The 140,807-nt window shown below is 41.1% G+C and overlaps 12 protein-coding genes across 30 annotated transcripts in view; 6 read left to right on the top strand and 6 right to left on the bottom strand.

Moving 5' to 3' along the window:
- Nucleotides 1-39,324: 39,324 nt before the first annotated feature.
- LOC143525862 (adhesion G-protein coupled receptor G2-like) lies at nt 39,325-56,255 on the bottom strand. 5 transcript variants are annotated; one of them, XM_077020302.1, is made up of 26 exons: nt 56,031-56,255; nt 54,692-54,736; nt 54,518-54,585; nt 54,361-54,393; nt 52,405-52,436; nt 51,939-52,054; nt 51,650-51,764; nt 51,271-51,329; nt 50,849-50,882; nt 50,322-50,478; nt 49,919-50,053; nt 49,222-49,344; nt 49,058-49,103; nt 48,509-48,830; nt 48,038-48,194; nt 45,678-45,821; nt 45,272-45,397; nt 44,850-44,895; nt 44,601-44,704; nt 42,632-42,750; nt 41,826-42,097; nt 41,645-41,729; nt 40,765-41,054; nt 40,124-40,225; nt 39,882-39,962; nt 39,325-39,723 (listed from the first exon to the last, which is right to left on the bottom strand). In XM_077020302.1, the coding sequence occupies exons 1-26, from the start codon at nt 56,038-56,040 to the stop codon at nt 39,659-39,661; spliced, it is 2,886 nt and encodes a 961-aa protein (XP_076876417.1). In that variant the 5' UTR covers nt 56,041-56,255; the 3' UTR covers nt 39,325-39,658. The 5 variants fall into 5 exon arrangements, 4 of the variants coding, with proteins under 4 accessions (XP_076876417.1, XP_076876418.1, XP_076876416.1 ...); XM_077020303.1 differs by lacking the exons at nt 54,692-54,736; nt 56,031-56,255 and having other exon boundaries at nt 51,939-52,038; nt 54,518-54,566; XM_077020301.1 differs by lacking the exons at nt 54,692-54,736; nt 56,031-56,255 and having other exon boundaries at nt 51,939-52,436; nt 54,518-54,587.
- A 3,127-nt stretch (nt 56,256-59,382) lies between these two features.
- LOC143525861 (uncharacterized) lies at nt 59,383-78,956 on the bottom strand. Of its 3 annotated transcripts, none has more exons than XM_077020298.1 (40): nt 78,766-78,956; nt 77,080-77,171; nt 75,555-75,608; nt 75,326-75,361; nt 75,016-75,108; nt 74,837-74,920; nt 74,534-74,626; nt 74,238-74,330; nt 72,718-72,810; nt 72,417-72,509; nt 72,031-72,093; nt 71,746-71,793; nt 71,520-71,587; nt 68,445-68,566; nt 68,158-68,194; nt 67,930-67,961; nt 67,710-67,837; nt 67,284-67,401; nt 67,070-67,140; nt 66,688-66,735; nt 66,527-66,597; nt 66,366-66,394; nt 66,219-66,261; nt 66,087-66,118; nt 65,779-65,906; nt 65,509-65,629; nt 65,204-65,364; nt 64,730-64,955; nt 64,385-64,541; nt 63,933-64,091; nt 63,497-63,634; nt 63,303-63,348; nt 62,724-62,827; nt 62,351-62,475; nt 61,845-62,116; nt 61,623-61,722; nt 61,161-61,444; nt 60,663-60,764; nt 60,316-60,474; nt 59,383-59,707 (listed from the first exon to the last, which is right to left on the bottom strand). In XM_077020298.1, the coding sequence occupies exons 1-40, from the start codon at nt 78,954-78,956 to the stop codon at nt 59,604-59,606; spliced, it is 4,218 nt and encodes a 1,405-aa protein (XP_076876413.1). In that variant the 3' UTR covers nt 59,383-59,603. The 3 variants fall into 3 exon arrangements, with proteins under 3 accessions (XP_076876413.1, XP_076876414.1, XP_076876415.1); XM_077020299.1 differs by having other exon boundaries at nt 67,070-67,137; XM_077020300.1 differs by lacking the exon at nt 74,238-74,330.
- Nucleotides 78,957-81,531: 2,575 nt separating this feature from the next.
- Nucleotides 81,532-84,399, top strand: rhbdd2 (rhomboid domain containing 2). The gene is made up of 4 exons (XM_077020290.1): nt 81,532-81,862; nt 82,172-82,576; nt 82,832-82,982; nt 83,157-84,399. Exons 1-4 carry the CDS (start codon nt 81,682-81,684, stop codon nt 83,659-83,661), a joined length of 1,242 nt encoding a protein of 413 aa, XP_076876405.1. The 5' UTR covers nt 81,532-81,681; the 3' UTR covers nt 83,662-84,399.
- Nucleotides 84,400-85,626: 1,227 nt separating this feature from the next.
- Nucleotides 85,627-94,294, bottom strand: pora (P450 (cytochrome) oxidoreductase a). Of its 8 annotated transcripts, none has more exons than XM_077020283.1 (17): nt 93,689-94,294; nt 93,529-93,601; nt 92,870-92,993; nt 91,596-91,646; nt 91,272-91,400; nt 90,714-90,863; nt 89,155-89,279; nt 88,978-89,067; nt 88,704-88,802; nt 88,308-88,424; nt 88,051-88,169; nt 87,728-87,909; nt 87,486-87,635; nt 86,708-86,975; nt 86,433-86,578; nt 86,113-86,198; nt 85,627-85,970 (listed from the first exon to the last, which is right to left on the bottom strand). In XM_077020283.1, the coding sequence occupies exons 3-17, from the start codon at nt 92,909-92,911 to the stop codon at nt 85,826-85,828; spliced, it is 1,899 nt and encodes a 632-aa protein (XP_076876398.1). In that variant the 5' UTR covers nt 92,912-92,993; nt 93,529-93,601; nt 93,689-94,294; the 3' UTR covers nt 85,627-85,825. The 8 variants fall into 8 exon arrangements, with proteins under 8 accessions (XP_076876398.1, XP_076876397.1, XP_076876400.1 ...); XM_077020282.1 differs by lacking the exon at nt 92,870-92,993 and having other exon boundaries at nt 93,689-93,718; nt 93,848-93,873; XM_077020285.1 differs by lacking the exons at nt 88,308-88,424; nt 92,870-92,993 and having other exon boundaries at nt 93,689-93,718; nt 93,848-93,873.
- A 325-nt stretch (nt 94,295-94,619) lies between these two features.
- Nucleotides 94,620-98,509, bottom strand: tmem120aa (transmembrane protein 120Aa). 2 transcript variants are annotated; one of them, XM_077020291.1, is made up of 12 exons: nt 98,262-98,509; nt 97,664-97,782; nt 97,384-97,500; nt 97,080-97,139; nt 96,892-96,987; nt 96,554-96,643; nt 96,311-96,376; nt 95,856-95,917; nt 95,665-95,757; nt 95,434-95,498; nt 95,087-95,155; nt 94,620-94,870 (listed from the first exon to the last, which is right to left on the bottom strand). In XM_077020291.1, exons 1-12 carry the CDS (start codon nt 98,337-98,339, stop codon nt 94,760-94,762), a joined length of 1,026 nt encoding a protein of 341 aa, XP_076876406.1. In that variant the 5' UTR covers nt 98,340-98,509; the 3' UTR covers nt 94,620-94,759. The 2 variants fall into 2 exon arrangements, with proteins under 2 accessions (XP_076876406.1, XP_076876407.1); XM_077020292.1 differs by lacking the exon at nt 98,262-98,509 and adding an exon at nt 98,125-98,199.
- On the top strand, nt 95,642-103,947 carry prr11 (proline rich 11). Of its 2 annotated transcripts, none has more exons than XM_077020295.1 (10): nt 95,642-95,764; nt 101,293-101,399; nt 101,651-101,807; nt 102,018-102,140; nt 102,247-102,483; nt 102,683-102,769; nt 102,859-102,971; nt 103,084-103,143; nt 103,238-103,334; nt 103,419-103,947. In XM_077020295.1, the coding sequence occupies exons 1-10, from the start codon at nt 95,762-95,764 to the stop codon at nt 103,440-103,442; spliced, it is 1,008 nt and encodes a 335-aa protein (XP_076876410.1). In that variant the 5' UTR covers nt 95,642-95,761; the 3' UTR covers nt 103,443-103,947. The 2 variants fall into 2 exon arrangements, with proteins under 2 accessions (XP_076876410.1, XP_076876408.1); XM_077020293.1 differs by lacking the exon at nt 95,642-95,764 and adding an exon at nt 101,063-101,207.
- Nucleotides 98,858-100,986, bottom strand: styxl1 (serine/threonine/tyrosine interacting-like 1). Of its 2 annotated transcripts, XM_077020297.1 has the most exons (9): nt 100,864-100,986; nt 100,628-100,744; nt 100,370-100,431; nt 100,178-100,277; nt 99,873-100,006; nt 99,571-99,716; nt 99,350-99,447; nt 99,143-99,255; nt 98,858-99,014 (listed from the first exon to the last, which is right to left on the bottom strand). In XM_077020297.1, exons 2-9 carry the CDS (start codon nt 100,728-100,730, stop codon nt 98,883-98,885), a joined length of 888 nt encoding a protein of 295 aa, XP_076876412.1. In that variant the 5' UTR covers nt 100,731-100,744; nt 100,864-100,986; the 3' UTR covers nt 98,858-98,882. The 2 variants fall into 2 exon arrangements, with proteins under 2 accessions (XP_076876412.1, XP_076876411.1); XM_077020296.1 differs by having other exon boundaries at nt 100,628-100,979.
- Nucleotides 103,948-104,197: 250 nt separating the features above from the next.
- Nucleotides 104,198-107,758, top strand: smg8 (SMG8 nonsense mediated mRNA decay factor). Its single transcript, XM_077020281.1, has 4 exons — nt 104,198-105,755; nt 105,976-106,121; nt 106,248-107,114; nt 107,342-107,758. Exons 1-4 carry the CDS (start codon nt 104,228-104,230, stop codon nt 107,552-107,554), a joined length of 2,754 nt encoding a protein of 917 aa, XP_076876396.1. The 5' UTR covers nt 104,198-104,227; the 3' UTR covers nt 107,555-107,758.
- A 589-nt stretch (nt 107,759-108,347) lies between these two features.
- On the top strand, nt 108,348-117,692 carry ypel2a (yippee-like 2a). Its single transcript, XM_077020279.1, has 5 exons — nt 108,348-108,520; nt 112,706-112,962; nt 114,636-114,679; nt 114,883-114,991; nt 116,179-117,692. The coding sequence occupies exons 2-5, from the start codon at nt 112,855-112,857 to the stop codon at nt 116,266-116,268; spliced, it is 351 nt and encodes a 116-aa protein (XP_076876394.1). The 5' UTR covers nt 108,348-108,520; nt 112,706-112,854; the 3' UTR covers nt 116,269-117,692.
- A 3,060-nt stretch (nt 117,693-120,752) lies between these two features.
- pom121 (POM121 transmembrane nucleoporin) lies at nt 120,753-131,833 on the top strand. Its single transcript, XM_077020277.1, has 13 exons — nt 120,753-122,030; nt 122,995-123,201; nt 123,392-123,556; nt 124,021-124,101; nt 124,334-124,508; nt 124,917-125,008; nt 125,122-125,198; nt 125,627-125,748; nt 126,046-126,145; nt 126,389-126,781; nt 127,280-128,638; nt 128,803-128,895; nt 129,024-131,833. Exons 1-13 carry the CDS (start codon nt 121,486-121,488, stop codon nt 129,122-129,124), a joined length of 3,510 nt encoding a protein of 1,169 aa, XP_076876392.1. The 5' UTR covers nt 120,753-121,485; the 3' UTR covers nt 129,125-131,833.
- Nucleotides 131,834-132,070: 237 nt separating this feature from the next.
- nsun5 (NOP2/Sun RNA methyltransferase 5) lies at nt 132,071-134,967 on the bottom strand. The gene is made up of 10 exons (XM_077020278.1): nt 134,690-134,967; nt 134,450-134,569; nt 134,169-134,340; nt 133,959-134,067; nt 133,644-133,782; nt 133,439-133,554; nt 133,127-133,305; nt 132,646-132,859; nt 132,392-132,544; nt 132,071-132,296 (listed from the first exon to the last, which is right to left on the bottom strand). Exons 1-10 carry the CDS (start codon nt 134,780-134,782, stop codon nt 132,137-132,139), a joined length of 1,455 nt encoding a protein of 484 aa, XP_076876393.1. The 5' UTR covers nt 134,783-134,967; the 3' UTR covers nt 132,071-132,136.
- Nucleotides 134,968-135,991: 1,024 nt separating this feature from the next.
- The window catches only part of ripk4 (receptor-interacting serine-threonine kinase 4), a 12,054-nt gene continuing 7,238 nt past the window's right edge, over nt 135,992-140,807 (top strand). Inside the window, exons 1-2 of one of the 3 annotated variants that reach the window (XM_077020276.1) lie at nt 135,992-136,378; nt 136,450-136,534. Coding sequence is in view for 1 of the 3 variants with exons in the window: in XM_077020274.1 (XP_076876389.1) it covers nt 136,618-136,799 (182 nt within the window). In the remaining 2 variants the exon portion in view is untranslated. Of the gene's footprint in view, nt 136,800-140,807 lie in introns of all 3 variants that reach the window. The other 2 variants (XM_077020274.1, XM_077020275.1) reach the window with 2 other exon arrangements.

Genomic DNA, 140,807 nt, shown 5'->3' with positions numbered 1-140,807 from the left:
TAGTTGGGGAAGTTGCTTGTGTCAGAGAAGATTTGTATTTAAAGCAAATGATGACAATGACATTTTCTTCACAATCTAAGTAAAATTCTTAAAATTGATCAAAACTGTGTATGGGCCTATATCTAATTTGATACCTGAAACACTCATTGTGCTTGATGCTGTGTTTTGAAAAAATCAGCACACAAATATGGGTTTCTATGGGCAGTAAACTTTTCCCCCACTTTATCTGCTCTGCCTCGTTGCTTTATATGCATACATACAGTATTATCTCACTTTATTTGCTTTGTATAAATGAGCTTTGTATGTTTTAGGTAGCTGGTAAGTTGATACCTGCGGTGCTTGTTGTTGTTGATGCTGCTGTTGCTGTTGTGCTTGTTTCTGAGGGTGCCGCAGTGGTCGGGAGACTCATTTCTGTGTAGAAAATGTGGAGTTCTTATGAACAGAGGAAAGAAATCTAGAATGATAGTTATATAAGCATGATTTCAGATTGGTTGACATAGTTGTTTCCATGTTTGCTGTAAAGTCTTTATTTGGAGCCATTTGTGTGCTATGAGCTCTATTTCATTTCTTATTGTCATGAGATTTGTATTAAATTCAGTCTCCATACATGTTCAAGTATGTTCAAATTGATACTTGTTAAAGTTGTGATTATCGTCCCTGATGTCACAGTAGTTGGAGAAGTTGTTTCTATGTAGTTTTGTACCGATGGCAAAAATGTTGAGAATAAGGCATACCAAAGGAAACACAGCAAGAACCTTTGAAGGTTTTATATAAACAGAATGTGATTGATATGAGATTTTTACCATTTCTTCTCCTCTTTATCTGAAGTGTCTGTGAGGGTTTAATTTGGCTATAAGTTCATACCTGATGAATTTCTTGTGGTCGAGCTTGTGTTTGTTGTTTGTTGCCATGATTTCACACTGGTTGTCTCTGTGATGGTTGGTGTTTCTGGCAGTGCCAAAGAAAGAAACCTTTAAAACTGGAACCAGTATAAATGTGCCATTTTAAGCCAATTATATGTAGTCTGTCTCCATCTGTTGAAGTACGTTGGAAGTTGATGCCTCTTAAATGTCTTGCTGCTATGCCTGTGTTAATTACTGTTGTTCCTAGTGATGGACTCCTTGTGATTGATGCTGGTGTACTAGCGTTTGTTTGGTTAATTTTCCATGATGTCCCAATGGGTGTTTCTAGTAATGCCAGAGATGTCGATTGTAGGCTGATGGTATCCGTCAAATTTGTACCTGTTCTGGTTGTATTATTTACTGCTGGGTTTGGTTCAAGCGATGTCAATGTAGTTGGGGAAGTTGCTTGTGTCAGAGAAGATTTGTATTTAAAGCAAATGATGACAATGACATTTTCTTCACAATCTAAGTAAAATTCTTAAAATTGATCAAAACTGTGTATGGGCCTATATCTAATTTGATACCTGAAACACTCATTGTGCTTGATGCTGTGTTTTGAAAAAATCAGCACACAAATATGGGTTTCTATGGGCAGTAAACTTTTCCCCCACTTTATCTGCTCTGCCTCGTTGCTTTATATGCATACATACAGTATTATCTCACTTTATTTGCTTTGTATAAATGAGCTTTGTATGTTTTAGGTAGCTGGTAAGTTGATACCTGCGGTGCTTGTTGTTGTTGATGCTGCTGTTGCTGTTGTGCTTGTTTCTGAGGGTGCTGCAGTGGTCGGGAGACTCATTTCTGTGTAGAAAATGTGGAGTTCTTATGAACAGAGGAAAGAAATCTAGAATGATAGTTATATAAGCATGATTTCAGATTGGTTGACATAGTTGTTTCCATGTTTGCTGTAAAGTCTTTATTTGGAGCCATTTGTGTGCTATGAGCTCTATTTCATTTCTTATTGTCATGAGATTTGTATTAAATTCAGTCTCCATACATGTTCAAGTATGTTCAAATTGATACTTGTTAAACTTGTGATTATCGTCCCTGATGTCACAGTAGTTGGAGAAGTTGTTTCTATGTAGTTTTGTACCGATGGCAAAAATGTTGAGAATAAGGCATACCAAAGGAAACACAGCAAGAACCTTTGAAGGTTTTATATAAACAGAATGTGATTGATATGAGATTTTTACCATTTCTTCTCCTCTTTATCTGAAGTGTCTGTGAGGGTTTAATTTGGCTATAAGTTCATACCTGATGAATTTCTTGTGGTCGAGCTTGTGTTTGTTGTTTGTTGCCATGATTTCACACTGGTTGTCTCTGTGATGGTTGGTGTTTCTGGCAGTGCCAAAGAAAGAAACCTTTAAAACTGGAACCAGTATAAATGTGCCATTTTAAGCCAATTATATGTAGTCTGTCTCCATCTGTTGAAGTACGTTGGAAGTTGATGCCTCTTAAATGTCTTGCTGCTATGCCTGTGTAAATTACTGTTGTTCCTAGTGATGGACTCCTTGTGATTGATGCTGGTGTACTAGCGTTTGTTTGGTTAATTTTCCATGATGTCCCAATGGGTGTTTCTAGTAATGCCAGAGATGTCGATTGTAGGCTGATGGTATCCGCCAAATTTGTACCTGTTCTGGTTGTATTATTTACTGCTGGGTTTGGTTCAAGCGATGTCAATGTAGTTGGGGAAGTTGCTTGTGTCAGAGAAGATTTGTATTTAAAGCAAATGATGACAATGACATTTTCTTCACAATCTAAGTAAAATTCTTAAAATTGATCAAAACTGTGTATGGGCCTATATCTAATTTGATACCTGAAACACTCATTGTGCTTGATGCTGTGTTTTGAAAAAATCAGCACACAAATATGGGTTTCTATGGGCAGTAAACTTTTCCCCCACTTTATCTGCTCTGCCTCGTTGCTTTATATGCATACATACAGTATTATCTCACTTTATTTGCTTTGTATAAATGAGCTTTGTATGTTTTAGGTAGCTGGTAAGTTGATACCTGCGGTGCTTGTTGTTGTTGATGCTGCTGTTGCTGTTGTGCTTGTTTCTGAGGGTGCCGCAGTGGTCGAGAGACTCATTTCTGTGTAGAAAATGTGGAGTTCTGATGAACAGAGAAAAGAAATCTAGAATGATAGTTATATAAGCATGATTTCAGATTGGTTGACATAGTTGTTTCCATGTTTGCTGTAAAGTCTTTATTTGGAGCCATTTGTGTGCTATGAGCTCTATTTCATTTCTTATTGTCATGAGATTTGTATTAAATTCAGTCTCCATACATGTTCAAGTATGTTCAAATTGATACTTGTTAAACTTGTGATTATCGTCCCTGATGTCACAGTAGTTGGAGAAGTTGTTTCTATGTAGTTTTGTACCGATGGCAAAAATGTTGAGAATAAGGCATACCAAAGGAAACACAGCAAGAACCTTTGAAGGTTTTATATAAACAGAATGTGATTGATATGAGATTTTTACCATTTCTTCTCCTCTTTATCTGAAGTGTCTGTGAGGGTTTAATTTGGCTATAAGTTCATACCTGATGAATTTCTTGTGGTCGAGCTTGTGTTTGTTGTTTGTTGCCATGATTTCACACTGGTTGTCTCTGTGATGGTTGGTGTTTCTGGCAGTGCCAAAGAAAGAAACCTTTAAAACTGGAACCAGTATAAATGTGCCATTTTAAGCCAATTATATGTAGTCTGTCTCCATCTGTTGAAGTACGTTGGAAGTTGATGCCTCTTAAATGTCTTGCTGCTATGCCTGTGTAAATTACTGTTGTTCCTAGTGATGGACTCCTTGTGATTGATGCTGGTGTACTAGCGTTTGTTTGGTTAATTTTCCATGATGTCCCAATGGGTGTTTCTAGTAATGCCAGAGATGTCGATTGTAGGCTGATGGTATCCGCCAAATTTGTACCTGTTCTGGTTGTATTATTTACTGCTGGGTTTGGTTCAAGCGATGTCAATGTAGTTGGGGAAGTTGCTTGTGTCAGAGAAGATTTGTATTTAAAGCAAATGATGACAATGACATTTTCTTCACAATCTAAGTAAAATTCTTAAAATTGATCAAAACTGTGTATGGGCCTATATCTAATTTGATACCTGAAACACTCATTGTGCTTGATGCTGTGTTTTGAAAAAATCAGCCCACAAATATGGGTTTCTATGGGCAGTAAACTTTTCCCCCACTTTATCTGCTCTGCCTCGTTGCTTTATATGCATACATACAGTATTATCTCACTTTATTTGCTTTGTATAAATGAGCTTTGTATGTTTTAGGTAGCTGGTAAGTTGATACCTGCGGTGCTTGTTGTTGTTGATGCTGCTGTTGCTGTTGTGCTTGTTTCTGAGGGTGCTGCAGTGGTCGGGAGACTCATTTCTGTGTAGAAAATGTGGAGTTCTTATGAACAGAGGAAAGAAATCTAGAATGATAGTTATATAAGCATGATTTCAGATTGGTTGACATAGTTGTTTCCATGTTTGCTGTAAAGTCTTTATTTGGAGCCATTTGTGTGCTATGAGCTCTATTTCATTTCTTATTGTCATGAGATTTGTATTAAATTCAGTCTCCATACATGTTCAAGTATGTTCAAATTGATACTTGTTAAACTTGTGATTATCGTCCCTGATGTCACAGTAGTTGGAGAAGTTGTTTCTATGTAGTTTTGTACCGATGGCAAAAATGTTGAGAATAAGGCATACCAAAGGAAACACAGCAAGAACCTTTGAAGGTTTTATATAAACAGAATGTGATTGATATGAGATTTTTACCATTTCTTCTCCTCTTTATCTGAAGTGTCTGTGAGGGTTTAATTTGGCTATAAGTTCATACCTGATGAATTTCTTGTGGTCGAGCTTGTGTTTGTTGTTTGTTGCCATGATTTCACACTGGTTGTCTCTGTGATGGTTGGTGTTTCTGGCAGTGCCAAAGAAAGAAACCTTTAAAACTGGAACCAGTATAAATGTGCCATTTTAAGCCAATTATATGTAGTCTGTCTCCATCTGTTGAAGTACGTTGGAAGTTGATGCCTCTTAAATGTCTTGCTGCTATGCCTGTGTAAATTACTGTTGTTCCTAGTGATGGACTCCTTGTGATTGATGCTGGTGTACTAGCGTTTGTTTGGTTAATTTTCCATGATGTCCCAATGGGTGTTTCTAGTAATGCCAGAGATGTCGATTGTAGGCTGATGGTATCCGCCAAATTTGTACCTGTTCTGGTTGTATTATTTACTGCTGGGTTTGGTTCAAGCGATGTCAATGTAGTTGGGGAAGTTGCTTGTGTCAGAGAAGATTTGTATTTAAAGCAAATGATGACAATGACATTTTCTTCACAATCTAAGTAAAATTCTTAAAATTGATCAAAACTGTGTATGGGCCTATATCTAATTTGATACCTGAAACACTCATTGTGCTTGATGCTGTGTTTTGAAAAAATCAGCACACAAATATGGGTTTCTATGGGCAGTAAACTTTTCCCCCACTTTATCTGCTCTGCCTCGTTGCTTTATATGCATACATACAGTATTATCTCACTTTATTTGCTTTGTATAAATGAGCTTTGTATGTTTTAGGTAGCTGGTAAGTTGATACCTGCGGTGCTTGTTGTTGTTGATGCTGCTGTTGCTGTTGTGCTTGTTTCTGAGGGTGCCGCAGTGGTCGAGAGACTCATTTCTGTGTAGAAAATGTGGAGTTCTGATGAACAGAGAAAAGAAATCTAGAATGATAGTTATATAAGCATGATTTCAGATTGGTTGACATAGTTGTTTCCATGTTTGCTGTAAAGTCTTTATTTGGAGCCATTTGTGTGCTATGAGCTCTATTTCATTTCTTATTGTCATGAGATTTGTATTAAATTCAGTCTCCATACATGTTCAAGTATGTTCAAATTGATACTTGTTAAACTTGTGATTATCGTCCCTGATGTCACAGTAGTTGGAGAAGTTGTTTCTATGTAGTTTTGTACCGATGGCAAAAATGTTGAGAATAAGGCATACCAAAGGAAACACAGCAAGAACCTTTGAAGGTTTTATATAAACAGAATGTGATTGATATGAGATTTTTACCATTTCTTCTCCTCTTTATCTGAAGTGTCTGTGAGGGTTTAATTTGGCTATAAGTTCATACCTGATGAATTTCTTGTGGTCGAGCTTGTGTTTGTTGTTTGTTGCCATGATTTCACACTGGTTGTCTCTGTGATGGTTGGTGTTTCTGGCAGTGCCAAAGAAAGAAACCTTTAAAACTGGAACCAGTATAAATGTGCCATTTTAAGCCAATTATATGTAGTCTGTCTCCATCTGTTGAAGTACGTTGGAAGTTGATGCCTCTTAAATGTCTTGCTGCTATGCCTGTGTAAATTACTGTTGTTCCTAGTGATGGACTCCTTGTGATTGATGCTGGTGTACTAGCGTTTGTTTGGTTAATTTTCCATGATGTCCCAATGGGTGTTTCTAGTAATGCCAGAGATGTCGATTGTAGGCTGATGGTATCCGCCAAATTTGTACCTGTTCTGGTTGTATTATTTACTGCTGGGTTTGGTTCAAGCGATGTCAATGTAGTTGGGGAAGTTGCTTGTGTCAGAGAAGATTTGTATTTAAAGCAAATGATGACAATGACATTTTCTTCACAATCTAAGTAAAATTCTTAAAATTGATCAAAACTGTGTATGGGCCTATATCTAATTTGATACCTGAAACACTCATTGTGCTTGATGCTGTGTTTTGAAAAAATCAGCCCACAAATATGGGTTTCTATGGGCAGTAAACTTTTCCCCCACTTTATCTGCTCTGCCTCGTTGCTTTATATGCATACATACAGTATTATCTCACTTTATTTGCTTTGTATAAATGAGCTTTGTATGTTTTAGGTAGCTGGTAAGTTGATACCTGCGGTGCTTGTTGTTGTTGATGCTGCTGTTGCTGTTGTGCTTGTTTCTGAGGGTGCCGCAGTGGTCGGGAGACTCATTTCTGTGTAGAAAATGTGGAGTTCTTATGAACAGAGGAAAGAAATCTAGAATGATAGTTATATAAGCATGATTTCAGATTGGTTGACATAGTTGTTTCCATGTTTGCTGTAAAGTCTTTATTTGGAGCCATTTGTGTGCTATGAGCTCTATTTCATTTCTTATTGTCATGAGATTTGTATTAAATTCAGTCTCCATACATGTTCAAGTATGTTCAAATTGATACTTGTTAAACTTGTGATTATCGTCCCTGATGTCACAGTAGTTGGAGAAGTTGTTTCTATGTAGTTTTGTACCGATGGCAAAAATGTTGAGAATAAGGCATACCAAAGGAAACACAGCAAGAACCTTTGAAGGTTTTATATAAACAGAATGTGATTGATATGAGATTTTTACCATTTCTTCTCCTCTTTATCTGAAGTGTCTGTGAGGGTTTAATTTGGCTATAAGTTCATACCTGATGAATTTCTTGTGGTCGAGCTTGTGTTTGTTGTTTGTTGCCATGATTTCACACTGGTTGTCTCTGTGATGGTTGGTGTTTCTGGCAGTGCCAAAGAAAGACACCTTTAAAACTGGAACCAGTATAAATGTGCCATTTTAAGCCAATTATATGTAGTCTGTCTCCATCTGTTGAAGTACGTTGGAAGTTGATGCCTCTTAAATGTCTTGCTGCTATGCCTGTGTTAATTACTGTTGTTCCTAGTGATGGACTCCTTGTGATTGATGCTGGTGTACTAGCGTTTGTTTGGTTAATTTTCCATGATGTCCCAATGGGTGTTTCTAGTAATGCCAGAGATGTCGATTGTAGGCTGATGGTATCCGTCAAATTTGTACCTGTTCTGGTTGTATTATTTACTGCTGGGTTTGGTTCAAGCGATGTCAATGTAGTTGGGGAAGTTGCTTGTGTCAGAGAAGATTTGTATTTAAAGCAAATGATGACAATGACATTTTCTTCACAATCTAAGTAAAATTCTTAAAATTGATCAAAACTGTGTATGGGCCTATATCTAATTTGATACCTGAAACACTCATTGTGCTTGATGCTGTGTTTTGAAAAAATCAGCACACAAATATGGGTTTCTATGGGCAGTAAACTTTTCCCCCACTTTATCTGCTCTGCCTCGTTGCTTTATATGCATACATACAGTATTATCTCACTTTATTTGCTTTGTATAAATGAGCTTTGTATGTTTTAGGTAGCTGGTAAGTTGATACCTGCGGTGCTTGTTGTTGTTGATGCTGCTGTTGCTGTTGTGCTAGTTTCTGAGGGTGCCGCAGTGGTCGGGAGACTCATTTCTGTGTAGAAAATGTGGAGTTCTTATGAACAGAGGAAAGAAATCTAGAATGATAGTTATATAAGCATGATTTCAGATTGGTTGACATAGTTGTTTCCATGTTTGCTGTAAAGTCTTTATTTGGAGCCATTTGTGTGCTATGAGCTCTATTTCATTTCTTATTGTCATGAGATTTGTATTAAATTCAGTCTCCATACATGTTCAAGTATGTTCAAATTGATACTTGTTAAAGTTGTGATTATCGTCCCTGATGTCACAGTAGTTGGAGAAGTTGTTTCTATGTAGTTTTGTACCGATGGCAAAAATGTTGAGAATAAGGCATACCAAAGGAAACACAGCAAGAACCTTTGAAGGTTTTATATAAACAGAATGTGATTGATATGAGATTTTTTACCATTTCTTCTCCTCTTTATCTGAAGTGTCTGTGAGGGTTTAATTTGGCTATAAGTTCATACCTGATGAATTTCTTGTGGTCGAGCTTGTGTTTGTTGTTTGTTGCCATGATTTCACACTGGTTGTCTCTGTGATGGTTGGTGTTTCTGGCAGTGCCACAGAAAGAAACCTTTAAAACTGGAACCAGTATAAATGTGCCATTTTAAGCCAATTATATGTAGTCTGTCTCCATCTGTTGAAGTACGTTGGAAGTTGATGCCTCTTAAATGTCTTGCTGCTATGCCTGTGTAAATTACTGTTGTTCCTAGTGATGGACTCCTTGTGATTGATGCTGGTGTACTAGCGTTTGTTTGGTTAATTTTCCATGATGTCCCAATGGGTGTTTCTAGTAATGCCAGAGATGTCGATTGTAGGCTGATGGTATCCGTCAAATTTGTACCTGTTCTGGTTGTATTATTTACTGCTGGGTTTGGTTCAAGCGATGTCAATGTAGTTGGGGAAGTTGCTTGTGTCAGAGAAGATTTGTATTTAAAGCAAATGATGACAATGACATTTTCTTCACAATCTAAGTAAAATTCTTAAAATTGATCAAAACTGTGTATGGGCCTATATCTAATTTGATACCTGAAACACTCATTGTGCTTGATGCTGTGTTTTGAAAAAATCAGCACACAAATATGGGTTTCTATGGGCAGTAAACTTTTCCCCCACTTTATCTGCTCTGCCTCGTTGCTTTATATGCATACATACAGTATTATCTCACTTTATTTGCTTTGTATAAATGAGCTTTGTATGTTTTAGGTAGCTGGTAAGTTGATACCTGCGGTGCTTGTTGTTGTTGATGCTGCTGTTGCTGTTGTGCTTGTTTCTGAGGGTGCCGCAGTGGTCGGGAGACTCATTTCTGTGTAGAAAATGTGGAGTTCTTATGAACAGAGGAAAGAAATCTAGAATGATAGTTATATAAGCATGATTTCAGATTGGTTGACATAGTTGTTTCCATGTTTGCTGTAAAGTCTTTATTTGGAGCCATTTGTGTGCTATGAGCTCTATTTCATTTCTTATTGTCATGAGATTTGTATTAAATTCAGTCTCCATACATGTTCAAGTATGTTCAAATTGATACTTGTTAAACTTGTGATTATCGTCCCTGATGTCACAGTAGTTGGAGAAGTTGTTTCTATGTAGTTTTGTACCGATGGCAAAAATGTTGAGAATAAGGCATACCAAAGGAAACACAGCAAGAACCTTTGAAGGTTTTATATAAACAGAATGTGATTGATATGAGATTTTTACCATTTCTTCTCCTCTTTATCTGAAGTGTCTGTGAGGGTTTAATTTGGCTATAAGTTCATACCTGATGAATTTCTTGTGGTCGAGCTTGTGTTTGTTGTTTGTTGCCATGATTTCACACTGGTTGTCTCTGTGATGGTTGGTGTTTCTGGCAGTGCCACAGAAAGAAACCTTTAAAACTGGAACCAGTATAAATGTGCCATTTTAAGCCAATTATATGTAGTCTGTCTCCATCTGTTGAAGTACGTTGGAAGTTGATGCCTCTTAAATGTCTTGCTGCTATGCCTGTGTAAATTACTGTTGTTCCTAGTGATGGACTCCTTGTGATTGATGCTGGTGTACTAGCGTTTGTTTGGTTAATTTTCCATGATGTCCCAATGGGTGTTTCTAGTAATGCCAGAGATGTCGATTGTAGGCTGATGGTATCCGTCAAATTTGTACCTGTTCTGGTTGTATTATTTACTGCTGGGTTTGGTTCAAGCGATGTCAATGTAGTTGGGGAAGTTGCTTGTGTCAGAGAAGATTTGTATTTAAAGCAAATGATGACAATGACATTTTCTTCACAATCTAAGTAAAATTCTTAAAATTGATCAAAACTGTGTATGGGCCTATATCTAATTTGATACCTGAAACACTCATTGTGCTTGATGCTGTGTTTTGAAAAAATCAGCACACAAATATGGGTTTCTATGGGCAGTAAACTTTTCCCCCACTTTATCTGCTCTGCCTCATTGCTTTATATGCATACATACAGTATTATCTCACTTTATTTGCTTTGTATAAATGAGCTTTGTATGTTTTAGGTAGCTGGTAAGTTGATACCTGCGGTGCTTGTTGTTGTTGATGCTGCTGTTGCTGTTGTGCTTGTTTCTGAGGGTGCCGCAGTGGTCGAGAGACTCATTTCTGTGTAGAAAATGTGGAGTTCTTATGAACAGAGGAAAGAAATCTAGAATGATAGTTATATAAGCATGATTTCAGATTGGTTGACATAGTTGTTTCCATGTTTGCTGTAAAGTCTTTATTTGGAGCCATTTGTGTGCTATGAGCTCTATTTCATTTCTTATTGTCATGAGATTTGTATTAAATTCAGTCTCCATACATGTTCAAGTATGTTCAAATTGATACTTGTTAAACTTGTGATTATCGTCCCTGATGTCACAGTAGTTGGAGAAGTTGTTTCTATGTAGTTTTGTACCGATGGCAAAAATGTTGAGAATAAGGCATACCAAAGGAAACACAGCAAGAACCTTTGAAGGTTTTATATAAACAGAATGTGATTGATATGAGATTTTTTACCATTTCTTCTCCTCTTTATCTGAAGTGTCTGTGAGGGTTTAATTTGGCTATAAGTTCATACCTGATGAATTTCTTGTGGTCGAGCTTGTGTTTGTTGTTTGTTGCCATGATTTCACACTGGTTGTCTCTGTGATGGTTGGTGTTTCTGGCAGTGCCAAAGAAAGAAACCTTTAAAACTGGAACCAGTATAAATGTGCCATTTTAAGCCAATTATATGTAGTCTGTCTCCATCTGTTGAAGTACGTTGGAAGTTGATGCCTCTTAAATGTCTTGCTGCGATGCCTGTGTTAATTACTGTTGTTCCTAGTGATGGACTCCTTGTGATTGATGCTGGTGTACTAGCGTTTGTTTGGTTAATTTTCCATGATGTCCCAATGGGTGTTTCTAGTAATGCCAGAGATGTCGATTGTAGGCTGATGGTATCCGTCAAATTTGTACCTGTTCTGGTTGTATTATTTACTGCTGGGTTTGGTTCAAGCGATGTCATTGTAGTTGGGGAAGTTGCTTGTGTCAGAGAAGATTTGTATTTAAAGCAAATGATGACAATGACATTTTCTTCACAATCTAAGTAAAATTCTTAAAATTGATCAAAACTGTGTATGGGCCTATATCTAATTTGATACCTGAAACACTCATTGTGCTTGATGCTGTGTTTTGAAAAAATCTGCACACAAATATGGGTTTCTATGGGCAGTAAACTTTTCCCCCACTTTATCTGCTCTGCCTCGTTGCTTTATATGCATACATACAGTATTATCTCACTTTATTTGCTTTGTATAAATGAGCTTTGTATGTTTTAGGTAGCTGGTAAGTTGATACCTGCGGTGCTTGTTGTTGTTGATGCTGCTGTTGCTGTTGTGCTTGTTTCTGAGGGTGCCGCAGTGGTCGAGAGACTCATTTCTGTGTAGAAAATGTGGAGTTCTTATGAACAGAGGAAAGAAATCTAGAATGATAGTTATATAAGCATGATTTCAGATTGGTTGACATAGTTGTTTCCATGTTTGCTGTAAAGTCTTTATTTGGAGCCATTTGTGTGCTATGAGCTCTATTTCATTTCTTATTGTCATGAGATTTGTATTAAATTCAGTCTCCATACATGTTCAAGTATGTTCAAATTGATACTTGTTAAACTTGTGATTATCGTCCCTGATGTCACAGTAGTTGGAGAAGTTGTTTCTATGTAGTTTTGTACCGATGGCAAAAATGTTGAGAATAAGGCATACCAAAGGAAACACAGCAAGAACCTTTGAAGGTTTTATATAAACAGAATGTGATTGATATGAGATTTTTTACCATTTCTTCTCCTCTTTATCTGAAGTGTCTGTGAGGGTTTAATTTGGCTATAAGTTCATACCTGATGAATTTCTTGTGGTCGAGCTTGTGTTTGTTGTTTGTTGCCATGATTTCACACTGGTTGTCTCTGTGATGGTTGGTGTTTCTGGCAGTGCCAAAGAAAGAAACCTTTAAAACTGGAACCAGTATAAATGTGCCATTTTAAGCCAATTATATGTAGTCTGTCTCCATCTGTTGAAGTACGTTGGAAGTTGATGCCTCTTAAATGTCTTGCTGCGATGCCTGTGTTAATTACTGTTGTTCCTAGTGATGGACTCCTTGTGATTGATGCTGGTGTACTAGCGTTTGTTTGGTTAATTTTCCATGATGTCCCAATGGGTGTTTCTAGTAATGCCAGAGATATCGATTGTAGGCTGATGGTATCCGTCAAATTTGTACCTGTTCTGGTTGTATTATTTACTGCTGGGTTTGGTTCAAGCGATGTCAATGTAGTTGGGGAAGTTGCTTGTGTCAGAGAAGATTTGTATTTAAAGCAAATGATGACAATGACATTTTCTTCACAATCTAAGTAAAATTCTTAAAATTGATCAAAACTGTGTATGGGCCTATATCTAATTTGATACCTGAAACACTCATTGTGCTTGATGCTGTGTTTTGAAAAAATCTGCACACAAATATGGGTTTCTATGGGCAGTAAACTTTTCCCCCACTTTATCTGCTCTGCCTCGTTGCTTTATATGCATACATACAGTATTATCTCACTTTATTTGCTTTGTATAAATGAGCTTTGTATGTTTTAGGTAGCTGGTAAGTTGATACCTGCGGTGCTTGTTGTTGTTGATGCTGCTGTTGCTGTTGTGCTTGTTTCTGAGGGTGCCGCAGTGGTCGAGAGACTCATTTCTGTGTAGAAAATGTGGAGTTCTTATGAACAGAGGAAAGAAATCTAGAATGATAGTTATATAAGCATGATTTCAGATTGGTTGACATAGTTGTTTCCATGTTTGCTGTAAAGTCTTTATTTGGAGCCATTTGTGTGCTATGAGCTCTATTTCATTTCTTATTGTCATGAGATTTGTATTAAATTCAGTCTCCATACATGTTCAAGTATGTTCAAATTGATACTTGTTAAAGTTGTGATTATCGTCCCTGATGTCACAGTAGTTGGAGAAGTTGTTTCTATGTAGTTTTGTACCGATGGCAAAAATGTTGAGAATAAGGCATACCAAAGGAAACACAGCAAGAACCTTTGAAGGTTTTATATAAACAGAATGTGATTGATATGAGATTTTTACCATTTCTTCTCCTCTTTATCTGAAGTGTCTGTGAGGGTTTAATTTGGCTATAAGTTCATACCTGATGAATTTCTTGTGGTCGAGCTTGTGTTTGTTGTTTGTTGCCATGATTTCACACTGGTTGTCTCTGTGATGGTTGGTGTTTCTGGCAGTGCCAAAGAAAGAAACCTTTAAAACTGGAACCAGTATAAATGTGCCATTTTAAGCCAATTATATGTAGTCTGTCTCCATCTGTTGAAGTACGTTGGAAGTTGATGCCTCTTAAATGTCTTGCTGCTATGCCTGTGTAAATTACTGTTGTTCCTAGTGATGGACTCCTTGTGATTGATGCTGGTGTACTAGCGTGTTTGTTTGGTTAATTTTCCATGATGTCCCAATGGGTGTTTCTAGTAATGCCAGAGATGTCGATTGTAGGCTGATGGTATCCGTCAAATTTGTACCTGTTCTGGTTGTATTATTTACTGCTGGGTTTGGTTCAAGCGATGTCAATGTAGTTGGGGAAGTTGCTTGTGTCAGAGAAGATTTGTATTTAAAGCAAATGATGACAATGACATTTTCTTCACAATCTAAGTAAAATTCTTAAAATTGATCAAAACTGTGTATGGGCCTATATCTAATTTGATACCTGAAACACTCATTGTGCTTGATGCTGTGTTTTGAAAAAATCAGCACACAAATATGGGTTTCTATGGGCAGTAAACTTTTCCCCCACTTTATCTGCTCTGCCTCGTTGCTTTATATGCATACATACAGTATTATCTCACTTTATTTGCTTTGTATAAATGAGCTTTGTATGTTTTAGGTAGCTGGTAAGTTGATACCTGCGGTGCTTGTTGATGTTGCTGTTGTGCTTGTTTCTGAGGGTGCCGCAGTGGTCGAGAGACTCATTTCTGTGAAGAAAATGTGGAGTTCTTATGAACAGAGGAAAGAAATCTAGAATGATAGTTATATAAGCATGATTTCAGATCTTGTGGTTATCGTCCCTGATGTCACAGTAGTTGGAGAAGTTGTTTCTATGTAGAGTAGTTTTGTACCGATGGCAAAAATGTTGAGAATAAGACATACCAAAGGAAACACAGCAAGAACCTTTGAAGGTTTTATATAAACAGAATGTGATTGATATGAGATTTTTGTCATATCTTCTCCTCTTTATCTGAAGAGTCTGTGAGGGTTTCATTTGGCTATAAGTTCATACCTGATGAATTTCTTGTGGTCGAGCTTGTGCTTGTTGTTTGTTGCCATGATTTCACACTGGTTGTCTCTGTGATGGTTGGTGTTTCTGGCAGTGCCAAAGAAAGAAACCTTTAAAACTGGAAATAATTCGCTTTTTATCTCATTAAAAGAGATGGTACCGTGTTTGGTAACAACAGAAGAGCAGCATAAGTGCTGCATAATAAGTTTGTTGACTTTTTATTGTACATATATTGGCACCTTCCACACCTTCAACATTGAGTGATCGTGGCTGTGAGGAAGGACACCACCCCTGGCCCTACCTCAAGACAGTGTTTGCGTTTGCTGTAGTGAAAGTAAATTGCTTTAAGATGAAGTGCCATCTCTACCTCCTTAAAGAGGGTGAAATATTGGCCTTCAAAAATTCACCTTCTAACTTGAAGAAATACATCAATGTAAGTTACAAATATAACAAACAGAAGACACACCAGCTTGAGCTGTCAGTAAGTGCTAGTTAGGTTAGCTATCTTAGCTAACTAACCTAATTATGTTCATGTTGAGCTCTTTCTATTTGTTGTTGGTTTCTTAGCTGTAGAGGTACTTTCTGACAGGGCATGTCATTTCTAGTTGTACATTGTAAAACAAATTATTAGGAGAGGGGACAGATCAGAGTAGAGGATCATATAGGGACTTTTTAAAATCTGTTTGATCTCTGACACATTTGATCAGTCTGTGTGTGTAAACAGGCAGAGTTGTTACCTGTCAATCTTGTTGTTATTGTTGCACGTTTGAGAGTCACCGTTGTGCTTGCTGTGTTTGATGTCACACTGTCATCTTCATGTAACATAGACCTGTAAATGAATCCAGCTCAAATACACTGAGACAACAGATTTTAATACATAAAATTTAAAGACATAATTACACTTGTACTAACCTGTTGCAATTCGTCTGTGCAAAGCTTCCATTATCATAAAGGACCAGCATCACAAAGGTGGAGTCACTAACATTGAAACCTAGCACAGCTACGTTTCTTCTTCTGTTCTGACAAATAATGCCTGAAATGTGGAATGATAATCTCTCAGTTGCATAATAGGCATTATGAAGGCTATGAAATGGCACTCTTACTATATTTCATTCTAATCAGTGGAAAATGCAGTATTGGTAATTCAAGAAAAATAGTATTCAAAAATGCTTAATGAAAGTTTGTGTTCTCACCTACTGTGGTTGTATTTGTGTCACTACCGTTCCATGTTTTTATTACTGACTCTACTTTCTGAATCAGTGCCACGTTAGCAGTGCAGCTTTGCAGACATAATTAAGAGAAACCATTAAACCAAAATTGAACACATCATCCTTACACAAACAGTTGCAACAGTACAGAGGGAGACTGAATACATTTACTATAGCAAAATTCGATCACTGTTAAGGCAAATTGTGACTGCTATCCCAACAATGCAGACGAGCTGAAGGCTGCTATCAAAGCAACCTGGGCTTCCATAACACCTCAGCAGTGCCACAGGCTGATCGCCTCCATGCCACGCCGCATTGACGCAGTAATTCATGCAAAAAGAGCCCCGACCAAGTACTGAGTGCATTTACTGTACATTTTTTTTCAGTAGGCCAACATTTTTGAGATAAAAACCATTTTTTCAGTTGGTCTTATATATTATTCTAATTTTCTGAGATGATGACTTTTGGGTTTTCATTGGCTGTAAGCCAGAATCATCAACATTAACAGAAATAAACACTTGAAATAAATCTATAATTTCACATATGTCATTTCACTTTTTGTATTGAATAACTGAAATGGAATACTGATGGTATTCTAATTAATTTAAATGCACCTATATATAGTGTAGTGTGTTTGTGTGTGGGTGTGTATTACACACACACACACACACACACACACTACTTACAAAAAGTTAAGGAGATTCTGCTTTCAGTTGAAATATTTGGACAATGTAAAAAGTTCACGCTACAGTGATATTATATCATGAAAGTAGGGCATTTAAGAGGCATGCAATGAAACATAAGCCAACAACAGTGGAGGGTATATGACATAGAGAAAGTGTATATGTGTGTGTTTCCATATTTAAAAGAAGTGTAATTCCATTTTATTCAGATTTTGGATTTTGGGAAAAAAAGATGTTGAAAAACTTACTTTGGTGCAGATACACAGTGCAGTGTATCATTCTGTATAAACAAGGTGTTTTTAGGTTATCATGCTCTACCTGAAATCATTCATATTACACTAAAACTTGTAGGCCATGCTACCATTTTAAACCCAAAGGTAACTTACCTGATTGTCTGGTGCACTATTTAACCATTGACACTGAAAATCAAAGGTATAATAATAAAAAGATGTCAGTGATGTTAAGCAGGAATAATGCATAACACACATGGTGACCCTTAAAGACAACATCTATCATTTATACTTGATTATAGGTCATAATAAATAATTAATAATAAATAATAATAATAATACATTTTATTTGTAGTTGCCTTACTAGGCACTCAAGGACACCTTACAAAAACAAACAAATAAATAAATAAAAACATAATTAATTAAGATAAATAATTTTATCTGAACAAATTAAGTTCGGATTTAAAACGCCCTAAGACATTGGTGTCCAAATGTGGCCAAATACAGTCAATATTTTTAGTTCAAGTTGCCAAATTTCTAATTGTGATTTTCTGGGTTCAAAATCTGCTCTACACAGGTAATTCTTTGTTACCCATTCTAATCTCTAGTCATACACAAGCACAGCATTTGAGTCTTACTTACAAAAATCCCATGGTGGCTTGCCGAGTTCACAGCAATCCTGGTTTGCATCCAACCTCTAGCAAGCCACCACATTGCACTAGGGCAGAATTACAGCCTCAGGGTTGCCAACTTTTTGAACAACACTTGGAGTGAGATTTGAACTCCCAGGTTACAAGTCTTGTTTTGATAGCCATCTCTCCTTCAAAACACACATCTCCAATATTACACGCTCAGCCTACTTCCATCTTAGGAACATTAACAGACTGCATCCATTTCTCAGTCAATCTTGTACAGTTATTCTGGTCCATGCATTAGTAACATAGAGACTAGACTACTGTAATTCTATTCTTTTTGGCCTACCTCAGAAATATCTACATAAACTCCAGTTAGTTCAAAATTCAGCAGCTAGGATTATCTCCAGGTCTCCTATAACTGAACATATCACCCGTGTCCTTAAAGAGCTTCACTGGCTCCCTGTTAACTACCGGATCCAGTATAAAATCCTTCTAACTACATTTAAAGCTCTACATGGACTTGCTATATCGCTGATCTCCTTAAAGCATACCGTCCTGCTCGTACCCTCCGATCCTCTTCAGCCGGCCAGCTCACTCTCCCCCCAGTCCGATTGTCTACTGTGGGAGCTAGAGCTTTTAGCTACTCTGCCCCGTTACTTTGGAATACCCTTCCTACTCAAATCCACAATATTGACTGACTATCTACCTTCAAATCTCTGCTTAACCCTCATTTGACAAACCCAATTCATTCTGAAAGCCCGCACATGCCTGAAGCTATAATTTTACATGCACTGAATGTTTCCAAATGAGGCCATTCCTCATTACCTGTTGGCAATCTCTGATGTGCAGTGGTATTCCAAATAGTGTTCTGTGTTCCTGCCATTTTCATACACTCTTGAAAGAGTTAGACATTCCTGAATATAAGCTGCCGTAGATCCCAGTAGCACACTGATAGTTAACTATTTTCTATGACAGGAAATAATTATAGTTTCTGGATTTATAGGGTTGTTGCCATGCCACCAACACCATGTGTGTTTGTTTAGATTTCATTTAATCATTGTTTAGGTTGCATTACGCCTGTGTGGAAATACACAGGCTAACATCCTAAATATGCAGTTCTTCTATTCTAGGGTTTTTAATGTTTATAGCTGTTTTTTAACAGTCAGTTCGCACTTAGGTTGCTCATTTTTGTCTGAAACCCTTGCATAACAGAGGCAGTATGATACTGTTATCTTCTAATATTTAAGAGTGGAATCGCCCTCAATCATGGCTACAGCTTTCAAGATCCTAGTGATACTAAATTAATAACATCTCAGACTGAAAACCAAGGTAAAGGCTTAATAAATAATCAGATGTAAATAATCAGATGTACCAGTTTCCCACTCAAGATGCCCAAATTTCCTGTCTGTCAGCATAACTGGCCAATAAAGCCATTTTTTCCCTTAAAGCTGGCAAGAAGGGGTGTGCATTTTTGTAGTATGTTGCAGTGCTGGCATGTTTGTATTCTTTCACCAAATTACAAATCCTGAATTTTTTTAAACGTTTGGAATTTAAATTTGGATCTATGGTCAAAACATAATACTTTGACTACAAACAGCGATCATATACAGAAAAGACCTTTACACATCAGAAAACAAATCATAAACGCCTAAATATATAAACACTCACCAGTGATGTGATTTGAGTGCTGTTAAGTTGAGGGTCCATGAAGTTAATGCTGAAGTTGGGAAATAATGCTAAAACAAATACAATAGAAAGGGAGCTATAACATCTGAAGTTACAATGCCATGTTTATATCTGGACTTTAGAGCAAAATTTTACTGTCACGTTGAGGACCCCGGCCCCTCCCTTTTGGGCGTGTGTTTACGTCGTCTGCGTCTGTGGATCTCCGTGTGTGCAGTTATGTCCTGTGATCATCCGTCTCACCTGTGGCTCGTCTCATCACGTGGGACTTATGTGGTTTGTCTACTTAACAGTGGTGTGCACACAGACATCAGGTGGTGCTAAAGCACCACCAATTCTGCCCTTTATCAACGAAAGTGCCCTTTTGAAACTTCGTTTTTTAATAATAATTATTATTATTATTTTACAGAGGTCGGTTTGAAATTATCTTTTGAAAACCTGAGCGATGCCCTGAAATGAGCCACCACCTCGCACACCCGACCTCTCTCTTCCTTTGTCACACCAGATGCGCTGCAGCAGCAGTTCAGTTCAGCGAGTGGAAGGAAGCGTCTTCAGCACAGCACGCACAGTCACAGATAGACTTCTTCTCCCGTGCCCCACCAGCCAGGTCACATACACATCAAATAAATCGTACCGTTTGCCCTCTAAGCCCAATGTGAAATTATTTTGTTGTGCTGTAAAATGTCTCATACAGCACCAAACCAATTAAGCATTTTTAGCCGACTAGTCACCTGATAAACTCGCTCTAGCCCAAATCAATGATAGATAACGTGAGGACGACCACATACAAATAATTAAGGTAGAGTTTGCAAATATATGTGTTAAGCTGAACGTTTTCTGTTGTATAGGTTTTGTTAGGCAATATAAATTAACACATTCATCTGTGAAAGAAGAAACGGGAAGTTCCCCATTACCTGTGAAAAATGTCCATCTGCATTCATGTAATGACAACACTCAGTAGCCTATAACTCCTTCTCCTACTTTTTGGTCTTTTTACTGTCTTGAGTGTAGGCCTATATTGATTTACTAATTGCAAAATATATGCAACAAGGCCTGCAGACAGTGGAGGGTAAACAGAAGTTAACTGAAGGACTTAAGAATGACTATATATAGTTAATATTGGATACGGATTTTATCAATTGTCGGTGTGACTTTTTTTCCATTGAAAACATTTAGAGAATGTTACAAATAAAAGTCAAATTTCATTCAAAATGCGCTTGTAATTTTTTAAATAATGAAGTGTTCCACGTGCGCTAAAAAGTGCCCCCCCAGCACTTGCCCCCCAAAATGTCTGTGCACGCCACTGCTACTTAATGTGCGTTCGCGCAGTGTCCTGTGCTCGTCGTTGTCTGAGTCATACATGTGTGTGCATGTTGCTGTGTTCTGTGTGCGCTGTCTGCGCTATTTGTAAAATAAAACATCACGTTCGTTCTACGTCAAGAAGGATTTCTGTCTCGTTCTTCGCTACGCCTCGGACGTGACATTTACCATTTTTGCAGACTGATGAACAGTTCAAGCTAATTCCATTTCCTGAAAAACACAGGTTGTCAATTAGACAATCCAATCATTTAAAATGTAGGATTGAGCTTCTTGGCCTGAGGTTACTCTGCTCTTAGTAGAGATGCTGAACTTTGACCTTCAGTCTCCACCAACATGGAGTTCTGAACAATACTTTAATAATTATTCTTTTTATTGGTATATTGTGTTCATTTTTATCTTTAGTATTCTAGAAGGTTTCCAACATATATAATATATAAAAACTGTCCGTTCTTACCCATGTGACCAAGCAGAAAAAGGACAGAGACCAGGACACAATCCAGGTGTTTTGTCTGAGTAACGCATCGTCCACGGACGCTACTCCCCATCCTCCTGCAAGAATGCGAGAGAGAACTTCTCAACATGGCCCACTATGTTCTAACTGTGGACTGCTCTGCATGTCCAATACACATCTCCTGTCATGAAGCAGTAGTACAACAATATGTGGGGTTTTCCTCTTATGCAAAACGACTTAGAAAATAAGATGCAAATATTTTCTAAACACTGTAACCAGGGATGGAAATGAAAGTAATTTATCAACTGAGATGACGTCTGTAACTGCCTGTCTGGGCTTTGTATAATTATTTAGCATACCAGTTATGTCTGCAAGGAGTTCCAGGGGGAGCCCATTATATGTGTGTACGATGTTAAAGCTGCAATTTGAAAATACACACATTTTCGCCGTTATTTAGTTCGCCGTTAAGTATTCAAAGTGTTGTTTCACGCATCTGTAAACGCTCTAAGAGAAGCCATACCCTCCCTGTGTTATTTAAAGCAGCCAATGAGGTTTGTGTTCTGTTCTTTATATATTGTTTGAGTAAGTTTAAGTAAGAAAAGAAATGTACATAGCCGCTATGGGTGCCAGCCGCCTGTGGGTGCCAGTGACTGGGGGCTTTTCTGGGCGCTGAACACAAAACCAGCAGCTCGTTTCACACACAGGCAACATTTGGGCTAATTTATGGCAGCTGATTGTGTGTGGAACATTTCTTCACAGGAACAGTTGTTAATTCCCAGTAGCACATTTATGGCACGTGGGAAGAATTTCTCTAGACAATGCCTGCAGTAATGCTTGCACAAGGCCAGATATAGTGTTTGACGCAAGTACTGTATATCCACTTGGTTAAAATGTACCCAATACAAGTTAAAAGCTCACTAATGCCCTTTTTCCATTTATAAAGGGGGAAATGGGTTTTCACTTTTTTCTTTCTATACCATTTCATGCAGTGTTTTCGTGATTTTTAAGACTGAGACTGAGTGTGAACAGAAGGTCTGTCATCGGAATATGTAAACGAGGACGTCAAAGGAATTAATCGAGCTAGCTGTGGTGCTAACGACAGCTAGCGTCGCCACAGCGGGTGAAATTATCATACAGTTAAGCCCGCCCACTAAGAGGGAGGATATGATTGGTCAATTTTACTGTCATTTGAAACTGGTATCACGCTGAATTATAACTGCCAGGCCCTCTGTAAACGAACACCGGGCATCACAATCCTGATAGGGGGAGACACAGGCTCACAGGTTTCCACTTAACCCCTCACCTTCCAACACAGATTGAATAGACATGGGTGAATAATTTATTTGCTTATATTTTTGTAATTGTTTAGATGTCGATTGTAAAACTGTAAGTAGATAAAATAAAATTGGATAATTATATATATAATGTTTTAAGAATATTTTAGGCCCTCTGAGAGGGCATAGAGGGCCCTGACGGTTCCCCACTGTTAAAAATATGTCATAATGTGACGGGCAGGTGTGAGCAACAAAAAGGAAGCGATCACGCCAAGTCTCAGGGAAAAAGGGTGGTTTAATATAAAGTGTGCAAACCTAAAACCCGTGCAATAGATCCGAATTAAGGATATAATGACCAGCGGTCAACTGGTACAAAGACAAGACATATATAGACAGACAAACGACCATCAGGTGGGAACGGATCACGGGCTACGCCCACCTGAGGGGCGTACACGACGTCACAAAACAACAACAACACAGCTGCTGTGGACAGAGGCGGCCGGTAGGGGGCCGCCTCACCGTGACAGACCCCCCCACCAAGCCGCACTCCCCTCCACTGGGTGTGTGGCACACAGCGGCTGCACAACAACACGAAGGGGCAGGAAGGCAAGGACAGGCAGGGACACACCTCCTGCAGTCCACGAGCTGAAACACAAAACACATAACATTAGTCAGCTCACCTCCCTGGGCGGGACCCTGGACCGACTGGGCCGTCAACAAGACAAAACCACGCCCCGGTCGGTCACAGGGCCCTCACGCCCTAACCGGCCTTAAGCCGCATAGCCCCACAGGTGCGAGGACGGCGGGCCTCGGCTCCTTGTCCGTCCGGGGTGTATGTGTGTGCAGGTTACCTCCCTGGGGCGTGGCTACGTCACCTCCAGGACCCCGTGGAAGGGTCTCCGTCCTGTGCAGGAGCTCTTCAGACCGGAGCCCCATGGTCCCCAAACATCCGGGGGCCCCAGCCCTCTCGGGAGGGGCTCTTTCCGACCGGGCTCCGGTCACCCCACAACATAAGGGGGCTCCTGCCAGCTGGAGACCCCCACAAGGTCCAGGGATGCCACGATTCAACGCCAGGGAGAAGCACCTGCACATAAAACACAAATGCACACACACACCCACACACACCAACACAGAACACAAACGCGCACTACCCTGATCCCCCCTCCAGGGGGGAGGAGTCTCCATCCTAACTCAGGAGAACCCCCCATTTACCTGGTCAGGGCCTCCCTCGGGAGCGACGCCCTCCGTGCCACTCCCCGTGGCACGGGACCACAGCCGGTCCTCCCCCAAACACACATTCAGGGGGAGGAGCATGCGTGGAATTACACGCAAACATTAGACAACACGTTAGGACACAACATGCACACAAAGACTCGACAAACAGAACTTAGTGCGCAGACACTGAACGAACGGGACCGATACTTGCGTGCACTACACATAAACGACGGTGACGCGCCGCTCAGAGTCGCAGTCGCTCCCCACATAAAACACATGACACACGGGGAGCGAGGCGACAGTGACGAGCGGCGACCGCGTCACACACACAAAACACTTAACATATAACAAACGCGCACGCACACAGATCCTCACGTCCGTTCACCTGGACACACTAACACCACACAAGACGAAGAGCTTACCAGGGAGACTGCCTTGGTCCTCGCCGTGCCACAAACACAACACGAGCACGGCGGAGCTCTTCCAACAAACAAACGACAAACACGAAGAGTTTTTTCCCAGGGCAGACAGCCCTGGTCCTCGCCGTGCCACAGACAACACAAAAGCACGGCGGAACTCTTCACAAAACACCACGCAGACAAACACTTACCACGAGACATGACCACGAACGAAGGAGAAAGTAAAGAGACTCTGCGGCTTCCGAAGGGTGGCTGGTCATTCTGTGACGGGCAGGTGTGAGCAACAAAAAGGAAGCGATCACGCCAAGTCTCAGGGAAAAAGGGTGGTTTAATATAAAGTGTGCAAACCTAAAACCCGTGCAATAGATCCGAATTAAGGATATAATGACCAGCGGTCAACTGGTACAAAGACAAGACATATATAGACAGACAAACGACCATCAGGTGGGAACGGATCACGGGCTACGCCCACCTGAGGGGCGTACACGACGTCACAAAACAACAACAACACAGCCGCTGTGGACAGAGGCGGCCGGTAGGGGGCCGCCTCACCGTGACACATAACACAAACTGAATGTGTTATGAAATTTCCAATTCACCTGCGATGCATCAACCTGAAGATAGTGATTTCACCACATGAACTTTGCAATGTTAGGATGAATTATAATCAATAATAAAAATATCCAAGAAACTGCAGTCCTGCTGTTCTCAAATTTATCATTGCAATGATTTTGAATCATGCCATAACCAAATATAAGTGAATACTGTTGAAATGAGATTTTGGAGATTTTTTTTTTACCCCCAGCACATCATCTTCTGTGCAGTAGCGTCAGCTGACGGGATCTTCTGATGGAGACACTGAGAGCCTCTCACCTGTGGTCCATATATATCATATACATTGTGTAGGCTTAATGCTTATGGTGGCTGACCGAATGCATGTGCATGAAAATGTGTAAAATGATGTCACTGTAGAGTGATATTTTATTTAAAGGTGAAGTTTGGTAGTGTGTTGGATGGATTGGTTTTATATATATATATCAGACGTGTGGACTCGAGTCACATGACTTGGACTCGAGTCCGACGAGTCACTAAACTGATGACTTGTGACTTGACTCGACAACATCACTGAAGACTTGCGACTTGACTTAGACTTACCTTTACTGACTTGGACTTGGAATCGGACTTGAGCTTTAAGACTTGAAAAGACTTGAAATCCTTATTTTAACATAATAAATAAGTAATATAGAATCACATAACTGGATAATTTTGTATTAAATGGTGCTGTAAAATGTGAACTGCTCAGCTCAGTTTATCCATATCCAGTTTATCATTGCAATGATTTTGAATCATCGGGGGAGGGGGGGTAGCAGCGTTGAATTTGTGCGGAGAGGACAAGCAACATGCTCCCAAAAATTATCCTGTTCAATTATAAAGATTATGCTGTCGTGAATAAATGAAGAACTGCAACATGCAAGACATGTGGAGTCAGGATAAGAGATGGAGATGCAGCCACTTCAAACTTTGTTCAACATTTTAGACTGCACAAACAAAAGCAAGTCTCTGCTATGTATATTTCACATAATGATATAAAGGTTAGCTAGCTAGCTGGCATGTGATAACTCAGGGGTCGGAAATTAACTTTTACAAGGGTCCACATGAGCAACTTGACTTGTGTCAGCGGTCCGCACCAACGATAATTCGAAAGCCGGGGGGGGTTAGGTGACGACGACAATTGCAACGACATCGCACTCAAGCGAACCGAACCTAACGTTAGTTAGGGCGTACTCACACTAGGCTCTGTGATCCGGGCACGGTTCCCTGCCGAAGCACGGTTCGTTTGGCTAGTGTGAGCGCTCCAACCATGCCCGGGCCCGGATCAGTTAACCGTGCTCGGGCCCGCTTGAAGAGGTGGGCCAGGGCACGATTCATGTGGACTCGGGCACGGTTCGCTTCTAGTGTGAGCGCTATCCGTGCCCGGGCCCGCTTGGTGCCTCCTGAGATTGGTTCATTTCGCTGGAACTCAAACATGACATCAGTGATGCGACGCTCACGTTAAACAGTCATAGCGGCAAAGCGATTAGCAGACAATCGTTGTGTTAAATTATCGATAAATCTGTGCTTGCACAGTGTTTCTGCACTCCCAAAACGACTCCAAAAATACAATAAAAAGAAAATCGTGAACTCCATAGTGTTGTGCGAGCGTGCTTTTTTTCCAAATAAAGTCACGTTGTGATGACGTAAGCGTGCTCGGGCCGGGTTGATAAAGCCAGTGTGAGTGCAGGCCAGAGGGGGAGTGGGGAGGGGGGATAACCGGGCCCCAGCACGGAACCAGCAAACCGTGCCTAGTGTGAGTACGCCCTTAGTCTGACTAACTTAATACACTACTAATCAACTGCATCAATTGTGTTAAATGTTGAAATTACATCCGGTGACTTGACTAGGACTTGAAGTTTAAGACTTGGGACTTGACTCGAGACTTGATTGTATTGACTTGGGACTTGACTCGAGACTTGATTGTGAAGACTTGAGACTTACTTGTTACTTGCAACTTAGTGACTTGTTCACATGTCTGATATATATATATATATATATATATATATATATATATATATATATATACACACATTACGTGTCCATATTGTATTAATTGTATGATATTTTTATATACATTACTGTTATAGTGCTACTAAATCTGATGACAAATGATCTGCTACTGTCTTAATGTATTAATATTAGATCAAAGGTTAAAATCTTTTTGTCGTGCTGTAACACTGTATGAGAAATAAATGAAATGTGGATAATAGGTCAGTACATGGATACGTCTGCTTGGATGTTCTAGATGCAAATATGTCGTGGTTTTGATGTTGACAGGGAAGTTACTGAGAAACAATGTCAAAGTGTACTGACCTTTTTTCATGTTCCATAGAGCTAATAAATAACCATATAAACATGCATGAGGTTATAACCATAGGGCAGTGTGACTAATGTGGCTAATTGATCAATGTCATGGATATGACTGCATGAGTTCAAGTTTCAACCTTTTTATGTAAGCAAAAACCACCATAAAGAAATACTTTTTAGTTCAACTCAAAAGGAGAGAAATGTAGGAAGGCGGAATGCAGATGCCATAAAACCAGACTTCAGATTCACAGTGACATCTACAAAGATACAGTATGCCCTATGCAAGGAGTGACAACATTTATATATTCTGATCCCTTTTGCACTATCTGCCTTTTTTAAATGTAATTTTCTCATAAAATCGAGACGAGCTTTTTCAAGATATGGACGTTCACTAGAAAAGCTCATTCTTAGAGTCACAAAAGGCTAAATTCTAGCAGATACCATCTCCATTAACCCCTTTTGACATTAGCAATACAAACTATAGTGTGGTTCAGATGGCACCTTTGATTTCCCGTGCAGAAAATTCATATTTACATGCTGAACATGCTAGCATGCATGGTAACCAAAGGAACTACTGATAACATCATGACTACTGATCTATTTGCACATAAAACAAACCACACACATCAGTGAAGGAATGAATAAATGAAAAAAAATATATATATATACACATAGCGTGCGACCAAATGAGGAAGTTTGAGGTCACCCTTTGGTCAAGGGGCCTAGACAGGGAGAAGGTGGGAATGGAAACATGTGCCAGACAGGTGACGTTCCAGACAGAAGACCCATGCTTGATAAAGAGGATGTTACCCTAAGAGTGCAGAATTTATTCTTACATTTCTATATCTGGGACTAACACGTATATTTAATCCTGACATTTATGACATATAAATCATATGACTCTGTAATGACTTTGTACTGACGATGTTTCACATGATCAACAATCCAGCCCTCATTGTATATGAGGTATGAGCAATAAACTAGAGTGATTTTGGTAAAGTAACCTTCCTATGTGTGTGTGTGTTGCTTTCACTAACTGTCACTCAAGCCCCTGATTGGCAGCTGGGCCCGCCTAATCACAAGCTCAGAATACAGTTCTCCATATGAAAATTAATGAAAATAAACTATAATTGCTGCAGGATGGCACCTAGCGCACAAGTCATTTAATGACCATACACCCCGCCCACCTCGAACAACTTTCGTTCGTGCTTGCCCACCCCAATTACGCTTTGGCCCGTCCAAAAACTGCCGGCTGTATCCGCCACTGCATACAGAGTACACAGTGAAACGAAACAACGTTCCTCCAGAACCATGGTGCAACATTAAACGCAGTGCAGACAGAACATAAGTGCAACGGACAGACAGTACAACACAATACAGAGAGTACAATATACATAGTGCAAAGAGATACTTCACTGGACAGAGAAGTGTAAGAGGTAGGTTGGATAGTGCAAATTGTGCCGTGTGCAATGTGCAGTATATGTGCAAAGGGAGTCCCTGTCGCAGTGAAGTAGTGTGTGTAGTGCAAATTGCCTTCACATTGTCAGGGATAAGTGGTTGGGTGTGTGTGGGTGAGTGTGTGTATGTATGGAGGAGAAGTCTGTCAGTTTAATGACTGGCATTGAGGAGTCTGATAAGCAGTAAGAGGCGTGATCCATTCAGAGAGGGAGGGGGGAGCCAGAAGCCTGGCACAGAGTTTTTGTGTCAAAGTTCGCGATGGAAGGTGAGAGCCATCTCTGACAGTCTCTGTGTGGGGGTAGGAGCAGGTAACCAAGACGACGACCTTCTGGGAGAATTTTGTTTGGGCGCCAATGCAGATAAGAAGAATGAAGATTTTAGCAAGGAGCTCGTCCTTGGGAATTTGAGCACACAAACTCCTCTTTAAGGCAGCGGTCTCCCAACAAATCCATCTTCGCACGTAGAGCATTGATTCCATCCGCGATCACCTCCAAGCTTTTACCAACAGTCACAGTCTGTGTTCCAACAGCTCCAGGGTGGTGGTGATGGCATCATCCGTGGAGTGGTTGGGACGATACGTGAATTGCAGGGGGTCTAGTGAAGGGGGCAGCTGGGTCTTGATGTTCCTCATGACTAACCTCTCGAAGCACTTCATGATGATGGGGGTGAGTGCGACGGGACGGTAGTCATTGTTGGGACAGTGGAGCTGCTCAGGGAGATGTTGAAGATGTCCGTTAGAACATCCGTCAGTTGTTCTGCACATTCCCTGAGCACCCTGCCGGGGATGTGGTCTGGACCTGCAGCTTTGCATGGGTTGACTCTGCGCAGAGTTCTCCTCACATCCACTGCAGACAGACACAACACCTGTTCGTCTTCCTTGCCAACGTGTCATTTTGTGCCTCGAACCGTGCATAGAAGTCATTCAGGGCATCAGGAAGGGAGGCATCACCGTCACAGGATGGTGGTGTTGTCCTGTAGTTGGTGATTGCCTGGATGCCCTGCCACATGCGCCGTGTGTCACCAGTGTATTTGAAGTGGCTGTGGATTCTCTGGGCATGTGCACGCTTTTCCTCTCTGATGGCTCATGACAGTTTGGCCCTTGCTTTCCTCAGGGCCGCCTTGTCACCCGCTCTGAAGGCTGAGTCGCGGGTCCTTAGTAGCGCACGTACCTCAGCAGTCTTCCACAGCTTCTGGTTTGGGCGTGTGGTGATGGTCCTGGACACAGTAACATCATCAATGCACTTGCTGATGTAGCCAGTGACTGATGCTGTGTACTCCTCCAGGTTAACTGCGCCGCCATCAGTTGCAGCCTCCCTGAACATGTCCCATGCAGTGCGCTCAAAACAGTCCTGAAGGGCAGAGATGGCTCCTGCCGACCAGATTCTCACCTGCTTCTGAACTGGTCTGGAGCATCTGACGAGCGGTCTGTAGGCTGGGGTGAGCCACACAGACATGTGGTCCGAGAACGCAAGGTGGGGGCGGGGCTCCGCCCGGTACGCGCTGGGGATGTTTGTATAAACAAGATCCAGCGTGTTCACACCTCTCGTTGCAAAGTCCACATGTTGATGGAATTTAGGGAGGACTGACGAGATTTGCATGGTTGAAATCTCCGGCGATAATAAATAGTGCATCTGGATGTTTGTTTTGCAGATCGCCGATAGCCCCGTACAGTTCTTATAGTGCCTCCTTAGCATTAGCACTAGCGCTAGGTGGTATGTACACGGCGGAGAGTTCTCGTGCCAAATAAAAAGGTCTACATCTGACTATCAGGAACTCCACCAGCGGAGAGCAGTGTTTAGCGACAGTCACAGCGTTGTTGCACCATTCCGTGTTGATGTAGAGACCCCGGTTATTGTGACGGAGAATTTCCAAGACAATTTTGGCACCCACCAAGGGACCTCCTGAGTGAATATCTGTCTCTTCAGAGAATGTACTTCACCAGCGAGGTTTGCGAATTATTAAGGCGAGTGGAAGGAAGCTGAACTGACGCTGAACGTTCACAGCACGCCTTTCGCTCTTGGCCACGCCTCTTTCCCGGCCCCCACACAGAGGGTAAAACCGGAGCAAAGAAAAGAGAGAAGCGCAAAAAAAATTATGAACGTAAAATGCAAGACGCAAAGAAAAGCAGTGACGCGCAAACAAAAGAAAGAAACGCAAAAGGGAGAAAGTATTGCAAAGAAAAAGCAGCAACATAAAATGTGAAACGCAAAGAAAAGAAAGACACGCAAAAGAGGGAAAGTATTGCAGAAACAAATTAGGAACGTAAAATGCAAAATGCTAATCTTATATTTGCGATATTATTTTTTTTTCGTCACCATTAAAGACCCTAATTTGACTCCATATATATCCACGGTTGTTGGATCAAAATAAGGAAGAGAGTAGGGCCGCCGACAGGATAGTCTAGTATCTTAAAATCTGAGTTGCAGCGAGGCTGGCTGAGCGCTTAGTAGCATTAGTAGCATATGGGAATAACTAGACGACGGTCGTTATTCGCCTAGGTAAAAATCGTACTGGTACATGGAGAAGTAGGCACCCAGCATAGAGTGCAGCACAAGATCAGGCCTAAATTTAATCCTAAATTACATAAGGTCTCTCGGTAAGAACTGTAAAATGGGGAACAGAAACACGAAACAAAGTAAGGGGAAGCCTGAGGATGTTGCAATATGAAATATATGAATATATATGAAAAAGATGATGAAATATACACCACCTCATGTTCATTTTATGATAACGAATTATGAATCAGAAAGTGTTGGAACAGTTTTCAAAATGGGTTTCAGATTTTGGTTTTCCAGCCAAAGGGTCATTTAGCTTAGAACAATTAAAAGTGCAAAGGGACAGACTGGCTGAAGGGGAAAAACAAGTAGACAGGAAAGGCAGACACAGGTTTGGGGCTGATTGGAAGGCAGTTGGAATGTGGCAGGAAGAAGCAGGTATGAGAATCAGGCAGGCAGGTCCATCTCAACCATCTCTGCTTGAAGTTGCAGGCTGATCCCGACCTGGACGCTGCCCTTCTGAGACCCCGAGCCAACCCAACTCTGCGGAGAGAACCGCCACCAACACCACAAGAAGAGCAACGAGTCCACGTATAACTACCAACACCTCAAGAAGAGCAACGGGACCAGAAACCTGACGCACAAGTTGAACCAACCCAGATGCTGGCGCCACCATCATCAGCAGCACCAACCCAAATGCTGGGGCTACCACCATCATCAGCAGCACCAACCCAGCTGCTGGCGCTACCACCATCAACAACAGCACCAACCAATAAGGCTGCAGGACCTGATGGCATCCCCCCCAGGGTGCTTAAAGCCTGTGCCGACCAGCTTGGGGGAGTTCTTAAATATGTTTTCGACTTGAGCCTGAGTCTACAGAGGGTTCCAGTGCTGTGGAAGACGTCGTGCATTGTTCCTGTCCCGAAGACGCCGAGACCGAGCAGCATCAAGGACTACAGGCCTGTAGCATTGACGTCTCACATTATGAAGACCATGGAAAGGCTCATCCTGGATCAGATACGGCCTATGGTTCAGCCACTTCTGGATCCAATCCAGTTCGCCTATCAGCCACGTCTGGGAGTTGATGATGCCATCATATACCTCCTGAACAGAGTCTACGCTCATCTAGACAGGCCAGCCAGCACAGTGAGGATCATGTTTTTCGATTTCTCCAGTGCTTTTAACACCATTCGGCCTGATCTCCTGAGTGAGAAACTGAAAAGGATGAAGGTGGATACCCCCATTGTGACCTGGATTACTGACTACCTTACCGGCAGACCACAGTATGTACGTTTGCAGCAGTGTGTGTCGGACAGGGTGGTTAGCAACGTCGGTGCTCCACAGGGGACTGTCCTCTCTCCCTTCCTTTTCACTCTCTACACCACGGACTTCAACTACTGCACAGAGACTTGCCACCTTCAGAAGTTTTCTGATGACTCAGCAATAGTTGGATGTATCAGCAAGGGTGATGAGGATGAGTATCGGACGACGGTGAATGACTTTGTTGAATGGTGCGAGATGAACCATCTGCAGCTTAATTTAACAAAGACTAAAGAACTGGTTGTGGACCTGAGGAGGGACAAGGCACCGGTGACCCCTATGTCCATCAGGGGGGTCAGTGTTGACATGGTTGAACACTACAAATATCTAGGTGTTCACATTGACCATAAACTGGACTGGGGTATGAACACTGATGTCCTCTACAGGAAGGGCCAAAGTCGCCTCTATTTTTTGAGGCGTCTGAGGTCTTTCAACATCTGCCGGACCATGCTGAAGATCTTCTATGAGTCTGTTGTGGCGAGTGCTATCCTGTATGCTGTGGCATGTTGGGGGAGTAAGCTGAAGGTGGCAGATGCCAACAGACTTAATAAACTGATTCGTAAGGCCGGTGATGTTGTGGGTGAGGAGCTGGACTCGCTGACGGCAGTGTCAGAAAGGAGGACTCTGTCTAAGCTGAGGGGTATTATGAACAATGTATCCCACCCACTCTACAACACTGTAATGAGACACAGGAGTACTTTCAGTGAGAGACTCATAAATCCAAAATGCACTACAGAGCGCCACAGAAGATCATTTTTACCTGTGGCCATTAAACTATACAACTCCTCTTTAAAAGCATAATGCTCAATATTCATCTGTGTAATGTTTACTACTAGTATTACCTTCAAATGTGCAATACTATTATTATTACAAGATCATACAATATTATTATTACGTTTCAAATGTGCAATACCCTCTTCAATAACAACAACAATTGCATCTGACACTTCACACTTTATTTTTATTTCTACTGACACTTTATTTTTTATTCTATTGACACGTTATTTTATTCATTTTTATTTATTTCTATTTCTTCTCCTAAACTCTGTTTGATTTGTTATTTAATTATGTAAATATTTTTGGCATTTTTTATATAGTGTACTTTTATTAAGAGGAGCAGCCGTAACAATTGCAATTTCCCCCAGGGGATTAATAAAGTATTTCTGAATCTGAATCTGAATCTGAAAAAACCCAGCTGCTGGCGTTACCACCATCATCAGCAGCACCAACCCAGCTGCTGGCGCTACCACCATCATCAGCAGCACCAACCTAGCTGCTGGCGCCACCATCATCAGCAGCACCAACCCAGCTGCTGGCGCTACCACCATCATCAGCAGCACCAACCCAAATGCTGGCGCCACCATCATCTGCAGCACCAACCCAGCTGCTGGCGCTACCACCATCATCAGCAGCACCAACCCAGCTGCTGGCGCCACCATTATCAGCAGCACCAACCCAGCTGCTGGCGCTACCACCATCATCAGCAGCACCAACCCAGCTGCTGGCGCTACCACCATCATCAGCAGCACCAACCCAGCTGCTGGCGCTACCACCATCATCAGCAGCACCAACCCAGCTGCTGGCGCTACCATTATCAGCAGCACCAACCCAGCTGCTTGCGCCGCCATCATCAGCACCAGATTAGTTTCCTCCTCCTCCAGATCAGGAAACACTCAGAGCAGTGGTGGGAGGTTGAGATGACCCTATTGGAGATTACAGCAGGAAGCAGGAGAAGAGCAAGGCCGAGGGCTCACATGGACGGGGGCCAAGTTTCGCAACACAGGCCTCATCAGAAAGAAAAAACAGAAGAAAGGAAGTCCACCAGATGCCAATGGTGGAGGTGGCAGGCCACGACGGACTCATGTTGGTCCACCGCACATGGACTATGTCAGACATCAAGGAGGTCATGCGACTGATGGACAACCCTAGAGATGTGGGCGGAGAGAAGTTCGCCAGGCAGATCCACCAGTTATGTCAAGAGTTTAGACCTAACACCGGCGAGTTGAGAAGACTGCTGATGGCTCACCTGAGCCTTGACTGAGGTGGCTTGACTGAGGTGACTGAGGTGGCCGCAGGAGGACTTGAGAATGACAGCCCCTGAATGGGGGGATGCTGAGCGGTTGGAGGGCCACATTAAAATGTCCTTCCCAATGCGCCCTGACCCAGGAAGAGTGGCAAGATGCCCACAGGACAATGATGAGACTGTGGAATCATACTTGGATAGACTAGTGCTCCATGAAAGATATTGTGGCATTGAAAACCCTGGAGAAATGGCCATAGAAGAGTTCCACACGTATGGGAGAGCCTGCTTTGCACAAATTTCCCATCGACAAGGAAGATCCTCCTTGAGATCCAACCTATGGGAGCACAACATGTTAGTCACAGCAACACAGTCATGTGGTTCATCATCTTCCTCTGTAGGCAAGAGTGTAGTGGGGTTAAGAACAGTGCATCTTTGAATAATGATGTTGGGCATGTTGAGCAACAGTGTTGTATTTCAGCCATCGCTGAGTGGACAAGTGTGATGTCTTCTTTTCAAGAAGCAGAAGTGAAACGGAGTGTGGGACTAATAAGGTCAGTGTAGAATAGCCCACAATGTCTCGGGATGCCGCCACTGCCTTCTCTGCTGCGGCCACGGCACACAGACAAACTGGAACAGACAAACAGGGTCAAGTTTACAGGAGAAATAAGCAACTGGTCTCTGTCGATCCCCATGTTTTTGCAAGAGAACTGAAGTCATACAACCATTCTTTTCATCCACTGTCTGTGTGTAGGGCCGTGTGAGATCAGGGATGCCCAGGGTGGGGGCAGTCTGCAATGCCAGTTTCAAGGTAACGAAGGCTTCCTCAGCTTCACTGGTCCATTCAACGGCTGCTGTCGCTGGTCCACGGGTCAGAGCCCGCAAGGGAGTCTCAACACAGGAATAGTTAGGAATGAATGAACGACAGTAAGAACACATCCCTAAAAATGACAAATGTTTCAGTATTTTTGCAATTGCTTCCGTTCTTGATGCTGCAAGAGTCTTTCCTTCTGCAGAGATGTCATGCCCTAAAAATCTAACTGTGGGCTGCACAAACTGAAGCTTATCAAGGCTCACTTTGTGACCCTCGTCTGCCATGTGTTTCAACAATTTAATGCTGTCATCAATACACTGCTGTTGAATGGGCGTGGCCAGGAGTAGGTCATCTACATATTGGATCAAATTAGTCCCCTAGGAAGGTTCCAGGGAATCAAGGCTTTGTGTAATAGCTTGGTTGTATATTGTAGGTGACTCACAGTAGCTCTGGTATAGCCGCGTGAACGTGTACGGCTGTCCATCGAACATGAATGCAAACCAGTACTGGCTGTCCGGGTGCACAGGAATGCTGAAAAAAGCATTAGATAGATCTGATGAGACCTGACTCAGTTTTGTATGCGGATTAGGGACATTTGGGGCTCTTGGAATAACAGCAGCATTCACAGCTTGTAGATCTTGTATGAATCTCCATTCATCTGGTTGGGGAGGTTTTCTGGCCTTCTTGACTGGAAAGATGGGAGTTCTGACTGGGGAGTTTGGACATGGCACTATAACTCCTTTTTCACATAGCGCTTCAAACACAGGCCTAATGCCTTCAATGGCCTCAGGTTTCAGCGGGTACTGAGCCTGCTTGGGCCTGAAATCAGACTTGGGCGTAATCACTACAAGGGTGGTGCTTTTGACAAGGCCGACATCATATTTCCATGATGCCCATACCACAGGGGGCACCTCAGCTAGTCTCGGGTGCATGCTCCCCGGGTCGGGTGTCTGGCCTTGACGCTTCCGCCGTGAAAAAATGTATGCAGGGTCAAACCTGCACTCTTTCTCCTCACAAATCATTATGCTGCGCTCAACACCAATCACAGTACCCAAATGCATCTTGTACACCGACAACCCACTGTTGTAAAGAACAACTGGATTGCCAGTTCTCTCCCACTCACACACTCTGCACATTTTTGCCAACCAGTAACCTACACTTTGCCATGTCTCATCTTCAGGTTTTGCTAAAGAGACATGGGGAGGGACGTTAGTAAGCCAGAAACAACATTCTTGGCACTCACAGCCCTGCTACTGTGCCCTGAGCATTTCAGATAAGGGAGCTATGCATGAGTGTGTAAATCCTCGGTTAACAGACAGTTTCACCACAATGCCGGAATATAAATTCACCGGGGACCAGTACACGTCCCCCAACCGCAATCTCTCACGGTGGGGTGGCTTATCCCCAAACCACACTTTCTCAAAACATGAATTAGGCCCATCACACACTCTAGCCATCACATGAAGGTCCTCAGCCTTCATAACGCTGTGTGGGCACTCTCGCATACGCTATTTAGTTTGCTCAACCAACATCTCGGACTAGTCAATCTGGTCCGAGGTCGTAACGTGTTGGCAGAGTCCGCGAGGTACCTGAGGGCTAGACAGGAGTCATGGTCTAGGGAACAGGCAGATGTCGGTGCACAGGAGAATCAACAGGCAGAGATAACGCTCGGTACGCAACATCGTTGGCAATACTTCGCAACTAGTAAGTGAAGCGCAGGTGTATATGAATAGCTGGGAAGTGGGTGTGGTTAGGAGGAACAGGTGAGACTAATCAGGCTATCAGGTGTTATTTCTGACACATAGCTTCCAATAGTGCACATATAATGGCGTCCCTGGCGCATATTAGACCATTGCAATATCATCTTCAGCAATCTCAATTTGTAACCCCCCAGGCGTTGAAGTGATCACAACCCCCATTTCACACATTAAATCTCTCCCCATTAAATTTACTGGACAGACAGTAGAAAGTATAAAACTGTGCAGGACCCCCCTTCCAGATTCACACACACATTTGATTGCTGCTGTCAGCGGTTCTTGCACAACCACCCCAGATGCCCCTTTAGTGCATAAGTTTCTACCTGACAATGGCAGTGTAGTGAAAACAAAATCCTGTTTCCTAACAACTGAATGTCCCGCCCCCGAGTCAAATAAAAACAACATATTTTGGCCATACACATTCATGGAAATCATAGACATCTTGAACCTTTACTTATAATTGTTTTGCTGTTGTGTGGCAATTTTTATATATTTTCAGGCAGGCATATTTTATTTTAAATATTTTTGACATTTTGCACAGTGCCTATATGACAGTTCCATATGTCACTGACAGTGACTTTTTTTGTTAAAGTTCTCTAATGTTTCATTAAAAAATAAAAAAATAAATAAACAAATAAATAAAAGCTGAATAAAGCCAACCTACCATGTTTATTCATTTAGGTTTTTAGGTGAATGTTTATTCATTCAGTGTTTTAGGTTTTTACTTTGAAGTGGAAAAAAGTCGGGAACGGGATCCCGTTTAAGGTGCTCTAGATAATAAAAAAAAACAAAACCCAATTCGACTATTAGTCCACTAAAGGGAAAATCTGACGAATCAGATTTGACTATGAAAATCCTTAGTTGAAGACCTCTAATATATATGTATGTATTTGTAAGGTCTAGATTAGATTTGCATTACCTGCCAGAATCACTTTTCCAGTGAGATACCTTTTCCAGTGCATTGTAGTCTGAATCAAAAACATCCTCATTACATTTGTATTCATCTTATTAGCGTAATGGCAGCATGGTGGCTTGGTGGTTAGCACTTTGCCTCTCAGCACTGGGGTCTTGGGTTCAAGTCCCTATCTGAGTGGAGTTTCCATGTTCTCCTCGTGTCTGCGTGGGTTTCCTCCGGGATCTCTGGTTTCCTCCCACAGTCCAAAACCATGGAGGTTAGGTAAATTGGCAGTCCCAGACAAATTCTCCCTGAGTCTGTGTCTCTACCTGAGTGTCTGTGTCTCTCTCTGTTCAATAAAAACAAGTTGTTGTCTGAGTGTGTGTGCATGAATGTGTGTGTGCTTGTATGCCCAGTGGTGGATGGTGCTCTGCCACTAGGGTCTGTCCTCTCTCCCCTTCCTGCACCCCATTCAGTGCCCCATGGGGCTGTGGATCCCGGTAGAGAGTACGCTGTGCGCAATTGGCTGCCGCTTCTCGCCGGTGTGTGATTGGTTGTCTGTAACGTAGCTGTGTTAACAATTGTAAAGGGCCCTGGGGTTCTAGATAAGGCGCTATATAAATTGAAACATTAATTAATGTACTACGTGTTGTTAATGTCTGTGTTAATGTCTGGGTGTCACATGTGGTATTTGTCAGTTGTTGACCTAGTCCTGTGCTGCCACATTTCATATTCTTCGTTATATAAATATAGACGTTAAAGACATTAAAACACTGAAATTCTTGCCTACACTTTGTGATACAAACAGCATTTACAGTCAACAGCATTTAAACAGTCGACAGCATCCCTCAAGACATCACAAACTCTAAGCACCTCCTCCTCCCTTTCCAAAGTGTTTAAAACCTAGTATACATGTGTTTTTGTGCAGTGGGGATTTCTTTTTTTTATCATTTAAAAAAATCTCCTTCCACGTGAAAATGCAAAAGCAGTCCAGTGGAATCTGTCATGGCCTTAACAAATGCATTCATCATGTTGCAACAATCACTTAAAAAATAATGTATAAAACTTGTAATAGGTCTGTTAGCGATGTTAAAACTATTATCTGCGTTTTGAATAGTCTAATCACGCCTAAGATGAACATGCATGTGAGAGAAGCAGCGTTCAGCTTCTGCTCAGCTCCTAGATGGAGTAAACTCACAGAATCTCAAAAACAATCTTCCACTCGCTAAATATCATTTTACATTCCTGTAGTTTTTGAGATATGAGATGTTTATTTGCAATCCTAGGTATTTACATTGATTCCTGTAGTTTAGAAGCATTCTGGTTCACGGGTGTCTTGAATTCTCACCTACTGTACTATAAGAATAAGAGCATCTGCTACACACCTTAAATGTAAATGTACACAATCTCTATTCTCTTTATTGCTTCCAGCTGTAACCTGAGTGAGGGACACAGCTGCATGCTGAAGCAAGAGCGTTGGGTTCATCCCTCTGGAGGCCTATATATATATTTAGGGAGGTCTATATTTAGGGAGGTCTATGTACCAGTTGACTGTTGATTATTGTTGCCTTGGATAAGTCACAATCATGCATTTTACTTTTTTTTAAGAAATTGAGAAATCCCTCAACTCAAATAGCAAAGGACTTTATTGGATATAGTAAAACCATTATACCACATATATATAATAGCATATATTAAATCATTGTACAGCAACGACCTAGATTGGTTTAAGCTATTATGTTGCATATGTTCAATTATTAAATTGTTACAGCAAGACCATGCCACATCTGTGACCCAGTTGTTATATGTTTCCTCTCTCTCTCTCTCTCTCTCTCTCTCTCTCTCTCTCTCTCTCTCTCTCTCTCTCTCTCTCTCTCTCTCTCTCTCTCTCTCTCTCTCTCTCTCCACACATAAACTGCTGTTCGTTCTAAATGCCATTGATGTTACTGCAATCACATTACATTACAATGACGTTTCAATGTGTGAAATCAGCTCTTCCGTGATTGTTTGTCCAGCAGTCTGGCTACCTGCAGTTACAGAGATATATAATGATATTAGGTATATACATAGACAGAGAGCTAAAGTAAATATTAACTACAATGTCTTGCCCTCAAACAAGCTAATCACTAAGAGCAGTAAAGTTATTTGGTAGAACTGCATTTACTGCACAACAAAACATGCTTACTCATGCCTTGCGAGTTCCAAGGTGCTGATCTTGAAGCACTATTAACCAGGGGGGTTGAGGAGTTAACCCCCTTGATCATCCCTGGAAAAACATTACACACTGCAGTTACATACTGCATCACATATTGCAACACAGAGATTATATCCTGAAATAAAAGTATCCCGACACAACGTAAATGAAATACAATTACCATGTATTTACCCGTAATATCTAATATACACTGCAAGTATTGTAGGCCAAACCTGGGATTTCACGCAGCTTCAACTGCCCACAGCACAAGTATGATCCCCAGTGTCTCCTGACATTTTCATTTGCAGCACAGCGGAACACAAAAATGAAGAATCCTGTTACAGACAGTACAGAGTCAACTTTGTATTCTGAATTTTTCTCAGTTGGTTTTTTCTTTATACAAACCATTTTTGTATAACCATTTACAAAATCAGAAATTTTTAATAGTGCTGCATATGTTAACATGTACAACTGATATACGCGGTACACTAAGATATACTCTCGTATGTTAAACTGAATGTCTGGAACTACTGGAATGTCATCAAATGATCATCAAATGATGATTTTATTTAATTGCTTAATCTTTTTTTTTTGTTCTAAATGAGGAACTTGCTTTAGTACAAAAGGAATTCTGTTGTAGATGTGAATTGCATTATGCATTATGAATGACTTATGAATCTCAGACACTCTATAGAGGCTTCAGAGATGGGGAACAAGAGAGTTTTCTACATGAAAACAGCCATCTTAAAAATCAAAAACAAAAAACAGGATCAGAAGTGTTGAGATGAGATTCAGAAATGCAGATCCCACACTAGGTTAGCTGTCCTGACTAAATGGATGCATTTGGATATAGTGTCTAGTACAGGCTACTTACCCTGCAGTGAGTTACAGATGGTGAACAGGTACATAAAGAGCAGGTAGACAGAATCCCAGGCAAACAAAGCAAAGACCCAGCCGACGCCTAGAAGAACCGCAAGTGCAGAAACGCTCCAGAGATCCCGCAAAATGGTGCGTTTCTGCACACAGTGGGGACCTTTCCTCTGCCTCTTAATGCGACATATCAGAACCAGCACCGCTAGGAATACGCTGAAATTTAACAGGAAGGTAGCGCAGAAATATGTCCACACCACAATAGGGTAGGCAACACGGTTCTTCCACCAGCAGCTGTGTGGGTCAAAACACAACAAACATTAAAGTGAAATTATAAGACAACCAGCATCAGTGCATTCAAATGGACAAAAATAATAATAAACCTGTGTAATACTGGGGAGAAGGGCTGGCAGTGGTTACCTCTTGTCAACCTGTAAAGCTAGCCTTGCACATAACCAGCTTTGCTTTCAGATTCAGTAACTCATTAAAAATGGACTGGTTGAAACATTTTTTTCAAATTCTAAAGAATTTATCTGTAGCCTGTTCTAACATCACTGTAATGCATTGACGTTTTTACAAATATACAGTGCTAAATAGCACAAATTTGAAACAGGAGTTTTAGAAAATATGTGTGTCCCAATAGTCAAAGGTCAAATAATGTGATAAATCTAAACTGCACTTGTATTCACAGAAAAGCTCAGTATAGAATTGCAGGTGTTGGGTCAGATTCATAAGGAATATGAGCCATAAACTGCTATACCAGATTATATGACTATAACTGCTATAATAAAAAATCTGAATGGATCAGGTTTTGTGAGGTAATGAATGACATTTCTTTGTAAACATTTCAGTTTACATTAAGATAATTCTCAAATGCTACTTGCAAGTTTTCTGTAGCTCCATTCTGCACAAGTCCATAGATGTTGCTATCGACGGCTAGAGCAATGCTAAGCACAGCCAGAGGAATGCCTTTAAAGACAAATTATTATTTTGTAACTCATTTCTGCTCCAACAAAAGCAAATTCATTAATTAAAAAAATATATAATAAATTACATATAACATACCCCAGCCAATGAGTGAGCCTTTGATCATGAAGTGTGCTACGTAGTTGTTGAACACCTTGACAATGGTCAGGTACATGTGTACAGCCTGCAGAGTCATCCAGGTAAAGGACGCCAACAGGAAGTAGTTGAGGAAGAAGGCGGTGGGGATGCAGAGGCCAATGTAGTCGAGCTGTGTAGCCAGTAATGAGTCCAAGAGAAATAACAGATTCAGGAGCAGCAGAGCCAAACACAATTGGATGAGGATCTTGCTTGGGACATCCTTACGCAGTTTCCTACAAGAGGAGAAATACAATACTTAAAAATCATAATCATCATCACCACTGGCTTGAATGAACCCTTCAACCATTTGAAGTGTACACTGGCTTACACTACAAAATGATACGTCTCAGAGTACATTAGCACAGTCCAGTAAGTGACACTTTGACTGGCCAGCTGGTGTCTGGTCACATGTACTAAAATACTGAATATACACTGGGCTGCCTAATATGTTAAAGAAGCAAGGCCTTTTTACAGGTCTTATAGAAATAGTGTAGGAATATAAATGTGTATTTAAGCCATAATGTAACAGCATGCTAACATTTATATGTACAGTGCTAACACTGTTGTGAATGTTTCTTTTCTATGGGACAATACTATGGAATGAATGTGTTGGTAATATTTCTGAAACAGGAATCTTGATTCCTTAGCTGTAGCTTTGTGATGTTGTCACTTGGAAATTAAAGTTAGCATTGCCCGTCATGTTCTTATGAACACTGAACTGAATCATTAAAATAATCTGGACATGTTGTCAAAGCTGTAAGACTCACTCAAAGCACAGGTATGTAACCACGGTGACAGTGAGGAAAATAGAGGAGATGCCACAGCCAATGTAGGTGAAGTTGGTCAAGATGATACTGTTAGACTGCTGAGAAGGATCCGACAGGTCCTAGAGGAGAAAGAGATGCCAGATTACACACCCTAGACATGGCAATCAAAGCCAGGTCAGATTACACACCCTAGACATGGCAGTCAAAACCAGGCCAGATTACACACCCTAGACATGGCAGTCAAAACCAGGCCAGATTACACACCCTAGACATGGCAGTAAAACCAGGCCAGATTACACACCCTAGACATGGCAGTAAAACCAGGCCAGATTAACTGATCAATAAGCATCAGAAAACCTGAGCTACATGATGATTGGGTTTGACTGAACCAGCATGTCTTAACATTCTCATTGTCTTCTGTACAATCGTTGGAATCAGGAGAAACAACTCCAAAAGGCATCAAAAATAATTTTCTAAAATATTTAATGTTTCCGGGCACCCAGCCAGTCTTGGATAGTAATGAAATACATGTAAACTTGTTGCATAATTACACACAAAAGATGTTTATACTGTGCATTCTGCTGTTAAAGCAAAAACTGCATGTAATCTTGCATATAATTATCTAATCTTCAGCGTAATTATTATTGGTAGTAGTAATCATCATAATAGCAATATCCCACGTCTCTGTCTGAAGTCTTTAATTCCAGTGCTTATTGTGCTAACTCGTATGACAAGCTACACATGAAAGCTAACTGTTTTTGCACGAAAAGGTGGCTGAATAACAACACGATTTGTAAATGTTGTTGTTTTTTTATGCAGGAATGTAATCCATATGTCACGGTTTCGATGTTGCACCGAATGATCACTGTATGACTGTATGTTTGGATGTGAACTGATATGACCACTGTAACAGCAGTGCTGTCTGCGACTGCGATCCCTCCTCTTGCCACTAGAGGCCCCCATCACATAAACCCAGGTGTTCCCTATTAGTTACTTATGCCTTCAGTTTTGTCATTCTTTGTGCAGTGTTGTCAATAGTTCTTGTGTACTGAACCGGGTTGTATCTGTCTGTGTTCTGGCATACTGTGTATTGGAGTCTTTGCCTGGTTATCTGGTTCTGCCTCTCACCTAGCCCTTTTGTACATCTTTGCATTCTGGTTTGTCTGTCTGGTTTTTTTGACCTTGGACTGGTTTTGTGGACAGTGTCCTTGCTTGGTTTTATTGAACTCTCTGTAGTAGTCACAGTGTTGTGATTTCTGACAGCTGTGTGCTTCTGGCTCTGTGTTGACACCAGACATTAAAAAACCTTATGCAAATTAACGTGAGAGGATGATAGAACACCTGAAAACATTTTGACTGATGTTTAACTCATTATGAACATGCACATGATTTTGAGGACTGTACCTGAGCACTTTTGTTTTTTGGTAGTGTAACTAAGTTTGTATACAGTCTAGAGTTACAGAATTCATTGTACACAGATTTCAGTCTAACACCAGCCCCCCCACACAGCTGGCTACCAGCACATGTGGACTTATGTTTGTTTGTCACGTTTTGTTTGTGTTTGTCTATGCCTCCATCAGGTGATGATATATAAATTTAAGAAATGATCAGATTACATTACTGAAATCATTCGGATTAGGTTGATGAACTAACATGTAGTCAGTAGTCTGGACCAGAAAACTATAAAACTGTAATTCTATGAATAATCTGACAACACATTGATATGTGTTTGCAGTAAAACAATTTTCACATGGTTTACCTGGCCAATTCTTCATATAGCGGTGATGAGTTCATCAAAAAGAAAAAGGTTTCAACCCCCTAAACATAGATGATTCTTAATATCATTATGATCCACTGATGTCCTAAATGAACATTTGAATAAATCAAATTCAGGCTTAGTTTTAGTCAAAGCAGCTCTTGAATGTACATACAGTCTAAATTACTTCACATTCTCATGTGAGTCTCTCACCAGCAGAATCCCAAAGTTAGTGAGATGGCTACAGCTGCACACTGTCCCGTTGTCACCTCTGCTGTGTACAGAGCAGCCAGAGGTGCTCCAACCACCAGATCCACCTGTCAGTCCACAAATCAATCAGTTAGTCAAGGAAATCAACTGCTGCTATATGCATTAGCGATCAACGACAGCATAGAAATGGTGCCAAAAACCTAATGGAAACCACGATAATTAATGCATTTTAATAAAAACTACAGTCCTCACTGTTTGAGCGAGCATCCCAAAAAGCACAGGACACTGCATAGTTAGCCTGTCAACAAAGTGAAAGCAAGACAATTAGACAGATCAAGAGTTTTTTACTGGAACTCCCAGTAAAGTTCTGGGAATCTCCAAAAATTCTGGCCAATTACACTGGAAGAAATGTGATTCGATTACTTTTCTAAATAGAGGGCCTATCCATAGGAACACGGCTGACTGTTAATCAGGTCAACTACACAGAACTCTAGTAAAGTAAAACATGTTTTGTTGAACAATGGTATTGTACATTTGCAATAATGCTTTTGTTAACAATCTCACTAATGAGATTCAGCACTGACTTGTATGAATTTGCGGAAACACACCCCATTATTATACTAGAGATCTAGAGAGATCGCTTATTCACCATTCATTAACAATTATCTACTGACCTGATCTTGCTTCAGCGTAATTGTCACATTCTCTCTCAAACTGGACAGGGACAAGTTAGCCACACTGCATCCCACAACGCCACTGATCAGACGTTTGCCACCCAGCTCACTGTTCTGCACGGTGCTCTGCGGACAAGCATGACAGGAACACATGTTGATATGAAAACTATTGTGGTTTCCTTTTTACTGCGTGATTGTTTTATGGCTCGCAGGCTACCTGTAAACTTCATGCACAGTTATTGAAGTGTTTATGTCTATACACTTACCAGGCAAACTGCTCTTGATCACTGTTAAGTGCTGCATATCACCAGTACTCCATACGCAACCATTTTCATTGACCACATGGTATATGAATGCAACTACGTTTAAGGAACATTTTTTAAATATAAAGAGGAGTAGCGTATACCTGGAAAAGAGACGTGCTCTGGTAGAAACAGAATGAAACTCTGGAGACCAGCTGCTTCTGCTCATCAGTGAGGTTCTCCAGGAGAGAAGCGGGGAGAGAGATGGAACCCTGGGGGGTGAGGCCTGCGGTGGGGCCTCCATCTACCTACAGAACACGCATGAAAAGTCACATCAAAACCTTTTCTACTGTCGAACAATTTTAATCTCCAATTGATCTAATATAAATCAAAATTTAGAGCTGTGAACTGGTACAAATTATTCAGACAGAGTTGTTTATTAAGCAATATTATTAAGTTGACATTGTGACATAATATTGACGTAGTAGTTTATTTTTGTTGCATTCTGAGGTCCTGACCGACTTTTAATAATAATCTTTATTTGTATAGCACCTTTCATACATACATGTAACTCAAAGTGCTTTACAGTATAAATAAAAGAAACATTAACAGGAGATAAGACAAAGACAAAAAGACAAAAAGAAAATGTTAAAAGAAATTAAAGATAAAAATATTAAAATAACATAAAAAGTAAAAAGTGAAGTAAGTAAGATAATAAAAAGTAAAGTAAACAGGGTGCGAATTATACAATGATAATTGGGGGGGTCAAGTTTTTTTCAGGGTGTAAATTTCACTGCATTTTTTTTGTAGTATTTAATATTATATGTGAGAAGTACATTTAAATGTTTTGACCCCCCCCCCCCCCCCCCCCCCCCAAATTATTGGTTTTGCCCCTTTAGGGGGGTTGATGCCTTAAACGGGGGGGTCTGACCCCCCAATCCCCCCCGTAATTCGAACCCTGAAAGTAAATAAGATAAAACTATTAAGATAGAGTTTCTTAACTAAAAGCGGATCTAAACAGGAATGTTTTGAGACTGCTCTTAAAACTATGCAGGGATTAAATGCCTCTGAGCTCTTCAGGAAGAGAATTCCAGAGCTTTGGGCCATAGTGGCTAAAAGCACCCTCGCCAATCTTTAATCGGCTTTTAGGAATCACCAGATTACTGTTTGAAGACCTGAGAGACCTGACTGGAACATATCTAACCATCATTTCACTTAGAGTAAAGAGGGGCAAGACCATGAAGACATTTAAAAACCATGACTAGAACCTTAAAATCTATTCTAAAGCTGACAGGTAACCAGTGCAGTGAGTGGAGTGCAGGTGTAATATGAACCCACAAACTAGAGTAAATAAATAAATAATTAAATAAATATTTATATTTCATAAACATCATAAGCACATATTCACTAGCAGTTTGTGCATCCTGCTCACAGTGTCAAAATCATTGTTTAAAGATGAAATTTTATTTGTATCAGACAATTATTTTGATATTAGTTCCTTTTAAAACAATGGTTCAAGTTAATTTATTTGTTGTTTGATTTGCATCTAATCCGTCCATTTGCTAAGCCATCTTTGCCCTTTGGCCACTAGAGAGAAGCAGAGTACGTTTTGGAGGTAATTATGGCAACTTAAGAGCAACTCGATGTCTTATTTCAGTGTTCTGGTAAATAATAAATAATATAATAAATATAAAAAATAATAAAATAAAATAATAAAATAATAATAATAATAATAATAATAATAAGAAGAAGAAGAAGAAGAAGAAGAAGAAGAAGAAAGATAAAAAGTGTTCTCCTTGGTTGTGATAGCCAATATTTGCTAGTTTACTTTTTCTTTTGCTCAAATTTGTCAGCTGAAAAAAAGGACCCAGCAGAGGTACCTGAGTTGCAACAATCCATTTGTAGTTATGGTGGCTTTGCACTGGGACCTGACAGTAGAGTTTGAGGATGAGGGCCTCATTGAGCCCAACTACAACCATCTACATGAACGCCACTGCGTTACAGAGGCTCTCAGTGACCTTGAGCCTGGTCGGTGGTCCCGCATAAACTCCTGCACTGACTGGTTGATGTCTCTAATCCTAATGCCAGCAACCCCTCATCTCTGGGCAGTCCTAACATGTTTCTGGTCCCCACAGAGAGCTGGGATGATGATGTCCATGAGGTAGGCAAAACTCCTGCCAGTTCAGTAGTCATGTGATTGTGACATTGACCTTCTTGGTTGGGCCTAGTAGTTTTTTATTTCTGTGCTTGGGTTCTCACATCAGTTAGTGGCTCACCCAGTTTGTCCTAGACTGTCACACTTGACCTGGCTTTACTAGAGTCTAATCTCTAATAATACATTAATAATAATAATACTTCACTGATTGATCATTCATTTGGCAATTGGTATATGAATTTGTCGGTGGAGTGGCACAAATAAACCTTGATGTGTGCTACTGTTTTTCACAGCATCTTACTTGCATCTGATATAACTAACATGGGCAAAGATCACCATCACAATGAGCACACAGCACTGAATTATTACCTGTAGGCTGGAGGAGTTGGTGATGGTGAATACGGTCTCCTGAAAGTTAGTGTAGTTCACCCTCTTCACTGCCAGTGCCAGAGATGGGGAGAGAAGAGTTGCACTCTTACCCTCCACCACAAGCCTTTGTGCAATTTCATCCACAAGCTCCATAACCCTGATTAATACAAACAGTTGTCAGATTGCAGTGTTCTCTGGTCTAGTACATATAGGGAACTGAGGCAAATGTGGCATTTCAATTGATCTTTCAACCCAATCCAGCAGAAAGACTTGAGGCTGTTTAAATTCTCAATACTGGGAATACTGGGACTGACATTGTATCCTTTTATCTACCAGCTCCAGTGTCATTCCAGGTAAGGTGCTGGATGTTTGAACTGGGTTATTTCAAAGAAAAATGGTCTATTATGTTAAAAAGTATAAAACTAATAATTTGACCAACAACAAAGGGCAAAGATTCAGGGCTCATCCCACCTGTTCGAGGTGGATGCCAGCGTCTGTGGGGAGGCATCCAACAGGTTGCTCAAGGTATTGATAGAGCTACTCGCTAGCTCGAGACTGATGGAGGGCCCGGAGACCAGTGACTCTATATCAGACATAAGAGCCTCCACCTGGGTGGAGTTTAGAGTGGAGGCATTTCTGCTCAGGCCCAACAGATATTCCTCTTTATTGCGGTGCGGTGACCTGAGTGTCTTCAGCAGTTCAAACACAGTAAGATGGTTACAGACACACACCACCTCATTCTTGGTTTTGTTAATTACTTTGCAGTCATTAATGTTCCAATCACTAGAGCCATCTGCCAATCAAACAAAAAACACCTATTAGAATTAGTATTTGTGTATATGGCAGATCTGGGTTGTATCCCAATCCAGGTAAATACTGGATTGTACTAATATGAATCCTTTGGCAAGAATCCTGCCCAATATAACACTTATCTACCTTTGCCACAAGAATGAAAATATAAGCCACTCTGAATAAGAGCACCTGCTAAATCCGTAAAATGTAAATATATATAGAACTCACCTTTTAAATTAGAATCCAAAAATACGCAGGACACTGTATAGTTAGCCTGTCAATAAAATGAAACCATCACAAATTTCATTCAGTTTGATACTAAGACATAATAACAGTGCTAGATTCGTATAACAATGAGCTTTCTCCTGCTCTCTTGTGAATTTTTTACTGACCTTAACAGATTCTGTGTTCCTCATTTTTATTGTGAAATCCTCTCTTAAATTGTAAATTTTTAGCTTATCCACATTGCATCCCAGATGTTTGTTGTTCAGGCAGCTGTTATTTTGTGCAATACCCTATAGAGAGACATGATGGCGGTGGTTAGCGCCTTCGCCTCATAGCAAGGGGTGTGGGCTCAATTCTCAGTCCGGGCTGCTCTGTGTGGAGTTTGCATGTTCTCCCTGTGCCGTTGTGGGCTTGTGTTCAGTAAAAGCTTGTAATTGTAGCTAATTGTAAAGTGAGGTTCTTGAAAAATGTTATTTAAATTTAAGTTTCATCCATTCAATATATCTCACTCTTGTAGGCGAACACCTTCACCTCATGATCGCTCCATGAAATAGAAAATAGAACGGATGAAGACTTAAATCTGAATAGTATCCTTGTTATTACTTTATATTAGATAAAAATCAATTACCCTTTTCTTTACAACTTAAGCTCTGAATTAAGTCTTGGGTTCACTTGTTAATTCAACACTTGGGATCCACTAAACTGCTTTTGAGGACCATGAAAGAGAAGCTATATAAGGAGTCTTCAGTGTGATGCCTTATACAAGAAAAACATTATATTAAATTATGTTAAACATGAACAGTTACAGATCTAAAAAATATTAAAACTAGGAAAACTACCACAAGATACCACAATAACCCATACCTTGAAAACAGTAGTGTTCGGGTAGAAACAGAAGTGTACCCTAGATGCCAGCTTCCTCCCTTCACCAGAGAGGTTCTTGAGAAGAGGCACAGGGAGTGGAATGGGCCAACAGCCATTAGAAGAACCACTATCAATCTGTAGCATAACAAATCGATGCCTCAGTGACCCACTGCAGGTCATAAGTAGCACTAAAGCTACTTAAGTTCAATCACACATAGATTTTCTTTGGTAATTCTATTTAAACACGCAATTTAAACAAGTTTGAGTTTATTTCTTAAGCTTACAATAGAAGCATCCTGGTGTTATTGTGAGTCTGAATCGTATTATTGTTACACCCCGTGTAAGGTGATTTTTAGGAAGGTTAACCCCAAATCAGTACAAGCAATCCATGATGTGCAGTTACCTGCAGGCTGAAGGAGTTGGTGACGGTGAAGCGTGTCTCCTCAGAGCCACTCTCATTCACGCTCTTCACCACCACAGCCACACACGGAGAGAGAAGAGCTACGTTCTCCTCTTCCATCAGCTTTAGCACAACAGCATCCACAACAAGTCCAATGATCCTGCTCCAAACATAGGAACAGCAGCCGAGCCCAGTGTAACGTTTGGTCTCTATCAACTCTCTATCATACTCTTGCCAGTTTTAGATAATATAACTTAGAAATAACTACATCCCAGAGGGCGGTAGTACCAGTCTGACCTAAGTGTACATCTCTGAACTACTGGAGAAAAACCAAGACAATGTTAGATAACACACTGCTGCTTCAGATTTTCAGTATTTACTTATTTCATTACATTTACACTGATGACAGCTTTGCACTCTTGGTATTCTCTTAACCAATTTAATGAGATGACTTGCAGTCTTGAAGAAATTCTTATATATGCTTATATATGATCAGTACACCAGGCAGCAAACAGAATTGGTGAACTCACCTGTTTGGACAGTCCTCCAGGGCTCCGTGTAAATCTTGAGTTGATGTTTGTGTACATGCAGATGAGTAGAAATCTGATTTTAACTTAATATAATTCAATAAGCATTATACCTGCCCCAATGTGTGTCTCATGCCCACTCATGCCCTTAAGCCCATGAAATGTTGCTATGATCATTGCCTTGATCATTGACTGCCACCGGCACAAAGGACTTTGGGGGAGAGAGAGTTTAGCAACACCTACCAGCCCCTTGAAAGCAGAGATGCCATCAGTGAGCCTGGACACAGCTATTTAGCAGAAGCTAAAGAGGCATGAGCCACTTCACAGCAGTAAAACCAACTTGCCCCTCTCAGTGGTGCTAGAGAATCAGTCCCTGTTATGCACATTTAAAGGTGGACCTGCTCCATGTGTGTAGAGGTTTCTACCTGCTGATCTCCATGCTGCTGTGGTATTCCCAACCGTGCTTGTTTCCACTGATGAAAAACTGATTGGGAAAGTTGAACAGGAAGCAGATTCAACAGCACCAAACTTGCTCAAGCAATTTATGTACTGTAAAACTTTCAATTCCTCCGATAGTGATCTAACTAGCAATTATAATTCAAACAACCTAAGGTGTAGTGATAGTTTAACTGCCTCATATATACGGGCCTCCCATTTGTTGTGCCAATACTGGCACTTTTGCAAAATGCAAAGCGTGGAGGGAATAAAATTTGACAAATGCACATTCCAGTGTCTGGAAGACACCAACACCGAGTAGCACCTCATAAAGATGGAGCGCTAAGACATAATGACAAATGCACTAACCATTTACAAGCTGTCTCAAAAATGGTACCGTGGTTCATCATCGTGAAGTAGCTGGTCTCAGTGAGATCGAAACCCACCAAGGTCAGAGTTTCTGTGCTGGTGTGGGAAATCACACCTGTAAGAATTGTAATACCTCTATTACCATGTGAAAATGTATACTGTATACAGGATACACATATTACAGTGCCTGAACATAAATTTACATGACATAAACAAGATATTTATATGTGAAAACAGTGCATTAGTGAATACAGAGTAGTTTGATTTAAATGTATGCGTAAACACATACCTACTCTGATCTTATTGGCTTTATTGCCATCCCATGTGTTTAATGTAGACATCATATCTTCTCTGATTGTCTGCACCACACGCTGCTGTGCAACACGATGCTGCAAACAACATGAACTTCCAGCACGGTTACACCAGATGGATATATGAGAATTCAGACTGAGATAGACAGCTATGACACAATTACACCAGATGGATATGTGAGAATTCAGACTGAGATAGACAGCTATGACACAATTACACCAGATGGATATGTGAGGATTCAGACTGAGATAGACAGCTATGACACAATTACACCAGATGGATATGTGAGGATTCAGACTGAGATAGACAGCTATGACACAATTACGCTCACGTTTTGCATTTTTTCTGTGAAAAATTTCTATACAACATAAGTCTAGAAAATAGTCTATCATGAGCATTAAAAAATCAAAGAGTATACTGTAAAGTTGTACAGTTTATCTTACCTTGATGTAGGTATATATGACACCGTGAAGTTCTGTGAACAGAAATTTTTTAAACTGTAAGATGTACAGGCCACAGGCCACAGTCTGTGAGGATCCACAACATCTCCTCCACCATCACCCCCAGCACAGGCTCCCCTCAGGGCTGCGTGTTGAGCCCCCTCCTGTTCACGCATGACTGCTCAGCGATTCATTCTGGCTGTCATAATGTGGAGTTCGCAGATGACACGGCAGTGGTTGGACGCATCACAAACAATGATGAGTCCGGCTACAGGCAGGAGGTGGAACACCTGGAGGGTTGGTGCAGAGAGAACAACCTCTGCATCAACGCAAAGACGACAAAGAAGATGATTGTGGACTTCAGAAGGGGTGAACAGACCCACCGCCCTCTGCATGTCGGAGGATTTGCTATGGAAGTGGTTTCCAGCTACAGGTACTTGGGTGTGCACTTGGGCGACAACCTCAGCTGGAGCAACAACACTTCCAGTCTGGTCAGGAAAGCTCATCAGGCTTTATTTCCTCAGGCTGCTGAGACGAGCTGGACTCAGGACCTCAGTTCTCCTCTCTTTCTATAGATGTGTGGTGGAGAGTGTACTGTGCTCCAACATCAACGTGTGGCACGGAAGCTGCTCGGCTGCAGACAGGAAAGCTCTGCAGAGGGTGGTGAAGGCTGCACAGAGGACTGTTGGAGTCAGCCTCCCCACCAGCACAGACATCTACACCTCCAGATGCAGGAGGAGGACCCCACCCACCCAGCACACTCACTTTTTGTCCCGCTCCCCTCACGCAGGAGGCTGCGGAGCATTAAGTGCAGAACTTCCCATCTGAGGAACAGCTTCATCCCGGAAGCTGTCAGACTCACAAACTCTAAATGAGAACCAGCACTCAGTTGGTCTCTCTGACAATCTGCACTTTACACAAGGACACTTTACCCACAGTCACAAAAAAAAAAAAAAAAAAAAAACTTGAACTTGAAGTATTTTTTTGTTACAGATTTATTTTTTTACTTTTTATTTTTTACTTATTCTATTTTATTTTTATCTTATTTATTTCTTTTTATTCTATTCTATTTTTATTATATTGCTGCTATTGGGGTAAAAACTGGGACCCTGGGTTTTAAATTTCGTTCCACCTCATGTAACTATGGCGCTGGCGAGAAGGACGAGACACGAATCCCACGTAGCAGTAAACGTTACTTTTATTCACACTGTCACGTAGGGCTACGCCCCCTCTCGTAGCTGTCACTCTGGGTTCCCTCATGTCTGTATTCCCTGCCTGTTTATCCCGCCCTGCTCGTTGTCTCTGTGATTTCCCATTACCTGCCATGCCCCTGTCGTCATTGTTTGCACCTGATCCTTGTTTAGTTCAGTGTATATATAGTCCTTGTATTGCCCTTGTCGGTATCGGTCTTTTTATCAAACCTGTTCGTTGTGAGTATTGTTTCCGCTGCAAGTATTCCTGTCTGTTCCGTGTTTCCCCGTCGTGTTTGGTTTATCTGTCCGAGTATGTCTGTTATTTCATGTCCTGATTGCCCTCCAGTTATGACCCGTGCCCGTACCCGTTTGTGTCCGCCTCCCTGTTCTGCCCAGCGCAGAGCGTTACACACACTTAACATATAGCGCGTAAAGCGCACGGAGAACACGAAATAGCCACGGTAATGTGTAAACATTAGACAACGACGAGCACAGGACACTGCGCAAGTGCACATTAAATAGACAAACCACATTAGCCCCACGTGATTACGAGACAAGTCACAGGTGAGACAGATATTCACACGACATAACCCTAACCACGGAGATCCACTGACGCAGACAAAGCACGTGGACAACGTAAACACACGCCCAAAAGGGAGGGGCCGGGGTCCTCAACGTGACACATGTACCACATGTGATGTGAATTCTTGAATGTAGGCCATGCTTATATTTTTAACTCACCATTTACTAGTTCAGGTTGACTTACCAGAAAGACGGATGATTTACTGAAGTGGTCACACTGAAATGAAATTAATTATAAAACAAAAGGCAATAAAATACATATTTTTGCAAATATGTGCAAGAAAAAAAGGAAATAAATTTCGTACTATGTATCCATGACACCACATCAAGAGTTGCCTCACCAGTGATGCAATTTGTGTACTATTCATCATGTGGTCCTGGATAGAAATGCTGTATTTGGTAAATGACACTACAACAAGAAAAACAGGAATAAGGAAATATTGAATCATCTGAAATTTGTAGCACTGTTGTACGACAGCTACCATTTATATTTCATTACTTTTACAGAAGTTTACCTCTGCTGCAATCAGATGAACACACACGGATATCATTTCCATTTCCTGAAAAAGATGGTCCAATAACTTAATAATGTCTTCTGCATTGAGAGTTGCACACATGTATTTCTGAATTTATTTATTGGTTTATGCAGTCTATAGTTCTGTGTGTAAGGTTAACATTCACTGTCTTTCCACTGTAGGCCAGTCCTGGCTCTTGAAATATAATGGTGCACTGTTAACTCTGATGCTACCCATTATGTAATACATTTCAAAATTTCCATCCTATCATTCTACATCAAAAACAATCTTACCAAAATAACAGTCTTCATGCAAACATTCAGCAACAAACTGGTGCTAACCTAAACATGTGTCTCGGTGTTGTATTAGAACAACAAATGAAAATGAGAAAAAACTCAGACTGACAGTCTAGCATGCCCAGCCTCCAAACACAGGAAAAACATTCAAACAACATGGTGATTTCCTGCTGAAACTTCCTGCTGTAAGCCAGATCAATTTTGGAGATTCCAAGCAACTACATAGCACTTTTGTAAGTCGCTCTGGATAAGAGTGTCTGCTAAATGCCATAAATGTAGCTAAATGTAAATGTAAATGTGTGGATGTAACTGCTATCATGGCAAAAACTATCCAGAAAGCATTTGTTATTATCTAAATTCAGTGCTGGTTCTTCCTATATTCAAAATACACAAGTGCATCTTCAGCATTTGACAGACACTCATATCCACACCAACCAATGCGTGTCCCTGTAAGACTCCTTATGCTCCTTGGAATCTGAACCCATGGGTTTCGTGTGCCTGCTCTGTGTGTTCTACCTGGAACATGACTGGGGGAATTATTTATCATTATTATTATCTAGATAAGCCTATTGTAAAGAGAACAGGGCACCCCAAAAGCCTACACAATGTGTAATATTCATGTAATAGTGAATAATAATAATAATAATAATAATAATAATAATAATAATAATAATAATAGGGATATATTAGTATCAGACAGGAAGATTTCAAAGTTCCACTACCGTTCATACACTACATAACAATATGTAGGTTATGAAATGACACTGTCTACAATCCCAATAGTGCACAATGTCACGTTGCTTTCTGGCCCTGCTACACAGGATTCAACTTCCCATGATGCTCTGGGAAACCCCAGGAGATCAGCATCTCTGGAATACTAAGTCATTGCACTTATCTTATTATGCCTGATTACTGTCATTGCGAGGTATTGCCAATGTTTATAAAATGTGAATATTTCTCTTTCAACATTGCTGGTGTACTGAGCAATCTTCTCTCTACTAGCTTGGTTGTGTATCTAACCCTGCTTGTTTTTCGGAGCTCACCTTTCTGCATTATCCCTTTGTACCTTTGCCTGGTTACTGCTCGTTTGCTTTGGACTATCGCCAGTCATGCTTTTCGCTGTGGATTAGCCTGCATTGTCCTGTTTGCTTTGATCTGATATTGACTCTTGTCTGTTGTTCGTTTACATTTTGTATCATACCTGTACTCAGTAAACATATTATATTCAACCTCATCCGCAAGTGTCTGTGTCACCTGTTTGCCTTACGCACAATATGAAAATTACAGAGCCTTTTATGTTTTGTCAATATTATGTCATTCATATATATATATATATATATATATATATATATATATATATATATATATATATATATATATATATATATATAATGTCTGTATAAAGAGGTTCATACCTGTCTGAGCAAGAAGGACCTGTGCAGAGAGCAAAACATAATACAGAAACCTGAGCTCCTTGGTGTAGAAACCACTGAGTCTTGTGTTCAGCCTCATCATGTAGCAGTCAGTAAACTTCTCAGTTTAGTCCTTGTGAGCTACACAGATCAAGTTCACATCTCTTATAATGCACCAATATCCCTTCCACTGATGTCCTGTAAAGCCTATGAAAAAAATATGTAAATGTAATTCCTGATATGAAAAGGAGCTGCTCTCTTATCAACTCAAACTGTTTCACAATAAATTTATCTGGCAGTTGGGACATTTGAACTGGAGAATAAAAACAAATATTTTACTGTTGCTTGCAGACATTGGTGATTGCTGCATGATATTTCTGCAAATATAAATAAACACTGTTTAAATGTCTAAATGGCAGACTAATTTAGACATATTATGTAAAGATTCACACACAGAGCTTTAGCTGTGGCATTGGCAGCAATTCTTAATTTGTGGGTTTTTTAAATGGACAGCACTCATATAATATGAAATACAGTATATATTGTATGCTCTATAGGACTTTGACATGAACATTTCAGAATTTAAGCCTTCATCAGCATGCTAATGGGATTCAAATTCACAAATTAAAGTGTAAAAAGGAAGGAAATGCCATTGTTTACATGTTCAGAGAGTCACATGTCTATGACAACATCATTCACATGACAAGACAGTACAGTATATATAATATAATCAAATGAACAATCATACAATATAATTGTTAGGTTTTGAAATCTCTATATGTAGATCCTAGCCTTCAGGGTTCATAAACAACAGCAGGGTTGCCAACTCTCACGCATTGAGCGCAGGGTTGCAACTACATACTTTCTGAGGTGTATGCAAACATACTATCCAATCATTTTAATAATTGAAATGCTTTAATAAAATGATTTATGTCTCATATAACTACAATGTTAAACATACATGTTATGAAATTATTGTGACATTTACGGTAAATCATGAACCTGTAAAAAAAATGCTACTTTAGCTTGCTTACTACTAGCGTAGTTAGTGCTAATTGCCTTCCTTTAAGTTGTTTCAAATTTAGTCAAACTAGCTGCCAAGCAGCCATAAAGGTAGCCAGAACCAATGAACACTAACGCTAGCCAGATTCATCCTTCATGACATAAACATGACATAAACAGACCTTCTTGACATAAAGGTCTAAATCTGCAGGTCTAGAACTGCGGTTGGCTCACCGGCTGTGCAATTGGGTGCAATTGGATGCACACCCCCCACTCAACAACTTTCGTTAAAATCTCACTCCAAGTGATCTTCAAAAGTTGGCAACCCTGCAACAGTATAAATGTGTTCAGCCCTCAGGGTTCCATAGCTGGCCAGAAGAACAGATTCACAACACACGAGTGACAGGAAAGAGTTCTAATGTTTATAATAAGGAAGACAGGTAAATACAGAAGAAATAAGATCTCCCGGGTATTTTGTTTTTGTCGTTAACAGAACACCTAGCTCAATATGGGGATTTTTTAAATCAAGGATTTAGTTCAGCAGTTTCCATCTTTTGTCAAGTATACAACTGATTTTCATATAGGGCCACATTGGCCAACATAATCAACAAAACTATGGATGTGTCAAGCCTTTGTACCTGTAATCCTCACTCACAGGGATCTGAGGCTGTACGCTATTTTTTATAGCAACGTAGCGAATCACAGCCAAACACTGAATTCTTAATATCACTCACAAGAGAATTTCTCACTAAAAAAAGTATTCAATGTTTTGGTAGAAATATTATTTGCAGATATGGTGCATTTTCACCCTCCATCCATTGAATAGTCACTTTGGCACTTTGATATATCTTGTCAATTGGTAGGTGTCAATAGTATCCATCAAGTGGTGGTAAAAAATTATTTTGTTAGCTGTAGTTCTTCATACCACTGAAAAATATAATATGGCCCTAGTTTATCTTAAAAATGGTCTAAGGCCATTTGATCTGTATATACACTAGAAGCAACACGTAGCACCAAAGTTGTCATGCACAAACATCATATCTCCATATTCCACCATGTGCATCATCTCTGCTCTACTGTAGTCTGTAGGAAGTATTCAAATAATCATTTGAATCATACAAGAGGCTTTTGTGTGTTTTTTTCCCTGCTTCTCTGTCACAACCCCATTTCTTCCTTAATGAGTTTGTCAGATAAACAGTGGAGCAGAAAATTTGTTTGTTCATGTTTTCACATGAATGTTGGTGACCTTATCTTTGCACAGGAGGCAACTAAAAGTGTACTAACAGGCTACAGAGCTGTGAGGAGGCCTTATCAAAGCTGGACACACTTAGTCATCAGTCTTGAAGATATTCTCACATATGCTGATCACATGTAAGGTGATGGAAAAGTTCTGAATTAAAATTTTCTGAGTGACCATTTAAAATTTTGTTTTGGATATTGACTCATATGTAGGCCATCAACTTTCACAATTTATATTTTCTATATGTCCCGGTAGGCCGGGCTAAATCCACTGGGGAGCCGCACACTTCACACCACTCCACCTCTGATTCACTCCCTCGTTCACAATCACCCACTTACAGATTATCACGCGCACCTGTCCCTCATTTCCCGCCCTCCTTATAAGCCCACAGGTCCCGCAGGTCCCACCAGTCCGTGTTGTGCATTCGACCCGCACTGTTCAGGAGTCAGTGACGTCATCCGCTGCATACTCTTCCTACGCCAGATCAGAGACTCTTACGCCTCTTGCGTCTTTCCAGCTAAATGCTCTTTTTTATTTCTTTAATATGAGTGTGAGCTGTGCCTTGTTTTCTAGATGGAGCCTGACATTAAAGAAATACTGGCACCATTTATTTTGTCTGCTGCTTCATGTGTTTCCATACTCTTGACTGGTACTGTAAATAAGACATGTATTTTATTTTAAATTTATTGAGTATAATATGCATTTTATTTTGATCCACAGTGAAATAAATAATAAAATAAAGACAAGAAAAGAGAAAGTATTTATTTTAAATTGTATAAAAATAACAAATTGTTTATTTCATATAGCCAATGTTTTTATATGTATTGTGTAAAGGTTAGTAATGTTATAAATATCAGATGTATTTTATGCACAACCTATACATAATACAATAATTATAAAATACATTGCCCATCTGAACTTCATCTTAGCTGCGTTCCTCCTGTGCTGTGATTGGTCTGTCATCAGTGGGATCTCTGGTCCCTGAACCTGTGGTTGATCTCATTGAGTGCTACATCTGAACTGCGTTCCTCCTGTGCTGTGAGTGCTGTGTCATCTAATGGATTACCTATGATCATAAGATGATATTTTTATTTCAAGTGATTCAAGTGTTTTATCTTTGAACAAAGAGCATGTCTTACCTGGAAGCTTTTATATACATGTTTATACTAAAATGCCTTTGTAAATACTGCTCATGCAAACACACAAAACAGCATAGAATAATATATAGGCAATGATCTATCTTAATTATTTAAACTTTTTTAAAGAACAAAATGTACTTATGTATGTATGAGTCCGCTGGAAACGCAGCACAGTTGTTTTGGAGAACAAGATAAGTTGTCATTTGTTAGCTAACAAAATTGACCAATGTGACTGCTAGCCTATAGACTGACACTGTGGCTAAATAGTGTATGTAATAAAGTGATTACTCAATCAGGCTTAAGGAAACTATGAATGGCTAATATTGAAATGCACATTCTGCCATGTGTGTTTTTGTTTTATTACATTTCGCTGTTTTTGTTCACTCCCAGTGAGGTGAGATGAGGTGAGTGAGTGAGAGAAAGAGAGATGTGTTGGAGACATGCGGCTGTCTCATGTAAGGTGTGATTCAGAATGGGTGTAGTGAGTGGGTGCTCAAAGACTTGAAGGGATTGGTAAGGAGAAGCTTGCACTCACTGATTCCCGTTAAACTGTCTGATCCTGAGCTGTTGCTGACCAGGAAGGTTGTGGAACTGGAAGAGTTGTTGGACTTAGATGATTCCACTGATCGGAATGAGGTGGCAACCCTATTCACAGAGAATTTCTTGGTCCTCTGAGTGGCAGTGTGGCTCCAGTCTGTTGTCCAATGGAAGGATGATGTGCATAAATAAACATAAATAAACACTGAAATTAGTTCTGTACCAAAGATAAAACCGAATTTTTGTTTTAAAAACAGCCCAATACTTGTGTACATCACGCGTACAAGCATGCATTCCATCACAATAATAATCTAAGACGTTTGATAAATCAAACAACAGACACACCTGAGTTCTCCGCCAGCCGAAACTTTCCACAGCAGAGGTATGTCCTCCACTGTCTCCGGACATTGTCTTTCACCGCACAGTGGAACACAAAGATAAAGAACCCTGTGGCAGACACAAAGCATTCTGAAGGTCATCATTCCAGATCATATGTGAGATTATGCGTGATATGTGAGTTTAGGATTTTTTAATCCTAGAACCAGTTTTTACACTGTCATGTATTTTTAATGGAGAAACAGTTCCATTCCAGCATGGCTTGGACAACCTTCTATCACAGTGTGTGATTATCGAAGGCACCAATCCATTATCTAAGCAGCATTGCTTCTTGGTTTGTGGAGATGACAGACATTCACCACCATGGCCAGAAATACTTTTTTGCAGCTCTAGTCTATTCTCATTGTTTTACAGAAATTGGTAGAACAGACTCCGTCCACAGTAACCAAACACACTGGAAGGGAGGGAACATGAACACATTTGCCTCTGACGGTCTGTAGCGCATACCTTGTAGCGAGTTGAAGATGGCAAACAGAAACATAAAGGGCAGGTTAAGAACCCCCCATGCGAAGAAGGCAAAGCCCCAGGTGAGCCCCAGGAGCACGGTGAGTCCAGCTACACTCCGTGCCTCCTGTAGAGCACTCCGGTGCTGCACACTGTGGGGGTTTTGCTTCTTAATACGGCAAAGCTGAATCATCACGACAATAAACATGATGAGGTTCATCATGAAGACAACACAGAAATATGCCACCACTGCAACGTAGAAGGCAATATCGTCCTTTATCCAGCAGCTGTGTAGGGAAATAAGACACAAGAGCGCTAAGCACTCACATATGCTAGACAGCATTGACCTCTACACTGAGATTTCTCTTTGGTTAATTGCAGAACAGGATTCTAAATTAGCATGGACATTAACATTTTTGTTTTCCATCCATATAATTATTATTAGAATGATTAAATGCTACTTACAAGTCTTTTGAATTTCCATTTTCAACTTTCCCATAAGACACCAGTCCATAATTGTCTTTTTTAATGGATATGACAATGATGACCACAATTAGAGGAATGCCTTCAAAAAGGATTCATTTTAAAAAACTTAATAAAAAACTTAATAAATAAAAAACTTTATATCATAGATCCAGAAAAACCAGACAAGTGAGATGTGCAGACGTTTGCTGCTTATCTACATACCCCAGCCAGCAAATCCTAACTTGATCATGAAGCGGGAAACATAGGTGTTGAAGACTTTCACAAGGGCAATGTACATGTGCACAGCCTCCAGAGCCATCCAGGTGAAAGAGGCCAACAGGAAGTAGTGTAGGAAGAAGGCGGTGGAGATGCAGAGGCCCACAGCGTTTGTGTACAGAGACAGCCAAGAGTCCAAGAGGAACACCAGATTGAGCATCAGCAGAGCCAAGCACAGATGGATGAGGATCTTGGATGGGATATCTTTACGCAATTTCCTACAACAAGAACATACTGGTTAATACCATTTTACAGTTGGGAAAAAGTTCTCATTTGGGCTAGAATATTGAATAAAAATGTAAAAAAAACACCAATTTTAACTTAACGAATGTATGAAAATTAATACACAAATGCATGAATCATGATGGTGATGTGTCTCAGCAACAAGATGCATGAAAGTGCTGTTTATTATTGAGTTCTAACTCAAATGACTCAAATGCTTTGCAACTCACTCAAAAGACAGGTAAGTGAGCAGGGTAACGGAAAGGAATATCGCAGAGATGCCACAGCCAATATAAGTTATGTAGGTCAGAATGAGTGCCTGCACAGGGTCGAGCGGCCCCTCTTGGAAAATGTTCTGGGAAGGAAAATACACAACAATATTGCAATCAAATGACTACATTAAAATATCAAATGAACAATTCCAAGTCAAACGTGTTGAACGTCACCCCAGACTATCTCACTCAATGAGATTTTCAGATGTATACTCTCTGATTAGACTGTACTTTAATACAGGCACAGTGACCCCTGAACTAATATTACGTGCTTAAGTTTAGTCTGTCTCGTGAGACAATGCTATTTGAGCCAAAGGGAGCTGTGTCTCACCAGCAGCACCCCAAAACCAGTGAGGTGGTTACAGCTGCACACCGTCTCCTTGTCAGTGCTGTTCAGTACACTGCAGCCTTCAGAGCTCCATCCACCAGAACCACCTGCCAATCATCACATCACTTAAGGAATCAACAATGTCCGCAGGCAAATTACACAAAAAACACTGGGAAGGTGAATCTCCTCGTAAAAAGCATTTGCTTAACATTTAGATTTGCTCACATACAATTTATATTGCTCACATACAAGTTAGAAAGCATCCTTATATGTTAGATACAAGCTTTAGCTTCTCTTAGTGTTAATGTAGAAAACTAAAACTATGTGTGGAAATATGATGTAAACAATCCCCACCATGATTCAGACATTTTTTTTTGTTAACTGAATTGTACATTTAAGCATTTAAACACTACATTTCCATTGTTGTATTCACTGATGATTACTTTATGTAAATAGAGATAACCTTTAAACACCATGCTTCATTTCCCAATATTAGTCTTAAATGACAGTGTATTGTTATAATGGTTATGTAATTATACAGAAAGGAAAATATGCTACAGTTTGAGAATACATAGGCCTCACCGTTTAAGTTAAAATCCCAAAATACACAGGATGCTGTATAGTTTTGCTGTCAAGAGACGGATGGTAACACAATTATTAGACATGCTTATTAGGAAAGGGACAGAATACTGGAGAAAAATGTGCATAGTTTTGGAAGATATTTTTGGAAACTGAGATCAAAACATTTATGTGCCTGCCAGGATTCCTTTACTGACCATATTGGACATGGAACTGTTTATATTTCTCAGAGTTATTATGATCTTGTCTGTCAGGTGGGAGATGGACAGGTTGGCCACGCTGGCGGATAGAACTTCACTGATCAGCATGCTTCTGTTCGGGTTGAGGGATTTGTCCTATACACAGCCATGAGAGAAATGCACGAGTTTGTACAAATGAAAACCATGTTTGTAGTTTACCGTGGAATGTCTGTGTACAGTAAGATACTGGTTACACAAATGATGCACGCCTGGAGTTATGTACTGTAATCTATACTGGTAAGTTGAAAGGTCCAGTATTTTCAGTAAATGAAACATAAGCCTACCTAACAAGTGCTCAGTGTAAGTACAGATACCTTTTGTTTAAACACAACCAGGTCACATGCAAATAAACTGCATACAGATAAGACTTTGAAAGGTCCCAGAGGGTGAGGACCTGGAAGAGCGTGCTCTTCTGGTAGAAGCTAAACTGGACTCTGGAGGCCATCTGCTGCTGTTGGGCAGTGAGGTTCTGCGTGAGGGACGCGGGGAGCAAGATGGAGCCTTGAGGAGAGAGGAGCGTGGTCTCTACGTTCCTCCTGCTGACGCTGTTAATCTAAACCACCACAAAGAGGAACACCACAGCGGTCAAAAGCCGAGCTTCCACGATCTCTCCGGCTTCATTCACACAGGGTTTAGAGCACGTGTGCTAATAGCCTGTATCTGATGTTTTAAAGCATTGAGTGTTTGTTTGAAATAGGGAACATAGATAGTAAAGAAAAGCACAGCCGATCACCCTCATTTTATATGTGCTTCAAAATCATCGTAGGCAAAGATAATCATGGTATAACTTATGGTGTATATGGTGTAATTGTGATGGTCTGAACAATGTGACTATGGCCATGTTACCTGCAGATTTGAGGAGTCAATCATAGTAAATGTGGTCTGTGGAAAAGCGGCTCCGTCCACCTTTTTCACGCCCAGAGCCAAAGACTTGGTGAGAATTTCTGCCTTCTGCTCCTGAACAACCAGCTTCAAGCCAACTGTGTCCACAATCCCAATGATCCTAATCAGTGTAGAAGAGAATTAGCTCTGTGTATGGGCACAGTACTTATGGTACAGCTGACACTGATATACACAGACTGATATACACAGAAACAGTTGTTCGGTGCGTTATTCCCCCTACCCGACGCTCTAACCATAACTCCTACAACAACCCCCACAAAAACCAACATGGAGCGATGGATAGCTCACCTCTTTGACATGGAGGCCAGCAAGCTCGGCGGAGCATCTAGCAGATTGCTTACGGTTGTAATGAAGAGCACTCCTAGAGTCTGACTAACACTGGGCGAGTTTGCTAGAAGCGACTCCAGCTGAGACACGATGTTCTCCAACTGAGCAAAGCTCAGAGATGAAGCATTGTTGCTCAGGTTCTTAAGACCTTCAGCTGCTGCTTCTGTGCTGTTTGAGTTCGTAGAGGCTGAGTAAAAAGCAATATACATTCAGATCTCAGTTTGTGCAACTGCTTTCCTCTTTTCACCATGCTAATAATAGCAATAATTGTAATTAATGCCACAGTGGACACTGTGCACATGATTAAGCTAAACTATGCACTATAAGTATGTGTAGTTATGTCTACCTATATAAAATGTAGTGTGGATGCACTATATGCCTATACTACAAGACTAGACAGATATGTCACAGTAATAGTGGGTTTCAATAGCCAACCTGTGCTGTTGGTGACCACTGTTATATTGACCACTGTGACATTGTTGGGTGTTATCATGGTTGCATTTGTGACTGTGGTTGTGTTTGTTGACGGCATGCTGGTGGGAGGAGCCGGGCTACATTCTTCTGACAGAAGGATAACCGCATTTGTTCCTGGAACGCTGTAATACAAAAAGAAGTTGAAGAGGAAATAGGCACAGAAAGATACAATGAGCATGACCCATTTCTATGCAATATTTAACAGCTTTTAGCAGTCTTAACAAAATATATTCAGCATTCATTTTGCATGGGGAAATTTCACTGACCAGAGATCCGAAAATCCGTATGGGTTATTCTTACAGAAGTTAGAAGAGTCTGAGTCAAGATTCACCAGTGAAACGTTTGCTTGCAGAAATATATTTGTCTTGTTCTCCCAGCTACATATGGCTGTCAAAAGACAAAATTCAACACCTTTAGTCATAATTTCTATTACTAGTAAACAATTTCATAAGAAAAAATCCTAAATCTTTGTGGACTGAAAGATGGTGTGTACATTGTTATATTTCAAAGTATGTTACACTTTCTCATGTACATACCTGCTCTGGTGACATGGCCATTAGTTTGGGCAACACTCTGGTTTTGAAACGCACTCATTAATGCCAAACTCACTGAGCATATATCCACCTCATGTTTCAGTTTCACAATGACACTGCAGTTGCTGACACTACCAAATGAAGAGTAGATCATTAGAAATGAAGACAGCACACAGTAACATGCACAGACACAGCAGACCGCAGACGCTCTGCAGACCTGCACAGCAAAGACGTTCCATCCCAAACTAATCTGCACACTGCACCCATGCCCAGGTTTACAGACTGACTGTTGTTTTACTGTCTGCACTTACTTTTGAAATGTTTCACACCACCATAACAAGTCCTGCATGGACAAAGTATACAGGAGGTAAGAATATTTGTGAAAACATTTAAAAAGATGCAAAAATATATTCTTCCATTCATAAAGTTATCAGACAACTCACTTCATAGATCGTAGAAATGTTTTGCAGAGCTTGGCAACCGGGACTAAATGGAGAAATAAGAATATGATTTAGTGGCAGAATACAGTCTAGTGTTAATAAATAATGTGTGTGTAGACATAATGTATTCATGAATCCACTTAAACATACTTTGTGCTGTGACATGTTGGTTGAGAAATCTGTTGAGAAGAAAAAAAAACAGTTGACCTACTTAGAATATACGATTAGCATAGTTCACATTAAGAACAAAGTATTAATATGAAAATGTGTTGCACATGCCCAATACAAGATATATAGCAATATAACCTCACCATTGATCTGATTTGGCTGGGATCATTAAAGATGGAGCCTGTTATTGTAATCTTCAGACTGTAATAGGCAGCTAACAAAAACAAATATATAACATAGCTTACGTGGAATTAAGTGGATTAATTCATTAATTTCTTTAATTCTGAACTCACTGGATCCTTACCAGGGCTGTTGCAATAGGCTGAACAATAACAGGTGTTTGTTTTATTCACTGAGGGGACAATAGACGAATGAGATAAATTAGTTAACTGTGCTTACAGCACTGAAAGACCATACCAAAATGTTTATGATTAATTATACATTTTTGAGCAATGAACCCTGTCATTAAATAATAAATATGTGTGAACCATTTTTGAAAAATATATTTTAATTAACTTTTCACTTTGTTATAAATTCATACATGGGCATTGATTTCAATTTAAATGTGTCTTTAGAGCCAAATGTTTGTAGGATTATAAAAACATACATATGACTGGAACTACTGTGTCATGGACAGGTAAAATGAACCTGAGAGCTGACTACTGTCATGTATTTACGCCACGTACCACTGTCAGAACTGCAGTTCCTCCAGTCCTGAATTCCCAGTGAAACATATAGTGTCTCACTCTGTCCACTACTGAAAAAACATAATTATCCTTTGTAATTATCCTTTACAATTATTATCTTTCCTAATTATCCACTTCTAATGTGTGCAACACTTATCATGCTACTCAACACGTAAAGATATTGCAACTGTTCCAAAAGGACCCTTGAACTTACCAAGAAATATCAACTGCAGCACTTGAGTTACAGGAATCCGCTGAGTTCAGAGAACCATTGCACTTTTCAAAACTTTTAATTGGAGGTGCCGTAGCATTCATGACACAAAACCCTTTTGCTGTGGGCAACCAAAAGGCAAAGGTGTTAACCCATGAGCAATCTATTACACATGGATTTGCTGAATAAATCTACATGTAATACTCTTTAGTTCTTTATGTTAATAAGTTAATGTTTTTTTAACAAATTGGTTTGAGTAAACACATACACACAGTACTGATGCATCTTCAACAAGAGCATCAGATTGGTATTACGTCATATTGGTTTTATGTCATATTGGTTTTACGTACCAAAGAAGTCAATACAATTATTGTCATTTTTGTTTTAAATGTCATGGCTATGTAAAGTTGGGCCTATTGTAACACTCACCCACTCTCTCTATCTGGTCTACGGTCATGTGGGCCTGCATGGTAAAGTTGTTTTCCACTAGGCGCACAATACAGCACTTATCAGGGTCTTTCGTCAGCTGCAGAACTACGCTGCATTGTGTCCCGGTACTGGGGAGGCAGAGATGTTAGTCAGCATGTGTTGTCTTTAGATATTCATTGACTGAGGAAAACTGAAAAGGACAAATGACCCAATAGCTGACCTGGGCTTAATATCACACATGACCTCAATGTTCTGTAAATGTATATAAAAAATACAAAGACAGGATTATGTTCCAATAATCATAATATATTTGACATTTACAAACACAAGGACACTTTTCAATTCCACATTTCGCAAATATTCAACTGTTATTCATTACAAATGTCCAAAATGCAAAAAAGAAACGTATGTTATTGAATGGTTATGTCAACCAGAAACTGGTACTTACTTTAAAGATGTTGGTGGTAGTTCCTTTTTGTATCACACTAAATGACAAAAGAGACAGACATTTATCACAGATTTTCAGAATATATCTGTAATTCTGATATTAATTTGCTTTAGAAATGCTCTGTAACCTTGTATTGTTTTAACGTTAATATAATTTTAATTTTTAAAAAGATATTTTCCAGTTTAAAATATCACCCAGACTCTAACAAGGTCACGGCACTGTGACTGTCCCTGAGGAACACTGCCCCTAACCCTAACCCTAACCCTAACCCTAACCATACACACTACCTGCTTTGCACTGGCTGAGTTGCAGTAAGTGAGTTGTTGTTTTGTACAGAGGCACTGGACACCAGGACAGAAGCAGCACTAGAGTTACATTCACTTAGGTGGTTTTGGAATTGATCCCAGAGCTGGAAAACAGGTAAGATACATACATTAAGGAACAATACATACACACATACACACACACACACACACACACACACACACACACACACACACACACACATACTTCTTTGTTTATTTTTACTATCAAACCAATAAAATAAGGTTTTGGATTCGTTGAGGTCATTCTCCTGTACTCTGATGGCAGTTTTGCTCTCTCTGGTTTCTGATGACCAGCTTCATGAGGCTACTGTGATGCTTTTCCATCAGCCTTGAAGATGTTCTCCTTATGCAGAGTACTTTTAGGGTGAAGAAACCTCTACAATTGTGTGTTTTAAAAATGAATTCATATACATAGCCTAACATCTTTCCCAAATTATTTTTGCCTTTACTACTATTAAAAACATACATTCAGTCAAGTGTGTCCAAACTTATGAGCAGTAATGTATATCACACTTGTTCTCGCAGTATCGCCACATACTGCCAGAGGGCGGTGTCTCCCAAATACTAGTCTCGCACATCCTTCAACACCTTAACCTACATCCATGAAACTGTTTCCCCCAAGACTCTCCATGCAGAGAATAGAAAACATGATAACATCAAAATGTACTGTGGTGCTCCAATGTGACAGTCCTCTCCTATGACCTACGACCTATGAACCCCCAGGTTAGCACCCCAGATCTCCTTATGACTGATCAAACTGGTCAAACTGTGAGCACATTTTTCAAGCCCTGATAGAATTAGGCTGAAGAATCAGTGAACTTCTTGTTCTTCACTTCTTCTCTTCTCTCCTTCTTCCTCTTCTCCTCTCCTCCTCTCCTCAGACTAGTCGTTGGTGTCACAGACCCCTCTGAGTATTAGGTAGGACACACAGCTCACAGCTGTCTCATGCCTCAGTAGGAGTACAAGGAGGTGACACACAGCATCTGCACTGGGGGAGAGGAGGAGTGGAGTGGTGTGCTCCTCTTCCACCTCCCTCTCTTCCCTTCAGGCATCCTGACCACGGTTGGTCATTGTGCCACGGAAGGGGAGACAAAGCCGGATGCAGAGGTGAGGTCCGTGCAAGCAAACGTTATTTTATTTAAACACAGCATGAGGGTATAACACACTCAGGAACACGTATGGTCGGTCAACGGCCGACAAACACAAAGGCTCAAGAGTTTAAATACACACAGAAACAAGGGAGTGAAACAATACACAGGTGTGGCACATACAGGCATGACACACACGGACTGACACACACAACCACTACCAACACTAATCGGGCACAATGACGTGATGTGGCAGACAGACAGACACACACATACACACACACACTTACAAGCATGCCCACTAATGAGACACAATTGTTGCACATATGAGGGGGCGCACAGACACACAGACAGACATCCAAATGCACCCACTAACCAGACATGTAAGGGACAGAAGTCAACAGGGAGGAGGCCGTTACCTACAGTGGGGGTGACTCACAATGACAACTGGGGTGACTCACAATGACAACTGGGGTGACTCACAATGACAACTTAGATCCTGCAGCAGGAATTCCAATTCCTTCCTGATCACCAAGTCCCCATAAAAACACTGACATTCTTGGTCTACCATAGTTACCACAGTATTACTGTCCCCTTCCACTTGTGCCCTGGTCCCTAGATCAGAATAAGGGACACCAACACTTTCACTAAACTTGATCTCAATGTAACAGAGTGGCACCAACTACTAACTATAAGGGAACATCCCAGGTTCCAAGGTGTTTGCTAATTTCTGTAAATTTACTAGAAACTTTTATCCAGTAGCCAATCACCTTATATTACTCCCTATGGTATAAAAGAGCTTCACTTGGAATGAAACTTCACTACAGTCTCTGACAGAAGGTATGCTCTGTTGCATCCTTTAAATGTGCCAGTGTAACAATGCTCATCTATGGTCCAGAGTCAGTGAACACTGAAGTAAATACCTTTTACAGAAAGTCCTTCTGACGTATATGGAATGGAAACATCTTACATCATACCAAGTGCACTGCACCCCCTTGTCCAGCAGGAAATACTGTATCATGTCCAATAGGCCCACCCCAGTCATATTGTTCCTCCAAGAATGCCCAGTTGACACGAAATTATGTGCTATCCAACAGCTTTTCTGATGGGTTAACAATGCCCTTAGGTCTGGGCCACTTTGAGGTTCAAAGAACTATAAGCCTTGTCCACAACTGTTTCTTGTGGGGTTGGGTAAAAAAATTCACTGCCCTGTTCCTACAGTATCTCTTCTGCCTTTCATGTGTGTTTGTTGAAACCTCTGTCTTCCTCTACCCAGGAGCTTCCTCAAACCAGGAGGTGTCATCTTCTGAACAATCTCCCCAGACCAGATCATCTCCCTAGACCAGACCTTCTCCCCAGACCAGACCATCTCCCCAGACCAGACCATCTCTGCCAGTGCAGACCATCTCCCCAGACCAGACCATCTCTGCCAGACCAGACTTTCTCCCTAGACCAGACCTTCTCCCTAGACCAGACCTTCTCCCCACACCAGACCATCTCTGCCAGACCAAACCTTCTCACCAGAGTAGACCTTCTCCCTAGACCAGACTATCTCTGCCAGACCAGACATTCTCCCCAGACTAGACCTCCTCCCTAGACCAGACCTTCTCCCCAGACCAGACCATCTCTGCCAGGCCACACTGTGTTCATTTATATGTGTCACATCTAATGTGAATAAAGTGTAAAGTGTCGTGTTATTGGATGCAAATCCATATAAATCCAAGATATAAACAGCAAACAGGCAATGGGTAAAATATTACACAGCACACCAAAATACAAAAGAGGGACAGGTGTTCAGTATGCTTACAAATCATCGTCAACACGTAGCAATGAGGAATTGAATGGGGGGGCTTGCATGGCCTCAAGTAATCCCAAAGATAACGAAATTCTTTTTCTCAAGCTGTGTGATGTCACACATGTGAAAGAAGAATGCTGCGTCTGCACTTACCCATGCAGTAATGTCTGCCTCTACAGTTCCAATTAGTTCAACACTGATTGTCATCCAGTAGTACACAGCTACAAGAGACAGCCACAGATTTCATCAAATACACCACTCCTTATTTATTTTTGGCGGTGAATTCTTCACTGTAATTTATGTAAAGACATGTCGGGGGGGTGGGGGTGGAGGTTGTCATTTTTAAGCATGACTATATTTTAATGACTACACTACTCACAGAGATCATCACATTGTTGTGAGAAGTTGCAACGTGGGGGTGTTGAACCTAGATCAAACGGAGTCTATGAGTAAATGCTGTACACCTTGAACTACACTATATACTGTATAACTGTGTTTTCTGATGTGAAAAAGGTAAAAACATTTTTTTTAAAGTTCCATAAAAAACAGGTATAAATCAGAATAAAGTTGCACCAAAGGAACACATGTTCAATAATGGTCACTTCCATCAGGATTACACAACTGCATTCAAATATATGAAGCTTGATGTGTTTTGTTAGCTCACCTGTTGGCGAATAAATGCTAGCAGTGGTTATTGAGGTTGTCGTCACTGTTGTGGTATTTCCCCCTGTTGAAGAAGGGAAGACTCACTTTGTAAGTCGTTCTGGATAAGAGTGTCTGCTAAATGCCCTAAATGTAAATATAAATGAAAGGAGTTTGCTTGATTCATAATTTCTGAGCCATTAAGATAGACTGATATAACAATAGACAAAAACGTCACTAACAATTGTAAGAAATCTAGTTTTAATTGAGATTTTTCAGGAGAGGTCAGTGAGAGAATGATGCATACATGTAGTTTGGCTTTGGGCTAAATGATGGATAACTATTGTGACTTACAGTGTAGCTGCTGCCCATGAGTGTACTGTAACACTCAAATCTCAGATCTCTTACCAGACGTAACGTTACTATTTGTGGTTGTTGAGGTATTCATCACTGTCGTGGTAGTTATCCCTCCTGAAGACGTGTATGTTTGATTGGTGGTTCCTGGATAATTAAGACAGAGAAATTAAATATTCAAATACCTCATTTACAAGTGTAAGTAAAAAATGTTTTAAGTTGCTTTCCAGAAAAGGTCATTAATAGAAAGAAACATAAATGTTGTGTGACCTTGCAGTTTAATAATGGAGAGCCACTGTGACTTACAGTAGCCCATCAGTGTACTGTAACACTCAGAACCTCAGATTTCGCTTACCAGACGTAATGTTATTATTTGTGGTTGTTGAGGTATTCATCACTGTCATGGTATTTGTCCCTCCTGAAGACGTGTATGTTTGATTGGTGGTTCCTGTATAATTAAGACAGAGAAATTAAATATTCAAATACCTAATTTACAAATGACAGTAAAAAAAATAAAATATTCAAATAGGGGAGACCGGGTATGGTTGTAACATGGGGGTAGTTGTAACACCATCAATTCCACCGATCACGGATAAGATAGGAGTCATACGATCATTCCATTATTTACCCAATTCCTCCCTGATCCCACATGGTGAATATCAAGGCTGGAAACAGGCACATGCAGATTCCATAGAGAAAAAACTGATTTTGAGGTGAGAAAGTAAATTTCTGAATCAATACTATATTTTGTTTAGTACTATTGAAGATAAAACCATATGAATTATATTACCTTAAACTGTGGTTTCTCAGGTAAATTGTGATGCATTTTTCCCCTGTTAATTTCAAATCACCTTGCTAATACAGCTAGTTAAACAATGGCTGACAGGGGTGGGGTGGGTTGTAACAGCTTTACAGCCATCATACAGCCATACAAGTAAGAAAACTTTCTTGATTTTAATAATTTTACAGAATGCCTAGGCAGTGGAAAAGAAAGACTGACAGAGGTGTGCCTGCAAATGTTTTTTTTAAAAAGCATCTTATGAAGTCACAAAGAAGTACAAGTCAGTCAGATCAGTTGCAAAGACACATGGTATTTGCCATGTAACACACACACACGTGCGCGCGCGCACACACACACAAACACGCACATTGACATTGCTTATTATTTGACCTACATGTTCTTTACATCGGTACATTGTATTAATGTTCATTAAGCATACATATTATTAAATAAGTTTGTTCTAGTACACTAATTTACACACACACACACACACACACACACACACACACACACACACACACACACACACACACCTGAATAAAACAGAAAGTGGATATGAGTTATAGTTAGTCACAGAGAGAGAGACACATTTCTGGATTGTTATTTTATTATTTTATTCCAAAAATCACTTATTGAAGCATATTGCATGGTGTGGCCTCTGTTTTTGCTTCTTTTATCAATTGCTACAACTTACCCCAGCATGTGTTACAACCTACCCCGGTAGTGGGGTAGGTTGCAACAACGGAACACCATGTATTTGACATCAACTCATGAGGGCTGATATTTGAATTGAGTTTTGAATTGGTGCCATTTGTAGTAAACAAATGTGTGTACTTTTGTATAAATTTTGAGAACTCTAGCTCAAAAAATCAGTGAGTTACAGGTTCTGAGGCAAAAAGTGTTACAACCCTACCCCGTCTCCCCTACCTCATTTACAAGTGTAAGTAAAAAATGTTTTAAGTTGCTTTCCAGAAAGGGTCATTAATAGGACACATAAATGTTGTGTGACCTTGCAGTTTAATAATGGAGAGCCACTGTGACTTACAGTAGCCCATCAGTGTACTGTAACACTCAGAACCTCAGATCTCACTTACCAGACGTATAATAACTATTTGTGGTTGTTGAGGTATTCATCACTGTCGTGCTATTTATCCCTCCTGAAGACGTGTATGTTTGATTAGTGGTTCCTGGATAATTAAAACAGAGAAATTAAATATTCAAATACCTAATTTACAAATGACAGTAAAAATGTTTTAAGTTGCTTTCCAGAAAGGGTCATTAATAGACACATAAATGTTGTGTGACCTTGCAGTTTAATAATGGAGAGCCACTGTGACTTACAGTAGCCCATCGGTGTACTGTAACACTCAGAATCTCAGATCTCACTTACCAGATGTAACGTTACTATTTGTGGTTGCTGAGGTCTTCATCACTGTTGTGCTATTTATCCCTCCTGAAGACGTGTATGTTCGATTGGTGGTTGCTAGAACATTAAGACAAAGGGAGATCATATTTCAATACCTCATTAAAAGGTGTAAATTTAAAAAACTGTTGTTTTAAGTTGCTTTACAGAAGGGGACATTAAAACAATGACACAAAAATGTTACGTGACTTTGCAGTTAAATAGAGAATCATTGTGAGCTACAGCAACCCATCATTATACTGTAACACTGAGAATCTATGGTCTCATTACCAAATGTAGAATAAGATTTAGTTGTGGCTGTTGATGTTTTCATCATTGTTGTGGTATTTATCCCTGCTGTTTGATTGGTGATTCCTGGAAAATGAAGACAGATTATACCTCACTAAGAGGTATAATAAGAAAATAAGTCCTTTGAGATTAGGCTTCCCGGGAAGCCTGTGCTCACTTACCAGATGTAGGAGGGGAGCCAGATAAGTTTGTTGAAATCCTAATTGATGTGGTATTTGGCCTTTTTGGAGATGTGTTTGTTTGATTGGTAGGTCCTGGGCCATTAAAACAAAGGGAGTAATATTCAACCATCTCACTAACTGGTTTAATAAGAAAATGTAATTCTTTATGATTATGCTTCCCACAAAGTGCCATTAATATAAAGATGTATCCATACTGTGTAAATTCACAGTTAGACAATGGCAAGGCATTGTTAATTACAGAAACCCTTCAGCGTATTCTACAACTCAGAACATCTCACTCTGTTCTTACCAGATGTGGGTGGAGAAGTAGTTGTGTTTGCAGTTGCTGTTAAGAGAGAGGGACATAACTACATTAAAATATCTCACAAGTACAGGGGAAAAACAAGCCTATTTTTAATTTAGGCTTTTCAGTTGTGGGACATTAAGGGAGAAATGCATACTGATTATCTATGCAGCCCAATAGTGGAGTCATGTGAGATACACATTGTATGTTAACTCTCACAACTGCTCTCACTTACCAGTTGGTTTGATATGTGCATTAGAACTCACTGCTGAAGTGATTCCTAGAGTCACTGATGAAGAGAACATACACAGACATGAAACAAGATGATCAGATCCCTGATCCCTCTGACAAAGTGTTCTGGCATCATCAAGATAACAGTAAAGATATGTCCTATAGACAAACTGCCAAAAAAACTCTATCAATATACCCAAATAGTGCACATGTATGCATCAATAGCCATGAACAAAACATTTATGTACACTCATCAGGGCCACCAACTCTTTCACTGGATGGACCGCGTGGACACAGGTGAAAGCTGCCCATCCACCTGACTCCACCTACGCACTTTCATCCATTTGTAGTGCAGACAAAGAGGAGGGGAAACAGGTAAACAGAGAGCTATACGAGAGCTACAGAGCTCATGAGCTGTTTTTAAAGCTACAACAATGGTCTGATTTGGTAAACCTGCTTCCCAAAATAGAGTACAAAACAAACAGGGAGCAAGAAACGAAAGATATCTTTGCCCTTCTTGTTCAAAATTGACAAAGACGGTACTTTTTTTCCTTTATCTGATGAGGGAGGGTCTTAGACAGATGGGGGATATTGTCACGATGGAAACAGAGGAGTTGCCATGGCAGCATAAGCCCTTTCGTGGAATGGACCATCAAGAATTACACGAGGAATCATGAGTGCACTGCTACCCGAGTTAAGTGTGAAACTGGATCTATCACACTTGGATCACTTATTCTGCATTCACAAAAACCCTCTCCACAGAGATGTATATGAAATGAATATGAGATGGAGGTTTGGTCAGGAACTCACAAGAAAAAAGAAGGACCTTTGTTTATTTTAAACTGATCAAGGACTTGGAGACGTAGTGTACTCTGATGATGAAATGCAATATACTAACAACTTGTCTTTTACTATCTCTTATTCATGTACAGTTAATGTTGTCTTACAGTCTTGAAAAAGAAACTGGCTTTTGTTTCAGGTCAGAGATTAAACCTGTTAAGCAGGATGACTGGGTTATATTTGGACCATATGAATTGTTCTGTTTCAAGCAAATTGCAAGTAATGTATCGAGTGACTAAGAGATACCAGACAGCCACAAGACAGCCACCTGTCACAAAGAGAGGTACAGCTCAACGCACACAATCAGTAATATAATTCAACTGAAATGTAGATCAGTGTGTGGAACTGGGTATCTGTAGCAGTATTATTCCAGTCAATAAACAAAATTAAACAAAATGCTTCTGCAAAGGTATAGACTTAGTCTTAGAGCACAGAACACAGTAACGTGGTACGATTAACATTTTTGCTCTATTTTCCAAATATGGCAGTAATCTCTTATTACACATTTTCAATGAGATCGTGGATTGACATTCTTGAAAGTGTTCGGTTGGACTGAAGCTGCTAAGATGAATACACTCCATCGAGCTAATAATCTCACAAATCTAAACTTTCCACCCACATATCTCCACATAGTGTAAAATAACTGCTTGTTGTGGATATCTGCTTAGAGGGCTGAGGCCCAGTTTTACCTAGGTAAGCCAGCAGCACAGAGAGCAGAACATGGGTCAGGACCTTCCCCTGAGCACCACAACGTCCACACAGGGCAGTGCTCACCATTCTTCTGTAACAGAGACAGGAAGTATGAGAAGTCAGTTCTATCAACATTATCATCTATCATCTATTTTCATTATTTAACCTCCAATAATTATATAATATGGCTATAATGGTATGTCACATAGATATAAGAGGCACTAATATGCCATAGGATTCAGTAAATTCTTATTTTAATTATGTACTTTAGGTGCCATTGATTTTGTAACATTTTGATTAGACTTTTGTTGTTGTTGTTGTTGTTGTTAGTGTTGTTGTTTAACAACAACTGTGAGAAGAAGAAGAATCGTTAAGTGCTTAATGCTGACATTATATTTCTGGTCTGCAGGAAATGATCTCAGGAAGTGCTCCTCAAAATGCAGATTTCATGATAAAGCTTACAACAGTATGCTTTTTTTGATGTTGGTTTTGCTAGTTTGTTTTAGGAAATTACCCTTATATTCAACGTTTGTCAACCTACTTATGAAACTGAGAATTTAAGGCTTTCTTTTAAACCACTACATTTCAGCACACAAGCCTTTATCTGGGTTATGAGAAAATCTTATTGACTTGGTGCGCTGTTCACTTCTGTTTCCAATACAAAACACAGACGCATATGTACAATAGACAAAAGTGATTAATTAGAGGTTATGCAAGATAATAGTAAGTAAATAACAAATTATGATAAAGTGAACACAGCCACGTTAACTGCATGCCAGTTTTTAACACACCTAAAACCCAGTGAGTGCCTTGTTCACCAGGAGAAAATTCACACCTAGTGTCTTATCAATAGTGATGTTAATCTTACACACTCCACTCAAGGGTTGTGCAACTATTAATTTTGCCAGTCACACACACCCACGACGGGGGGTGAGACATTTTCTCGTTGTGTTCAGCCTTTACAGTAACCATTCTTTTGTTCTGCCCTATCGTTATTGAAAAAGTCACGTTTCTTTACTAAGCCTAGATTGTTTAGAGTTAAGTTCCCAGAGGGACTTGCAAAGTCAATCCATTTTATAGGTCAATTTGAAAAGCTATTATAAGTTTATTAAGTTATAATCATTCATAGTCTTACACTCAGTAGCTAAAAGTTTAAAAAGTCACATTACAGCAACATGATCAATTTAACGCCGCATTAGTCCGTCATTTCCGTTTTACAGATATACCATGCTCAAACTACCACAGCAGTGTGAAACTACTGTATTCATATTATTAGGCTACTGACAATTTGAGAACATAATAAAAATCTTCTATTCTAAGTTTCTATTCCATGTGAAAACTTCAAACTATACTTATTTTACTGACAGTTACTGTATAATTCTACCCAAGTTATTGACTGAATACTGAATTGCGTAAAAAAGTAGAAACCAATAATGACTCGCGCACCGCGTTAACTGTCTCGGTTTGTTGTCAGATTTACTGATTTCTAAAGCAACGTTAGGCTACAGATTTTTTTCTCTTGCAAGAGTATATTTAATCTGCTTTGTATAGAGTTTTAGACATTTGCATGTTGCGTATATTTTGAAAAACCTGAACAAAGGTAAAAGAAATGCTGAAGGTGTTTAGAATCATACGTTTGATTACACACTAAATCATACGCAACCAGTTTAATGTCTCCGTCCTACCTTTTCGGGGAACCGAGCTCAAGAGTATTTGGTCGGAACTTTACGATGTCTTGAGCTTTAACGGACTCCACTCTGTCCTGCGACGGACAGTGATTTCCACAAGGATCCCTTTTGCCATCATGCAGTCTTCTCAAATTGTGTAGATCCAGCCTCTTAAAATATTGAAAATGCAAAACTGCGACAAAAAACATCAGAATTCGTCGATACTGTAATATAATATTATTCTCCGTGTATTGATGCGGAGAAGGTGCGCAGGTCAGTAAGTTGTCTGTGCTAGTGAGACTTCTTGGACAAATGTACCGCCTCTTGACTGAAAGAGGTGCGATCCACCCGATCGTCAGGTCAAATACACGCCTTCCTACAGCACAACTCTTTACACTTGCGTTTTTAAAAGGTGGGCAAAGGTTCCAAAATGAAATATAAAAAAGAGGACAAAACACTGTAAAACGTTAAAGTGGAAGACGGAAAACTACAGTCTTTTGCGAGAAAGGCGGTAAGATCCGGTTTAAAAAAATAATGATAAAAACATAAAAACGTTTAGGCTTGTTGGTAAAAAAAAAAAAAGAAAACTTATAATAAACACACATCTACGTATAAAATATATTTTTTATTTATTTTTATTAAATATATGTATCAGTGTAGAATCTACTTTACATGCCAGAACTCAAATGACAAGTAGACTGGCTTGGTAACGCCACGTGATTCAACCCAGTACTGCATCACACCTGTCACTTAACGTGCACCTCCACGTACCGAGCCCAGGTGTGTGGTTGGTGCACGCCTGTTTATCGTCAGCGTGTTTTTTCCTGTTTTCGTGCCAGTCCTGTTACCATAGATACAACTACACAACTACAGTAGTCTATATTTAAAGTAATTTGGCGTATTTGATCTGTTATAGTGATTCGTTTTTATCCTCAAGTAATTAATAATTGTTAGCATTGTATAAAATGTGCGTTGTGCATGATGTTTAAATAAGGTAAATTAATACATTAATTGTGTGTTATTGTTACAGGGCAACACTTGGTTGGACATCAGTGAAATTATTTGGGTTATCTGTTATGGGCTACAACCTAGTCATTTGGTGAAACTCTCAGAAATGGAGAACAGAGTGATCACTTTTGAAGCAGCTTCTATGCGTCAGTGCAGACTGGCTGGACTCTTCTAGTCACAACTCGTCCACAATCTTGATCTGTCATAAACACAGTTGACTCAAAAACAGAGGAAAGCCATTCAACAGGAAGAATTTCAGAAATGTGATGATGAGACATGTGTGAGATCATAAGAGGAGCAGACTGGAGGTGTACATGATGATGTAAGATGAGAATGAGACCATACGTGTTTTTGTCTGTTTGGCTTGGCCTCATTAAAAAATAACTCTTCAGCATCTGTCTATATTTAGAAACCTTTTTAACATGACTTTGATCTATTGACGTATACAAAGGCCACAAAGTGACACAGTGAAACAGAAAACCCTAAAAAACGTATTCATGTATTTACACAAGACTTACAAAAGTTAAGTTTGTGCATCTGTTCTAGAAGATAAGGTCCTTAAAGTAAGATATGCTGATCATGTGAAGTCAGCAGAAGGGACAATGAAAATCCAATTGCAACATATGTACTATATGAGGAACTTAGAAGATTGGCAAAGCAAACTCTATAGAATGTGCAAATTGATTCCATACTTGGTATTAAAAGAAGATTGTACACACCATTCAGTGGCACATGTTCTGGATGGAGTGACAATATTAATTTTCAGATCTTACTACCTGCTACACACTGCACTGTGCTCTAAGATCTCCAAAGATATTTTTGCTTGAGAATAAAGCTTTGGTGATTTGAAATAATGACTCTGTTGTCTCTCTACACATCAACAAGCCCGTGAGGTGTATAGCACTTCCAAGCAAAACAGTTTGGGGGTTCTTTATCAGCTTGGGGCCCTCTACTACAATGGGCACTTGGGGCCCTCTACTACAACGGGCACTCGAATACCTTCTCCTTTTTGCAGGCACTGATACGGCTTTTTTCCTCTTGGTTCATGGCTTGTGGATTCAACATTTGAATAATCAGCTTTGTGCATAACGGACAAAACTCTGTCTCTGCACCATCATCACAGTCTTGACCTCTGCTTCTAGAGTTTATATATATATATATATATATATATATATATATATATATATATATATATATATATATATATATATATACTACTACTACTGCTATATATATATATATATATATATATATATATATATATATATATATATACTACTGCTATATATATATATATATATATATATATATATATATATATATATATATACTACTGCTATATATATATATATATATATATATATATATATATATATATATATATATATATATATATATATATATATATATATATATATATATCATTGGTATCATTGCCGCAGCAATTGCTGGACTTGTTCATGGGACAAGCAATCAACTATTCAGATTTTTTTAAATTAACTACTTACATATTTGTTCACTTCTCTTGAACCTTACTTTCAACCTGCTCTTGTGTCAGTGTAAATATGACACAAGTATGACATATTGATCTATTTTTTTAGATTGCATAACTTACCCACAGACAATGAACCTCATCAAAAGCTTTTAGCTATTCCATAGTCTTAAACATGCTTAACACATTAACACATATTTTGTAAATTTGACTGACAGATATTACTGAACAGGACAGGACTAGCCACGACTGCGTAAATTTTGCGCAATCGAACAATCTTGAAGACAACATTTTTTTCAACGCGGAAGTTCATCAACAACAAACGCGTCCTCATGTTTTCCCAATAATAATTCATTCTGACCTCATGCTTCGCTATTTTATTCGATCACATTGTTTTTGTAAGCAAAAGTTATGCCATAGACTTCAACTTGAAAATGCGCAAAACGTTTATTAAAGGGCTGCAGAAGTTTTCTAATTTCGTGTCAGCGTTGGAGTTTACAAGTGGGATAGCGCTGGTGGTCGTACTGTCCTGTGTCCTGACCATCGTCACGAAGTATCTCCACATCTCTGGAGATCTGCTGAGCCTCGACTCCAACGTGGTTCTCGGCGGCCACAGTAAGACCTTATTACACAAACATGCATTATAACATTCACATATGTTACTTCTGTGACTTCAACAAAGCTGTTTCAACATCTAGCTAACATTCACGCATTCATCCTCTGCTGTACATCTAGCTGGCTTGTTATTAAGCCATAACGACATGAAATATTAATAATAATCCCTCCAACGTCCGCCCGATCAGTCTAGAAATATGAACTTGGGAGGAAACTGCCTTAGCTTGTCCGACTAGGTGATCAATGTGTCACGCACCATTGGGGTGAAGTGTAACGTTTTCAACTTGTAACTCTTTGTCTCCACCTTAGTCCACAAGCTCTTCTCCTACACCTTCTACCATAAAGATGTGGGACACCTCTTCCTCGGTGTGGCTCTGCTGGTATTCTTCTGCAGTGGGTTAGAGAATGGAGTTGGCACCGTGCGGTTCCTGCACCAGCTGTTCCTTCTCTCCACCTTCGTGGGCGTAGAACACGTGCTGCTGCAGACACTGCTTTTTTCTCCGTCCACGAGGTCCTCCGTCTCGGGCCTGATCCCGGTATCTCTAGCTGTGCTCGGCATGGTGACCATCGGCTCCCGTATGCGGAAGGCCTTCCTGATGGGTGTCAGCGTGCCCACCGCAACTCTTCCCTGGATCATCTTGCTGTTTGTCACGCTGCTTACTCGTAACACTGCGTTCCTTTGCAACGTTCTGGCTGTAGTCACAGGAGAGATGTGTATCCTTCATTCTGCTTGTCTAACTATCTTGGTAAATCCCATCACAAACAAATACCTTCATTTATATATATTTGGTGAAATATGAGTATATTATGAGTATATATAATATATATATATATATATATATATATATATATATATATATATATATATATATATATATGAGTGTCTTTCAAGGTGAGCGATCCCTTTGGGCAAGAGGGCAGCTAAATACACTCACATGTATGCTATGTCCTTAACTTAATATATATCAGATGGCATGAGATGGTTTTCGGTGTTAGAAATGTCGGAGTCTAAAGCTTGTGTGCTTGAGAAGAAAATGCCCTTCAGGTGGCTGAAGAGGATGGCAGGTGTAAAGTATATTCCTGCATCTACAGAGGAGAGAAAAAAGGATCTGCACACCATGTGAGTGATCGCATATGACTACAGTGCTTATACTTAAGACCTATCCATATTATTTATTATCTAACAGTTGTTTTAATACCTTCATAAGTAAATGTTGCGTATTTTCTTCTCACATTTATGTCATTGCTATCCATGAACCATGTGGATGATGTCATGTTTTGATTACTGTTTTAGATGCAGCCCACCTCCAGGGTCCTATCCTGTTCAGGCCTACGCACCGGCGTCTGCTTTAAACCCTCAGTCTGTGGGAAGCCTGCCTAACAGTCTGGAAGGTTGGTCACACTCAACCTACATCCAGCAGAATTACACGGTGCCTTCAGCGTATGCTGGGTATGCCTTTGGGCCTGGTTTTGGAACTAGTCATGGACACGGTCACAGTCACAGTTATGGACACAGTCATGGTCATGAGTGTGGGTCTACTCCTGGACACAGTCATGGTCATGAGTGTGGGTCTACTCCTGGACACAGCCATCATGAGTGTGGGTCTACTACTGGACACAGTCATCATGAGTCAGCTCCACAGACCAGCAGTTTGTGGATGTCCTCTGCCCCTTATGTCCATTCTCACTTCAGAACTCCTGTCAATATCACTGAACAGACTTTTGTTAACCTGCCAGAAGCAGCATCACAGGCTCCTCCCACAGAATTCCTGGCCAAGACTGCTGTGGTGTCTATGTAAGGCCATCAAAACTACCAAAGGAAAAAGCATTATTTACAGGATCACTGCATCTAAGATCTACAAATGAATGTGATAAAGTCATCAATGAAGTGTTCATGAAAATCAGACAAAAAGCAGATATTTTCATTTTAGTTATTTCTTCTCTCCAAAGTATAGTTTTCACAGTGCCTTTAGGCTAGAGTCACTCATACAGCAGCTCATTTCTCGCTTTATTTTGACTATGTGTATGTAGAATTTTGTAGACCTCCAGACCACACATACCAGCTCTGTTTGATAGATATTGGTCAGCTGAACCACCTTTTAAAAGTTCTGATCATAAAGTTTTCTCACACGGTTCATGCAGTTAGCAGGAGTGGTACTTGTTTTTGGAGTGTATGAAGTTTAGGTCAACTCAGCAACTTTTCATAAGCGATTATTATTGCTAATATTCTATTCTCAAGATTTTAGAAAAGCCTCGTCATAGTTTACAGAATGACCAATACTGTAGTATTTTGTAGACTGCTGTTTCACAGTAAGACAAGAGGATTAAAGGGTATCACAGCTGTAAAAATGTGTTTGTAGTTAAGTAAGCACTCTTTTATTCTCCCTCTTAGTGTTTGACATGTAAACTTTAATGTCATGCAATATGATATTTGGGTTTGAATATGTTGGAAAATAAGCAATGACACTATGGCCTTAATCATACTGAGTTAAATACGTGATTGTTCTGAATTAAAGTATTTAAAGTATAGTAAAGTATTTTGGAGACTTGTCCTAAATTTCCAAGTAAGAAGCTCTGTCACTTTCACACTGTGCATACTGAGTAACCATGGTGTCACATCCCAGCTGACACCCAGTTAAAATAATACTACACTCACAAATCACAAACCCAGATCACTTCCCTCCTCTCAATCACCAGATCACTGATCACTACACACATCTGTTCTTGTCTTTATCTTCGACCTGTTTAATCCACAGGTGTCGAAATCCAGGGCATTAGCCTCACTTGTGGACTAATCCAAGCCCACTTTCACTGGTCTTCATGCTGTCTCTCATTAACCTTCCTGTTTAACTCCACATAAACCCAGTTTACTACTCACTCTTTGATCTGCTTGCTGTGTGACTTAAGGGATGTTAGGGACTTTTTCATCAATGTAACATCTTCACACCTTTCATGTTATTTACATGGAGGTAATAATGTACTGAATAATGTGGTTAGTAACACAGTAAGAATGGACTCAGTATTATTTATTAATGATTATTTATTCATTATTTATTTATTAACACCCCTCATGTTTAGTGGTAGATTTGTTTTGCGGATTTGTTTGTTTTCAGTCGCACCTGTTCAGTTCAGTAATGAGTAATTTGAACCAATGAAAACTGACCAAAATACATCGGGAATATCAGGAAAAACACAAGACATAATACAAACACATGTTTACTGCTGAAGTACAGGGAGGTTTAAGCAGTGCTCATTGCCGGCCTGGTCCCCAGTCTCAGCACAGCAACTGCAGAGGAGCAGTCCCCCTTACACCAGAGCAGGGGGCAGAAACTGGTCTGAGGTCCTCAAAGAGGGAGGAGAAGAGGTAGTTCAGGCTGTACACACAAAATCTTTGTTCAATGACCTTACTCAAAACAATATAAATGAGGTCAAACTGTCAACCATGATTTATCACTAAACGTGCCTGAGACCGCACGTCCTCAGTCTGATAAGTGCAAACTAATGCCAAACCAACAAGGTGTCAGTAGTGCCATGTTTTTGATTAATTTACAAGCTATTGTTCCATTCAAAAGCTATTCAAAGTTCATTCATATCATCACATAAATGAATAAGGTAATGGTCATTCAGAAAATCGAAGAACACACTAACTCTCCCAGTGGAGGTTTTTGTGCAGCAGAGTGTGTGTGTGTGTGTGTGTGTGTGTTAGGATTGCCACAATTTTTTTTATTGCAACATAATGGGGAATTGATGGCTGTCTTTTAACCCATATTAGCTTATGAAGGGTTCATTTTGTACATTTCCTATACAAGAAACTTCACTTTGTTACAGAGGAACTCCATTTTCATTATTTACACACTGTGTTTGTCATTCTGCTCCATGGCTTCAGTGGTATACCCAGACTCCAACAATAAATAAATTATCATATAAAATTGTAGGGAAAGTGATGAAGTCAGTGTTTCTGGTTTAGCTCCACACGTCTTGCGAGTAGCGGCCTGAAGTCGCCAGCCGTTTGAAGTAGTCTACAGCCTCAGCGTGAGTTAACCCTTCAACCTCTTCAGCGATGGCGTGGAACGTAGCCTGCACATCCCTGGCCATGTTATGTGCATCTCTGCAAGAGACCTGCATTAGCGGAAGCTTACCTGGGGATGCTAACTAAGCAGGATCTGTGGAAACTGCTTTTTAACCAATTGGGATGTAATCTGTGTGGAAAGGTTCTGGGAGAATTTAACTAGCAAATGTCTGCTTCTTACCCACAAACGTAGATGTGCGCATTATGTAAGTGTATCAGGTTCCACAAATGTTCTTTGTTCTTCTTGAGGAGATGTTGAACATAGACCTGTGTAAGAACATTTACTTTACCCTCAGTCTATTTGACTAGATGTATAGCCAAATACAAAATATTTCTTAACAGATGCAATATAAATATGTTTTCATATCTTAAAATTTCAAATTTCAATACAAAGCTTGAAACACCCTAAAGGTACTGAGCAGACTTTTGTTAACCTGCCAGAAGCAGTAAGATAAACGCCATTCCAGCCTCTTTCATACACACGGAGGTAAATGGCTGCACCTTGTGCTTCTGCTGCCTAGAAAACGCCACATTTAGCTGAGTGAGAACCCCGGTTTTTTCAAACTCCTGCAGTTCTTCCTGGTATAGGAAATCCTCGTGTCTATGGCGGCAGCCAAAGTAAAGTATTGTCTCGCCAACTTCCTCGCCTGTGGCATGAGAAAAAGACAACAGAGAAAGACGGTGGTTATTTCTTATCCTACTCACTGAAAAGATCATTCCTGAACAAAGACAACTGATAACAACTTTCCATTTGGGTTTTTGTGATTTATTTTTACCTTGTTCCTTCAGCCAAGCTCTCTCCTGGATGAATCCCATGAACGGGGCAATGCCAGTGCCCGGACCAATCATAACCACCGGTTTAGCGGCACTGAGCGGCAGGTGGAACTGTGACTTCCTGACGTACATGGGAACATTTGGCTTTGGGCCACTGTCAGTTACAACTTTGTTTTTGAGCCAGTTGGTGGCCACACCCTTGAAGACTCGCCCCGTCTTGGTGGTGTGTTCCACCACAGCTGCACAGATGTGTATAGAGGTGGGATGGACCTAAGGAACAGGTGCAGTCAGCCTCAGAGTAATAAAGCCTGAAGGAACAACTTAAGCTTTGTGATGCACCTGAAAAAAAAAACGTCGCCTGTCTGTGTTTATCTGAACGTCTGAGCAACAGGTCTGCTCAGTCCCTCACCACCAGTTCCCTCCTGCTTCACCCACCTCAGATTCTCTTCCTCTTGAATATACTGTAGTGTGTCAGGATTGAGTGTATTATTGTGTTCGTGTGGCTGTCAGAGGTGCATGATTTAACTGTTGCTTGTAGCACCTAATTCACTGCCGCCAGTTAAGCCCTGACTGTAGTGTGCTGCTTTCTGCTGTACTGATCTTGTATCATCTACTGGAAACTAAAACAGCATGAGGCAAATTTGGGTCAGTGGTATACGTCTGGATAAAACCATCTGCCATTGGGAATGAATGTAAACATCTCTATGGGTAAAACATTCCTCCTAAGTGTGCTATATCTACGTCTTCCAGAACTCCCCAGTCAAAAGCAGGACGCCTCACCTTGGCAGAAGAGGCGATGGAGTAAAAACGTGCCTGCAGACGAGGCAGCAGCTCGCACAGGTGGTCAACGGGAGGCCGCAGGGACGGCAGGTCCTCCAGGACGGCCAGGACATCCCTCTCTGCATCCAGCACCCAGCTGCGGTACAGTGCCTAACAATCACAAGTCCCGCAAGCTGCTCAGACCCAAAGCCCGTGTTGGCGCAGTCTTTAGATCGGCGCTGCTATGGAGGCCACAGCTGTACCTTGCCTTCGGTGGAGGAACAGGCCATCTCGCGCATCGCCCTCTGCTCCCGAGGTTCCGATGCATACTGGGCCAGCTCAAACAGCAGGTTAGAGCGCGGCGGGTTGGTGATGTCCAGGTAGTGGGTCAGGGCTGTGCGGTAGGACGTGGGACACGGGAACGGGTGCAGCATATCGGAACCCACTAAGGCAAACAGACACTTTTTTAATAATGCGTCTGTCACATCCTTACATCAGTAATGCAATTTAAACAGGTGCAAACGTGTCTTCAAATGGTCTCCATGTACTGTTACCACTTAAACCTGTTTGTCAAGCTGTTGTTTACCATCCAGATTCTTGAGCGTGATGATTGTGTCGAGGTTGACACCCAGTCTCTCCCCCAGTCTGTTCACTAGTGACTCATCATTTGCAGGGTACACAGCAGCATGGTCTCCAGCAGTATACCTATGGTTTGGGAGGAAGATTATTTTAATAATAGTGTCTGCTATATAAATCAAAGTACTAAGGAGGCAGACAAACTGATAACGATTGCATAATAAAATCCAATGTAATACAGTATAATTCTAGAAATATAAGCATTACCTAATCTCAGAACCTGAGATATCCAGTTCTAAATGCATCAAGTGACGGTTTCCGCCCTTGTTGAGTTTGCGGTTAAGAATTACAGGCGCCAAGAAGGGATTCTTCTCATTAAAAGGCCTACAATTACAATTACTGGTTAAAATGTAATTCTCATGATATTAGCAATTGTAAATATAAAAAAATTGTTACATAGAAAAAAGAAAATTTGTTTTTAATTATTTAAAATTTTTTAGTCATTAACATTACATTAGTTTCACGTTAATGCCCCGTGACTTCAGAGCGCTCTCTGAAAACGTCTCCCACATAGTTTCATCATTCTATTCTGAATCAAATCTCAGCTTCCTCATGTTTAAAGTGGAGTACAGCATTAAAATATTAAAGACTCCAGGAACTCACGTTTTCTGGATCTGAAAGCTCATCAGGTGACCCAGCTCACCTGAGTACACCTCACTCACACTGATGTCGTTGTGGACCACGAGTTCATACTGACGAAAGCTGCAAGAAGACGTCAAGGGTTCAGTGTCTGTGTTTACAGCACTATGAAACACTGTAATTGAAAAACTGAACTGTAATCAGTGAACATGACAGGATGCACAAGTATGTAAAGTCTGATGTGGGAATGCCGCAACTGCAGCTGCCTGGATTGTGTTGACCTGGAGAACAAGCACACCTGCATTCCTGCCGGGGAGCCTGCACTCCCAACAACTCACACACCGCTGGCCAGAACCGCTGCGTCCAACATACGAAGTCTTCCTCCAAACTGCAAAGCAACTACTTTCGTGAACAACATTTTGTTGTTTATTTTATATCATAAAACGATACATTGTTTTCAACAGCATACACTTACTTGTTGTCTGCATCTCCAAGGCCAAGGTCACAAACTCTCGTAGCTCCTAGATCAGACAGCCATTGGTCTGTATTCTTCCCAATAGTGTTGAAATGCTCATACGTCTTATTCCCCAATCCGAACACCTACAAGGGACAGAAAGGAATTCAGTTTGTGATGGCAGTGCCTTATTTACTAAACAGACGAAAACACATTATAATAAAAATTTATTTACTACATTTACTAGTCAGCAATCCCATAAGTGACATAGAACCCCCGATTGTAGGAGCACAATTGTAATGCAAATTAGTTGCATTTATATATATATATATATATATATATATATATATATATATATATATATATATATATATATATATATATATATATATATATATATATTGAAGCAGGCATTCAACTGCTGAGCAACAGAGCATGTTACACCCAGCACCCAACCCGCTTCACTTGTGCGGAACTAACCAGGAGCATTTGTGCCAAACCACAAATAAACGTGTGCTGAACCACAGATAAACGTGTGCAATCTAGGCTCCATTTCCTTACTCAGTCACAAAGCTTCTAGTCTTCATAGTTTTGTCTGTTCTTATTCCAGGTACACACAGGCAGGGAATGAATGGTTTTAGACTGTAGATTTTACTTAAGCTCAGGACTTCTGGTAAGGAAAGACGTGTTGGATGGGTTAATAAGGAACTCCTGTACTATAATTCTACAGGTGTGTTGTGAAGGTTCCAAAGCCCCCATTTTATCACACTTATACTAACATCCACTTCAGATCCATCTAAGCAGGCACTTGGCTGTAACACTGGCTTGTCTTGGCCAGGTGTGATGTACCCATTTTGTGAAGGAGTCCAATGGGAGTGGTGTGTATCCCATTAGCTGTGCTCACGCACAACGAATAACACCAGCAGAGAGCCACTATTCACAAGCGTGGGGAGAGGTAAGATGTTGTTCAAGGACCGATGAGGTGCCGCAGTTGAGGACACTCAAAGAATCTATTAGAGTCAAGGACTCTTTTAAATGATTATTAGACAAGGTCGTATGTGTTATAAATTATGGAGCAGTAAAACACCAGCTTTAAACTTGCCTGTGGGTTGATTGATATCAATACAGTCAAACCCCTGAAATTCCTGGTATTCTAGTCCTCACATGTGCTCCAGCTGGACCACTGAACCAGTGGACCAGTGACAATATTTGTTTGCCACGAATTACATCCAGAAATGGGGTCAGAAAAGGATTATTCAAACAAATGTGTGGGCTCATGTGACTTCATGTCATTAGCTGCTAGTACTAGCAAAGCTCAGCCTGTGAATTACACAGGAGAACACATTAACACATTCCCAAGCATATGGCAATCTGAAGTACGGTTACTCCTTGGAATCCAACACATGTTCATGGTGGTTTGAAGAAAAGAAAAAACAAGACGAAAAGATAAAAATACACTTAGAAGTGTCCCGTCAGAGATGGCTACTGTAGATTAAAACTACGGGTTGTGAAAGATAAGATTCATTATGTAACCTGATCTAACACAGGGTGTAGGAGGACAGTAAGGCCTCCATACTCACTGCAAAACGCACACCCTCTAGACTGTCATACGTTCCCTGCATCCAGCCATAGAAGTCCTGGGCATTATCAGTAGGTTCACCTTCCCCACATGTAGCCATGCAGAACACTGCCAGGGAGTTGGCGATCTCCGTCAGACGAGATAGCTCAGACTAGTAATGAGACAGATAAGAAAAGGTTTAAACACAATGGCTGGGTGTTTATTGGAGGCTTTTGGATGATTAAGCAAAACTTATTAAAGTATGAACTAAATTCATATCTACTTGTGCCATAAATGCATATCACAAAAGCTAAAATTATGCAAATACTAAGGAAGACATCAAGATGCCTTAATGCTACCCTCTACATGGTGGACATATTAAAGGTTGTAATGTAACTATAGCACCTCCAAGTGGCTGTTCCAGACACTGATTAGTGAACTCTTATTTAGAGAGCGCTAACTAAAATTGTAAATACAGGAAAAGGACATCTGAACTACTATATGATGATGATCTTATAACCACTTTATATCCCTATTATGCATTCTTATTGTATATAGACAGTATAAAGTAAATCAGCACCATGTTGTACTCCTGTAGGTCAGCTATCATGCCTCTCATACTGTAATTCTGGGCATCTTTCACCAGGCGGGTAGCAAAACCCCGCGCAGTGCCAGTTTGAGAACCATAGAACACCACAATATTTCTGTCCTAAAAGTGAGAAAGAGATCGGAAACTATAACCACAAAGCAGAAACAACACCTCAGTCTGCTGCAAACTATACTGATTTAAGCACAGCAGCTAGGATTTCATCAAAAGTTTTCTCATGAGAAAAGGAAATTTACTTGCACTCAGTTAAATACAAATTCATAAATGATCAATGGAATGGAAGTAATTTAAACTCACATTTTCTTTCATTTTCTCAATGAAACTAGTCATTTGAAAGACCATATTGCTCTGCAGGAGAGAGAGAGAGAGAGAGAGAGAGAGCACAATTATTAAATGGCCAAATAGAATTCCAGACTGATTGTTTTTGAATGACTGGACATTCATGGTCATTTCCTCTTGTGTTTCCATTTGACTGAATTTCCTGTTGAGTTTGTAAAGTGATCTCAGGTTCAGTGAGACTGTTCTTCATCACTGTTCAGAGTGAGACTGTTCTTCATCACTGTTCAGAGTGAGACTGTTCTTCATCACTGATCAGAGTGAGACTGTTCTCCATCACTGTTCAGAGTGAGACTGTTCTTCATCACTGATCAGAGTGAGACTGTTCTCACTGTTCAAAGCGAGACTGTTCTTCATCACTGATCAGAGTAAGACTTTTCTCCATCACTGATCAGAGTGAGACTGTTCTCCATCACTGATCAGAGTGAGACTGTTCTTCACTGTTCAGCTAATGGAAACCAAGGTGTTTGGAGTGTCATGAAAACAGAAGAAGTCCGGCTAATTCTCATAAGAATATTTCTAGCTGAATTCTGAATTATGGTGGAGTCTCATAACACAATCTTCCAGTTTTGAAGAAAGTAGCCAAAGAAAGGTTTTGTGGTTTCCATAAACACTCCATCAGACATTCCTCAGCGTATGACACCCCAGGACACTCTCAGATGGCAGAATGATGGTGCCCAACAATTTGTGACAAATTTGTGAGCATTAAAAACCACCCACATCCCATACAGAACCCACATTTTCTAACTTGTAGTTGTACCAAATCCAATGACCTTTGCTACTGACAGGCAGAGAGGTCAGATGTAAAGAATGCAGTCTGCATGCTACTGTAATGTGTGTACACGTGCTTGTGCCACTGTACACACACACACACACACACAAATGTAATGTAACCACAACAGCTGCTGTTTGTCGCCAGCAAAGACTGTCTGTCCTCAGGCAAAACATGCACCCTATTACTGGAGAAGTAAACAAATAGCAGATCTTTAAATTTTTTAAAGCAGGCATAAGTGAGAACAGACTTAGATCAGTGATTCAAGGAGCTTAGCGTTTCCACTGGACAACATCAACACCATGTCCCATGAGGCGCTCCTCACAAACACACAGCACAGGGGACAGAGATAAGGGTCGGGAAAAGGAAGAGACGTCTACATCTGCTCCCTCTCTCACTCTCTCTCCCTCTATCTCCACCTCTGCCCTCTCCCACCCTCCCCCTCTCTGCGCATGTCTCCTACCATATTTCTCTCTCCTCTGAGTGTAGTGTAAGATCTGAGCATTTCCCACAGTGAAGATGTATCAGACTTTTCCCACAGTGAAGATGTATCAGACTTTGGCCCTGCAGTGTGAACTAAGAGGAAACTGAAAGAACAGTAGGTAGTTTTATTGTTTTGTTTTCTTTGGGTGGGGGGTTGTTTGTATGTTTTTCGACAGTATGCTATGATTAGTAAGATGCTACAAAGCTACGCCCAACCAATAAAGGCATGTAACACGCAGTTACAAACTCAGGCGAGGCTGATTTTAACAATAAGAATGGCTTGCCATCTTTGATTGGGTATGCAGAAACACACACTTTTAAATTGAGTTTGTACTGTTGTATTGAGACAACTCAACCATGTATACTGTGTATACCATGTATACTATGTATAGTTGGCCTGCTGACAAGACCATGGCCTACTTGACCACAGTTTGGTTTAAGGTTTCAGTTTGGTCACAGCACAAAAAGGGTGCTTTATTTAAACTGGGTTAAAATCCCCATAGACGTAAAAGTAAAATCTAATTAACTAATAAAAGAGAATACTATTATAATGTGCAGAGCCAACGCTACATTATTATAATGTAAGACAGAACTTGTTTACACATAGCTGAGGACACTGCCAGAGTAAAGCTCACTCACCTCTTCTCTGGCTGTGTCCAAACTCTTGCTCCTTCTTCTGTATTTTGAGAAAATCACTTTATAAAGCTGTTTCCTGGAAAAAGCTGAAAACTAACAACATTCATATGAATATAAAAACAGACCTTTATGTGTAAGAGGACGTAAGACGCGAGAGGCTCACCCTGCGGCGGGCGTGTGCTTATCTCTGGGTCTGACGTGGTCCCCAGCAAGAGGAAAACAAGAAGATAAACAAGTTGGTTAGGAAAGAGATGTTGGTGTATGTCAAAGTAACATCTATACATCTACAAGCCCCATGAGATAAGGACAGACTTCCAGAGACCTGATCCTCATCAGTCAAACTTTGCCTTTGGGTATACATGAGAAGAAATTTATGTGGTTTTATTTGTCGAAACCAGGGTTAGCACCTGTAAGTGGAACCGGTCTCCCATTAGCCTAACTCACTGAAGGTGAGCCAAGCCAATCACATTAAGGTTACTTGTTTTCTTGTTACTTATAAACTCTCTAGTCCTGACCTGCCCTCCTTCTTTGGATATCATATTCCAGATTGTATCTCATGTAGAAATTCAGAGAAACAACAGACCTATGGCAGTATTTTCTTGGTATGCTTTTTAGTCTAGATACAGTATAGCATTTTGTCAACAACTTAAAATGCTGTTAAAAGCTTCAAGGCTGCATTTTGGTTTCTAAGGTAACACACATATTTTCACAAAGTCTTCCCATAACATAATTTTCACAATGTAAGGCACCGGGCAAATGCACTTAATATAATTATAAAGTTTTAACTAGGTACAGGAGTTACATTAATTTTCAACATATGAAAATCATGAAATAGTGTGCTTAGTGGAACTAAGAACTGTAGCATTTGTCTATACATGAATGGTATTGGTTATGGAAAAAAAAAATATTGCTATAATCATTTTTATTTTGACTTTACAGAACTTGAACACTGTAAAAAATGTAATACTTTCCTGAATTAGTTGGGTCATTTTCATTTGGATTGAAATGTCCTGTTTATTTGGGCTCCATTATCATTTGTTTAGTTTGACATTTTAAGTCAACAATTATTGTACAAACAAACTGAAAGCACACAGTAGGCTGCAACAAGGTTTTACATTTATAAGCACAGTACAAAATGAATTACAAAAAATAAAAATAAAACACAGTGCAAACATAATTATCTTTGACAGGCTGATTCAATTAATTATGACATCTTTGGCTTTTAATTTGACATTCATAAATCTTTTGCTTTGTCCTGGTTTGTGTATTTGTAGTAAACTACACCCAGTGTGGTGAAAAAGTTTCCCATGAAAAGCACAAGGAACGTGGAACCACACATAAGAACCTGCAGACAATAAAGAAAAATTATCAACGATAAAAACATTATAGAGTATAAAAAGAAAATCACAGTTTAAAATGCATTGTGTAAATATATATTGTACTTCTACAGTGGTAGTGTATTGACTTAGTCTGGTATCAATTTATTTAAAAACTTCTGATGAACAGGTTCTGATCCCTTAATCAAGTACTTCAGAAGATGTTACTCTACACAATTCCTCACCTGCCACTCTTTCCATCCTGGCAGCTGAGCCATTTGGAAGAGCGTAATCCCATTGTAAAGCTGCCAAAACTGCAAATGCATATTAGAAGGAATTAGAACTACCACAGACTCGACATCATCGTTTAATAGAAGTGTGACAGTTGTCACAGGCATGTCCCACACTACTTAATAAAATGCACAGAAACTCTGGGTTAGTCCTGAAGAGTGATTTACTGCCACATTCTCCTGGACACTGTGCTTTTAGTCTGACCACACTGGACGATGACTAGAAATGCTGCAGTGTTATCATGCTCATGGTGAACAGGGTCAACACTGGGGCTTCATGCGGTGCTCACTGTAACACTCACATGACCAAAGAACAGGAATGGCAGCAGGAATGTAAGGCCCCTCCACATCCAGGACTGAAAACCCTCTGTGGGCATCAAATGAGATTATCTCAATAAAAGAGCTACCCACAATTTGCTGGATTTCCTTGTGACGTGTAGTAACTATGAGCCAATATATTTCTTCACAGAATTAATAGTATCAGGAATGTGCTGATTCAGTGTGAAAACCATCTCGAATATGCTGTAGCTTACCAACTGTGAGGTCCATGTTGTGTCTTTCTCCGAGGGCACGGAGCCGGTACAGACAGCCGCTCTGGTAGTAGTACTGAAGAAACTGGACGAAATCTGCATGGTAAATCAAAGTGGTCTTACACTTCTACACACACATTACAGATATCAGAAAACGAAGTGGACAATATCTAGACTTAAAATGTCTCAATTACTTATATACATGGAGTAGGACAGGAACTGATTCCTAAACATTTGGTAGAGTTCTCCTTCAGGCCTAAACACAGAGGAAAAGAGACAATCATTTCTTATTCTTAATAAATAGTTCTCATTATATTTTCCTGTCTAAAATGTGCAGCAATATAGTTTTGCAAGGCACTTTACTGTGAACACAGTTTTCCCAAATGGATTTCCCAATCCACTGCAAAAATCATGACATAATATAGGCAGCAGTCATAGAATAAAAGTTGCCAAACATTATCAAACAAAAGTAAGCAGCTGTCTGCCAATAGTGCGTCACGTTACTACTTCAGAACCCGATGCGTAATATACCGATTACAGCTTTAACAGTGGTACAATTTGTAGTTAATTTAGTTTTGGGCAATTGTTAATTACAATTACACATAATTTCTCACCACCCATATAAAAGAAGAAACACAGGCACTCTTACCAAGTCAACATTACCCCAGAGAGGAAAGTTGAAACATAATGTTGAAATACCCACCACCCCTTGATCCTGTAACAACACATTTAGAGACATTATACAGAGATCAAGATGGAGCTAACAGAAATGAAACCTAAATATTAACTGGCATTATCCTACATTCAGAACGAACTTCTAACATTGTATTAATGTATAATAATAATTTGAGAACATAGTCAAATGTGAGCTAGAACTGTTGTTATTACTTACTTAGAGCCATTATTAATGAGGATGCTCTCCCTTATTGTCAATGTGCAGTAATACCACACCAACAAGAAATTGAAAAGTGCATCTACCACTCTGTCCAGGAGAAAGAACAAGAGTTTTTATGATAATTAAAACCCTCTGAGATGTTATAACCCTTCATTCTCTCTTTCCAAAGGCATAGCACAGAATTAAGTTGATAACAATGAAGCATGATAATTACAAGATGACACAGTGACAGTGCAGTGTTAGTTTATTTCTGGTGTCAAATAGAAGTGTATAGAAGAATAACAATGTACAGCAGTAAAAAGGCATCTCACAACCAATTGTGCCGATATCCATACCTGTAGCTGACCACAAATCGACATGTGAAGGAGAAGAACAGGAGTATAACAGTCAGGCAGAGTTTGAACTTCTCGTATTCATCTTTATAAGCAAATCTGTGGGATGTCAAGAGAGAAATTACATCTGGAGACACTTTTGGTGTAGTCTTAGAATACACAGTTCAATTAATTTTACATCAGATACTTGCTTTGACTGTTTGTTGAGGAGTGTAACATTCACATTTCCAAGAACAAGACTGAGGTATAACCTAAAACAGACACCAGTGACAAGTGTTTCATGTCCAATAACACCAAAGATACAATATCCTACAAAGGACAAAGACAATTTAGACAACTGATCTGCATTAATGTTACTATACAAAACACAAACTTATTACAAAAGAGTAATGTGACATCAAAAACCTGTTTTGTAGAGTCATAACTAACAGTGTTTAGTAATGTTTACAGATGGTGTGGCTGTTGTGCAAATGACACGACTTCCATTTGCTTTACCCGTTTTTCTTTGGAAGGAACGCTTCCATCTCGAAAAATATATTTGGCCTTTCTTTTATTGATTCCCGGATACCATTTATTGTGTTCATGTCCTCTGGGGTCTCTTTCTGCTTGCATCTAATAAAAAGAAAACAATAATGTGGTATAGAAAATGCATCTGAAACACGTGCACTTGCTTTCAATACAGGGCAATTTATCTTACGAAGAGGTACTTCATAAATGCCAATGTACATGGTTCCGAAATTAGTTATTACCAATGCAAATAGCTAGCAAAACTCACTCTTCAATTGAATCAGAAAGACCCTTCAGCCTTTTCTTCTGTCTTGCAATAGATGCGGAACAACTATGTTGTAGTTTCGAAACCTCCTCTAGCTTCTGTTTATACAAGCGATGGGTCTCCTTAAAACAATCAAGAAAATCAAAAATCACTCATGGTTAAAGTAAACTTAAAGTTAATCTACACACGCTGACTAGCTAAAAGACTAAGTGTATGTAGGACTGATGTTGGTTAACGCTAAGCAAGCACTGTTAGGCAACATAAGCACGCTAGCTAGCTTCACTACTCGACTTAGTTAGCTAACCTAAGCTAGGATATGTGTATGTAGCTAGTAAACACTGTTCTATACAATGTCATTTAAATTTAAGTCAAATGTGTAACGTAATTACTATAGTCGTTTTTGTTTTTGTTATTGGATAACATGGATAATTCTAATTTCAATTAGGAATCATCATTTTCCAAACCTGTCATCACACTGGCTTGCTAGCTAGGTTAGCTAACTCACAGACCAGGTTCATTACACACCCGTTATTACCAACGTTAGTTACCGGTCAGTATCTACTATATATAGACTTGGTTACGAAATCCCGAGACCTTTTACCTGGACCTGTTGATAATCCTTTTCGAGGTCCTCCCATTCTTGTAAACATTCAGATAAAGATGTTGGACTAAATAACATATCGTGAGATTGTCACTTACTTGTGTAATCTGTCTATCAATATTATAATACCGAATCACTAACCACCCAACTATCCTTTTCTATTCTGTTCTTACCACTTAGGTAGTTAGCTAGTTAGCACATCCGTTCGTGAGTCATCTGAACTCTGCCACAAGGTATCCAAGCAGTAAAATACATTCCGGTGTAACACCGGCTTAGTTACGTTATCGTCTTCCACGCCCATCCACCAGAGTTGCCAGTTTGCAGTAATAACGGAGCTGAATTGGGTTACCCAGATTAGATATCTACAAGAATCTGAATATCGTACGTTCAAGTACTTTGAAAATGTGAAAAAGTGTTTGTAATGTGGTGAGTAATCGAAGCTTAAAATCAGGCATATTAGTGGGGCTTACATGAGTGACGGTCTCTGACTATTCAACACACTTGATGAAATTGTTATTACATCTAATCAAGTTTATTTTTCGTCATACGACTTAATGAATTATAATAATATGTTTTTTAAAATATGCATTACATATTAGAATTGCCATTAAAGCATTATTTTCAGTAATTGGGCTCCGAAATGTCTGTAATTTTTCTCCCAACTATTTGGAGCTCCCAGTTGGAGAGTTGCTGCACAAATCCTCGGTTGGGCCTCATGTTGGCTTTGCATCGTTGAACATGAGCCCATGCCTCCTAAACAAAATCACAAACCAAAACTGTGACCTTAAAAACCTTTGGCTGTGGCTTTAATGCAAGAGTGGATATTGCATTTGACTACAGAAAACAATTAAACCTCCAACTGAGTAAACAATTTGAGGTACCTTGAGAGTGTATTTGAGGCGGTGCATTAGGAAGGCCATGGCCAGCGTGCTGCAGCGGCTAATACCATGAGTTGAGAATATGAGTGCAGCAGAGCCAGCGTTAAGACGAGAGGCTGGAATAATGAAGAGACATTGCGGCCTTTCACAGCTCACATAAAAAATTATTTACACATACAAATGTGTGAAGCATGTAAAACTTATCTGTACCTAGAAAAAGAGACACTCTCTCAAAATAACTAGACAAATCAGCATCCACAGAGTCTGCTGCTGGGATGTACATAACTGTGCAGCTTCCTTTTTCAAACCTACTTGGCAAAACAGTATATAGGTTTGTGTCAACGTCTGAGTTGGAGTTGTGCTGTTATTTTTTCTTTGTACAAATGGCAAGCAATCAAATGAGGAAAACTGGGAAGACCGCATGAACTCACATTAGATTGCTATCTTCAGAGACATTGATCAGTGCAGTGAGTTTCAGATCTTTGAGAATATGAGGATTTGTTGCATGCCTGTAATTTCCCATATAGAGTTGGCCAGGCAAAATTTCCACTGGATAAGGCTTCAGGTTTTCCAGTTCCTGGGTGTGTACACACACACACACACACACACACACAAATACAAAACAAAATGTCTACTGATTTTGTTGCTAGCATTTGTGTGTTCTTGTGATTTAGGTATATACGTTGCAGTTAAAAACCATAGAGAGAAACTCTAGATTGGTTTAGTATATTACCCTAATTGTGTACATCATTTTCTGTGTTCTGAAGAAAGGGTAGATTGCAGAAAACCTCTCATATCCTCCAACAAGTATCTGAATTGGATATCGGCTTGCTTCTGCAAGGCTGTCAGCACAGGCTATAGCTGGTCCTGGAAGCAATACATATATTGAAAAATAGTTTAATATAGTATTTAATATACTATAATACTTTAATATAGTATAGTATAATATAGTAACTCATAAGCCTCATACTTTTCATGGGCATCTGTCTAACTGTTCAATAATTAACAAATCTTACAAGACAGGCTAATTCTACTAACCTGAATCTAGAAAGGAACTGGTGTTGCTGTCATACACAATAATATATCTCATGCTCTCAATTTCCACATCAGATGGCATGATACATTTTCCATTTAAATCCTAAAAGTAAACAAAATACAGCAATGTCTCCATTAAGCAGGGTACAAATAATGCATACGTGCACAATGTGAATGTAAAACTATAAAACATACCCACTTAGCGTTTCGGGCAGTTATAATGTGACTACAATAATATGTGCCCTCGTCACGAGCATCTGAATAAATGGCACAAAACAACATGATTTGATTTCCACGCAGATAACTACGCAGATGCTCACATACTAGAGTGTTATTAATCTAATTTTATAAATCTAATATAAGTTTAATTCTAGATCTAATATAAGTTACATGATTAAAGTAACATTACTGATGTTTGGATAGCTAAACAAGGAAAACTGCCTAGCGTCTTACCAATCAAGCAAAGATAGTTGGAGTCTGCAAGCCTTGAGAGGCGGGAGTGTTGATTAAGGATGTTGTATAGCTCAGTGGGATCACAAAGCAGTTTTTCAGCCATGTGTTCGAAAACTCCTTAAAAATAACCAGTCATTTAGCTAACTAACCTAAATAGCTAGCTAGCAAAATAGCATGTTTAGTTAAAAAGTTGATTAAAAGATAACTTAAGGCTTACGGTTTCTAAATATACATACAATATTTAAGCGAATATGTATTTACTTCGTGTTCTTCGTTCCCAATTTAAAAAGGTTTATTATTTTAGCTGCTAACGACAAAGTAAAAAAGTAAACTCTATTATATTGACTCCACTGTAGTTCATTGCCAGGGTAACAAATAAAAGACGCGATGGTTGGTTGGTTGGTTTTTGGTTGGAACCGGCCACTTGCAGACGTCGGTTCCTCAATAACAAATCAGAGCACGCAGCTCCCACAGCTGTTTGTAATGCGCAGTCTGATTTGCTGAAAAATTTTCAGGAAGTATTTTTGAAAAACTGTTGAAAGCAGCTTCCGAGTTGCTGGTTAGGATGGCCGGATTCGGGGTCTGTATCATTTTATTTGTTAATAAATAATTGAAATCCTGAATTTAGCTTGCAGGTTTGGTTCAGTGTTTTATTTGTTATACAGGGTCTGGGCAGAGCCTTCCAGAAGCGCAGAAAAAAGAATGGAAGTAGCCGACGCTGGGCCTTAAAAACCAAGTCGGTCACTCGCATATCAAGTAGTCAGTTAAACATGTGAGTATCTCCTACCATATAGATGTGATATTCTGCCTCACATAGGCTAGATAGCTATAAAAGATCATATATGCTGTTTTAGCTAGCTAGTGTTGTGGGGTGTCGTCCTTGCATGCATACAGTACCTTCAATGGAAAAACTCCATTGCAGTATTGTGTAAACAAAAACTTTATATTGCAGTATTGTGTTAACTATTTTGCACGATATTTATTATAATCATTTGTATTCTGTTTGCATGTCTCTGGACAAAGTACAATTAATCCAAATGATAAAAGAAAGATAGAATCTGTTGTGAAGATGAAATATGAAGACAGTGAGCAACTGCTCTCTGTTCCAAAGAGCAGAGACCGATTTTTGTATCATGCATTTGGACGCATTATACAGCAATGTCATGACAGAATCAGCCAGGTAAGGAATAATGTTTTTATCCTATTGTTAGCAGATTACATATAACCTTTAAAGCTTTTACATGAGAAATTATGTAAGAAATCTAATCACAAGTAGTGTTTCAAGCAGGTTTCAAAATGGCAGGTGTAAATGTTGATTTTGGCTGTAGCTTGTGACCGGATGTTAATGGTAGCTATGAACAGTGTCTCTCTCTCCTGTTCCCTCTTCAAGGTGTGGACTGGGTTTTGGAAAGTTTTCTTTTTCTGGAGTGCTTATGCAAAGAGAGTGGAAATTCTCCACCAGAGGGTGGAAGACCTTCAAACAGAACTACAACTACTACATTCCAGTGTGCAAGTTAGTCCCATTTAATTATTTACTCTTTAGCTTTTAAGTTTTATTTTGATTGTATACGACAAATTAGACAATCATTTTCTGTTGCTTGTCTGTGTCTGTGTGCAAGATTGTTCGTGAATTAAAAGGTTCTCCCTGCCATTGTGGACAGCCAGCTGGTGTAACCATCCCACAACAGCTACAACACCGTTCTGTTGCTCCACCTTCTACTGTTCCTCCCCCACCACCACCTCCACCCCCTCCACCTCTACCACCCCCTCGTCTTCCACCACAAACCAACACTACACAGACTCCACAAAAACTCTCCCAGATTCTCAAGAAAAAACAAACATCTGCTTCGCTGCAGGTAACAAAAACAAGCTACAAAAATTATACATTGCAAATTATATATATTGACTTTGCCAATGTAATTTCATTTCTGTTACCAGGCAATAAAGTTTGTGTAATGGTTATAGGAGAATTCTTGAGGTTTTTTTTTTTTTTTTTATTCAAATGAATAAAGTTAAGTTCTATTATATTTGAGCTTTCCTTCACATTTCATTTAGGAAAAGTCAGATCGACATGTTGCAGTGACTCTACGAGATCTACAAGCTGTGCAGCTAAGAAAAGTAACTGTTAAACATAAAGTTCGGGTAAATAAACATTTCTTCTTTTGTCATCTTGCCATTTCATACTGTGTGTTTGTAAAACAACTTGAGAGTAATGACTTGCTTTTGTAAAGTTGTCTCCAGATGGAAAGAGATCACCTCTGGTCACATTAGCAGACCTGCAGAAAGTCCGTTTGAGACGCACTCAGTGTAGCTTCCTGTCACCTCTAAGGCCTCATGCTGGCATGTGAGTTTTTATGCCACTCGGTTGTGTCCCATTATCTGTTTTATTTATCCAAAGGTTAGACTGATTGGTATAGGCTCTATTTTAAACTATTAATTTTATTGTTCCTTTGTAGGACACCAAACAGAAGTCCCTTGAAGCCACGGGTACAACTCAGAAAAATCTGCGTTGACCGGTAATTTACTGTGCATTTGGTTCGCTAACTATGCCCAACAGAAATGTGCCTTCACATGATGACCTTTCACTAACCTCATTTTCTTATTTCTCAGTACTCCAGGCAGAACACCGCTGTGCAATAAAGAGAATGCAGAGAAGGACTCTCTCACTAGTGCAATCATGAGCAAAGCTGTGGACCGTACACACCAAGTAAGCAACACCACCTGAAGCTACATGGAGTCCTTCACTACTGCTTCCTGATGATAATGTTAATGCCTGCTTTCATTCATACAGAGTACCCTGCCTGTGGGAACCTAACCACTGAAGCCTGTCAGCTGAGACTGTGACCTCAGGCCATTGCACATTCCTAAAAAATTGTTCTGGATGGAGATTTGGTTTGATGACAAATGACCCATATATTTTTTTTTTTACATTTCAAGGATGCAAGGGGCAATACCTTACCACTTAATAGCCCCTTAAACCTGTTTTAATGGGTAGATTTTATATGGTTTAAAATTAAGTGAGCTAACTGGTAGAACAGTGTAAAGAAGTGATGAGGACCAGGTTGAAGTTACCATGGTTGCTTTATTGTAAAATATGCATGAAAACACACTTTTGCCTGATATATTACGTGCCATATTGGTCTGCATATATGGTGGGATCAGTCAACATTGTGATTTTTTTAAAGGAAAAGTTACAGTGATGAGCAGTGCAATGAGCCTAATGTGCTTTGTAAGACTTTTTTATGTGGACCTAAATGTGATATTTTAATATTTTATCTTTAATGTGTACTTTAGTACTTTACATAAACATTCTAAACCAGCTTGAACGTTTTTGTACTTCTTTAACTATAGAATGTATGAAACATCACTTTAAATGACAGCTTCTAGCCATGGTATACTTGACACGTGTGTGGAAGGCCTGTGTTCGTTCAAAATGTTTATATCGAGTTTCATATTTTATAATTTTTTTTTTACTGGTAAAGAATTTCAAATAAATGAACGAGAACGAAAAAATAAAAAAATCCAACAAAATGTTTCTGTACGGGGACATTTGTATGTTGCTCACGGAAGTCCCGCCTAGTCAAGTTGCGTCTAGCTGCAATGGCGATACCTACAAATATTGGATCATTACTACAATCGGAAATAACTGAGGATTCTCTTTACAAAGATGACGGCGTGTGTATATTGGGCATATTTGGGAAAAGTGCAATGCAAGCTGGATCAGCTAAGGAATTTCTTGTAAACGTCTTGGCGGACAAACATATCTATCCACTTTTTGGAACGGACGAGACAGACGGCTCGGATGAAGGAAGCTTAATTAAGGCATATTATAATCAAGAGAACCGTGTGTTGTATTTGGTGCTCACATCTGTTTTCGACAACCGTCAACTTCTCCGGGCATGCGAGTCTTTGACAGCGGGCTTGGGTCATGCCGAGGCGCACGAATTTTGGAAGGGAGCAGAGAAAGATCACTGTGTCCAGTTGCTATTCCTATTCTCGCTGTGTCACATTCTTCTCTTAGTACACCCGACTTGTTCTTTCGATGTCACTTACGACAGGTTATTTCGTGCCCTTGACGCTCTTCGTCAGAAAGCGTTACCTTTACTTCGCGGCGCAATAAAGGATTCCCCCGTTTCGAAAGAATGGAAGATGAACTGCCGGCCGTGTCCTCCTCGGCTCCTGTTTGTGTTCCAAATGAATGCAGCTCTCAGGGTCAGTACGTCAGGGCTGGGTGGAAATGGTAATGACGCAGGGGCAGACAAACCTAAGAAACACTCTCCCAGGAGACGTCTACAACATGCACTGGAGGACCAGATTTACAGAATTTTCCGTAAAAGCAGAGTTCTCACAAACCAAAGCAGTAATTGTCTTTTCACTGTGCCTGCCAACCAGGCTTTTGTGTATGTAGTTCCAGGACCAGATGAAGATCCAATCAGCTCCTTGCTTGGGCAGCTGCGGGCAAACTGTGCCCTGCGTGAAAATGACACTGGGGCACCTGCTCCTGGGCAAAGACGCTACCAACAGATGCGTCACTCCAACAGACAGCCATCGTTCAATGTGGAAAACAGCGGTCTGTCTTCTTCAGGAGGTCAGTTGGTGGACTGCACTTTAAAGGAGTTCCTGTGGCAACACGTGGAGCTTGTGCTGAGCAAGAAAGGTTTTGATGACAGTGTTGGTCGGAACCCACAGCCATCTCACTTTGAGCTGCCCACCTACTCCAAGTGGGCTCATGTTGCTTATAAACTGTACCAAGTCATAATAGAAAACAGTGAAGACGACACAGTGGAACTCTCTCTCAAAGTGCAGGGTCAGCTGAAAGTGCTTGAGGGTTTCTTGGATGCTGATGCAAAGTTCTCTGAGAACAGGTGTCAGAAAGCCCTGCCCCTGGCTCACAGCGCGTATCAGTCCAACCTCCCACACAACTACACAACCACGGTGCATAAGAACCAGCTAGCGCAAGCACTGCGAGTATACAGTCAGCATGCCAGGGGCGTTGCCTTCCAGAGGTATGCACTGCAGCTTCACGAAGACTGCTACAAGTTCTGGAGTAACGGCCATCAGCTATGTGAGGAGCGCAGTCTCACTGATCAGCACTGCGTGCATAAATTTCACCTGCTGCCCAAACCTGGTAAACACCTCCACAGAGTGCATAAGGCTGATTCGCTGTAGAAAAGACTTGCATTTTAGGAGAACGATAACTTTATTAAAGAACACACTTCATACAAGTATAACCAATAACTGTCTTTTCATTGATTTGCATAGTATAGTTTAAAAATATATTATGTTTATTGAGTATTATTCCATCGAAAAATGGGATATGGGATGGTAACACTATTTTGTTGCTGCAGGAGAGAAGCCAGAGATGGATCACAACCCTCCTATCCTCTACCACAACAGCAGAGGGCGCTCTACAAGTTCCTGTAATTGTGGCAGGAAACAAGCCCCTCGTGAAGACCCATTTGACATCCAGGCTGCCAACTATGATTTTTATCAAGTTTGTTAACTTTATTAGAAAACCTCTTATTTTTTTAAACCTGGTGAACATTGGAACTGCTGGTATGGTGCATATGGTCTATCTTCACTTCTTTCCAACCCATTTCTCCCAAACATTGTTTTTCAGATACTTGAAGAGAAGTGCTGCAGTAAACTGGAAAGGATAAATTTCCCTGTGTTCCAAGCCAGCACGCCAGACCCGGCTCCTGTCTGCGACGAGGAGGCCAGACCTGCTGAAGTGGCTTCATCGGGGGAAGGCGATCGTATCAAAGAGAAAGAGACTGTTACCCATACCCCCGGAGACAGCACCAGTCTAAGTCTTGCCCTCAGCCTGGGCCAGTCCACCGACAGCCTCGGCCCATACGGAGATGGAGCAGAAGGCCATGAGAAGAGGCCCAGTGTGGACAGGCAGGCTTCCACTGTGGAGTATCTCCCCGGCATGCTCCACTCCGGCTGCCCAAAGGGACTGCTGCCCAAGTTCTCCAGCTGGTCACTGGTGAAGCTGGGCCCAGCCAAATCCTACAACAGCCTCACTGGTTTAGAGCAGCCTGGCTTTCTCCCTGGCTCAGTCTTCCTCCTTCCCTGGGACGTGGTGATCCGAAGTCGCTCCGAGGACGACGCAGGCTCGATCGAGCCGCTGGATGGCGGGCCCTCCTCCTGGCCGGCGCCCAATAAAACTCCGGCCGGCAAGCGGGGCAGTGGCAGTGCTATGGGACGAGGCCGGAGGCGCGATGACGTGGCGCGAGCGTACGTGGGCTTTGAGTACGAGGATAGCAGGGGCCGCCGGTTCCTTAGCTCTGGTCCAGACAAGGTGGTGAAAGTTCTCGGACAGGGAGGTGCAAAGGAGCCAGCTACTCGCACTCTGAACACTGACATGCCCCTGTACATCCCGTCTCCCGCCCAAGGCAGGGGTATCAAGCCTCACTTCGCACAGCTGGCACGCCTCTTCATTGTGGTTCCTGATGCCCCACTTGAAATTACGCTTAGTCCACAGGTGAAACATTCTATTCTGCTCAATTCTAGCTCTCTTGTAAATAAATGTAGTCCAGGTACATTTCTTTTGCTTTATTTTGGATGTTTATTTTAGTTAAAGGCCTTAAACATGATTAGGAAATTAAAAGCATAAGTCAAATAAGATGCAAATCATTCTTACCTCTACCGAACTGCATTCTGTGTGGTGTATGTTCATTTTCTACTCATTTTGTCATTCCTCATAAACAGGTTCAGCCAGGCCCCCCACCCTGTCCCATTTTCCATCCTGAGCAAGCGGAGGTAGTGCTGCCCCCTGATGGACTTTGGGTGCTACGATTCCCATATGCCTACGTGACGGATCGCGGGCCATGCTATCCCCCGAAGGAGAATCAGCCGCTCGCCAGCTTCAGAGTTCTGAAGGGCGTTTTGCGTGCCATCTCTTCTACCGCTCCTCCGCAGTGATACATACACACCCTCCTCTCTCTCTCTCTCTCTCTCACACACACACACACACACACACACACACACACACTTAAATAAACTTGCCGTTTTTAACAGAAAGTCTAATTATCTTTCCTCGACGTCTTTTGCTTGTTGATTGCGTGTAATTTTTATAGCATTGTTGTGTATGCTGTACTGATGTTAAGAATAAAAGTTTGTCATTATGTTAGAAGACTGCAGCATTTATTTTTAAAATAGAAATCAGCTGTTTACTTGCACAAGACCAGTAAAAGCAAGCTATTGTTTGAGGTGGTATTTAATACAAAAAATGTTGCTGAATTAATGTGTGTACAAAAACATGAAGGAACATGAGGTACTCTGTATATTTCTTGGCACAAATAATTTTCCTTTCATTACAATAATATGAATGTTTTACATATTACGCCTTTACATATATTAAGCACCTCAGTAATGTAACGTAAACGTCATATTATTGTAATTCACACAACACTGCTGCTGTTTATTTAAGTGGTTAGTTTGTCTCCTCCGGTCATCAGGGGCTCTTAAACGGTGTAACTGACGTGATTCAGAAAAAGGAAACTACTAATGTAACGAACATTCACAGCCCACCGTAGGATCAATTAGCTCACATTTTAACAGGCGGAAAGGAACGCTTTGGTTTTTCTCCCACATTCTCACGCCAATGCTCATTGGTTAGTTTACCTTCTGCGTTGGCCAATCAACACATTGTTGCTAGGCCGTCATCTCCTATTGGTTGGACGTCGTGATTGCCATTCAAGCTGAAGGTGCTAATGGTAAGGCTGATGCGCAACCGTGCTGTATTTATTTACGGTGTGCGTGTCTGGATGTGGAGGAGGAACACGACACATTGAAAGTTTAGCGATAAAAGTGGTAACGGCGTACAAATGAATTTGTACTTCCAGGAGACAGGAGGCGTCACTGCTTAAAGCTCTTTTCCATTCAAAGGTAAATGTGCTTTCCTATCGTTAAGTAGTTTTGCAGACTAATAATATCTCGAAGTTGTATAATGCATTGGTCAAATACATAATGTTTTGGGGAGCAACGTTAACTCACACTTTGATCCATGCAACCAAAAGTGACTTGAGAGGGGGGTTGTGTGGCTGTGCGGATGACATCTATCCATGATGAATGCCCAGATTGCGATTTGGGTTTGAAATGTATCGTATTTGTTGTCTTGCGCGCGCGCGCACACACACACACACACACACACACACACAAGCGCGCGCACATACATACATACATACATACACACACACACACACACACACAAGCACATGCATTGGTCTACAAATAATGCCCTGACGTACGTTCGCACTACCCAATTACAACCACGTATAGTCCTAAAGTCAGCCAAGGATGTAACAACGGATACGATGGAATAGTTTGTTTTCTGCGTATGCGTTTTGAATAGGGGAGTACTGTTTGTGTTGTTGTGATGTTGTGCTGATTACGTCCCTGTTTTAGTTTTGCCAAATAGAATATTTAATAACGTAAGGATCTATACATGTGGATCGAAATTGGTTTACCATTTTTTACCATCGGTGTTGAGCACGTTATGTAGTGAAAATAAAAAAAAAATCTCACTCATGTAGCTAAACATGCTGATCAAGTTCTAATAAACACGCTGAAGACACGTCTTGGGTGGACAAACAACTTAAGATGCTCACCGTCGCTGGTTTTAGGATTAGGTTAACACAGAACTGCAATATGATTTATTGGGAGGTTTCGTAAAAATGTTGATATTTCGGCCTCTCTTCTCTGCTGAATGTTATGGCTCCGGCCGTGCCCTGGGAACGAACGCACACACACACCCACACACAGACAAACATCGTCCTTAATTTGTCCAGCGGGTTATAGCCTTAATGGCCTTTCTGACCTCCTGTAAACCAAGTTTATTAGGACGAATTGGACTGCCAGAGATGGCGAGCTGATCTGGCTGTCCGCAGCACTCTGGGACTTGTGTGCCTGGGCAACATGCCTGTAGTGTACAGCCTGGTGCCCTGTAGTGGGCCACACCACCGTGGTGTGGATCTGCCCAGGGGCCCGGCCCGTCTCTCTCCATGGGCATCTGTCCTTGCTTGTTTGACATTTCAGGAACCTCCACGATGACTCCGTACATGACGTGGCCATCAGATTGGGACTTGACATTTTAGTTAGAGGACGGTCTGTGTGAAGAACATGTGTGGTGGCAGAAATGCAGAGAAAATTTGCTACACAAAGTAGGGCAGGACACACCTCATGGTTTTGATCGATGTGAGGCCTCACAGGTCTGAGAACTTGCAGATTTGGGAAATCAGCCAGACATTGTAAGGATGTGATGCTCCAAAAATAGAGACATTTACCCATCCTCTGTCAGCTTGACAACAATACAATGACCGCAGCAATTTAAAGTAAAATAAATACATTAGCACAGTCTTCTACATACAATTGCTTGTGGTTAATCCATGGCTGTAAATAACCGTTGATATGATGCCTGTGGCAGGCCATGGTTGCTGGAAGTTGGCATATGTAAAAGGCTAGCAGAAAGAGTAGCTATTATGGGAGTGCTTTGCTGTTGGCATGATAGGAATCAGATAAGGGGATAGACAAGGTACAGCAGATGCTCATAGGGCTTCTGATTGGGCCTATTGCTACATGAGCGGCATTACAGATTTGTTATCCTCTTTGAAATGAAACTGAGCTAGTTACTAAAAGTGGATTTCCTGTTGGTGCGCTTTATGTACATATTTATATTTTTATCATGTATTAAAGATGATTAGTTGAACGCTAATAAAAAGTATTTTGATGTATTTTTATTCTATGAGAAAGTGAAGCCTGGATTATGCCACTGATTTTAATAAAGTTAAATGATATTTTATTTTTGTGATCTGATATAGACTAATTGGAAGGGGGGTAAACAAGCTAACCAGATAGACACGGTGGCGAAGATGCTGATGTAGTTACGGTCCATCCTGATTACATCCGTTGGTCATGTTTCTCTGTCTCTTCTGCCAGCAATGGGCCGACATTCATCCTGTATTGCACCTTTTGTACAGTGATCCTCTAAGCGTTTCCCTGTTCCATTTTAGACCACAACAGCACCATTGCAGTGGTCAGGCACAACATGTCCTGCATGTCCAAATAAGGAGGTCCGGTGTGATTGAGACACAGGAGAGTGGGCAGCTGTATCAATTAGCCGGGCCCTTAAGGACTCTGCGGACACAATGATGGTTAATTATGCTTAAGAGCCCAGTTTCAGGCAGCTGCTCCAGTAACTCTATGAACAGACACGGTGCCGTCTGGAGCGGTTTAACGCTCGCCTTCCCATGAAGCCTTGGAGGTTTAGTCTGAGCTGTAGGCAAATTCCCCCCAGACCAGGCATGCCTGAAAGCACAAATCCATAGTAACTGTGCTTGGGTACGGTAATGTCCTGTTGTAATTTTAACTGCATTTGACCATATCTGCAGTACTGTTCTCATGCTGATTGAATTAGTGATATCAGTATTGCAATACTGATAATGCTGACTCGTGTTGAGATGCTGGAATGTTTTGTTTGGGTGGTAAGTGCTTGGATCTAGAGGGAGTTCTTTTTGAATCCTATTTATTCTGGTGATAAAACACAATCCCCACAGATCTCAGTACAGGTTTCTTTTGGTTAATGTTATCACTGTGGCTTTGTTGGATTCCTAAGTACTTCATGGTATAAAGTGGCTGGTTAGTTTGTTAAACACTGCCATTTTATTAGAAACTGTGCAAAGTTAGTGAATGGACTCCATATGCTGACATGCACAGTTTATGTATGTGACCATGGTATATCACCATCATCTGACATTGAATGGTTTAGAGAAAATGGCTTTGTGGGATTTTTCTGCAATTGGTATTTAATTTCTAGTTCCAGGTGTGTATTCATGATCTACATATCATACATATACATAATTATAAAAATGTTTTTGTTGTGAAAAGAACCAGATACAGTGGTGCAGTATTTACAACTCTTTAGAAAGTAGAAAAGTAGAAAAACTATTTTGATAGAGCTGTGAAAATGTATAATAATTATTTAAAAAGCAATAAAAAATCATATGTAAAGTAACGTTAATGATTTACAATTGAAAGCAGATCTTATTAGAAAAGTTTTTTTTTCCTCCCTAAATTGTTGAATCTTAAATAATAGCGCTGCAGTGCCTGATGAGTAGCAGCTGGACACGGAGATCCATGCCAGTGTGACGTCCCGGCTGGGCATGTGCAGGATGGAGAATGGACTACCACCCAAATAATATCCAATCAGCAAGCCCTGTGGTCTTTAAGCAAACTTATACAAATAAACAATCATGAGTGTGCTATACAGGGAAAAGCTTCTATAAATGAATCTGCTAGGGCAAGCCACCTTAAGTCAAAATGTTCGTATTCAATATGTGTATATTCCTGAAGTGATTTACATAAACTAAAAACAATTTTCACTTAATTTCCTACTCCAGTGTCAGATTATGGAATGATCACCCATATTTAATAGTGTTGGTCTGTTGCAGGGGACCAGTAGGGGGAAGACTAGGTTATCAGGATTACACGGGATGTCTTGAATAGACAATGGTCCTGAAATCAGAAGAGAAACTGTTTTGTTAGTAGCTTCTCTGGCCTTTGCCATAGCCCACGTTATTTGTTGCTAGACAAGGCTTTCTCTATACTGCTATACAGGCTACAAGCTTGTCTCCCTGCCCCCGTGTATGTCTTAGCATACTGTCTGTCGTACTGTCCCCACGTCCGTGTCAGTGTACTGGCTGTCCCCATGTTTCTTGTCTTGTTCTCTCGTGGTGTACTGGGGCTCTCTGCCTCTGCTGTCACTGGCTTAGCGTAGGCACAAGGCTTGACATTGAGAGTTAGCAGATGGAGGCTGTCCACATAAAGGTGTGTGTGTGTGTGTGTGCGTGCAGGGGTGTGAATTAGCAGTATTATGCCTAGTGCAAAACATACAAATACACAATGACTTTGTGTGCTGTGAATACAGCTGTTCTTATCAAAGGCTCTTCGTGGTAAGATAAAATCATACCATAGTCAAAAACTAGCCAATAGTAGCGTGGCCTGTTGTTGTTGTTGTTATGCCTGAGGTCCCCCTGAATGACCCTGTTTGTGTCTCCTCCTCGGGGTCACGTGCAGGCGTGTCCCCTCCCGCCCAGAGCTTCACCACGGCCCTCACCTGCGTGCTCCACTGTTTCCCCTGCGAGCCGTCTGGGGCTGACGGGCCCTTCCTGCTGCGTCCGCGTGCCGTGTCCCCGGCCTCTGGCCCCGCCCCCGCTGCCGTTGCCATGACGCGCTCCAAGACATTCCAGGCCTACTTGCCCAGCTGCCACCGCACCTACAGCTGCATCCACTGCAGGGCTCACCTGGCCAACCATGACGAGCTCATCTCCAAGGTTACCGCACACCAAACACTATCGCACACCTATCGGCATGGTTTCATTCATGGTTTCATACATATATTTCATACATTTTCATTTTCTTATATTTTAATGTTAATATAATATGAATTCTATTGTATTAATTAATAACATTTTCCATGCAGTTGTTGGTCCTTTATAATGATAACGTACATGTTTATGGATTAAGCTGGAATGGTACTAACTAGTAACCAAAACTGCTTGTGGGTTTTACAGCAATCTTTATTCATGCACACTCCTCTGTGTGTCCCAGACACACAGGCTGTAGTATGCAACACCACTATAATGGGAATATTTCTGCAGGGTGGTTATTGAAAGCCTGTTGGTAGATTGGTTGTTTGTGGTGTGTCTGCTCCCTTAAGCATGTAGATAGTAACTTGAATGTTGGGCAGTGTGGGTTCCAGCCATGGTGACCGCGCACCTCTGTGGGCCAAAGAAGACAGACTGCAGTGTACTGGCAGTGGGCTACACACCCAGGCTGAGCAGGGCTTAAACTCTCAGTAATCCAGATAACCAGAGAGAGGCATTCGATCTGACGTGTGCTCGTACCCGTGTGTGTTGTGAGGGACTTGCTTTTGGCTTTTTGTTTTGTTTGTACTTCAGATTCAGAACGGTATAGTACGGTAAGGAAAGGAGGTTTTTGGGTTCACCACAGACTGCAGCACTGGTGACTAAGACGTATGGATGCGTCTTTATTAGGGCGTACTGTAGATAGTCTGATAACTGCCAATGGAGGATGGGTTCCCTTTTGAGTCTTGGTCCTCCCAAGTTTTCTTCCTATTCCCCACCATCTAGGGAGTTTTTTCTTGCCACTGTCGCCTTTGGCTTTGCTCATTAGGGATTTGGACCCATAGTATTGTTAACCTTGTAAATCCTGTAAAGCGCTTTGTGACATGCGCTTTTCACAACACTATAGAAATATATTTGATTTGATAACTGGTATCACAACTGTAGTATCACATTGACCTTTAAAATACTTATTGATTGAATTTTGAGTATTTTATTTGTATCCTGTGAGCATCCTGATCGATTACAGACTTATATTTTTGATATTTTGATGAATCTTGTAGTTTATTAGAAATAATCATTGTCACTATAATTGTTGTAAGCCCATCTTTAACACTTTCATTATGGGTCCTCCAGTGTGTTTTAATATATTGTAATGTAATTGTAATCTCATGCCCTAGTTCTTCCTGGCCCTGCTGCTGTAGGATATAATATGTATGTTAAAGTACTGCTCCAGACTGAGCTCTCCAGTGCCCAGCCAATAGCGTGCCACCCTGGGGATCGTCTGGTCTACGCCCATTAGGCCAGTGCTCAGCCAATAGCGTGCCACCCTGGGGATCTTCTGGTTCACACCCATCAGGCCGGGCAGCCACCATCACGGCCCTGCCTCTAGTTCACACCCTCCCTGGGAAACCTCATCCGGCAAAGCATTTAGCACCATAAAGGCGGCGTTTGTTTTTCATTAAGGTGCATTTGTAATGTGTGCATTGATGACACTGACAAAACATTATTTTGTTACTTGGCATTATTATGCAGAGTATCTTACTGTTGTTTTACTATGTGCTTGAGAGATTACTCAAAGCCCACATCATTTACAAAGCTCTCCTAGATAGCTGGATTGTTATTTTTTTCTTATTTTGCAGTCTTTTCAAGGAAGCCAAGGCAGAGCGTACCTGTTCAATTCTGTGTAAGTGTTGGTTTCAAACAAAAACTGAAAAGACATGTTATCAAATTGCCTCAGACATTATTTTTTTTGTCAGCCATATCTATTCATCCAGACCGCTGTGTATCTGCACTCCCGCCCACTTCCAAGCTGCATCTCTCTCTCTCTCTCTCTCTCTCTCTCTCTCTCTCTCTCTCTTCCTCTCTCCCTCTCTCCCCGGTCATCAGTGTGAATGTTGGCTGCGGGCCTGCTGAGGAGAGGGTGCTGCTGACGGGTCTCCATGCCGTGGCCGACATCTACTGTGAAAACTGCAAAACCACACTTGGCTGGAAATATGTGAGTCAGTGAGCACCTACACCCACGCCGCACCCACACCACCACTACACCCACGCCACACCCAAACCCACACCTACACTACACCTACACCACATCCACACACGTGCACTTGGCCTTTGAGAGACCACACCCACTGGCTCCAGAGCTTCTGATGCACACAACCGTTCAGGGCCTCTAAATAGACACGTGTTCTAGCTCATCTGACCAGAACACACTCTATTGGACAGAGATTGGTTAACAACTCATGGAGAAACCTACAGTGTCTGTATCACTTTGCAGCACCCACAGGTACACAGGAGAAAAGTAGAATAGAAGAGAGAGAGTGCGGTGCTATTGTTGAGAAGGTCACTGTTTCGCTTCATCAAGTGGAAGACAAAGCGCCTTCCCACATTAGCTGTGCTGTGCGTGACATTAGGTTTTGTGATCAGGCACTGCAGTACAAAAACATTCTATAAAAATTATAATACTTTAGAGGCCGTCGGCCCGTGGGCTGGGCTCAGATCGGGTCAGCCACCTGTCACATGTGTCACTGTAAGCATGCCAATCATGGGTCTTTCTTCCGCTGTGCCATCTGTAAGGGAGATATTAATACCCTGTCAGAGCCTGGTCTTCTGTCATTGTCGCCACAAGCACAAGTCTTGACCTGCTGATCTAGGCGAGGAGGAGCAGAAGGGAGGAGAGGAGTTGGGGAGGTCAACAAGGTCCAGCCTGGCTACACTTCACCCAACCAAGCGTTGGTGTGCCTGTACCGGTTCACCTCCAACACACTCGTGATGAATCTGATCGCTGGTATCCGTTACTTGGTATAGATTTAAAATCATTACCACTTCCATTTTAGTCCAGTGCTCAGTCCAAAGGGCTCTGCTGACCTATATTGCTCTTGAAGGAGATGTGTTTGACAGGTACAGGGTAAATTAGGCTAACAGCTGTCCAGTATTTTTGGATCAGCAAGACTGGATCATGACATGATTCTTCCAGATATTATCATAACTTAAGAACACCATCTCTCTCTCTCTCTCTCTCTCTCTCTCTCTCTCTCTCTCTCTCTCTCTCTCTCTCTCTCTCTCTCTCTCTCTCTCTCTCTCTCTCTCTCTCTCTCTCTCTCTCTCTCTCTCTCTCTCTCTCTCTCTCTCTCTCTCTCTCTCGCACACACATTCTGTCCTCTCTCCCTCTTTTACTCTCTCCAGGAACATGCCTTTGAAAGCAGTCAAAAGTACAAGGAAGGCAAGTTCATCATTGAACTCGCCCACATGATCAAGGACAATGGATGGGACTGATGGCCTCGTCCTTGCTGTGGAGAGACTGCCGGAGAGAGACGTGTAATATGAACAACTTCACTATCAGCCTATATCTTTCTCCTGGAGGCCCACACGCCTAGCCCCCGAGAACGTGACGGTCATCGCATCAGCGCTGTTCCTCTCCTGTGCACATTTTGAGTGTGTGAGCGAGTGCACGCACGTGTGTATGCGTGCAAGCTTGTCTGTGAAATTCAAACTTTTGCGTTTTAACGAGGCGGGATTTCTGCTCTGTTCTACTCCCGTGTACGGCGTTCATGAGCAAACGCAGCACACTCGATTAGCATGGTCATAACGGCGCTCAGACGGCCCCTGGTCAGACCCACTCGCAGGATTCTCACTGGCTGGATCCATGGAAGAACACATTAAGCACAGCACCTTACTGCAGGAGGGATTGATTTTAATCGGGGCAGCACACACTCAAACTGCCGTGTTCTCCGTCGGAAAAAATCAGCACTCTGTTCTGTCTTGATTCTTTTTTCTTTAATCGTTTGCACATGATTTATTTATCCTTGTATTTATTGCTCTTGAGTTTGATTTTCCTGATTGGATTGGGGACGTTGATGCTGAGTGAAATGTAGCAGCTGCAGTGGCTCAAATGCTTTCCACTTCCAGTAGTAGCGATCTTTGACAAGCATTTTGTTTAATGTCCTTTCTCTTTGAAATGAGCTATTTCTTTTTTAAATGTGTCTGGTGAGGATCATGTATGTGGGTCAGTCAGTCATCATGGGATGGGTTCCCTTTCCCCTCCGTATCGAGGATTGGTAGCGGTGAGTGACACAGTGCCCTATTTTAACATCGCCCCCTATAGAGCAGAGACGGTTCCCATATCCAGTAAACCGGGATTGAGGCTTGTACACAGCCTATGATGTCCTTTTGATTTCAGATAACTCCTCTCGCTTAGAGAGGAACGTACCAGTGGGACCTCCACACCTGACACTGAACAAGGTCATAATCTTCAGCTTCTAAATTGTAGCCATTGGACAAGGTATGAAGCTGCAGCTCTGGGAGGTCGAGCCGTCCGCACAACCAAAGACTTCTCCATCAACCTGACCAAACTGTGATCTCTCTGTCCAGTTTCCGTTGTGATGTGTGTAATTCAACATTTTAATTTGTGGTGGTGTTTTGTTTCGATTTAAAGTTGCTTTACCTTTTAAGTATTCACATCGAACATATACATTACTCAAGTATATATTAGCATATTGTGTGTATTTATTATTAGGTTCTTGATCTTTTCACACGTGATCTTATAATGTCTGAGCTAATCCCACCATGGGGCTGTTGTAATTCCAACTTTTTTTTTATTGTTTGAGCCTTATAATTTTAGCATTTAAGGATGAAAGAGTAATAGAAGATTGAATCAGTATGTTTTGAATCTGATATCAATAAAGGTCATTTTAAAAATATCTTGTGATAAAGCTGTGTTTGTGTTCGACTTGTGTAACAGGGAAAGCAAAGCCAAACGGTGCCTACAGCCCTCGCTCTGTAGCGGTGTAGCTAGAAACCTGCAGATACGAGGGGGTGGCCGGGGGAGGGAACTAGGCAACAGTGTTTACAGAAGCAGATGGTAGGCAAGCGTTCCTAACCATGATGCCAGGGGCAACCATGTGAGTGACTAATATTGTGTTTTTCTTTTGAGTTTTTTTTTCCTAGCAGAGATGATGAAGAAAAGCTGCCATAGTATTATTGTTTTGGTGTTTTTTTTTTTTTTTTTCTTTACTACTAAAGTCCTTTGGGTTATTTGAATCGTACAACTTCATATCCATCACCGCCCTCTTTTAGTTCTGCATGTCCACAGCAAATCAACTTCCGTGTCCCAGCTGCGATCAAGTGTATTATGTAAAACGGCGTAGGGTGAATTAGTGTGCACACTCTGAGACTGGGTCGAATAAATTTAATCATTCAAAAAATATGAGTAAGATAGCAGCAATAGCTAAAAATGCAATGAAAATGAACATTTTATAATTGGTGCTAGGGTGGAGGCTTCCTCCCTCCACCTAAAGCTGCAGTAGTATGAATGCTGGCTATAGCTGCATTGAGCCAGATTCTAAAAATAAGAGATGTCCTAGACGGAGGGAGGTAGAGGAAGCTTTTCTGTACAAGACACATATACAAGCACAGAGAGGAAAGGCTAGTGTGCCGTATATATGTGTTAGGAGATAACTATGGCCTGTGCTGCATGGGGTCATTCTTGAGACCTTGAGCCAGAAATAACACAGAATGATTCAAGTAACTCATTTATAATTCTCTAGAACATGATATTTCACAACCATTTCCCCTGTATATTCGATAGAAACAAACAGAAGCCTCATGCTTTGGCACTGTGTATACCATACCACACCTTACCCAGGGCAGATATATGATTGATACCATAGACTTATCTAGGCCAGATGTATTGTAATATATTGTATTGTTAGTCATTGTCAAATCTATATTTCAATTATTTTAAAAATGCTTTTAATAAAAGACCCAATGCAGTTTTTACAGGAATCCACGTTTATACTCACAAGTTAGCCAAAGATAGCAGCAAAGAAAGCCCCCATTGGCGGCATAAGAAACCTTACAAACAGCAAAACTTCAAAAGAAAAGCAGCCTCTTAGGCTGCATTTAATAGCAGCCTTTACAAACAAATGACACGAATAGACAGAAACAGATTTCGCACCTCTGTTGGTAGTCCAATTATAATACATTATGATAGTTTGCAGTATCTGGGTGATTGGTCTGCTAATTTGCATATAATTACTGATCATGGCAGTGGAGCCTATCAGAGTTAAAGAGACTGGGAACAGTCATGTAGGCACTGAATGAGTGTCAGGAGGTTATGTCACTCAAGCACTGAATTCTTGTGAACAGCACTGAATATTCATCTATCCTATCAAAATCTATTGCCACTCTTAGCTTGGGTAAGGGGAGGCAAAATAAAACTACCCTAATAAAAACTACAAGAACTCACTGTTTGTAAAGTCTAAAATCTTAACTCTGCTACGTTCTTCGTACTTTTGATCTTGGTTCTACATTGCCCAGAGATAACCACCACTAGAACGGTTCTTATTCTGACCTGCTGGGCCAAGTTGGTTCTTACTGGCTTCCTGTATGTGCTGTTGTTTCAGCTGAAATTAGCCACAGGCTTCGCTATCATCTGATCGGCCGTATCCAAGAGTGCGTATGGCTGGCAGGGAGGAAACATGGATCGGAGCTTCGCCTTCAGTCGTTCAGTGTTGTTGGGGAAAAAAAGAACAAACTACAGGCGTCACGCCAAGCTCACTACACCCTTCAAGAAACGTCTGTTTCTTATCAGCATGGTGTGCCAGGTTTTGATTTGTTAGGATCAGCTGGGTTCATGCATCTGAGGATGAGCCGTGGATGGTGGAGTCAGTCTAATCAGGACGCCCCCCCCCCCCCCCCCACCCCTGAGCCATGGGGCAGGGGGAGGGTATTTGTTTGGGGTAATTACTTTGTCCATTCGATGGCAGATGGAGGAAGGGAGGTCTGGATGGGAGCAATGCAAGTCCTGTTGCTGCAGCTGGCCTGATAAGGCAGGAACATGACTGCAAGACTCTGCATTAACTGCTGTCTGGGCTTCCAATGACTATATATGTTGCACGCAGTATAAACCCTCAAAGTTTTTGCATATTATATTAGGTTGAGAAGCAAAACAATTTGCCTCCAAGTGAGAATATAACACCAGTGCTTAGGCCCCTCAAGCACGTTGTTTGCTTTCAGAGCAAGAATCACTCATGGCTAAATAGTCTTAGTTTTATCATATCTGGTTATACAGTATGTCCATAACGAGAGAGGAGAGGGACACTGGTTGTGTTCATTATGCAGACTTGCCTTTTTTTAGTTGTTTGGGGGGAGGAGAAGGAGATGGTAAATTGCCCTCTGCCCTTTTCTAATGCAAGCTTTGTCCTTCATGCGAGCACAGCCAGGCTAAATCCATTAGACCACCAGACAGATGGCACCATCTGCACAAAGCTAATAAGAACACAGAGTCCTGATGTGGTAAAGGTAGAACAGGATAGACCCCATTCCTCCAACACACACACCCACACATTAGCATGGTACCAAGTATGAGAAGTGGAAATTTGCTTTCTAGGGATTAAGTTTGGGATTAAGGTTTAAAATCTAGGGGTTTGATAAAATTAGTGAGGATTTCAGTACTGGAAATGTATTGCAGCACTGAAGTTAAAAGCTTGCGAGGTTTCAGCCTGCAAAGTGGTTGGATGGTTAATGAATCCTAGATTCAATATCTAGTTTTATCTATGTATCAAATTTAATGTTAAAACTTTAAACAAAACCAGCACTTAAAATATCTGGGCCCTCTAAATGTGTCCACAGAATGCATACAGCCAATACGACAGATGGTGCTGCACACCTTCGGTGTGCGAGGACAAAATGCCAGTTGCAGCAGAACCAGACGTCCTCTAGTGGTTAAGTAATGCGTTGAGACCATGTACAAATGTGTTTTCATATTAATACATACGAGGTCCCTTTTTGTTGTAGAGTAATGGTTTTCGGGAATTAAGTCTGGTGTTTGGCTAAATTGTAATAGTTGTGGTATTCACCGCTGAAAGTCTTGATCTTGGTTTAAGACTAATTGTGGAATGGAAAAACAATCCAGTAAGTTGTTGTTGTGAGAACTATGAATTCTGGCACCATCTACCGGCTACTGTAGGCAGTGTCGGTAATGAATGGTATCCTCATTTTGAGGTCTGTCTTTTTAGTTTTATTATTTAATCAGAAAATCACGAGAGCCAGTGTAGGAAAAAAAGAACATTAACCTTCTTTGTTTGCAATTGTCTTTGTCATCCGTGCTAAAACTGTGGAAACAGGCTTGGGTGCCTATATTATGCCAGTACTTTGTTGATTTTCTAAGCAAAAATGGCAACAATTTATGCATTTAATCTGTCTTCTTTTATGCATTTTATCCGAATTATATATTTTTGTAATTTCATTTCATTTTAGAAGGAGTGGAAAGCAAGACATTTGGCTAGGAGCGCACAGGAAGGCGTTTTAAAAATGTGTATGCTTTTATGAATGGTGCTGTTTTTTTACTACACCAGTCTGCGACCTTCACATAGAAGAAGCGCACAGCGCGCGCCACACTCTACCGTACTCGCTTCCATTAGCGCTACCGTAAACAGCGCACGCTGAAGAACAGAATTATGGGATATTGTCCCTCGGCGGCGCGTTGCCGCCATGTCTCCTGAAGATAAACGGCGGCTAGCTTTTATCTCTGTTGCGCTGCTATTTGTCGCCATATTTGTTGTTATTTTGAGTTACATACCAACATATCTGTACATACTTTTCTTCTTTTTAGGCTCATGTGGTGTGTGTTATTATAAAGCGGAGGAGTTCCAGCTATTCGACAGGTTGGGCCTAAATCCCCGTCGTGGCCTGCCTGCTCCATCGGCCCTACTGCGCTGGTTGCCGGGCAGGACTTTAAGAGGAGTACCGGCAGCCGCGAGAAACAAGACTCGAACTAATAAAAGTGACGTTAGAAATTCTTTTGCCTCTCCCAGCGATAGCCTGTTTGTAAATCCACTTTACAGACGCGACGCGACATTTAGCGAATCTGTTTTCAGTCCACGGGATATACTTATGGGGAGTTATCTTGCCAAGCCAGAAAGTCCCTCCGGCGCGGGGAGGCCCGGGACTTGTGTCAACCCCAGAGAACAACTTCGTGAAAGACTTGTTCGACCTAATCACGGAGCCCTCACTCCTAACAGAAGACTGTCTTTTGGGTAACGTTAGCTCCACTACCTGGTCATCTGACTGCCGGTGTTGCGTGTCTTACTGTTTTTTTGTTCACTTTCTGCTTTACTTATTAATTCCTTCTGATTCGGGATTGTAGCACGTAGATGTATGGTTTGTAATAGCTGTTTGGTTGCGTTTGTTTGCTGTTAACCTGAGAATCATTGGTTTCATATGTAAAGCAAAATAACTAACAGTTCTGACTTTAAAGTTGCTTCATTCGCTGGACTAAACTGCGTGCAGGCTTTCTGTGGTTTTTCCCTCCCAAGATTTAAAAATGTGGGAGTTCCTTCTCGCAAATGAAGCAGTGACAGCATTGCCTCCTCCTCACAGACCAACTTTGACGCAGTGCATTACACAGGAAGTGTGCTCCAAACCTGATGTGCATTGTCCTTCTGAATAGAAGCTTTATTTAAATGGCTTGAACTGGAAAATGGTAGATTGGTCTAGTGTAGCTAAATTGGAGGTGATGAATGGGTAACACTTCACCTTTCCAGTAGCAAAGTTTGTGTCCTGTATATCACTGTAAGTCTTGAATTCTTGCTGTTACGGTGAAAGTGATGGTCAGGATGTTTATCTCCTTTACAAGAATTTGCTGTTTGAACAGCAAGCACTGGTCATGAAATGTGCATCTAATTGACAAAGTGCAAATATCATGCAGTATTGCAAAAAAATCATTTGGAACATCAATTACTGTCTTGAATTTTTAAAGTGAAATGTTTTTCTGTGCTGCGTTCTAAGAAGTTGTGCATTACATGTACATTAAAAACAATCATTGCAGTGTTTCTGGAAAGACACAGGATTTGAGGTCATCTAGTCAAGAGAGCTGGCTAACTATACTGCATTTTAGTATGAAGACTAATCTCAAACAGTATTCTAGAAAAATTATGCGCAGAAGTCTGTTTTGTCTCGTGTCTTGATAACTGTCTTTTGTCATCTTGTATAACCCAACAGAGAGCCCATGGGTACTGTGGGGAGGTTTACCATCACCCCACAGAGGCATTACCCACTGCAGCAGGTTGGGACTACCTTGGTGGGCGTGCTTCCTCCTGCACAGTGGGACGGGTTCCGTAAGAAGAACGTTCTATCACAGCGCAATACTCCAGTACACAGTCCAGTCACAGTGAAGATTGCGAGACCCGATGCAACCCGCTCGTCATTGTAAGTTGTACAATCGGCAATTTTCGGCACTTTGTCACTCCAAAGCAATGCTGTGAAAAATGTACTGCAAATGATGAAATGAATCCTTTCTAACACCACGTTTATATACCGGACTGCAATTTTTGCATCACAAACACGAGTGCGGTCGTTTTTGCAGGCCTTCGTGTAATTTGTTCGTATCTTCCTGTAGTTTTGATCAGCTGAACTCCCCTGGAGCCCTGCGATCTCCTGGGTTGGGAGTTCAAGCTGATCCCTGCTCTAGAGAGACCGTACTGAGCGTGCTCCGGGAGAGCCGCAAACGCAATGGTGACGATGAGGACAAAGACCGTGCAGCTGGGCAGAAGACCAAAAGGAGGTACGTCTCTGGAGTCAAGTAACTAAAGCCTTCCACTATTCTCCAGGAAGTGCACCAGTGCCAAGACCATGCAATTGGGTGGATTATTAACTGAGCCACTCTGTGGAAAAAGATCAGAGCACATATTGACTGATTCACTTAATGTTCTGATAGAGAATCAATAACTCCTTGTCTTTGCTTCTGAATTGTGTGCTTTAATCCGAGAAGGTATTTGTTAGTGAAATACGCTAATGGATTGTGAACACTCAATAGAACTGTGTACTCCGATAAGCTAAACCACTCTGGTTCTTCTCATTTATTCATTCACACCTGACCGCGAGTCCAGTTGCTGCCTGAGGGATTATTATTTTCTTCTTCTTTATGATGCATTTGGGTTGGGGGATTCCTCCCAAAATGGCATCCAGAGTCACATGGGAGGGGTGAGGGTATCGGCACTGATAGTCCCTATTCCTCTTCCTCACCAGGAGGCACAACAGCAGCGAAAGCTCCCAGTCTGCGTTCGAGCCGCTGCTGGCGAACGGCGCCCCGTCACAGCTCGTACCAAAGTAGGTCACGAGTCACCCTCCGCCCGCATTTCCTTCTGCTAGTCGAGTCTCTCTCTTGCTACCCTGACCCACTTCACATAATCACAAGGCATAAAAACAGCGCTTGTTTAGGACTTATTGTAGGTATGAAGAAAAGAAATGGCTATAGATGGATAGTTTTCCGGTGCATAATGTAGGAGAACAGTAGCACCACATTGCATCCTAAGCACCAACTTTCCACCCATGTGTGCAGACCCGGGACTGTGAAGCGGGGGATCACTGCCTCTGTGCTGGAGGAGTCTTCCATGAAGAGGTCTCGCACATCCTCCGTGAGCTCGGTGCCTGGTGGGCCCGCATCCTGCGGAGTGCCCGGAACAGCACGCAACCCCATTCACAGCTCCTACAGCTCCTCTCAAGGCTGCAAGCAGGTAAGGCAGCTGTGCGGTTCACCAACACTGTCGTCCCACTGGTGCGACGCTGCTCTCCAAGACCTCTCTGGACAGGTCGTTATAAGTGGGCTCAAATCTATGGGTTTGGCTTAATGTTGGCCCCAAGCAGCAATCTCGGTGTACGGCACATGTGATGTGTGTATGCGTATTTAATGTTGTAATGAACTTTTACACTGTAACTGAAAACCTGTTACTGCTCGACACGTTCTTCATTCCAATTTTTGACTCATGTTTTCCCCCCGTAGCAAAAAAACAAAAAAAAAAACCTAATATGAGATCCATGTTGGTCAACACAGTTGGTTTGAATATTCAGAAATGTTTCAAAGTGAATATTATTCCATCCTTCATTACCCTGTAGTAAATCCCAGCACTCTTGTATGTCTACAGAAGAGAGTAGCGTCTAGTCTGAGTATGTCTCCTTTCGCGAGTCCCGGATCTTCTCGATGTCAGACTCCGGAGAGGGTAGCCAAAAAGCTCAGGTATGAACCCCAGCACGTTAGGCCTGTAGTGGCATATACCCAGCTTATACCTGTTGAGTTCATCCGCTCAACAACCATGACTCAGCGATGATTCATTCTTTTGTGCATCATAGGGAAGAGGATGCCACTTCTCCAAGTTCTGCTTCTTCTGTGAAGTCCGATAAGGTGGCGGATCTTGCTCCAGGCTCAGGTGAGGCGGTAGCTGGTTCTGCCCACGTTTGCTCCCTGTATTGGATAATACAAAAAAATGACATTTGACTTAACTGACCAGATTTTGTAAACTGTGTGGTTTAAATCGGATTAACATACTGAGTGATGAATGGTTTGCTTCTTTTGCGTAAGTGTCTGCATAGAAATAAAAAATGAATATACAAGTTTATTATATTTTTATTAAAACACTTAAACATCAGCTGTGGGTTACGCTGGACATGCTGGAATTCAGAAGCTTGACACTGTTTTAAATAAGGCCGACATAAGCATTTACAATTACTTGTGTAATGACTTCCACTATTGTGTGTGCCGTCTGCCTTCATGCCAAACGTGTTTGAAAAGTGTTTTTGTGATATTTGGTTGTTAATAAATGAGAACTACATAGTGGGTCATGTTTGTGTCTCTCAGGGAAGCGCACCCCTACACCTGAGGCTCCGGTGGCACCACTGTCCGACTCTGGGGGGAGCAGTGGCAAACGCAAGCGAAGAATCCCACTGGTGTCGACCCGGCGAGGGGAGCAGATCTCACTGGTGGGCTCAGGCGTCAGCTCCTACACCACTAGATCTTTATTACAGTTCACAATCAGTGGCTTAATATTAAGCAATGCATTAAAGTACTCACAGAAAGTCATTCACAGAAAGTCTATAAGAATTTACATAAACGTTTGTGGCAAGTTTCTTTTGTGATCCCTACACCCTGCACCCCGTGGTGATGTCATCCTACACCAGTTAGGTAGAACTTGCCCAAGCTTAAACTCGATATCTTCTGCTAGTCTGCATGATTGGCCACAGATGAACAGTGTTAATAAGACTCCACTTTCCCTCAAGCCTCCACCCCCTGAGCTGGGCTACACAATCACTGTGAAAGACCTTGACATGGAGAAGAAGGCTGTTCTTAGCCAGATCCACAAAGTCCTCAAGGAGCCTGGTGAGTATATTAGAACATTAGTATTAGTGCATTAGTATATTAGTAGTATTGGAGTAGCCTTAGTAGCTCAAGGCAACACCAAAAAAAAAGGAACCGGTTAATAGTTGATAGAAATCTTAGAAAGCTCTTTGTGTGTCTGTCTGTCTGACTTGCTTCAACTATAAAATAAAAAAAAAACATGCATAAATAGCTGTGTGTTTTGTGCTTAAACTACATGGCCAGATTCTCCTCTGTGTTTTCCAGAGCCAGAGAAGCCAGCTCCTGGCCCCGCCCCCTCTGCAGGCCTGTTCTCTCAGCTAGCGCCAGCCTCCTCGGCCGCGCTCACCCTTGCTGCGAGTGCTCCTACTCTGGCGTCTCTTTCGCCCCCTTCTGGTGGCCCTGCACCTGCGTCCTCCACGACCTCTGCCCCCGCCCCAGCTCCGGTTCTGATTCCAGCTCCAACCATCGACCTCACTCTTACCCCCACCAGCACGGTCAGCAGTGCGATCGCCCCAGTCACCACCACCTCCACCATCACCAGCAGCCCTGCGGTGGTTCCACCCCTGAGCCTGGCTAACCCTCTACAGGCCTCCCTTCAGAACATGAGGAACAACACCCTCTTCACCTCCTCCCCTCTGCTGCCCGCCCCCTCTGCAGGTACACACACTCGACTTTACCCAGATCAAGGCTGTCTTCTCGCACAGAGCTCTGATGGCCCACGCTGGTGGTTTGGTCAGATGAAATCATTTCAATTTCTTATTTAGTTACTGGTTCTATTTACCAGAAACTTGTATTGTGTTAGAAAGTGTGTAGCAACTAATAGCAAGAGAAATGAGGGTGAAAGTGATTTGACTGAAGAATATATATTATTGGTTGGCTTACGGTGTAACATTACCAATTAGTATATGTTTAAGTGAGTCTTGCGCTAACGTGTTTAATTTGGGAATAAAGACAATGAAATTTGGACTAACACTATGTAACACATTTCTCAGTTATTCTGAGAAGCTTGGTGGTTTGCATTTAGTAGATATCTTTGCATTTTGTATTGTTGTTGACTGATCATGTGCATTTGTTGAACCACGAAGCATCCAGCATGTGGGGTTGTTGTTGTTGTTGTTTATCTTCACTCATAGGTGTTTGTCTCTGTCCCTGCAGCCCTTACTGTCTCAGCCCCGTCACTGGCGGCCTCCACGGCTCCTGGCGTCAACGCCGTGAAACCCGAGCTGCCGCTCTCCGCCCCGCAGCCCGCGGTGCCGGCCCCGTCCGGCCTGCCCACCACCACCACTGTGCCCTCTGCTTTCGCCCAGATCCTGGCCCAGCCGCTGCAGCCGTCTAGCGTGTTCGCCGCGGTGGGAGGCGGCCTCGGGTCAGCGCCGAGCCCCGCGTCCACGGCTGCCACACTCACCGCCGCCTGCTCTTCCCCGCTCGATGTCAGCTCCGCCAAGCCTACGCCGTCTGGGTTCAAGCCCATTTTTGGGGTAGCCACCACAGCGCCGGCTCCGGCCGCAAGCATCAAGCCAACGCAGCCCACGTTTAAGCCCATTTTTGGCAGCGCGGGTCTCAGCGCGTTCGCCCAGCCGGCCACGTCGGCGTCCCCCACACCAGCAACAAAGAGCAGCGCACTGATGTTCAGCAGCCTGACCAACACCCAGCCGCCACAACCGGCTACGTCCGTCCCCACATCCACCCCTGCTGCCCAGGCTCCCCAACAGTCTGTGTTCAGCAGCTGGGGTGCTGCGGCCACGGCCCCCACCCCCGCCCCCACCCCTGCACCAGGCCTGACCCCCAGCGGCACCTTTCAGTTCAGGGCCCCATCTTCGACCTCCACCACCACAACCAGCAATGCAACCAGTAGCAGCACGACCGCCACCTTTCAGTTCAATGCTATAAAGCCCACGCAGACTCCTCTCCCACTGGCTACTCAAAGCACGTTCACGTTTGGCCAGGTACCCGCAGCCCAGAACTCTACCGCCTCCCCGTTCAGGGGGTTCGGCATGCCCAACAGTACCTCCACCACCACCACGGCCAACACCCCCGCGACCCAGGCTGCCTTTGGCAGCTCCACCTTCAGCGCCTCCACCACCTTCCCCAGCGCACCCGCGCAGGCTCCTGCCGCCTCGAAGCCGTTTGCGTTCGGAGCGGGAGGCGGGAGCGGAGCGCTGGCGCCGTTCACGTTCGGAGCGCCCCCGAGCACAGCGCCGCCTGCCTTCGGGACTCCAGCTCAGCCCACGTTTGGTGTCCCCTCAACCGGATTCTCCTTCGGGAACACCAGCATGGTCCCGCCAGCCTTCGGGGCCACCACGCAGGCTACTGCCCCCGCCCCCATCCCTGCCCCCGCCCCCACCTTCACATTTGGATCAGCCCAAGCCAACCCGCAAAACTCTGCCCCGGGCGCCACTGCCCTGCCCCCTTCTGGAGGGTTTAATTTTGCAGCAACGCTGTCCGGAGCACAGTTTGGAACGCCCGCACCTGGCGGACAGACTCCAGGGTTCTCGTTTGGGACAAACAACGCTGGTGAGCACGTACCTTTTTAAAAGAAGGATTTTAGGATATTCGTTTGGCTAGGATGGTTGAAATCATTTATGATAATTTAACAGACAGAAATTAAGTGTTAAAACAGAAAACAGCAGATCAACCTGCCCCGGTGTCCAGATGAGTAACGAACTCTGTTTGTACAGGAACCTCCACCCCTGCGTTTGGCACTGCGGGCGGCCCGATACCGTTTGGCAGTCCTGGAACTCCAGTACAAGGATTCAGTGCCTCATCTTTTGGTAAAGCATGATTTATTTATATACTTTTATGTTCCTGAGTGTATCCTGAGGTACAAACTAGAGGAATGTGACGGTATTCTACCCTGTAGGCCCATTCTGAAGTACTGTATGTTTGCTCTCTTTCCTAGCCACTCCTTCAGCCTCCTTCTCCATCGGCGCCGGCTCTAAGCCCAGCGGGGCACGCCAGAGACTGCAGGCACGGCGGCAGCAGCACGTCAGGAAGAAATGACACGGGGCCCAGGACTGGCTCCCAGACGCTGCTTTCTCTGGACACACGGCACGCCCATTCTAACTATTCCAGCTGCAGCAGATACCATGATCAGGCTTTGCATAGGACCCAAACCCTGACCAATCCCAAACCTTCAGCTCCACAACGGCTGCCAAGGGGAGGATCAGATGTTGAGGTTGGAGAATAATTGGGTACTTTATGTTGTAGGTTGAGAGAGGCAGAACTGTGTTCATATTCCTGACTAGGGTCTGCCACCATCTGATTAAGTTATCTGAGGAGTGTTTGGACAGAGTGAGATGATGTAGTTGATGACAAAAAAAAAAGTATGACAACAGACAATTCAAAAGCTGGACATGGATGTCCAGACACAAATGTCCGGGTCAAAAAGACTAAATCTGGTTTCAAATCACAGTTCTTGCTTTTCAGGGCTTTTTGCATTTACATTTTTTATTTGATTTTGTTTTGGGTTTAGCTTTTGTTTGTTTTTAAAGGTAGGTGTTTTTGTTTTGGGTTTATTTTTTTGGGTTTTGCTCTGCCTTTTACACATTCAGATTAACATTCAATACAGTTAGTCCCTTTATAGTTTTTGCAGTCAGTGTTTTGAACAGTTCAAAAACTGATCGTTGATCACTGATCATTTTATCGACTAAAGTGCTTCCTAGTGTTGCACAGGTCAGAATTAGTAAGCCCTCAAAGGTGAATGCTGTGTTTTAGTTGAAAGATGGAACAATGTTCTTCTATATATGAATGCATTGAGCAGCAAAATAAAAGTTTTTTTGTGTTTTTCATTGCTTTATATGGTACATCCCGTTTAAAACTCATTGGCTTACATTATAAGGGTAAAATCCTACTGATAGTCACTTGTCAAATTCAAGTTGGTGTTTCAAACCAAAGCAGGCAAATTCTCCTGTTTACCACCATTTGTGTACTATTGGCTCTTCTACCTCTTATTTTGAGCAACTAACTTCAGTCGATTTTACTTGCCTCTCCTTTAACTCTCAAGCTCTGATCCCTTACAGGTCTCTTGCTTGTAGGGTTTAGTTGGGTGTTCAGGTACATGCTGCAGTGAATGCCACCGAGCCAGAGATCAATCCTTGAACCTTTTTCAACTTCCTTTTAAACTAGGTGGTTGTGTTGTCTTAAGGTTTTGTTTTGTTGTGGGGTGGGGGTGGTGTATGTGGGGTTTTTTTGTTTGTTTTGTTTTTGCCCATTTCTGATCCATCATCATTCATAGCTCATTGACCATGGGTTAATTCCATGGACTGGTGTTCTGGGCAATGATTGAGCCTTTTCCTGGACTATTAAGTCTGCTAGTAGTGATTCTCCAGTTTTTTATATTATTCTGTTGCTCTGTTTGTGCAGCCCCATTTGGCTTTTAGGACAATTCCAACTCATCCCCAGACCTTGTTCTGTGTGCCTTAGTGCATCTGACTGCAGATAATGTGCTGTGAATAATGTCAACATCTCTTTTTGCATCAAATGTGCTTGAATGTAAGCATGAATATTAGGCGATTGATTGGCAAATAATATATGTTTAGAATTTGACTACACCTGCTCATGATCTCAGGGGTTTGGCCCATTTTAATGGTCGTTTCTGAATTCCTCTGAAGTTCAGTCCAGAGTGATAGTAAAGCTTTTGTACTATACAATGAACTTATGTCAGCATGCAGCTGAGCAGAAACCGTACAGAAAACACAAGTCCATTACAGTCCATGGAAGGGAGTTCTCATTTTAAATGAAAGTAGTAATCCATTTCAAAATTAGATATGTGAACAAACATATTTTTAGAATAAGTCTGAACAAGAACAAAAGGGTTAAAGGTTTGCTTTGGTTTTTAATTTCTTTTCAATTTATTTTACTTTTTTTTTGCATGCACATGACTCCAGACTTGGCTAAATATGTAAGTTATGGCATGTGCATGTTTGTGAACTGTTCTGTTTTGCGAATGCTCTGATATAGTGAACACTACTGTCATTCCTTTATGAAGAAGAAAAGCCAGAGAGCTTTCCTGGACATTTTAAGATGAATTTCATATGACAGTTAATATAAAGGCAGTCAAGATGCCCTTCACAACCCCTCAAAATTTCAGCCATGAAATTCTCAGGTGTAATCTCATTTAGTTTTCATTTTACACCCCCTCCAACCCCATTATGATTTTGTTTACAGAGCACACAGGAATCAGCAACTTTCAAGATGCACAAATTTGAAAGCACAACCTCACCATTTCCCATTAGTCTTGATGAAATCCCAGTTACCGTTTTTCTGTCTACAGTTGTCATGTTATAGCCCCTAGGACGGTATTTACACGACTCTTGATGTACTAAGTGGTTTGTAATGAGCAGAAGGGTTGTCTGTGCCCAGAATGCAGGGGACCAGGTGTTTCTTTGGTAAGAAGCCTTACCAGATCATTTGAATGCATCAGTCAGTCAGTCGAGTGTGAGATGCGTGTTGAGAGCTGGATTTCTCAAGTTGTGAGTGTCTGGGAGAAATGCACCGTGTCATGATTTCTATTCCTTCCCTCTGATCTTGCTGTTATAATGGTGTGTGTGTGTGTGTGTGTGTGTGCGCGTGTTTATGTAAAGACTGTTCCCAGTTAAGAGGAATGTGAATGTGGGAGTGACTGGAGCAGTGTATTAGAATGATCACTGCGCAGTGTCCTGGTGGTATGTGCTGGTTTTCAATAAAAATGTTATGAAGTTTTTGCTTGGATTACTAATACACAGTATGACATTTATTGCTGAGCATCAATGGTTCCCGTATAATATTGTTCCAAGAAGAATGGATCCAGTTTAACCTGAGATGCATGTAAACATGTACAAATGTGCAGATTTTAATTTGACACCTGTGCCAAAACAAGGCAGCGTCTGAAAACAGTTGAGCTGTCCCAGGGACTTCTTTTAAGTTGACGGTATCAACACTTGGCACCCCCCAAAAAGACACTGATAATATATTGACATGTCTTTATGTAACATAAAATACATAAAACTTAGCAATTGTTATCACAATAGAAAACTAATGTGCCTGCTGCTTGTGTTTACTTCTGTTCCTCTTCTTTTTTTTCTTTGCTGTTAAGTGTGGAGGTTCACATTGTGCCGCAGACATCTTGGCTTGCTCAGCAGGAGTGTGGCCTTTCTGTGTCTGCTCTTCCTCACTTGCGCTCAACTGTATGGGCCTGAAGCAAGAATGTTAATCATTCGTTTTAATCACTAGCTGCTTTTAAACATGTCAGCGTCAACTCTGACCGGTCAGATAGTGCACGGCACTTACAACTTGTGGCTGCCTTCACGTCTTGTGGTGGACTGCCTTTCCAGAACGGCTACGAAGAAACCATGTGTGAGGGTTTTTGTGGTGCTGGCCCGCAGACACTGCCCTAGTGGGGCATTACCGCGTTCAGGCCACTGAGGAAGAAGATGGACTAATCTAGAGGAAGAAGGCTGACAATTACACAATGGAATTACAACTCTGGAAGGGTTGTGTGTGACACTACATGACCTGACACGTCTCCTACGGTGGTTGTGTACCTGAAGCCAGAGTTCTGCTGCAGGCAGGCGGACACCACTTCCTCGTTCTCCTGTGCGTGGACGGAGCAGGTGGAGTAGACGAGCCGCTGTATGGCAGGGAAACGCAGCGCGTGGTTCAGGCAGCGCAGCTGGAACGAAGCGAGTGCGTGCAAGCGGCCGTCGTCCTGGTCCTGGTCCTGCTCCTCAGGACCTTCAGCAGCCAGACACACCATTCCTGACCAGACACAACACACCGAATCAGACGAGAGCACTGGGTTCCTCTAGGGAGCAGGACTCATCGACTCACTCCTTTAATAGACGTTAGATAAATGAGTCTAAATGCCTTTGAGTTGTGCTTTTCCTTGATTTGCCATCAAATCCCAGCACCAGCTCTTTCAATATTCCTCATTACTTTTAGTTTGACACAACAAAAATGTGGGTGAGCTGTGGGAGCAAGAGAACAGGGCTGAGAATCGGTGTAGTGGAAAAGCTCAATATTTACCTGATCCGCTGCAGGATGGGTCCAGAAGGACGTGCGTCACTTCCTTATACTTGGGGGAGAGTGGATCTACTTTGAGAAAATCCTCATTGGCCAACTGATGACATGTCACCCCAGCACGAAGAAGGAGCGTACTCATGGTGGACAGGCGCTTTGCATCAAGGTCAAAGGCAAACAGCTTCCTGAGAAAATGTGTGTGCAGATCTCACTAACAGGAAACTAACATTTTAATACTTATTACATCAGTCTACAAACAACATAAAATGCACTACATAAAAATACAGGACATCTAGAGTGCAAGTGTGACAGTTGTACCCTTTGTTTTTCATGATGGCAGCTACATGGCTGGTCTTATTCCCGGGAGCTGCACAGGCATCGATGACATGGCCTCCAACAGGTGGGTCTAAGAGATATGCAGGCAGGCAGCTGGCCTACACACACAAAAACACCACCACTGTAAACAAAAGCTAACTTAAGAGAAATCTCCTTCTTCCCCAATGTTGGCTTGACGAAACCTCACCTTGTCTTGCAAGATAATGTGACCTGCTTTATACAAGTAATGATCATGGAAGTCCATTTTTGCACTAAACACCAGAAGATCTTTGAGATGCAGGTCACGCATAAATGTCTTCCCAGAGAGATGGCGCAAATCCTCGAGGCTAAAGGGAACAGGAGCAAGAGTAAAACACACACACAAATAACGAAGTCATTCTCTGAGTGGCTCTGGCTCAACAATGACTACAATTTGGGTGCGCTGAGGACCACAAGATAGATGCAAATTCAGTTTAATAATGTGAAAAGTGTTAGGGTTAGGTTAGGTAAAGCCTTTACTGACCATGTTGCTGTTCCTTGATAAGAATAGTTCTCTCTCTTCAGGTAATCAATTACGTCTTCTACTGTAGTTTTTAGTGTGTTGATGCGCACATAACGTGGAATACTGACTTCTGTAAAAGAGAAACGACACACCGTTTAGGACGGAACATCAAACAGACCATTAGGCACACAGGAGGATCCTGGTCGGGGTGGGAAGTTCACGGTGACGAACCGTTTGTGTGGCGCACACCCGGAGGAAGCAGGTCCTGGTTCCGGCTCACTTTCTGCTTGACCTTCATTCGCGCCAAAGCAGCCTGGAGTCTGGGACGGTGTTTTAATATGGTCGTCTTCCAGGCCCCTCCGCATTTTAACCCTCTACCGATCAGCAGGTCGTACACTAAAACCTAACATCACAGACAGGCGTGAGAGAGCGTATGGGAACACACACAGCTGGTCAAATAACACACACTGTACGCATGTAGGTGCACCATATACACTTGATACCACCGCTACCTTCGCTAGATGAATTCGGAGTTTTGTTTGCTTCAGAAGTTGCGTACTCTCGATAATTTCTTGAAGTACTGATGAATACTTTTGGGTCTCACAAACAAGGGCAAAGAGTTGTTTGATATTCTGAAAGACAGCCAATTGCAAACAATAACCAAACAGTTTGTAATATCTACGTTAGCTAGTCTAGCTACTGTTTATGGCGACCTCTCAAGCGGGTCTGTTTGTTTCAGTAAATGCGATTACCTGGAATTTACTGTCGTAAACCAGAGTTTTCACAGCTCCCTTCTTTTTCTCCACTTTATCGAGAATCTCTGCTGCTTTCATATAAAGCGCCATGTTTTACAATTGTGACTTTATACTGATATGTACTTTATTTACTATAATGTATCTCATGATAACGTGTTAGCTAGCTAGGCTACCTCAAAGGAGATGGGCACGCTGTCTCGACGGACAGTTCGTACGACAAGCTTTTCGACAGTTCCAAATCGCTTTACGGCATTCGTTGCGCAACATAGCGTTGCTTACAGCTGTCCGGTAGGGAGAGCCACGTGCGCACTAAAAGACGTTTATTTATTAAAAAAAGGTCTAAAAATTTTATATATTTTATAAATAAAAATATATTTTATATATATAATATTTTATATATATATATATTTAATTAATTTTAAACCTTTCTTTAATAAATTTTTTATGTATGTATGTATTTACTATATATATACAAGTATTTGCGAACCAAATGCAACCTAATTCTAAATCCTATCTTTGACTAGTGAATGCATCTCACTGGATTCACTCTTTATTGTTAGAATGAAGAACATTATCACATCAGACGGACTTGCGAATAACCAGAAACACACTCTCAATAGTGTATTCATGAAAGTGACCCAGGTGATAATGCATTGGCTGAATGGGCATTGAAGGTCAATGCAACTCAGCTGTCTTTTTCATTTAAATTTAAATGTAACGAAACTAGCTTGTAACGAAACAGCTGGTAGTGTTTCGTTGTTTAATCATTGCTAACCTGACTGCTAACCTGGGTAAATGAGTGAGAGATGTTAGGGGGGAGGGGGGATTTGACACACTAAATCAATGTGCTGTCTGCTAACATGTCGTGGACTTGGGCATGACATGTCTGAATCCTTACTTCAAAATTAGTGTTGATGCTTACTCAGAGATGATAAGGTGTCTGAAATCGTCTCTAGACGAAGATCATAGCCTTCAGGGTTTATAAATAGGATTATAAATTTGTTCATCCCAATTCATTGTAGCTGGTCAGGGGAACACAACAAACGAGTGTCAGCAGAGTTCTAATGTTTAATGATAATACATGTAGTTAAATACAGAACAAAGAAGGTGTTTCCTAAGACAATTGGATAAGAATAATAAAACCTGTATGTTTGGTGTTCTCCTTATCAGGAGAGGAGGTACAGTAGACTGGATGTAGGGGAATGGAAAAATCCAGGGAGAGAGGGAGACAGAGATGGATGGAGAGAGGGGGGGAGGGATTCTAACTGAGGAGCAGACACAGAAAAGGGAGTGAACTGAATGTGAGAGTGTTCTCTGAGGGTCACAGACAGTAAATCACAAATTCCCTTACAAGAGATATTTTAAAGTGTTTAATATATACAGATTATTTTTTAGCTATTTTGTCTTAGAGATATATCCATACAATCCAAACCAGGATAATTTTGACTGGATAATAGCAAGATGTTGCTTAATGTTAGCAAATGCTACCTTGCTTTCCTATACTGGGTGTACAACCACCGTATTGATCACCAGCTGTAAAGGTGCTGGGTTATAAGTTACCATCTATTAGGCTTGGATGGCAGTTTATAACTCATCTGTATTAGACTTTGTTACTTCCTGCAGAAATTGGAGATATGTGCTCCGGGGAGCATAATGTTGGCAGTGAAAGGGTCCCAAGGACAGAAGGTAGATCAAAATCTAGTGTTCCCCCAACTAGTATTGCTTCACTCTGTCTCACTCCGGATGTGATGTCATAGGTTGAAGCCCCACCCTCGTCACCTGAACAGGCAGGGCTAGACAGAAGCCGTCTGAACAGAAAGGAAAAAACAAGGAAGGACTCAGGTGTGTAACTTTTATGTTTTTATGTGAATCAGAAAGTCACAAAAAGGAACACGAACAGAAGGCATAGTTGGATAGTTTTAAAGATGGATGTCCAAGAGAACTCCCCAGGAGTTATGGGGTTGCTGAAAACATTTGACTCGTCAGAGTTTGAGAATTGGGAGAAGATAGGCTCCGGCGGATTTGGGCAAGTGTACAAAGTACGGCACGTCCAGTGGAAGACATGTTTGGCTATTAAGTGCCCTCCCAGCCTTCATGTGGATGACAAGTGAGTGGCGCGCTATTATATTTTTACTTATTTTTGTATTGGGGTGTGTGTGTGTGTTTATTTGTTATTCTGGTAGAGATTGGAAGAAAGGGTGTGTGTGTGTGTGTTGCTGTGTGAGAGATAGACAGAATGGGGAGGAGAGTTTGTTTGTTTAATAACCTCAGTTTTCCGAACAGTGAGTGGAGTTTGCTTTAGTGATATGGTGTGTGTGTGTGTATAGTTACACTAGGCTAGCGCTTAACTTCTAAGATTCATAGCAGTAATGCAGACATTTTGCACATCCATTTTTTTAAATAATAAAATTTGTGATTGAGAGATTTTGCGGCAATGTTTGTTTAACAAATGAACTTAACAGGCATCCATATTACTTTTATGACAGATGATGTATATTGCTGAAAACACCTAATTTCATACACAAATATACCCTGTCTCTCCCTCCCTCCCTCTCTTGCATACACACACCTACATATCTATAGATTGTATCACCTGGAGGCATTTTTATACACCCCTCACAACTCTGTAAACACTTCCTTTAATTATCATATACAAACTGCTCATAATAAACATAGAGTACATTCACTTCTCTCTAGCAGGATATGGGCCCATCAGTAACTAGTTCAAAGGTTGTGGCTTTTGTGTGTGTGTCTTTTTTTTTTTACCTTAGTCATTTTACATAAACCTTACACAGCACTTTGGAATGCATGCAGGAGTTGCATAGTCACATACACACACTCAAGTATTTAATAGTCCTTGTACTAAGAACTGTCACAGTGTTCATTATTAAGTATTCTTAACTATTACTAGTTAAAAGTATTAACATATAGTATTAACAAATACTATAGTAGATTACATAGACTATTTTGTGCAAATTTGAAAAGTGATTTGAGAATATATCTACAGTGTGTTTGTATGATTACATGTGTATAGCAACAAAGAAGTACTACTAGTGTTATCCACCATGTATTGTTCAGGCATTTCTGTGAGTAGTTCTTTCTGTTTTATCTATGTGGAATCACTACCTCTGTTCTTTAGTGATTCATGTCTACTATATGTCTAACATTCACTTAGCATCCACGCTACTAGAAACAATGACCTTTCACCTATACCTACTGGCCACTTTGTTAGGTATGCCTGCCTTGTAGGTAAGCTCATTTTGAGTCAGCATTCCTCTATCCCATCAATCAATGGTCAGTTTCTCACAAAAGACCCATGGTTGACTGTATATATTTGGGCTGGGGGGTACGCAGCAGTGCTTTTTAAACTCAGTGATGTGGTTGTTGTACAGTAGAGGGTGTTGCTGTGGGACTAGTGTATCAGACGCAGCAGTGCTGCTGGTCTTCTTAGATATATCAGTGTGGACTGTGGTCCCACACCCAAACATATCCTGCCATCTAGGGTCCTGTGGTTTGAAGAATCAGTAGAAGATGGCTAACACAAACTGTAGCTTGTCTCTAATTCTACCTCTAGGTGTAACTACAAGGTGGTTGGTGAGAATACTTCATGAAACCTAGATATTGGATCACAGCTAAGAAGTATTGAATTATATTAGAAGAGTTATAGCAGTTATTATATCTATTTATTCTGTATCTCTCTTGTTTCATCTGGTCCCAGATACAGTAACTAAGGCAAAGCAGTGCATGTAAATCTTTCTAGGATTTGGGTTAGCCCAGGGGCGCAGATGGCACTGGGGACGGGGGGGACATGTCCCCTCCAGATTTATATTGACCCCATCCGAAATCTAGCATCTACAAGCATAAACGTATATATTGTACAGCTTGGTCCCCCTCACTTCAGAATTTCCATCTGCGCCGATGGGTTAGCCTGGCTGTGAAAATGTAGCGGTTCCTAGCAAAGGCTAAAACATAGGAATTGTTTACAGTTTGGAATAGCAACGACTTTTGTCATATTGCAGCCCTAATAAATTAGTGCTACAAATGCAGTATTGATATTCGAGTGAGGTGGAATCACAGTGTAACTAATATGACCAAAGAGCTTTTGTGTGGTAGCGGAAAACAAAACGTGAAGGTCTCACCCATCACTTATCACGGTAATTTCAGTACCGAACATAATTGCCCACTTCTTGAAGAATGCACAACATTTGTGTAAACATTACCGGAGGCCTAAGCCTAAGTTGTGATTATTGCTGTCCACATACCAGGAAGTAATTGTATACGATAACAAGAACTCAGGCCGACATATCCAGTGTGAATGAGCGCCGTGATGGCCGGAGCAGTGAAGTGTGCTTACCCGCAGACACACGACCAGCCCGGGTTCAGCATCTTATTAACGCCGAACTGACTCAACTGTTTGAGCACAACACTGAAAATGATCAGATCCTATTACAGAGTGAGATGCAAATTTGAAAGTCTGAATGTTTTTCATGCAAATCGGGGGTGACGTGACATTTGCATGTGACGCGCTACCTATATGTGAGACGAGGGTTCCTCTCTGAACATCAGGGCATCAGTTCATGGCATCTGCGCGGGGCTCTAATTGGCTCCCCACAAACAAAGCGTGATCTCGACTCAAAGCAGGCTTTGTCCTCCATGCCTCTACATTGCTGGGGTTTGTGAAGGCAGTGTTCAGTTGATGAACCGGTTGCACCGGACCAGGGTTGTTGTTTTTTTTGTTTTTGTTTTTAAAGCAGAGCTTTTGTTTGAGTCTAAGAGGTTGGAGAAGGAGATTAGATGAGTGGAATGGATACTGTTCCTCTTCACCCTCTTCTTTTTCTTTTCTTCATCCCACATTTGTCACCCAAAATATTCAGGCTGCATTATCACTTATCGTTGCATCTGCATTTCCTTTTTAAAGAGTCAAAGTTGGCTTTTTCTTTTCTTTTTTTTTGTGTAAGCACTAGATGCAGTTTAGTGATTGAGTCAGTAGCATGCATGAGATTGTTCTAAACGGTTGTATGCATGAATTTGTTGCTTTGTCAGAGCCTGATTGCATTGATGGCATTGCCACAGATATTTTACAAGCAAGCAAGACAGTGTCTCCAACAACATGAATGGCTTTTAGTAGTATGTGTGGATTTCAGTTTCTTACATTTTTGTTCTGGATTGTTTAAAACGTTGTTGTGTACATTTTATATTATACAGAAAATACAAAAAAAGTATGTTGCTGATATATAATGGCACCATAAATATGAAATCAGTGTATGTGGTGACATGAGTCATGGTTTGCGTCTAGACAGGAAGTGACATTCTAAATGAATCTCTTTTACTTTGTACATGTTGCATATCAGGCCCGTAGCCAGGGGGGATCGAAGGGTTCGTTCGATCCCCCCCCTCCCCCGCACCCTCCCTCCGTACACACATGCCCCTCAAGATAGGTAGGCTATTCAATGAATGAATTGTTAATCTCCGGTGAATATACAGACGAACAAATAAGGACAGCAACAACAGACTCACAAACTTATAACAGTGTTGCCAACTCTCACGCAATGAGCGTAAGACACACGCATTTGACCGTTTTCACATGCTCACACGCCATACATCCGATTTCTCACTCTGAAAAAAAATCTAGTTTATTTATCTCCGATCTACATCTATGATTCAATGAGTTACTAGTTCGCTCTGGCGCCAACCACTGGCGATCGATCGCTTTAGGTGCGGCATAGAGGAAACATATAAGACATAACCCCCCCACCCCCCCGGCCAACGTTTGACACACACCACCCCCCTTCCCCCAAATCAAATCTCACTCCTAGTGATTTTGAAAAGTTGGCAACCTTGCTTATAATGAATAAAATATGTGTAAATTAAAAGGTTTGAAGTGTGCTTGTATAATTAGGGGGCACTGGAGTAGAGAGCCAAATAAAGTCTACTTTTGGGGGAAAAAGATCCCCCCCATCACAATGCTGGCTACGGGCCTGCATATACCTGTTTAGATCTCTACAACTGGCATTGAATTATTTCCTGAAATTTATATGATGGAATACAAATGTAATCTGTTTAAAAAGATAGATATATCTTTAGATATATGGACAAATCTGGTGTGACTTCCTAC

Source organism: Brachyhypopomus gauderio, chromosome 10, assembly GCF_052324685.1.
Source record: "Brachyhypopomus gauderio isolate BG-103 chromosome 10, BGAUD_0.2, whole genome shotgun sequence".
NCBI lineage: Eukaryota > Metazoa > Chordata > Actinopteri > Gymnotiformes > Hypopomidae > Brachyhypopomus > Brachyhypopomus gauderio.
Note: the sequence above shows the minus strand (reverse complement) of the source record. Positions and strands in the feature narration are given on the sequence as shown.

Bases quoted from the DNA above. Each gene is read 5' to 3' on its own strand.
- LOC143525861 (XM_077020298.1), bottom strand. From the start codon at position 78,956: ATGTTTTTTGTCGCAGTTTTGCATTTTCAATATTTTAAGAGGCTGGAT. The intron at 71,794-72,030 runs GTGAGCTAACAA...CGTTTGATCTAG, and splicing joins TAGCATTTATTCGCCAACAG to GTTCAACACCCCCACGTTGC. The intron at 67,402-67,709 runs GTGAGTGTTACA...GGTTGCCCACAG, and splicing joins AGACCAGATAGAGAGAGTGG to CAAAAGGGTTTTGTGTCATG.
- prr11 (XM_077020293.1), top strand. The intron at 102,141-102,246 runs GTTAGTCCCATT...TCTGTGTGCAAG, and splicing joins TACTACATTCCAGTGTGCAA to ATTGTTCGTGAATTAAAAGG. The intron at 103,335-103,418 runs GTAAGCAACACC...TCATTCATACAG, and splicing joins CTGTGGACCGTACACACCAA to AGTACCCTGCCTGTGGGAAC.
- smg8 (XM_077020281.1), top strand. From the start codon at position 104,228: ATGGCGATACCTACAAATATTGGATCATTACTACAATCGGAAATAACT. The intron at 105,756-105,975 runs GTAAACACCTCC...TTGTTGCTGCAG, and splicing joins TCACCTGCTGCCCAAACCTG to GAGAGAAGCCAGAGATGGAT. The intron at 107,115-107,341 runs GTGAAACATTCT...CCTCATAAACAG, and splicing joins AAATTACGCTTAGTCCACAG to GTTCAGCCAGGCCCCCCACC.
- ypel2a (XM_077020279.1), top strand. From the start codon at position 112,855: ATGACGCGCTCCAAGACATTCCAGGCCTACTTGCCCAGCTGCCACCGC. The intron at 112,963-114,635 runs GTTACCGCACAC...CTTATTTTGCAG, and splicing joins ATGACGAGCTCATCTCCAAG to TCTTTTCAAGGAAGCCAAGG. The intron at 114,992-116,178 runs GTGAGTCAGTGA...TACTCTCTCCAG, and splicing joins CCACACTTGGCTGGAAATAT to GAACATGCCTTTGAAAGCAG.
- pom121 (XM_077020277.1), top strand. From the start codon at position 121,486: ATGTCTCCTGAAGATAAACGGCGGCTAGCTTTTATCTCTGTTGCGCTG. The intron at 126,146-126,388 runs GTGAGTATATTA...TGTGTTTTCCAG, and splicing joins CAAAGTCCTCAAGGAGCCTG to AGCCAGAGAAGCCAGCTCCT. The intron at 128,639-128,802 runs GTGAGCACGTAC...CTGTTTGTACAG, and splicing joins GTTTGGGACAAACAACGCTG to GAACCTCCACCCCTGCGTTT.
- nsun5 (XM_077020278.1), bottom strand. From the start codon at position 134,782: ATGGCGCTTTATATGAAAGCAGCAGAGATTCTCGATAAAGTGGAGAAA. The intron at 133,555-133,643 runs GTGAGGTTTCGT...TTGTGTGTGTAG, and splicing joins ACATTATCTTGCAAGACAAG to GCCAGCTGCCTGCCTGCATA. The intron at 132,545-132,645 runs GTACACAACCAC...TTCTTCCTCTAG, and splicing joins CAGCAGAACTCTGGCTTCAG to ATTAGTCCATCTTCTTCCTC.
- tmem120aa (XM_077020291.1), bottom strand. From the start codon at position 98,339: ATGTTATTTAGTCCAACATCTTTATCTGAATGTTTACAAGAATGGGAG. The intron at 95,499-95,664 runs GTAAGCTACAGC...TGATGCCCACAG, and splicing joins CAACATGGACCTCACAGTTG to AGGGTTTTCAGTCCTGGATG. The intron at 95,156-95,433 runs GTGAGTGTTACA...ATGCATTTGCAG, and splicing joins CATTCCTGTTCTTTGGTCAT to TTTTGGCAGCTTTACAATGG.
- pora (XM_077020282.1), bottom strand. The intron at 91,401-91,595 runs GTGAGTTTAAAT...TCTCACTTTTAG, and splicing joins TTGAGAAAATGAAAGAAAAT to GACAGAAATATTGTGGTGTT. The intron at 90,864-91,271 runs GTGCTGATTTAC...TCTCATTACTAG, and splicing joins ACCTACAGGAGTACAACATG to TCTGAGCTATCTCGTCTGAC.
- rhbdd2 (XM_077020290.1), top strand. From the start codon at position 81,682: ATGCGCAAAACGTTTATTAAAGGGCTGCAGAAGTTTTCTAATTTCGTG. The intron at 81,863-82,171 runs GTAAGACCTTAT...TCTCCACCTTAG, and splicing joins CGTGGTTCTCGGCGGCCACA to TCCACAAGCTCTTCTCCTAC. The intron at 82,983-83,156 runs GTGAGTGATCGC...TTACTGTTTTAG, and splicing joins AAAAAGGATCTGCACACCAT to ATGCAGCCCACCTCCAGGGT.
- styxl1 (XM_077020297.1), bottom strand. From the start codon at position 100,730: ATGGCTGAAAAACTGCTTTGTGATCCCACTGAGCTATACAACATCCTT. The intron at 100,432-100,627 runs GTAAGACGCTAG...CCATTTATTCAG, and splicing joins CAACTATCTTTGCTTGATTG to ATGCTCGTGACGAGGGCACA. The intron at 99,717-99,872 runs GTAATATACTAA...GTACACACCCAG, and splicing joins AAATGATGTACACAATTAGG to GAACTGGAAAACCTGAAGCC.
- LOC143525862 (XM_077020301.1), bottom strand. From the start codon at position 52,359: ATGCTCATGATAGACTATTTTCTAGACTTATGTTGTATAGAAATTTTT. The intron at 49,104-49,221 runs GTCAGTAAAAAA...TTTTATTGACAG, and splicing joins GGAACACAGAATCTGTTAAG to GCTAACTATACAGTGTCCTG. The intron at 44,705-44,849 runs GTGAGGACTGTA...GTGGACTGACAG, and splicing joins TTGGGATGCTCGCTCAAACA to GTGGATCTGGTGGTTGGAGC.